At 42.1% G+C, this 144,179-nt stretch overlaps 2 protein-coding genes, 1 long non-coding RNA gene and 2 pseudogenes across 3 annotated transcripts; 4 read left to right on the forward strand and 1 right to left on the reverse strand.

Annotated features, from left to right (window-relative positions):
* The first annotated feature begins 6,285 nt into the window (after positions 1–6,285).
* On the forward strand, positions 6,286–8,119 carry LOC121393105. Its single transcript, XR_005966713.1, has 4 exons — positions 6,286–6,781; positions 7,552–7,641; positions 7,785–7,879; positions 8,078–8,119. It is a non-coding gene; the product is annotated as an uncharacterized LOC121393105 (long non-coding RNA).
* A 6,701-nt stretch (positions 8,120–14,820) lies between these two features.
* Positions 14,821–17,913, forward strand: LOC108703503 (annotated as a pseudogene).
* Positions 17,914–35,429: 17,516 nt separating this feature from the next.
* LOC108703407 (A.superbus venom factor 1-like) lies at positions 35,430–92,704 on the reverse strand. Its single transcript, XM_041588932.1, has 40 exons — positions 92,597–92,704; positions 91,763–91,955; positions 90,705–90,867; positions 89,366–89,436; positions 85,782–85,876; positions 84,967–85,049; positions 82,176–82,263; positions 81,556–81,658; positions 81,267–81,387; positions 79,997–80,112; positions 79,432–79,578; positions 70,083–70,292; positions 69,212–69,415; positions 67,483–67,644; positions 66,873–67,002; positions 66,493–66,567; positions 65,601–65,694; positions 64,554–64,639; positions 63,646–63,785; positions 63,040–63,252; positions 62,297–62,363; positions 61,242–61,328; positions 60,860–61,063; positions 55,704–55,779; positions 55,368–55,527; positions 54,108–54,209; positions 51,979–52,129; positions 50,699–50,862; positions 49,770–49,928; positions 47,356–47,415; positions 46,907–46,997; positions 41,182–41,233; positions 40,710–40,797; positions 40,152–40,241; positions 39,099–39,204; positions 38,832–38,921; positions 38,307–38,393; positions 36,216–36,299; positions 35,989–36,124; positions 35,430–35,686 (listed from the first exon to the last, which is right to left on the reverse strand). The coding sequence occupies exons 1-40, from the start codon at positions 92,659–92,661 to the stop codon at positions 35,545–35,547; spliced, it is 4,755 nt and encodes a 1,584-aa protein (XP_041444866.1). The 5' UTR covers positions 92,662–92,704; the 3' UTR covers positions 35,430–35,544.
* An 18,358-nt stretch (positions 92,705–111,062) lies between these two features.
* Positions 111,063–113,250, forward strand: LOC108703408 (annotated as a pseudogene).
* A 5,189-nt stretch (positions 113,251–118,439) lies between these two features.
* Positions 118,440–134,161, forward strand: XB5961369.S (provisional ortholog of phospholipid phosphatase 3 S homeolog). Its single transcript, XM_018239663.2, has 6 exons — positions 118,440–118,954; positions 121,249–121,406; positions 124,735–125,006; positions 128,374–128,431; positions 130,345–130,521; positions 132,799–134,161. The coding sequence occupies exons 1-6, from the start codon at positions 118,795–118,797 to the stop codon at positions 132,892–132,894; spliced, it is 921 nt and encodes a 306-aa protein (XP_018095152.1). The 5' UTR covers positions 118,440–118,794; the 3' UTR covers positions 132,895–134,161.
* The last annotated feature ends 10,018 nt before the right edge of the window (positions 134,162–144,179 follow it).

The raw sequence follows: 144,179 nt of genomic DNA on the forward strand, positions 1-144,179 counted from the left end.
CCGGCACAATGCAGAAAACGCTCATCCGTTGCACTCATTGGGATAAAATCTGGCAAAGGTAAGGTATTTTGGCTGTACTGGGTAATATTGTCCACTGTTTGTATGGGTAGCCAATCTCTGATATGGATAAGACTATTTACAATTTCCTTACTAAGAACTGAACACTGATATCCTCTGCCAATACTTGAGCTTCACAATACAAAGATAAGGAAAAGAAGTGCTGCCTGGATGGAATGCAGGAGAACCTGATGGGCCACACCTGTGAACGACGTGCCCCTTACATCTTGGGATGGGAAGGAATGTGTGGATGCTTTCCTGGACTGCTGCAAATACTACGAGAAGAAGAGGGAAAATGAGAGAAAAGATGATTATTTTGGAAGAAGTAAGGAATTATATTAGAGAGGATTGGATACAAATAGACCACCAATACAAAACTTAGATTTCTTTGGGTTTTGCCATTTACCAATATTTCTTTTATTGGCCTCTCCCTTTAACTTTCTCTGTGACTCTCTAGTCATTAACTTGATTGTGACCAAAAGATTGCTTGCATGGCAGTGGTTGAGGGTGCAAAGGAGCCAGCCTCTTTTTGGGGACACCTAAATTTAGCAATACCGCATGCATATTGGGGCATTCCATTAACTAGTTTCAGCCATACTCCCTTATTGGAAGTTCTCCATGTGGAGCTGGAAGATTTAAACACAATTCATGAGAAAGTACATATTTTTTTTTCTTAGGTAACACCCACTGGGAGGAGCGAGGGAAACGCTTTATCTCCCTGGAAACCACATCATTCGCCCTCCTAACCCTCTTAAAAATGAAGGAATTTAATCTAACAGGTGGAATTGTAAGTTGGCTGTATGAGCAGAGATACTATGGAGAGGTTTATGGCTCCACCCAGGTAAGTGAGATCCACCACATCACTGGACAGAATGTGCCTTCTAGGGATAAATTAAATCCATCATTTTTGGCTTCAGCGAAATACCAACCACTCTTTAAAATATTTGGCTGAATACGCAACCGGATCAAAACCCTGTTTACATATTCAAGCTTGAGAAAAAAAAATTCCATCGTGTGCCCACAGTTTTACTATAACATGATTTTAGAGCTGGGATTCAGAAGAATTGGTGGAATCCTGAGCCAAAATCCTGGATTTAGTATTCCCCTAGTTACTTCTGCATGTCCATAAATATCTTAAGTCTGACCTACTTTGATGTAATCATTAGGTATACTTTTATTTTGCTATTAAGATACATGTGCTCCTCTGCATTGGAAAGATATTTATTGTTCCACCCCATTAATGACTTTTCAATAGTCCATAGATTAGCCCTAACTAAAGCCATACTATATGTGCCCTCTGTGTTTGCTTAAGTCTTCAGTTCAAACTGCCCAAGACTTCCATAGACTTGTGTCCAAGGTGGCATTGTTTTAATAGCATTCTGGTAGCATAAAGTTGGAAATCTGTGTTCTTGTACCCATCATTGTAATGACAGACCCTTTTCTTGTTCCAGGCAACCATTGTGATGTTCCAAGCTCTGGCTCAGTACCAGACAGATATTCCAAGTGTCAATGAGTTGAACTTAGATGTCTCCCTTCATCTCCCAGAGAGACAACAACCTTTAACCTATCGTATCAATGATGAAAATGCTTTGTTGGCACGTTCTGCAGAGGTAAGCAAGCCATGGCAATTAAAAGGACCTTCTGTAACAAAGGGCTTACAAGAGAGTTATAGGGTAATATAATTGGCGAATCTGACCCGTTTCGCTTTGCCAAAAGTCTGCAAAACAGCAAAAATTCACCAAAATGCATTGAAGTCTATGGGCGACAATTTTTTGACACGCAACAATTTTTTCCACCCATTAGACTAGTCTATGGGCATAATTTTCGGGCAAAACATTTGGCTCATCAGGGTCTGACAGAAAATGTTAAGCATTTGTCTACTTTCTAAACAACCAGAATATGCTTTACATATGTAATGAGAGGGACTGACATATCGGTGGAGCAAGTTTTAAAGGATAAGTAAACCTTTAAAATAAGTGAATGTAAAACTGATTATTGTGCTATTCTAAGCAGGTTTGTAATTTATATTCATTATTTATTTTGTTTTTATTCCAAGATATTAAGGGATACATGTACTGTTAATATGAATGAATTTTGTTACAACAGCACCACCTGCTGGTCAGTTTCCCACCAGTCTGACCAGCAAGTAGTCAAGGAAGTTGTCAGGAGAAAGAGAGGCATTTTAAGTTAGAATCTATTTGATCCCCAGAATATTGAACACGTTTCTGTAAATATACATATGCGAGTGGGATCTTCTAATTTAAGGTACAAGAGGGGGGTTGTGGGTGCACTCCTAAGGCCATATAAAAAAATATATAAATACAATAATCCCCTGTCTAAAAAAAGAAAAACAGGGTTTTTTGTTACAAAGTTATGATCATAAAATTGGTAAGCCGCCATACCACGTCAAGGTAAACCCCATACGGCGGTCCCTAACCTGTTTACCTGTGATCAGAATTTAAAACCTTGGTTTCAATCTGGACTAGATCCTCCCTCGCCACCTGCATATGCGGCTTTTGAAGGGGAGACTGCCCAGACCAACACCCATTTAAAAAAAATGTGATTGTGAAGAGACTATAATGAAGGAAAAGTAAAGTTGTATATATAAGTGCACACTTGTGTGTGTATGTGTGTAAGTATAAGTACAGGTGTGAGTATAGATTTAGAGGGAGATGAAAAAGGAAAATCTTAATGTGGAGTGTAATAGGTGTAATGTGTGTGGGTCTGTGCAAGTGTTACCTAGTGATAAGTGCAGCAAATATAATGGGTGTCTCACAGGCGTTGGTAATAAAAATGCCAAAAAAAACAGGTTAGGGACCGCCGTATGGGTTTTACCTTGACGTGGTATGGCGGCTTACCAATTTTATGATCATAACTTTCTAACAAAAAACCCTGTTTTTCTTTTTTTAGACAGGGGATTATTGTATTTATATATTTTTTTATATGGCCTTAGGAGTGCACCCTCAACCCCCCTCTTGTATCTTCTGATTTAATCCTTATTGCTTCTTACCAACAAAGATTATTTGGAAGAGACTGGATATCTGAAAGTGAAGGAGTAGTTTCTGACAAACAATTTGAGAATAGTCATTTATTAGTAGCAGCTGTAATCAACATCACCATTGTTAAAATGAGAGTTACTTATAACATTAAGATGTCCCTGTAAATCCTTACCTGGAGAGTTTAGGTGGAGAAATGCCAATGTTGGCCTTAATTTAATATGAAGCTTCAACTTGTGGTTCAGATACTTCTCTAGAACTAGCCAAACATTTTGCACTTTAGGGCAACTCCAGAGTGTTATGTTTTGGGTAGCCGAGGATGAGGAGAGTATAACAGTGCTTTATTAGCAGAGTCATGCAGGCATTACACAACAGTAAACTTTCACTTTTAAGCTACCAGGAAGTTTGCACAGTATAAGTATGAGCACAGTGTACAGGCCATTTGTATAAACACCACACCGAGGTAGTGAAATAAATCTACATTTAATTGGGAGCATTTTGGACAGAAAGGCTGGGAGCCCAAACCTATTGACTTTCTATACAATTTCCCATATCCTAAGTGGATCAATTTGAAATATTGAACTCTCCAATTTTCAGACACCAAGTACTTATAATATTTACTAATGGAGAATATAATATAAGTTGAGTGGGAGTGATTTCGGATTGCATATAACCCGACGACTTTTCAGCTATTTTTTTAAGTGGATGATTTTTATTATTTTTTTTAACCCACAATTTTTTAGAGATGAGGTTAATGCTCATGAGGATTCTCAGTTAAATTATGTATTGACAAAGCTAGCCAATGTTTTTGAAAAGCAAATGACTCTTTGTTTTGGACTCCTATGTAACTACGTATCTATACATTTTTTTCCCTACTTGTTTTACAGACTAAGTTAAACCAAGACTTTGTTTTAAAAGCTAAAGGCAAGGGACAAGGTACAATGAGGGTAAGTTTAACCACATTAATAAACAATAATTTTATATTTAATCTAAGCACATTCAGATCCCATAATTATAGATATGGAGTCCCCTTATACAGAGGTCCAAGGATCCAAGGCTTGCTGGATATTGGGCAGACCCATTGTGAGTTTTATTCTTCTGATTCCTCTTTTTTTTAAATATTATTCGGAAGAGAAGGTGCAATATTGTCCATCCCGGGTTTTTGGAGACTTCAGGACTAGTGGACCAATACCTGTACTTGTAATCCTAACCAATTTCCCATAAAAGGTCTCAACCAAATCTGATGTTGAGCCAAAACTGTGTGCTGTGTATATTTAATGATGACAAAATGTTCATGGTGATGTCTTCTCCAATGCAGGTGGTGAACGTTTATTACGCTCTTGTCATGGAGAAAGAAAGTGCCTTAACTTTGATCTGTCTGTGAAAGTGAAGGAAGACAGAATTGGTGAGTGATTTTCAGAATGTAACTTTGCATTGCCTTAGCTTAGTATAGAAGGTTATCTAAGGCCTGTACACAAAAAGTATTTCCAATAGAAGAGTGGAATATAAATACAAGATCATTTTTGAAACCACCCTCTTGTTCTACCCAAATTCAGTTCTGAGGTCTTCTTGGTATAACTTTTTATGGGTAGTGATGAGTGAATCTGGGCTGCTTTCCTTCACCAAAAAATTTGCTAAAAAAAAATCGAGAAATTTCTCGGAATTTCGTGAAATGCATTGAAGTCAGTGGGCGTTTTTCCGCATGACAAAATTTTAGGTGTGACAAATTTTTTCGCTCCAAATGCATTAAACTCATAGGGTGATTTTTCTAATGCCCGACTTTTTTTCTCCAAATGCATTAAAGTCAATGGGTGTTTTTTTCTTATGGCGACTTTTTTCTCCAAATGCATTAAAGTCAATGGGCATGTTTTTCTTATGGCGACTTTTTTTCTCCAAATGCATTAGACAATGGGCATTTTTTCTTATGGACGTTTTTTTTCGCAGCAAATTTTTGCATCATATTTGCACATGGCAAAATTTAGAATTTCTCAGTGAATCCATGGCTGGCGTATCAATTTGCCCAACACTAATTATAGGGCGTTATGGCCCATGGAAACCAAGTACATGTTTGCTTTCAGCTAGCAGACCAGTTGGTCACTGTAGGTTATTATTCAGGATTTCTTATTTCACCCATTACACTACATATCGCCTTAAAATTAGGGATGCACCGAATCCACTATTTTGGATTCGGACGAACCCCCGAATCCTTCATGAAGGATTCGGCCGAATACCAAACCGAATCCTAATTTGCATATGCAAATTAGGGGTGGGCAGGGGAAAACATTCTTTACTTTCTTGTTTTGTGACAAAGTCACGCAATTTCCCTTTCTGCCCCTAATTTACATATGCAAATTAGGATTCGGTTTCGGTTTGCCCGAATCCTGCTGAAAAAGGCCGAATCCGAATCCTGGATCCGGTGCATCCCTACTTAAAATATTATTTGGAGAAGGAGAAGGAGAAGGAAAGCTACGGAGGGATTTTATTGCCAATAGATTAGCTGCAATAGTGCAAGCTAGAATTCTATATTTATTCTATAGAATGTTTTACCATACCTGAGTAAAAAGCTCTATGATTGTTTAGGATAGCAGCTGCCATATTAGCTTAGTGTGACATCACATCCTGCCCGAGTCTCTCCCTGCTCACTTATAGCTCCGGGCTCTGATTACAGCAGAGAAGTGAGTGGGAGGAGAGGAGCAAACTGAGCATGCTCAAGCCCTAGCCCTGGAGGTTTAAGCTGAAAACAGTTAGTCTGATACAGAAGCCCATGAGTACACAATAGAAGGAAAGAAATGTGATGTTTCTTTTGACAGAGGACTCAGAGCAGCATTACTTTGAGGGGTTACTGGTGTATTTATACAGACTTTCTGATAAAGCTTACTTAGTTTTAGCCTTTCCTTCTGCTTTAAGATACGTACAGTAGAATATCCTGTTCCATTTTACTTGCCTTTCTTCCCTGATTGCTGACCTGCATTTTATTTTATTTTACTTTAAACAGATACAAGTCCTGAAGATACATGGGCTACAGTGTCTATAGAAGCCTGTGTAAGGTATGGAGTAGTGATGGGTGAATTTGTGCGATTTACCGACAGCGAATAAATTCGCAAAACGGGCGCATATAATTCGCGGCAAAAAGTCGGCGGCGGCAAAAAAATTTTTCTGAAAAAACGAACACCGGCGTCAAAAAGCGAGACACCGGCACCATTTCACGAATTTCTCGCCATTTCGCGAATTTCGTGCGAAATTCGCAAATTTTTCGCCGAAACGAAATGGCGCAAATTTGCCCATCACTAGTATGGAGTGAACATTTCAAGTAATCCTAAAACTACTGATAAAGACGCATTAAAAATATTTTATAAGAACAATTGTGGCAATAAGCTCTACAACAGAAGATTGTGATATTTTCGAAAGATGTCTCCTTTAACAAGCCTGCAGCTCAGGGTGTCCTTCTGCTACCTTCTACAGTTCTGGTGCTATAAGCTTCACATGGATTAGCAAAGTCAACAGGTCTGCAGCCTATTGGAGCTTTGCACTAAGCTGGAACAAAAATGGCTACAAAATCCTGCTTTTCACAGATTTCTATTCCTACTGGCTAAATTCATTATTGTAATACTTTGCTTGATGACTTCTTCTTTCTCTCCAGACATCTCAATAATGTTGATGCCACCATGTCCATTATTGATATATCCACGATGACTGGCTTTTCTCCTGATACCGAATCCCTGGATAGAGTAAGTAATTGGGGTTAATGGGTTAGTAGAAATATTAGAATGTGGTAAGGTAAAACACTAACTGTACTTTCACTCTCAGTCTCCCAAAATTATCTTTATTAAGTGTACCACCACTAGTGATGGGCGAATTTCTCCTGTTTTGCTTCGCCGAAAAATTAGCGAGACTCGATCAATTATGACGCCCTCGTCAATTTTTGACGCTTGTATCAATTTTTATGCCAGCGTTAAAGTGAATGGGCGTCCAAATAGTGTTCATGCATGTTGGTTTTGACACAAGCGATTTTTCCGATGCGCGTCTAAATTTTTTTTAACTTTGCCGGTGAATTTTCGTGGGAGTTTGACGTATTTATTCGTTGGTGGCGAAACATGGAAATCTGCCGCAAATACACGCCTGACGAATTTATTCGCCCATCACTAGCCACCACAGCCAGCCATGCAAGGGGCCAGTCAATAAAGCTAATGCCTTGCTGGCAGGATAAAAAAGGAAGACCAGTGGCCTTATCTAATATTACCGAGGGGCTTGGGTGCCAGAGTTTAGAAATCTTGTTTTAGATCTTGTTTTATTATCTTAATTCTTCTCTGGATAATCACCCTAAGGAAAGGGATCCTACTCTACTCTGCAGGCTTGGAGATAAGCTTACCGTTGTGGATGTGGATCATTGCAACATTGGATTTCTAGCAAAGATGAAAACTATAGTGGAGGGTGCACAATTCAAATAGGACATTTTCTTCAACAAGATTGAAAAATGACTTTTTATTGTTTCCCACAGCTAATGAAAGGAGTGGACAAATATATCTCCAAGTATAAAGTCAACAAAGGAGCAAATGACAAGGGAACCCTTATTCTCTACTTGGACAAGGTATGTCTTCTTCTGATACTACAGCTGACCTACATGACTTCCTACATCTCTTACGCCAAACACTAGGGTTCTTTATTAACATTGACATTTCATTTTTTCAACCACACATTACTTGTACCGTTGTTTCCGTCTTTGTGATTCAGATCTCCAACACAGAGGAAGAATATTGCTCACCAATACTTTGAAGTTGGTTTCATCCAGCCGGCTTCTGTGATCGTATATAAGTATTATAATCCAGGTAAGAACATCCATCTCCACACAGCTATAGTATATTACTCACTAGCCTTACTTACACAGGCTTAATTGATATCTCGTGTCTGGGGCATGGCACGAGTGCTAACCTTTCTTAAGTGCTAAAATTTCACAAGTGCTTAGAAATGACAGTTAAACAAGGCAGTTCCATGGAACTAACTCCTATCTCTTCTCATTCCTACAGGTAATTCTGCTATATCCATACACTGCCATATCCATATACTGCAACTGTTTATTCTGGTAATTCTGCTATATCCACATACTGCCATATCCATATACTGCAACTGTTTATTCTGGTAATTCTGCTATATCCATACTTATATTTGTTAACCCCAATAACTTTTGTCTGTCAGGCCTATTCTACTTTAGTTCTTTGATAAATATCTAAAGCACACATCTGTGTCCCCTCCTCCGTGAACAAGAGATATTTTTATAGCCCCAAACCTGGTTCTGGTGTTTGTAAAACTCTGCCCTTTGCTAGCTATTTAATTGATTAATTAGGCTCTGGTTTTCCCAATCAGCTACATATAAATTCAGACCCAGTATTGGGCAGGGTCGGACTGGCCTGCCGGGGTACCGGGAAAAAACCCGGTGGGCCCCAGCCTTGGTGGGCCCCTGGTTTAGTTAATTTGCGATGGCTTAATAAATAATTTATTTTGAACAGTGAGGTCCGTGCAAACACTTATGTAGGCGGCGTGGGCCTAAAATCAGAATTGCATCAGCAAATGATTGGCAGTGGGCCCACCTCCGGCTCCTCCCGCTGACTGTGTCCGTCAATTTGCTTCCGCCCGTTGTTAGCTGCCTGCTGCCAGTACCTCTGGTTGGAGACGAGGCTGCTGCTGATGATTCTGTTACCACGTGACCCTGCTATCCATTCCTGCTGGTGATTGGCTGCACTTCTGCATGAAAAGATTCTACGTTACAGGCAGAGGCACGTAGGAAGCAGCGGTGGAGGGGAGTGAGGAAGAGCAAACTGAGCCTTTCTGCACTGCCCAAGGGGACATGGATAACATAAGTGCCTCATACTACAGTTACTCCGTGCAAGTGTCTGTGCTTCCCTGGCACTGGGATAGGGGAGGGGTTTGCTTTGAGCTCTGGTTTGTGTTTAGGAGCTGTCACTGGTTGCTGGATCATATATCAAGTGTAATAATCCCTATCCCTATCCCTTAGCCCAGAATTCTTACCTCAATCCTGCTCCTAGCAGAACACTGGAAGTTGTAGTTTTGCATGGGTCAGGGATAATTCTAACCGCTCTAAATGCGCCTGCCCTAGCGCTAACCCATTTGTTATACTGAAATATGTTATTACACTCTCTGGCTCGGAGGGATGGAGATGATGTTAAAAGCCAAAATGATGAGTGTATAACGAGGGCTGCTCTATTCGGGTGATACTAGTTGTTGCAGAGGTGACAAAAACCGTGGTGGTATGATGAGCAAGCCCTGCTTTTTCTTATATCCTAACGAGATCACTGATTTATAATACCTCAATTTACTTTCCATTTCCTTACATAGGGAATCAAATACTGGCTATTTGGTAACAGTCACAAATAATAAGGACAGCTGCTTGGATTTGCGGATAAAACCCAGAAGTTCGGCTCTTAAAGTTACAGGAGGCAGCTTTTTGCCACCCCTTGTAACTGGACACTCTCTGCCGTTCTCACCTTGCTTCATGGCAGGAACGGCCCTGGGGGGAGGGCGCGGCAGGGGGGCCCAGGTGCCCATCCTGTACCAAGGCCTGCCGGCGAGTAGTTACACTACTGCTATGATGGAGCGCATTCAGGACTGTTACTGACTGTGGTCATGTGATCTTTACATCAGTTCAGCAGCACCAGCACATGAGAACAGTGTTCAGCTGCAGCAGAGCTGCCTTGGCAGTGGCACAACTCCCTGACCTGATCTGTGCACTGGTACATCATACCTACCTAACTTGAGGACTTTACTGGCTGCACTGATTCTAAAGCCTCCAATTGTTAACCCCTTGCTGCAGCATCTCAGAAGGTGGCACAGGTACTGGTCTAACTAAACAAAAATAGAAAAAAATATTTAAAAAATTCTATAAATGTTCTTTGTGTCAATGTTACTAGGGTGGGGATGAGCAGACAAAGACAGTTGCAAGGGGGTAGTACACCTTTAAGTTAACTTTTATTATGGTACAGAATGGACAAATTCTTATCATCATTTCAGTTGGTCTTCATTTTTTATTTTGTATAGTTTTCTAAAGATTTGCCTTCTTCTGACTCACACCAATGCCTGGTTGCTAGGGTCTGAATTCCCTTAGCAACCAGGCAGTGGTGTGAGTCAGAAGAAGGCAAATCTTTAGAAAACTATACAAAATAAAAAATTAAAACTAATTGAAACATTGCTAAGTGCTGAAATTCCAAACTGGAAAGTTGAACCAATTGCAAATTGTCTTACAATATCACTCTCTGGGTCATACAAAAAGTTAATTTTAATGGGATTCTGTCATGATTTTTATGGTGTATTTTTATTTCTAAATTACATTATTTACTCTGCAAATAGTTTACTCTACCATGTAAAATTTAATTCCTGAACCAATAAGTGTATTTTTGGTAACTGTAATATTGCTGTGTATATTGCTCAGGTCATTTTGCCTGGTCAAAAAGCCAGCACTTTAGGATGGAACTGATTTCAGATAAGCTATGGTTTTTCCAATTCAATGTAACTGAAGGAGTCGTAATGGGATTTTTACTATTGAGTGCTATTCTCATATCTAACAGGGTAACCTTCCCATTTTTCTGCTGAAGCGCTGCTGGGGGGGGGGCCAAGGGAGGTGGGTGGGTGATATCACAAGTACAATGGTGTTGTATGGTACTATGTATTTTGTACGGGGGGGGATGGGCCCTTTAGATGAGGTTTCCTGGTGGGCCCCAGGCACCCAGTCCGACACTGGTATTGGGGATGGCACTCGTGTCTGGGGCATGGCACGAGTGCTAACCTTTCCTAAGTGCTAAAATTTCTCAAGTGCTTAGAAATGACAGTTAAACAAGGCAGTTGGACAAGGCAAAAGGAACCGGATTCCCCTGCAATCAACAGTGAACCATCTGGGATAAGAAGAAAACAGATTTGTTTGTACCTGCTAGTTTGTAACTTCTTACTCCAAACATGCTTTATCCTGCATTTCTCCTCCTTTCACTCTCATGTTTCATAAAACATTTTTCACTACCTCCTCCATCAAATCCCAGTTCTATACAAATCTCAGCTTCTCTACTCTCCTCTCCTTCCATCTCCACACATGAAGTTTATAAAGTTCTCTGTTTAGCTATTCCACAAAACTCCTCCTTTTCATACAAACCAAGGACTTATAAATCCCACTCTCACTTAGTCTTTCTTTCCTTTCTATTACTGGCAGCTGGGGACATTTCCCCAAACCCTGGCCCTTACCCCATCCCAGTTATATCACGACCACGAGCTCCTTCTCTCCGGAGCAAATTCCAACAGTACAGAACTCTTACTCCTATACCCAAAAACCCAATTAATCTTTCATGTGCTCTCTGGAATGCCAGATCTGTTTGCAACAAGCTCACCGCTATACACGACCATTTCATTGCAAATTCCTTCAACCTACTTGCGCTTACTGAAACCTGGCTCTCTCCTACTGACACTGCCTCACCTGCTGCCCTGTCCTATGGGGGCCTACACCTTACTCATACTTACTCATACTTACTCATACTTACTCATACTTACTCATACTTACTCATACTCCCAGACCTGGTAACAGACCTGGAGGTGGGGTAGGTTTGCTTCTCTCTCCCCGCTGTACTTTTAAAGTTCTTCCACCTGTTCCCTCTTTATCATTCTCCTCATTTGAGTCTCACTGCATTAGGCTCTTTTCTCCTGTTTCACTCTGCATTGCTCTTATATATCGACCACCAGGACCAACTGCACAATTTCTGGACAACTTTGCTGCTTGGCTTCCTTACTTTCTTACATCTAACATCCCATCCATCATATTAGGTGACTTTAATATACCCGGTAACAACATTAACAACTCTTCTGTCTCTAAACTTCTTTCACTAACCTCCTCCCTAGGCTTATCTTTGTGCTCAGACTCCCCCTCTCACTCCAATGGTAATGCTCTGGATCTCATATTTACCAGGCTCTGTTCAACCTCCAATTTTACTAACTCACCATTTCCCCTCTCTGATCACAATATGCTCACATTTCAACTCTCACTAACTCCCTCCTCACCCCCTGCTATTCCCCAAACACGTACTTACCGTGACTTGCAAGCTGTAGACGTGTCACATCTCTCTTCTTCCTTTGACTCTCTTCACTCTAACATCTCAGCCATCTCATGTCCTAATGTGGCTACCTCTGTCTACTATAGTACTCTCACCACTGCCCTTAATGAGCTTGCTCCTATAAAAACTAAACGTTCTCGACCCAAACCACTGCAACCTTGGCATACTGCTCATACTAAAGCGCTCCAAAGACACTCACGTGCACTTGAGCGTCGCTGGGGCAAATCCCGTTCAGAATCAGACTTTTGGAGCTACAAATCTGCCCTGCGCTCCTTTAACACCAGCCTCTTCCAAGCCAAACAAACATACTTTACTTCACTCATTAACTCCCTTTCTAAAAAACCAGCACAACTTTTCTCCACCTTTAACACTCTCCTTTCCCCTTCTCCACCCCCTCCATGCACATCTGTCTCTGCTCAAGATATTGCTGAGCACTTCAAAAACAAAATTGACACTATCAGAAGGGACATTACACTACTCAACCCCCCTAGACTTCCACCACCCTCCCTCCACACTCCCCAGACTCTCCTGTGCTCCTTCACCCCTGTCACTGATGAGGAAATCTCAAAGCTTCTGGCCTCTTCTCACCTTACCACCTGCCCGCTTGATCCAATTCCCTCAAAACTTCTCCGCAATACCAATCCTTGTCTAATCAAAGCCTTAACTCACCTATTTAATCTTTCGCTCTCAACTGGACTGTTTCCTTCTCAACTAAAACATGCACTTGTCGCCCCCATTCTGAAAAAACCCTCTCTTGATCCCTCCAATCTTGACAACCTCCGACCTATCTCTCTGCTACCTTTCATCTCTAAACTACTTGAGCGCCTAGTCTATAACCGACTTACCTCATTCCTCTCTGACAATAACCTGCTGGACCCCCTACAATCTGGTTTTAAGCCACAACACTCCACGGAAACTGCCCTGACTTGACTAACTAATGACCTCTTAACCGCTAAAGCCAACAATCATTTTTCACTACTAATACTGCTAGATCTCTCAGCCGCATTTGACACTGTAGATCACCCTCTCCTCCTCCAGTCCCTCCAGTCGCTTGGCCTTCGTGACACAGCCCTGTCCTGGTTCTCTTCTTACATCACCAATCGTTCCTTCAGTGTCTCCTACAATGGAGTATCATCTTCTCCCCTACCTCTTTCTGTTGGAGTTCCTCAAGGCTCTGTCCTGGGACCATTACTATTCTCCCTCTATACTTCCTCCCTTGGCAAATTAATAAATTCGTATGGTTTTCACTACCACCTCTATGCTGACGATACTCAGATCTATCTCTCATCTCCTGATCTCAACCCAGAACTCCTAACTCGCGTCTCCTCCTGCCTGACCGCTATCTCTACCTGGATGTCGCAACGCTACCTTAAATTAAACCTCTCTAAAACTGAAATGGTTCTCTTTCCTCCAACTAACACCAGTAGCATCCCCGAAGTATCCATCATAGTTAACAATTCCACTATCACCCCCTCTCCCCAGGCCCGGTGCCTTGGGGTTATCCTAGATTCTGCACTGTCATTCACTCCTCATATCCAGTCACTTGTTAAATCATGTCACTTCCACCTAAGGAACATATCCAAAATACGATCATTTATCACCCAAGACGCTGCCAAAATTCTTATTCACTCTCTCATCATATCGCGTCTAGACTACTGTAACTCTCTTTTAATTGGCCTCCCCCTCCAGAGACTGTCACCTCTCCAGTCCATAATGAACACTGCTGCGAGGCTCATACACCTCAGCAACCGCTCCTCCTCTGCCTCGCCATTCTGTCAATCCCTGCACTGGCTTCCGTTACCTTTCAGAATCAAATTCAAATTAATGACACTGACTTTCAAAGCACTTCACAACTCTGCTCCACCCTACATCTCTGAACTCATCTCTATATACCCACTCGCTTACTACGCTCCTCTACTGACCTGCTACTCAACTCTTCTCTCATTACCTCCTCACATGCTCGCATTCAAGACTTTGCAAGGGCTGCACCCCTCCTCTGGAACGCTCTTCCACGGTCTGTCTGACTTTCTCCCAACCTTTCTGCTTTCAAAAAATCTCTGAAAACGCACTTCTTTCGAGAAGCCTCCCCTCACTCTGCTTAACTACCAAACGCAACACCACATACAGTACCACATTTCTCACCCACTCAATTCGATCTTGCCCACACCTTGTGTATTACTCCCTTCCCTTTAGACTGTATGCCTATGCATAGGGCCTTCCTCACCTCTTTGTACCTGTATTGATTGTGATGTTTGTTACTCCATATATTCTATATATGTAATTCATGTGATGTAGTTGTATAATCACATTTACTTTACAGTGCTACGCAATATGTTGGCGCTATATAAATACATGTTGATAATAATAATAATAAAAGTATTATAATCCAGGTAAGAACATCCATCTCCACACAGCTATAGTATATTACTCACTAGCCTTACTTACACAGGCTTAATTGATATCTGTATAATTGGTAGGTGCAGATGACTAAGTTGCACAGCTGTGCCAAGTTGCCAGTGTAGGGCCATGTAGTTCAGGGTTTCCCAATGACTCCATACAGAAAAGAACCAATATGACCTAAAGTCTCTATCCCCACAATATAAATGTCCCTTTTATGTCTTGTTCTTACATTATAGATAATCACTGCACTAAATTTTACCACGTGAAGGAAGGCAGGCCCTGCTGGGCAGGATTTGCCAAGGAGATATTTGCCGTTGGGCAGAAGGTAAGTTAGAATCCATGGTGGTGTTTTGTGAATTATTACTTCACACTGAGAACAATCAGGGTTTTTTTGGAGATAACAAGTTGTCTAATTCTGGGCAGTGTCATTCTGTGGCTACTAAAGCAAATAAAGTTCTTGTATAAAAAAGGCATTAACTCAAGGGATGAAACATAATTATGCCTCTTTATAGGTCCCTGGTGAGGCCTCATCTGGAGTATGGGGGCAGTTTTGGACTCCAGTCCTTAAGAGGGATATAAATGAGCTGGAGAGAGTGCAGAGACTAAGTGCAACTAAACTGGTTAGAGGGACGGAAGACTTAAATTATGAGGGGAGACTGTCAAGGTTGGGGTTGTTTTCTCTGGAAAAAAGGCGCTTGTGAGGGGAAATGATTAGACTTTACAAGTACATTAGAGGACATTATAGACAAATAGCAGGGGACCTTTTTACCCATAAAGAGAATCACGTACCAGAGGCCTCCCCTTCAGACTAGAGGAAAAGAAGTTTCATTTAAAGGAACAGAGTAGGGGGTTCATCACAGTGAGGACAGTGAGGTTGGGGAATGCACTGCCGGGTGATGATTCAGTTAATGACTATAAGAGGGACTTGGATGATTTCTTGGACAGACATAATACAAAGGCTATTGTGATACTAAACTCTATAGTTAGTATAGCTATGGGTATATATCATTCATGTGAGTGTATGGAGGGGTCAGTATGTGTATGTATGAATACTGGGTTTCATTTGGAAAGGTTGAACTTGATGGACATTGGTCTTTTTTCAACCTGATTTAACTATGTAACTATAATACTGGATCATTTAAGATGCAGTTAGGGGTTCAAGTTGAGAAGTCTCTCAGTTCCTGGTCGGCAAACACCACTAGAAACCACCCGGTATCTTTCTGATGCTTTGCTTTGTCCTTTTGATTCACAATCTATATATGTCCCATTCTAATGGTATATTTGTCAGCCATGTTATATTCATGAAGTGCAAGGCAACAGATTTTTTGTCCAATATCACCACACTAGAGGTGGACCAAAATGGTGTGTTCCAAATATTTGGACTTCAAACCAGTAATTCAGTGACTTGGGTGGTCCCTGTGAATCCACCAAGAAAGGACTTCATCAAAAGACCCAACACAACCCTCACTCTTTTGAATTTTGCAGTCTGTCCAATATCTGACTGAGCTCTAATGTTTATTCGATCAAGAAGAAAATGTTTTGGCACCAAACACAGGCCAGTAACCCACTGGCTCAAGAGTGGCTGGTTTTCAAATGCGTTGATCCAATTATTTGGACTACAGGCCAGTAATCCAGTGACATGGGTGACCCATTCAAACCCATTGGAGAGCTCTAAAACAATCCTCACCTTATGGCATTTTAAGTCTTTCTGGCATATATCTCACTTAGCTGTAATATTTAACCAAGTAGGCATTTGTTTTCGCCCCATACACAGACCAATAAGCCACTTACTCAAGAGTCAAGAGTAGCTGGTTGGTTGCCATTATTAGCCTGTGTACACCCAACATCACAGGGTATATTGATATAGGATACAAAGTTAGAATGGTCAAGAGATTAGGATTTAAGGATACATTAAGACTCCATGTTTTTCAGTACTGACTTCTGACCCAAAACACCTATTTTTCTTATGTTACAGAGAACTGTTTCAACTTGAGGGTAGAATCACTGCTGAAAGGAGAGTCAACATGGCTTGTGCTCCTGGAGTGGATTTTGGTGAGAACCTTTATTTATTAATAACGCATCCAAACAAGGAGTTACCCTCTTTATGTTTTTGAGGTGAAAGTAAGGTTCTTTAGAGCCAAGACAGTATATCTGTCTATACAAGTAAGAACCAATTGTTTGGTGAGGTGAATAAACAAGAGGATCTTTTCCAATTTGGACACCCACTGGTTGCCTATGCAGACCAATCAGAAAAGACTACATCAGGTCCAATGAGGTACCACCTTGACACAATTTTTAATCCTGGCTCATAGATTTCTGGCCAGGCTACAAGCAGATACCTGTTGGGTAGGCCATGGTTTTAACTCCACACGTGGGACAATAAGCAGCTGACTTGGTCCACTGACTTTCAGAGAAGGGCTAAAAACAAGAAATAATTCTGTGGTATAGAAATATGACCTACACTGTTATAAAGGGGCAACAATTGGGTGCAAAGGTTAACACTGATACCAGCGCTGATTCCAGGCAGAGCACTATCTGCAAGGAATCCGTATATGATAGTCCTAAGTCTGCGTGAGCTTTCAACTTTTTTATTTTCTGACTATATTCATTCCCAGTGTACACGGCTACTCTCACGGAGGTGCAGCACAGTGACAACTTTGACAACTACGTTATGACAATTAAGAAGGTCATCAAGCAAGGTGAGTCTGTGGCATGTTGGTAGGTCAGTGCAGATATTCTGCAGCTCTGTGATCAGAACCCTCACTTGCATGTTCTCTATAATCCTTTAGGCACAGATGAGGATCCTGAGGACAAAACACGCCATTTTATCAGCCATATCAAATGCAGAAAAGCTTTGGATATGCAGCTGAACCGAAATGATCTGATCTGGGGGGTTACTGGTGACCTCTGGTGGCGGCCGGATGGGTAAGTAAAATCATTATTGAATCAAAAATGAAGCCTCATGGGTTAGTGAACTGCCCTCAACACAAACATTCAGAGAGGCAACTTCAGACCAGATTTTATGTCCACACAAACTGCAATACAATAATAAGAAACCTTGTCTTTTAAAACAAATGCCCAATTAACTGTAATGCTGTTTGTTCTTTGTAGCTATTCCTAAATCATTGGGAAGGACACGTGTATCAAGTGGTGGCCCAAGGAGAGCGAGTGTCAACAACGTCAGAACCAGGATATCTGATGACTTTGAGACAGTTTCTGACAACTTGGAGTTTGTTGGTTGTCCCCACTAGGATATCTGATTCCACACCAGCATTTTCCCATCTCCCCAAGTTCTTCTGTGTGATGTTTCATCTTGCAAACGTTGATCCTTGTTTTATATACAGATTCAATAAAACATTTATAACATTCTGGTGGGGATTATTTCATACTTATACATCAGAAGAGATGTGTCAGATAAAAAATAGATATTTTTTCTTTAGAGGTTTTAGCCCTAAAATTAAGCAAAAACTGAATTGCGCTGATTTTCCTTCTCCATGGAGATGTGCGAGGTTCAGTCGCTGAACTATTTGCCACAATATTCACTCTCAGCACACTTGTCAATAGTATCTTGTGGAGGTGAATTTATAGCAACTGAACTGTATTCCGTATTCTTGAAAAACTTCTTCCCAAAAATAAATTATTTGATATGGAAATGGGACATTGCTTTTTCCATTCAAACCAAATCTACAGGGTCTTCCTCAAAGGCTTGGATATTGATCATTGTGACTTTGAGAAGTCAGAATAACATAGTGGAGCCAGCAATATATAACACAGAGGCCCCAGCATTTCACAACATAATGACCCCAGCATTACACAACACAGTGGACCCAGCATTTCATGACGTAGTGGCCCCAGCATTTCACAAAACAGTGACCCCAGAGTTTCATGACACAGGGACCCCAACATTTTACGACACAGTGGCCCCAGTATTTCATGCTTCTGCAGTGATGTGTGTGGTGGGCAGGGGGAGGAAGGAGTGACACGTCAATGAGCAAGGAGTGAGAAAATCCTCTCTAAGAGGGGCTTCTGTCTAGGGGCAGCCAGACAGAAGAGGTATGTGCTTGGTGCCCCCTTATCTTTGTACCCTAAGCAGGTCCCTCTTCTACCTACCCCTAGTTCTGGCCCTGGTGTTATACTCATTTAAATATAGAAGGAACCAGGGCCACTCCTGCCATAAGAAAAGGTGAGAACCTTGCCCCCAGGCGGCAGCAAGTGACCAGTTACAAGGGGCAGCAAAAAGACACCTCTTGTAACTTTAAAAGCCAAATTCATGGGACTGGTGATTTGGTGAATTGATCAGCAGTTGGCTGATCACCATGTCATTAACTTCAATGTCCCGTAGGGATTTCTTAATTTAGAAATCCAGACAGACACTTTTCCCCTGGACTTCCAAAAACTGGGCTGTCTGGGTGAAATATGGACAGATGACAACCTTGAAATGTTCCCCCAAATCCTACTACCCCCACCCATCTGTTCTATTTCCTGCAACAGCTTGGCTGACCTGATAGGGACACATCATAATATCCCTTCAATAAAAAACTATTTAAAATTTAATTATAAACAATTCAGCGATATATTTTGCTCAAATCATATTCCCTGTTGAGGCCATGGGGGACCAATGTTTCCAATTTTCTGATCCATCTTGCTTCCTTCTTTAATAACATTTTTTTTTTTTTTTAAAGGTAAGTTTTATTTCGTTTTTGAACACAAAACATACTCACAGAACAAACAGACAAGCAGACCGGTTCATAAAGATTATACATAGGTACAAAAAAATGGCAGAATGTACAAGTCGACTACAAGCACAACAAAATAAGCATCGACATGAGACAATAATGGACTTTTGGGATAAGCGAACACCCGAGGGACCCAAGAGGGGGTTCAGGAGGAGCGGAATCACCACTAGTATGACCCAGGCGGTCTGTGCAACTACCGTTCAGTCAGGAAGATTCGTATCTATGTCAGTCCACGAACCCCATATGTTGTCAAATTTAGTAGGCGAGCCCCTAGATTCATAGGTAAGTTTGTAAAGGGGTAAGACATTATTAACTAGCTGCACCCACGCTCTAAGAGAGGGTGGTAAGTTGCCCATCCAGTGCATTGCAATGGTTTTTTTTGCGTAGAAAAGGAGGACACGAAAGGCAATTCTGGGTTTAATAACATTTTTACTCTATCTCTTCCCCTCCGCATTTTAGGTACACTATCTATTATTTGATATTTTAGTTGTTGTACCCCATGGCCTGCAACACGAAAATGATTTGCAACTGCTTGATCATTTTTTTTTGGTATTTATTGCTAACTTGTGTTCTCTAATGCGCTCCTTCGTGCTTCTTGTGGTTTGTCCAACATAGGACAACCCACACAGGCACTTAATTACATATGCAACATAAGTACTTTCTCAGGTATAGTAACCATTAACTTCGGCCAAGAAAGAATGGGACATAGCCATATCTTGGTTTCAACTGTTGCTCAAATTGCTTAAAAAGAGATATATTGTATCATTCAAGGAAGGGTACGACGATAAAAATGAATGGTTACTATACCTGTGAAAGTACTTCCGTTGTATATGTAATCAAGTGCCCGTGTGGTCTGAAACGTTGCCAATTGTTTGTGGTCAGAGCCCATGTCCTAAGAAAAGAAACCATTGACTAATGTGGTTTGATTGAACAGATTGAAGGTGGAAAACGTTGGACCTGCATCACATTAAAGGTGGAGGTGAAGGGTGGAGGTGAAGGGTGGAGGTGAAGGGTGCTGACTGTGAAACCTGTGACCTGATAGGGAACCAAAGCCTATCTTTGCCTGTGTGACTGCAGGGCTGTGATTTGTTGTCCTCCTCCTACTGTGCTCCTGGCAGGGACCATTAGGACATACCCACCCCTCATTTGAAACATGGACAGTTGCAGATACATAGGAAGCTCCAACAAAGGGGCAATTTTTAAAGAAAATATGAATTTCTAGACCACAGTGAAACCAGACCTATATATTATTCATTATCACCTACGATATTCAGGTTTTTCATTTATTCTAGATGTCTCCTTTAAAAAGGTTGCACATGCCTGAGGGTATTTTCCCACTTTTCAAATATGTTGGCACTTTTCAGTTTGTCCACTAGATGAGTGATAGATGAGTTAATGTTTCAATCCTCTGTACATGGGATCAAATCTAGTTAGGCAGTGGTTTTCAGACTGACCAGTACTTGCCCTGAGTAGAGATGTCGCGAACTGTTCGCCGGCGAACTTGTTCGCGCGAACATCGGGTGTTCGCGCTCGCCGGAAGTTCGCGAACGTCGCGCGACGTTCGCCATTTTGGGTTCGCCATTGTTGGCGCTTTTTTTTGCCCTCTCACCCCAGACCAGCAGGTACATGGCAGCCAATCAGGAAGCTCTCCCCTGGACCACTCCCCTTCCCTATAAAAACCGAAGCCCTGCAGCGTTTTTTCACTCTGCCTGTGTGTGCTGAAGAGATAGTGTAGGGAGAGAGCTGCTGCCTGTTAGTGATTTCAGGGACAGTTGAAAGTTTGCTGGCTAGTAATCGTTTTGATACTGCTCTGTTATTGGAGGGACAGAAGTCTGCAGGGGTTTGAGGGACATTTAAGCTTAGGTAGCTTTGCTGGCTAGTAATCTACCTTCTACTGCAGTGCTCTGTATGTAGCTGCAGTGGGCAGCTGTCCTGCTTCTGATCTCATCTGCTGACTGCTGCAATAACAGTAGTCCTTGTAAGGACTGCTTTTATTTATTTTTTTGTTGTTTTACTACTACTACTACTACTACTACTACTACTACTACTATAAGAGCCCAGTGCTATTAGTCTAGCAGTGTTGGGGAGTGGGACTGGTGTGCTAATCTGCTGCTCCTAGTAGTTCAGCAGCACCAACTTTAATTTTTTTTTTTAATATTCATTTTTTTTTTATTTTACTTTTTTTTATTTTACTACCGCTGTAGTAGTGTATAAGTTGACCTTTTAGGCATTATTTGCCCTGTAGGCATTATTTGCACACTGTTTTCTTCAACCCGCCATCGAGCTGTGTGACCTTGTTCACATTCTGTCTAAATATCCATAATATTACCGTCTCCAGAAAAAACACCGGAGTCACTTTTTTCAAGCAGCATTCATATATTTTACGTAATCCGTATCCACCGCTGTAGTAGTGTATACGTTGGCCTTGTAGGCATTATTTGCACACTGTTTTCTTCAACCCGCCATCGAGCTGTGTGACCTTGTTCCCATTCTGTCTAAATATCCATAATATTACCGTCTCCAGAAAAAACACCGGAGTCACTTTTTTCAAGCAGCATTCATATATTTTACGTAATCCGTATCCACCGCTGTAGTAGTGTATACGTTGGCCTTGTAGGCATTATTTGCACACTGTTTTCTTCAACCCGCCATCGAGCTGTGTGACCTTGTTCCCATTCTGTCTAAATATCCATAATATTACCGTCTCCAGAAAAAACACCGGAGTCACTTTTTTCAAGCAGCATTCATATATTTTACGTAATCCGTATCCACCGCTGTAGTAGTGTATACGTTGGCCTTGTAGGCATTATTTGCACACTGTTTTCTTCAACCCGCCATCGAGCTGTGTGACCTTGTTCCCATTCTGTCTAAATATCCATAATATTACCGTCTCCAGAAAAAACACCGGAGTCACTTTTTTCAAGCAGCATTCATATATTTTACGTAATCCGTATCCACCGCTGTAGTAGTGTATACGTTGGCCTTGTAGGCATTATTTGCACACTGTTTTCTTCAACCCGCCATCGAGCTGTGTGACCTTGTTCCCATTCTGTCTAAATATCCATAATATTACCGTCTCCAGAAAAAACACCGGAGTCACTTTTTTCAAGCAGCATTCATATATTTTACGTAATCCGTATCCACCGCTGTAGTAGTGTATACGTTGGCCTTGTAGGCATTATTTGCACACTGTTTTCTTCAACCCGCCATCGAGCTGTGTGACCTTGTTCCCATTCTGTCTAAATATCCATAATATTACCGTCTCCAGAAAAAACACCGGAGTCACTTTTTTCAAGCAGCATTCATATATTTTACGTAATCCGTATCCACCGCTGTAGTAGTGTATACGTTGGCCTTGTAGGCATTATTTGCACACTGTTTTCTTCAACCCGCCATCGAGCTGTGTGACCTTGTTCCCATTCTGTCTAAATATCCATAATATTACCGTCTCCAGAAAAAACACCGGAGTCACTTTTTTCAAGCAGCATTCATATATTTTACGTAATCCGTATCCACCGCTGTAGTAGTGTATACGTTGGCCTTGTAGGCATTATTTGCACAGTGTTTTCTTCAACCCGCCATCGAGCTGTGTGAGCTTGTTCACATTTTGTCTAAATATTGATAATATTATCGTCTCTAGAAAAACCACTTGAGTTACTTTTTTTCAAGCAGCATTCATATATTTTACGTAATCCGTATCCACCGCTGTAGTAGTGTATACGTTGACCTTGTAGGCATTATTTGCACAGTGTTTTCTTCAACCCGCCATCGAGCTGTGTGAGCTTGTTCACATTTTGTCTAAATATTGATAATATTATCGTCTCTAGAAAAACCACTTGAGTTACTTTTTTTCAAGCAGCATTCATATATTTTACGTAATCCGTATCCACCGCTGTAGTAGTGTATACGTTGACCTTGTAGGCATTATTTGCACACTGTTTTCTTCAACCCGCCATCGAGCTGTGTGAGCTTGTTCACATTTTGTCTAAATATTGATAATATTATCGTCTCTAGAAAAACCACTTGAGTTACTTTTTTTCAAGCAGCATTCATATATTTTACGTAATCCGTATCCACCGCTGTAGTAGTGTATACGTTGACCTTGTAGGCATTATTTGCACACTGTTTTCTTCAACCCGCCATCGAGCTGAGTGAGCTTGTTCACATTTTGTCTAAATATTGATAATATTATCGTCTCTAGAAAAACCACTTGAGTTACTTTTTTTCAAGCAGCATTCATATATTTTACGTAATCCGTATCCACCGCTGTAGTAGTGTATACGTTGACCTTGTAGGCATTATTTGCACACTGTTTTCTTCAACCCGCCATCGAGCTGTGTGAGCTTGTTCACATTTTGTCTAAATATTGATAATATTATCGTCTCTAGAAAAACCACTTGAGTTACTTTTTTCAAGCAGCATTCATATATTTTACGTAATCCGTATCCACCGCTGTAGTAGTGTATACGTTGACTTTGTAGGCATTATTTGCACAGTGTTTTCTTCAACCCGCCATCTAGCTGTGTGTATTATCGTTTCCAGAAAAACCAACTGAGTTTTTGTTGTTGTTGTTGTTTTTTTAAAAATAATGCCAGGCAAAGGCAGGCCGCCACGCAGAGGCCGTGCTAGGGGCCGTGCTGCTATGCAATCCTGTGGCCCTAGCAAATTTCCCAGTTTTAAAAAGCCAATGACCCTGAACTCCCAAAATGCTGAAGAGGTAGTTGACTGGCTTACACAGCACACCCCATCCTCTACCGTTTCTAACTTTACCACAACATCCTCCTCATCCTCCACTGCTATGGCCACCCCACGTAACACTTCCTCCACCACCGGTGCCCCTTCTTCACTGGGGTCAGAGGAGTTATTTTCCAATGAGTTTCTTGAACTGAGTAATGCGCAACCATTATTGCCAGAAGAAGATGAAGGAGATGAGGACCTTACACCAGATTTAATTCTGGCAGAGAACACGATAGAGATGGACATAATGAGTGATGAGGAGGAGGTCCCCGCTGCTGCTTCCTTCTGTGATGTGTCAGAAGAAATTGATGCATCTGAGGAGAATGATGATGAGGAGATTGATGTTTTGTGGGTGCCTAGTAGAAGAGAGCAAGAGGAGGGTAGTTCAGATGGAGAGACGGAGAGTCAGAGAGGCAGTAGGAGAATAAGACTTAGAAGAAGCAGGGAGGACAGCCCGCAGGGATCAGCAGGGCAACAACATGTATCGGCACCTGTGTTCAGCCGGCCAACGCACCCGCCATTGCCGCCAATACCGCCAACTCCGCCAACTTCTACTGTTACCGCCAGATCGCACACTTCCAAAAAGTCAGCAGTGTGGGATTTTTTTAATGTGTGTGCCTCTGACAAAAGCATTGTAATTTGCAATGAGTGCAGTCAGAAACTGAGCCTTGGTAAGCCCAACAGCCACATAGGTACAACTTCTATGCGAAGGCACATGAGCGGCAAGCACAAAGCACTTTGGGAGCAACACCTCAAAGGCAACAGGCAAACTAAAAGCCACACTCCTTCTGGTCCAGCATCTTACTGCTCTACCTCTGCTCTCCTTGACCCGTCTGAACCACCCTCCACTCCGCCTTCCACCTTGACCACCTGTTCCCATTCCCAGTCATCTGCCACCAGCCAAGTTTCTGTGAAGGCCATGTTTGAGCGTAAGAAGCCAATGTCTGACTGTCACCCCCTTGCCCGGCGTCTGACAGCTGGCTTGTCTGCACTCTTAGCCCGCCAGCTTTTACCATACCAGCTGGTGGACTCTGAGGCCTTCCGCAAATTTGTAGCAATTGGGACACCGCAGTGGAAGGTACCCAGCCGCAATTTTTTTTCTAAAAAGGGAATACCACACCTGTACCAACATGTGCAGAGCCAAGTTACCGCATCTCTGTCACTTAGTGTTGGGCCAAAGGTCCATATGACTACTGACGCATGGTCCTCCAAGCATGGTCAGGGCAGGTATGTCACCTACACTGCCCACTGGGTGAACTTGGTAATGGCTGGGAAGCAGGGAATGGGTAGCTCAACAACAACAGTGGAGTTGGTGTCACCGCCACGGATTGCACGCGGTTCTGCCACCACCTCTACTCCTCCATCGCTCTCTACCTCGTCTTCTTCTTCTTCTTACTCTGCTGCTGGGTCCTCCTTCTCCTCCTCCACACCTGTGCACCCCCAGCTCCCCCTAGGCTATTCGACGTGCCAGGTACGCCGTTGTCACGCTGTCTTGGGGATGACGTGCCTGGAAAGCAAAAACCATACCGGATCTGTACTCCTGTCATCTCTGCAGTCACAGGCCGATCGGTGGCTGACCCCACACCAACTGCAGATCGGAAAAGTGGTGTGTGACAATGGAAGCAATCTGTTGGCAGCGTTGAGACTAGGCAATTTAACACATGTGCCCTGCATGGCACATGTGTTAAATTTAATAGTCCAACGTTTTGTCTCCAAGTACCCAGGATTCCAGGACGTTCTCACCCAGTCCAGAAAGGTGTCGGCCCATTTCAGACGTTCCTACACAGCCATGGCACGCCTTGCTGACATTCAGCAGCGCTACAACATGCCAGTCAGGCGTTTGATTTCTGACAGCCAGACTCGCTGGAATTCAACGCTCCTTATGTTGGAACGTCTGCTGCAACAACAAAGGGCCGTCAACGAGTACCTTTTTGAACTGGGTGGTAGGACTGGATCTGCACAGCTGGGGATTTTTTTCCCCCGTTACTGGGTGCTTATGCGCGATGCCTGCAGGCTCATGCGACCTTTTGAAGAGGTGACAAATATGGTCAGTCGCACCGAAGGCACCATCAGCGACCTAATACCCTTCGCTTTCTTCCTGGAGCGTGCCGTGCGACGAGTGACAGATGAGGCTGTAGACCAGCGTGACGAGGAGCTGGAAGCGCACGATTTCTGGTCGGAATCACCAGAACGAACCCAGGCACCTGCTGCAACGCAGGGAGAGGTGCCAGAAGTGGAGTCAGAGGAGGAAGGTGGCTTTGTGGAGGAGGAGGAGGAGGACCAACAGGAGCAGGCTTCCCAGGGGGCTAGTGGTGACCTTTTGGGGACCCCTGGTCTTGTACGTGGCTGGGGGAGGAGACCGTGGATGATGCAGTCCTTGATAATGAGGAAGCGGAGATGGATAGCTCTGCATCCAACCTTGTGAGAATGGGGTCTTTCATGCTGTCATGCCTGTTGAAGGACCCCCGTATCAAGAGGCTTAAGGAGAAGGACCTGTACTGGGTCGCAACGCTACTAGACCCTCGGTACAAGCATAAAGTGTCAGAAATGTTACCAACATACCACAAGTCCGAAAAGATGCGGCATTTACAAACCAGCCTGCAAAACATGTTGTACAATGCTTTTAAGGGTGATGTCACTTCAGGAACTCATCAACATTCCAGGGGCAGAGGTGCCAGTAATCCTGCCACGAGCACACCTGCAAGGACAAAGCCCTTTGGCCAGTCTGTAACGTCAGACATGCAAATGTTTTTCTGTCCAAGGCAGCGCCACAACCCTTCTGGATCCACCCTCAAAGAACGCCTCGACCGGCAGGTAGCGGACTACCTGGCATTAACTGCAGATATCGACACTCTGAGGAGCGATGAACCCCTGGACTACTGGGTGCGCAGGCTTGATCTGTGGCCAGAGCTGTCACAATTTGCCATGAACCTCTTGTCTTGCCCAGCCTCAAGTGTGCTCTCAGAAAGGACCTTCAGTGCAGCAGGAGGGATTGTAACTGAGAAGAGAACTCGCCTAGGTCACAAAAGTGTCGATTACCTGACCTTTATTAAAATGAATGAGGGGTGGATCTCGGAGGGTTACTGCACGCCGGAAGACTTGTTCTGACTTCTATGCAGCTGTCCTTCTCTTCAAGCCTCATGACTCCACACACAGCTGTCCTTTAGCGTCCTCCTCCTCCCTCCGCCACCGTTACAAACTAGGGTGCAAACCCTACTGGTTTAATTTTTTCTGGCCTCTGTGCTTCAGTGGCTGCAACCAAAAAAACTGGGCAAACAATGTCTACAAGGTCAACGTATGGCAAAAAATGACTATTTTCAGCATTTATATGGCATATTTTTTCTGGCAACTGTGCTTCAGTGGCTGCGTCCAAAAAAATGCATATTTTCTGCATTTATATGGCATAATTTTTCTGGCAACTGTGCTTCAGTGGCTGCGACCAAAAAAATGCATATTTTCTGCATTTATATGGCATAATTTTTCTGGCCTCTGTGCTTCAGTGGCTGCAACCAAAAAAATTTATATTTTCAGCATTTATATGGCATAATTTTTCTGGCCTCTGTGCTTCAGTGGCTGCAACCAAAAAAATTTATATTTTCAGCATTTATATGGCATAATTTTTCTGGCAACTGTGCTTCAGTGGCTGCGACCAAAAAAATTACTATTTTCAGCATTTATATGGCATATTTTTTCTGGCCTCTGTGCTTCAGTGGCTGCGGCCAAAAAAACTGGGCAAACAATGCCTACAAGGTCAACGACGTTGACCTTGTAGGCATTGTTTGCCCAGTTTTTTTGGCCGCAGCCACTGAAGCACAGAGGCCAGAAAAAATATGCCATATAAATGCTGAAAATAGTAATTTTTTGCCATACGTTGACTCAACGTATATGGCAAAAAATGACTATTTTCAGCATTTATATGGCATATTTTTTCTGGCAACTGTGCTTCAGTGGCTGCGACCAAAAAAATGCATATTTTCTGCATTTATATGGCATAATTTTTCTGGCCTCTGTGCTTCAGTGGCTGCAACCAAAAAAATTTATATTTTCAGCATTTATATGGCATAATTTTTCTGGCAACTGTGCTTCAGTGGCTGCGACCAAAAAAATGCATATTTTCTGCATTTATATGGCATAATTTTTCTGGCCTCTGTGCTTCAGTGGCTGCAACCAAAAAAATTTATATTTTCAGCATTTATATGGCATAATTTTTCTGGCAACTGTGCTTCAGTGGCTGCGTCCAAAAAAACTGGGCAAACAATGTCTACAAGGTCAACGTATGGCGAAAAATTACTATTTTCAGCATTTATATGGCATATTTTTTCTGGCAACTGTGCTTCAGTGGCTGCGTCCAAAAAAACTGGGCAAACAATGCCTACAAGGTCAACGTATGGCAGTTGTTTAAAGAGAACAGTAGATTACTAGCCAGCAAAGCTACCTAAGCTAAAATGTCCCTCAAATCCCTGCAGACTTCTGTCCCTCCAATACAGAGCAGTATCAAGCAGATTACTAGCCAGCAAGCTTACTATCATCTGTCCCTGAAATCACTAACAGCTCTCCCCCTACACTATCTCTTCCAAGCACACACAGGCAGATTTTTCAGATACATTTTTGCCCTTGATCCCCCTCTGGCATGCCACTGTCCAGGTCGTTGCACCCTTTAAACAACTTTAAAATCATTTTTCTGGCCAGAAATGTCTTTTCTAGATGTTAAAGTTCGCCTTCCCATTGAAGTCTATGGGGTTCGCGAACCGTTCGCGAACCGCTCGCATTTTTGCGCAAGTTCGCGAATATGTTCGCGAACTTTTTTTCCGACGTTCGCTACATCCCTAGCCCTGAGTTGATCAGCAGTCGGCAAAGCATTCAGATTAGGTCCTGTACTGGCAAATTTTGGCTCCAGTGAATGTAATCAAATATGTAAGTTTTCTGTCCATTCATCTCTCTGGTTGACCAAGCAGATCTGTCTGTTTTAGGTCTTTCATGCAACTAAAGGACTCTCATTGACCCCCACCATCTACCAACCCCCCCCCCAAGCTTTTAGACGGCAGTAGTGCTACTAGTAAAGGCACCCATATATTAGTAGTAGAGTATGGGTGACTCTTACAATATTTCACGTTGGTTCCCTATCAGGTCAGCCTAGCTGTTGCAGGAAATGGAACAGATTGGTGGGAATAGTAGGGTTTGGGGGAACTTTTCAAGGTTGTCACCTGTCCCAGTGTTTTGAAGGGCCTGTTTGGATTTCCAAATTAGGAAATCCCGATGGGACATTGAAGTTAATGACATAGAGATCAGCCAATCTCTGATCACCACATCATCAGTCATCATCAGTCATGTAACTGCTATGGTCCCTGTCCGTGTTTCAAATGGGTGGGCATGTCCTATTGGTCCCTGCTAGGAGCATAGTAGGAGGAGGACAGCCCTGCAGTCAAGGGCTGCCATTAGAAATCACAGGGCCCCGTACAACAACATTTTCAGGGGCCCCCAGGGCCCTGCCCATCTCAGCCCCCAAGCCCCACCCCCGATACTGCCCACTCCACACCACAGTTAAAACACCACAGAGACATCATCGCTAAAAACCTGTAAACCCCCCACACACAAGTTATAAAAAGCCATTGATGGTCAGGGCCCCCGTATAAGTAAAAAAAAAATGTGGTGCCAAGGCCGCCCCATGAAAGTTTTTTTAAACAAATTGGTGGTCAGGGCCCCCCTACAAGTTAAAAAAAAAATAATTGGAGACCAGGGCCCCCCTATAAGTTAAAAAACATTTGGCCCAGGGTCCCCATAAAAGTCTAAAAATCATTGGTGGTAAGGACCCCCTTAAGTAAAAAAAAAAAAATGTTGGCTCCAGGCCCCCCATTACAAGTTAAAAAAACATTAGGTGAGAATATTTTTTTTATAAAACATTGGTGGCAGGGGCCTATAGAGTGTTAAAAACATACATTGGTGGCCAGAGGATTAAAAAAACAACAACACATATTGTGTTCAACTTCAACTTCGGCTTCTTTCGTGACTTTGGGTCTTTTCGCGGCTTCGGGACTTCAACTTCGGCTGTTTTCATGACTTCTAAGTCTTCTGGTGGCTTTGGGACTTTGGGACCCTGCTGCAGTCCCACAGGCAAAGACAAGTTATGGTTTCCAGGTCAGCCTAGCTGTTGATTGGTTGCTATCCTATGCAGTGTTCTGATTGCTATTGGCTCCACTGCACAGCCTGAGAAATCAACACGTACGAAATGGAACAGATGGGCGGGGATAGTAGGGTTTGGGAAAATTTTTCAATATAGGGTTGTCATCTGCCCTTATTTCACCTGGACAGGGTTGTCTGAGTGAAATGTTCCTGTTCTGGGGAATTTCCACATTAGGAATCCGGACAGGACATAGAAGTTAATTTCATGAGGATCATCCAATCTCTGATTGCTCCGTTATCAGTCCCATGTTAAAACCCGGAAATGTGTCTCCTAAAGTTACAAGAGTTTACATAGAGAGAAAAATGGGGAGCACCTTCCATCAAAACTAGAAAACATGAAACAGTGTACAAGGCCAAAATAAATTGTATATAAATATGAGAAGGGAGGGAAAGAGTGGCCTACAGATTGCACCGACCCATAGTATTGCCCAAAGATGCCATAGAGGTAGTTAAACATAACTTTTATTATCTGCATTTAAAAATGGTGTGTCACATGAGAATACTTAATTAGTTAATAAACTAAAATTGGATTAAAATTAGGAAGGAAAACTCTATAAGGGTTTAAGCACACGGGCAGATTCGGGGAGATAAGTCGCCTGGCGCTAATCACCTCTTCTTCATGGCGACAATCTCCTCAAACTGCCTTCCCCTTGCCTTCTGCCTGCTAAAATGAAAAAAACGCCGGCGGCAATGCACTCGCGGTGCTTCGATTTCCGAAGTCGCCCAAAGTTTGCTCATGAGATTGTCGCCCGAAGAAGAGATGATTAGTCGCCAGACGACTAAATCTCCCCAAAGCTGCCGTGTGCTTAAACCCTAATATGAACTGCTATGAGCTTTAGCGTAGGAACAAAAGTTTGTACTGTATTGTCACTACTGCGAATTCACGGTTTGCTACTAGTGATGGGCAAATTTATTCGCCAGGCACAAATTTGTGGAGAATCGGCCCGTTTCACCACTGGCGAATAAATTTGTGAATTTGCCACGAAAATTCACTGGCGAAAATTTCAACAGTTTATCGGACGCCCATTGACTTTAATGGATGTCGGCGTCAACTTTGACGCCGGCGCCCATTTTGACACCGGCGAATTGTCGCCGGCATCCAAATCGCCGTTTCGCAAATCTTTTGCTATTTCCGCAGGAAATTCCCGAAATTTGTGGCGAAGCGAAATGGGACAAATCCGCCCATCACTATTTGCTACTAAATACAAAATGATTGATCGCTGTTGTAGGAGTGTTTAGAGCTTCTACAGGGGATTCACTAGGCTCGCTCCTCAGCGTGAGCTTTGTCAGGCGCAGCTTCTTTTAGTTTTGGTGTCGGAACTTTGCTGAAAATCTTTCAACTCACCACATAGAAATTTGCACAATTACCGGGGGGTGGTGGGATGGATATCTAGTAGCCACTTATTGCAGCAGGAGAAGTCATTGGTTCTTATAGTTCACTCAGGCAGGGTGTTGGAATTTTGCTGCAAAATCCTCCTGCTTATCACGTTTAAACTCAGAAGAGTAACCGGCGGGTGGCGGGGTTGTAGAATTTTGTGGCTGTAGTAGACAGGATGCTCAAACCCACATTTAACCCTAGATCCTTGGAAACTCTACAGGGGAGGGAACCCTGAGAAGGAGGTTTGGGGGCTTTATGAAACGTGCATCTATCTTAGGCATCAGCCTGGTGAACCCATTTCAAAACCACTAAACACTCCTACAACAGTGATCACTAAAGCTCAATGCAGTTCATGCTATAGAGCTTTTCTTCCTGATTTTAATTCAATTTTGGCTTATTAACTAATTAAGTATTCTCTTGTGACACACCATTTTTAAATGCATAAAATAAAAGTTATGTTTTAACTACCTCTATGGCATCTTTGGGCAATACTATGGGTCGGTTCAGTCTGTAGGCCACTCTTTGCCTCCCTTCTCATATTTATATAAAGTTACAAAAGGCAGCTTTTGCCCCCTTGTAACTGTCCACTCACTTCTGCCTTATTAGCCAGTTGCAAGGAGTTGGCCAGGCCTGGTTCCTTCTATATTTAAATAAGTATAACGCCAGGGCCAGAACTAGGGGTAGGCAGAAGAGGCACTTGCTTAGGGCACAAATATGAGGGGACACCAAGCACTTACCTCTTCTGTCTGGCTGTCCCTAGTCAGTAGCCCCTCCAGCAATGTAACTAGAGGGGGACGGGCCCTGGTGCAGGCAGAGCCGGGCCGCGCTGGCCAGGCGCCCTAGGCAAGCCGGCCAGTCGCGGCGCCGGCTTAGTGTGCGCATGCGTGAATGAATGCTGGCGTTCGCGAATGGTCGCTTGCGTGAGCGAATTGCCGTTCGCATGCGCTGATTAGATTCTTGCGCATGCGCGCAAGTGAAAAAATACCAGAGATAGTCGGGCAGAGACGGGACCGGACATGGGGTAGGTGACAGAGGCGGTACGTGCTTGGCGCCCCCCCAGCTTTGCGCCCTAGGCACGTGCCTACTCTGCCTACCCCTAGTTTTGGCCCTGGGTGCAGGACTTGCAGCCGGGCCCCCCGTCCCCCGCCTTACGCCCTGAATCTGCCCGGAATCACCCGAAGTCAGTGGCGTGCGAGCTGCTGGTGCGGGCCCAGGCCCAATCGCACCCCCTGCTCCCCCCCCTGCACTGAGCCCCTCTTGGAGAGGATTTTCTCACTCCTTGCTCATTGACGTGTCACTCCTCCCTCCCTCCCCCTGCCAGCCACACATCACTGCAGGCGCATGCTCACACTCATGATTGCAGGAGGGCGGGATGATGAGGGTCATTTGCCTTGGGCACAGCCAGCAATACTCCAGTTAGTACTGCCATTCACATGTGTCATAAAATGCTGGGGCCTCTGTGTCATAAAATGCCAGAGCTTTTCATAACTGTGTTCTGAAAGCTGAGGCCCCCTGTTTCCCCTGCTGAGGGGGCCACTGTGTCTGTCTTTCTCAGATTCGGAATTATTAATAACTGCTAGTGATGTCCAAATAAATTCGCCTGGCATGAATTTGCAGCAAATTTCCCCGTTTCGCCCCCGGCGAATAAATTCGCGAATGTCCCACAAAAATTCACTGATGAAAATTCGCAGGTGTCAATTTCCGATTTCCAAGATTTTTTGTGAAAATGTCAGATTTTCACGATTTTTTTGTGAAAACCTTCAAATTTCACGATTTTTTTGTGAAACCGTTCGAATTTCACTATTTTTTCATGAAAATGTCAGAATTTCACATTTTTTTGTAAACTTTGTGATTTCACGATTTTTCGTTAATTTTTCACTGTTTCACGAATTTTGACTGAAATTTTTGCAGCGAAGCGAAACGGGAGAAATTCGCCCATCACTAATAACTGTGTCATAAAATGCTGGGGCCACTGGTCATATATTGCTGGGGACATTGTGTTATGGATTCTGAGGCTGTTGGCACCAGTTTTTTATGAATATTGGGCCATTGTGTCATTCTCAGAAGTACAATCATCAATAAAGGAAAGAGACAGAGGGGCCGATTGTGCGTTATTTAAGACGCGTTATTTAAGGAATGATTCATCAAAGTATTTTCACATGTGCTAATAGACATATCACAGCGGAATTCTAATCGCATTACAATATTTATAGAATAGAATTAATCCTAACACATTATTCACTAACATCTTTTAAGATATAAAAGCATAAAATAGTGCGATAATTACTGTGAAATTTAAGACCTTTATGAGGAACTGGAGACTTACCTACAGCCACTAACACATTTTCATGATAGTTTGGGCAGGTCCAGAATGCACTCTGTTCTGTGTCATGGAATTATATTAAGTTTTCCAGGGAAAGGAATGACTAGAATACCGTAAAAAGAGACTTCTACTCTGCCAAATGTCTTAGGCGCTATAAATTGGACTACTAACGTGTGACTATATCAATTGTCCTAAATTATCGCACAAAATAACGCATGCTATAAAATACCGCACACAGTTCAGCTAAAATGAACGGAAAAATATCACTTCTTTAAGGATAAGTAAACCTTTGAAATAAGTCAGTGTAAAATTGACAAGGGTGCTATTCTTAGGACTTTTGTCATTTACATTCATTATTTATTTTCTTTTGATCCCAAGATATTAAGGGATACATGTTAAAGGGGACCCGTCACCCAAAAAAATTATTAAAAATCCTATTTTATCAGATTAGTCAAGGAAAATGAACTTTAATTACACTATATAAATTATTTGAATCTGGTTTCCTTCACTCTGGGATTTCAAAATGATAGCAAGCAGGCAGCAGCCATTTTGTGGACACTGTTATTAAGACAAGTCTTGTATCATCTCAGAATCTTGTTTGTGCACCAGAATGGGGGACCTGATGTCCATCCCCATGTCCTGGCTACACAATTAAATGGTTAAGAGAACGGGGGAATGTGGGGAGAGCTGTGACATCTAAGAAGTGCTGAATGGAAAGTGAAAGTAATTGTCTGCCCCGCCTCTATGCCATGGGCATAGAGGAGGGGCAGACAATATTTGATTGACAGCTGAGATTTTTAAATGAGCTTACAACAGCTATGAATGCTTTAATAAAAAATAGAAATTATATTTCATGTTTAGTTTGAAAAGGACTTTTATTATACAGATTTTTGTGTCTGGGTGACGGGTCCACTTTAAGGAGAAAGAAAGAGGCTGATGTTCTTCTGCTTAGGAAAAGAATTATAAACCTTTCTCACATCTTTCCTAAGCAGAAGAACATCAGCCTCTTTCTTTCTCCTGACAACTTCCTTGACTACTTGGTGGTCAGACTGGTGGGAAACTGACCAGCAGGTGGCGCTGTTGTAACAAAATTCATTCATATTAACAGCACATGTATCCCTTAATATCTTGGGATCAAAAGAAAATAAATAATGAATGTACATTGCAAAACTTCTTAGAACAGCCCCCTCATCAATTTTACATTCACTTATTTTAAAGGTTTACTTATCCTTTAAGTTAGACCAGTGAACTTTTAGTGAATCGATCGTTAATTCTAAAAATATACTTTATCAACCTTTAGTGAATCAGCCCCAGGGACACTTAACAGTTTGAAGTCTGAATGGCAAGAATTATTGTTAAATTTCTATATCAAAAAAGCCTTTTTGATTTGAGGGCTGAAATCTGTATCTAATATCTTTTATCTTTTATCTAAATATCTAATCAGACACATCAATCCAAATGTATAGAGTGAAATAGAAAGAGCCTTATGAATGATCCTCAGTGGTGGTGGAGGAGGGGGCATAAAGCAAATAAATGTTTTATTGGAACTATATATAAAGCAAAGAATAACATTTACAAAATGAAACATCATACAGAAGAGGGATGATGGGAAGCATCTGGACTGAAGCTTAGTTCCTCAGTTGGGACAACCAACAATCTCCAGGTTGTCAGAAACTGCCTCAAAGTCTTTACAGATATCCTGGTTCTCACGTTGTTGACACTCCCTCTCATTGGGCCACCATTCGATCCACGTGTCCTTCCCAATGATGTAGGAATAGCTACAAATATCAGTAGAAATAATTGAATGGGGGTTATCAGCAGACCTGGAAATGAGAGGGGCCACAGTGTCCTGTCCTCCTACTTCCACCAAGGTGCCTTCAACTGGGCAGTCAGAAAAAGTGTAGGAAACAGTATGATCTGGCCATGGCCATGTATGAAGACAATATTTGGGTTTTTTTTTGAATTGCAGTTGGTCTGGACATAAAATTTGATGTTGCCTCTCTGTGGTGCATGTGTGTGTAGTGGGGGAGTTCACAGACCCATGATGCTTTATTTTTGACTCAACAGCCCCTGTACTTACCCATCTGGTTTCAGCCAGAGGTCACCAGTAACCCCCCAGGTCAGATAATCTTGGTTCAGCTGCATAGCTAAAGCTTTTTGGCATTTGATATGGCTGATAAAATTACGTGTCTTGCCCGCAATATCCTCATCTGTGCCTGAAAAAATGATAAAGCACAAGCAAATGAGGGTTCTGATCATAGAGCTGCAGAATATCTGCACTGACCTACCAACATGCCACAGACTCACCTTGCTTGATGACCTTGTTAATTGTCATAACATAGTTGACAAAGTTGTCGCTGTGCTGCACCTCAGTGAGAGTAGCCTTGTACACTGGAATGAATATAAAGTCACAACAATTTAAGAACAGCGCTCTTTCTGGAATCAATCCTATAACACCAGTGCTGCCTTCACTAATGGGGTAGGTCACATTTCTAGATCATTATTACTTGATTTTCGCCCTCCACAGGAAGTTATCCATACATGGCCGACACTGGCTGCCAACTCAACCACTCCATACTGACTTCACAGCTTATTGACTCCCTTATTAAATAAAAACTATGGCATGTCCAACAGATAATGAGGACTGGCCAGACCAACATTACAAATCTTGTCTGGCAAGTGCCTCATTGGATCACTGATATGGTACTCTGTTGATGGGTCTGCATAGATTACTGTGGAGATCTAGTGACCTCAGGCTTTAGAAGAAAGGAGGTTCTGCCTAAATATTGGGAAGGGGTTTGTTACAGTGAGAGCTGTGAAGATGTGGAATTGTCTCCCTGAATCAGGGGTACAGGCTGATACATTAGATAGGTATAAGAAGGGGTTGGATGGTGTTTAGCAAGTGAGGGAATACAGGGATATGGGAGATAGCTCATAGTACAAGTTGATCCAGGGACTGGTCCATCTTGGAGTCAGGAAGGAATTTTTTCTCCAAATTGGAGAGGCTTCAGATGGGTTTTTTGCCTTCCTTTGGATCAACTGGCAGTTAGGCAGGTTATATATAGACTTAAAAAGGTTGAACTTGATGGACGTGTGTCTTTTTTCAACCTAACTTACTATGTTACTAAATATAAAATTAGGTAAGTCTGATTTCCCCACCAGTTAGGTGTCCAAACTAGACAAAGATCCTCTCATTTGTTGACTTCACTAAACAAGTGGTTCTTCCGTGTATTCCAGATGAATTTTCTTTGGCGAGCCCCATATTGCTTGATATTTCTTAGACTTTCATCTAAGAGCTAGTTAATTACGTGGGGTGGTTTAACAGGGAGAGAAAGCCATATTATATATTTTCTCAATTTCCTCTATTGGCTCTAAAGAACCATAATTTCACCCCAATCTACTTTTTTTAATAGTTTTTTTATATTCTCATATGCATACTACATCAATTTGCAAAGCAATCAAGAGAAGGAAACAGAAAGACGACCAGTGGTAGATATGAGAATAGCACCCAAGCAGGAAAGAAAGAAGCAAGGTTGGGGCTATAGCTAGCCATAGAATTGCTGTCAGGTGCAGAACATCGTCTGAAGGTTAGTGGCAGGTCGGGAAATGGGAATGGGGATTCGTACGATTGGATCTTAACATCTATGGCCATCTTAAAGAGCAGCTTTAGCTATACAAACAAAGGTGCTGCTATCTGGTTACCTTCGTTCTGCTGATGGGCTGGAGTTTATCACAGCACAGGTCACATGACTGGGGGCACCTGGGAAACTGACAATATGTCTAGGCCCATGTCAAATATTAAAATTAAATATTAAAAAATCTGTTTGCTCTCTAAAAAAAAAAAACAGGTTTCAGTGCAGAATTCTGCTGGACCAGCACTATTTTGAAATTTTTTTTTTTTTCCCATGACAGTACACCTGTATTGTTCCTCTTGAGGGAAATTACTTAAAAACTGGAAAAACTGGTCATGCCCTGTTATAAATAGATACTGGGTCCAAGATTCTACAAACTATTGTTGACTTCTTAGATTTTCCTGATGTTTTCTCTCCACTCATCTGTCTGTCTGGGTGTTGTAGGTGACCTTCCCATGTCCTGATATGCCAAGAATAGATAAAGAGCCTTATTGTTCTCTGCAAGGAAAAACATTGCCATGCACTGGATGGGTCCTCACCCACCAGTAAAAACATGGATGCAACTGGTCAATAAAGCTATACATCTTATAAAACTTACTTCAGAGGTAAGAGGCACCCAGGAGAAATTTGATAAGATTTGGACTCCGTGGTGCCAAGTATGACTGGTAGAATTCTCTACACTATGAAGCTTCTACTTTTTATGGTGAAAAACATGGAGCATGTGACTTCTCATTTGGATTTATTATAAAGAAATAACGGTTCTTACCAAAATCTACACTGGAAGCACAAGCCAGGTTGACTCTCATTTCAGCAGTGATATTACCCTCAATTTGCTGCTGCATCAAACAGTTCTCTGTAATATAAGAAGAATAAAAGTTTTGTATCAGATTCTGGCAACCAGACACTCATGAGTCAAGGGCTTGTAACACTTATGTCACTGGGTTACTGGCCTGAAGTCCAAATGATTGGAGCAGACCATTTTGGCCTACCAGTCATTTGTGTGTCCATGTTGGGCAAAGATCCAAGCACATTGACCTTATGGCCAGTTTAACTCTTCTTTTTGCCCCATATGAGTGTAACTGTACTTTAATGGAAAACAAATCATTGAAAGTTTCAACCACAAAAATGGTGCCTAATTCATGGCACAATGGGGGTGCATCAGTAAGCAACCAACTAATATCTGGTGGTGTTTACCAAACAGAAACCAAAAGACTTGTCAACTGGGACCTCTAACTGCAGCTTAAGGATCCAGTAGTATAATTCATAAAACACAGCATGGTTATTGGCTCACCTTCTGCACACCGGCATATATCTCCCTGGCAAATTCTGCCCAGCAGGGCACTGCCTTCCTCCACATGGTAAAATTTAGTGCAGCGACTATCTATAAAGGGAAAACAAGGCATAAAAGACACCTCTGAATAGTGGAGACAGGAAACTTTAGGTAATTTTGTCTGTTGTAAGTATGGAGTCATTGAACTACATGGACCTGTACATCTGTGTTGTCTTCTTCTTCTTGGTTTTTTTCCATTATTATTAGTATTATAGCTTTTTTTCTTACCTGGATTATAATAGTCATACACAGTTACAGAAGCCGGTTGGATGAAACCCACTTCAAAGTATTGGTGAGCATAAAACTTAACACATTCTTCTTCGGTGTGGGAGATCTGAATCACAAAGAGGTAAACAATGGTAAAGATGGTGTATGGAGAATAGGGATGTAGCGAACTGTTCTGCTGCGAACTAGTTCGCGCGAACTTCGACCGTTCGCGTCCGCCGAATGTTCGCGAACGCTTGGGAACGTTCGCATTTTGAGTTTGCGTTCGATTCGAATACAAGTCGTTCGACCATTCGACCATTCGAATTCCTTCGACCGCTAAAAATCGAACGATTTCCATTCGTTCGAACGATTGTAAGCATTCGATCGAATGAGAATCGTTCGATCGAATGGCTTCGATCGTTCGATTCGAATGAAAATCCTTCGATCGAACGATTAAAATCCTTCGATCGTTCGATTCGAACGTTTTTAGCGGGTGTTCGAAGTTTGCAAACTGTCCGCGAACGTTCGCATTTTTTGCCGGTGTTCGCGAACGGCGTTCGCGAACACCAAATCGGCAGTTCGCTACATCCCTAATGGAGAAGAGAAATGTCAACATAAACAGTAGTAAATGCAATTAACTCCAGCAAACTTAGATTGCTTAAGGGATTCTTCCCGTGTTTAATGTTAAGCCAACAATACAATGTTTCGGTGGTCACCTGAAGAAGGGGCACGCCCCCGAAATGTTGTATTGCTGACTTAACATTAAACACGGGAAGAATCCCTTAAGCAATCTATGTGTGCTGGAGTTAGTTGCATTTATTGAATTGTGGAGGGGCCGTCCTCCTAGACCCCAAGTACCGGAGTAGGCCAGGTGTGCAGGTGCAATCTACTGCCTAAAACATAAACAGTAGTAGTCAAGAAGCAAAGTGCATGGACTAGACATGAATATGAACTTAAATTAAGACCTAGATTTAAGAAATAGGGGCTTATGATTGGAAGAAATAGAATAGGTGAGTAAGAGAGTGAGATGTAGGAAGTCATGTAGGTCAGCTGTAGTATCAGAAGAAGACATACCTTTTCCAAGTAGAGAATAAGGGTTCCCTTGTCATTTGCTCCTTTATTGACTTCATACTTGGAGATATATTTGTCCACTCCTTTCATTAGCTGTGTGTAACAATAAAAACAAGTCTCATTCTTATTTTATAACAGAGCCCTGAGTGACAGTATACCATATTAATAGTACAGCAAACAGGTAGAGCAAGCAACACAGTATAGAGAATGTTTGAAGACCAATGTATATCTTTTTCACCAAGCCTGTGGAGTATTTTTTGAGGTAAAGATTTCCTTCCTTAGGGCTAAGCAAGTGAAGTATTTTTAAACATATTAGAGTGAAATTAGAGTAGGTCATTGGGTGTCTTTTTTTATTCCTGCAGTAAAGCATCAGCTTGATTGGCTCTGAACTTGGTAGACTGGCAGTCAAAATGACAAAGGATATCAGCAATGAACAAGGTGGAATGTTGAAAGCTTCTGATGTGATTCAATTATTGTGATTCCCAATCTTAGTGTACATATGGGTTAAGGTACCATATGACACAACGTTTTTCCAGGTTTAGTAAAAAAACATTCACTTACCCTATCTAGAGAATCAGTATCAGGAGAAAAGCCAGTCATCATGGATATATCAATAATGGGCATTGTGGCATCAACGTTGCTGAGATGCCTGGTGAGAAAGAAAAAGTCATAACACAAAGTGCTACAAAAGCAAATTTAGTCAAATTCAAAGGGTTTTCAGGTCATTTTTGTTTAATCTTAGCTTGTCTAAACTTCTAACCCTTATAGTTCTACTACCAGGGGTGGGAGCAGTGCAAAACTCTGAAAGGCTACAGTTGACTTTGCCATTTGAGCTGATGAGAGTATTACATGGCAAAACACACCTGAATCTGCCATATAGATCAGGCCATGGACATGTTGAAAGAGATGTCTTTCAAAAAATTCCACAATGTTGTGTTGTACAACTTATTGACACAGTTCCTTTAATAATAAATGTGACTTTATCAATCATTTCATTGCAGTTTTAAGATGGCATGATCGGTACACTCAATACCTTGCACAGGCTTCTATAGACACTGTTGCCCTTGCACCATCAGGACGTCTAGCTGTTTGAAGAAAAACAATTCCATGTCAAAACAACAGGGAAATAAGAAAAGCAAAATTCTACTATATTTTACTATAAGAAATCTTGAATACTAATACATAGTGACCAACTGGTTTGGTAGCTGAAAGCAAACATTCACTTGTTTTCTATGAGTTACTAGACCTTACATCGCTCTATCGTTTGTTATACTACCTACAGGTATCATCACTAAGCTGATTATTCACAAGCAAGATGGTAATTTCAAGTATATGGCCCTCCACCAACAAACCTCAGGTTACAAATAAGGAATTATCTTGTTGTTATACATCTGCTGCACCAGCAATCCCATAGCTTTACTAGTTAAGGTGGCCATACATAATACAATTACGATCTTTCCCACGACCATTGGTGGTACGAAAGATCTTTCAGCCACTCTACTAACGTTAAGAGCTGAATTGTCGGATTTAGGTCCATCTTATAAATCAGCATTAATGTAACGATGTTCAGGAACCTTTAAAGGTGTCCAATCAAAATTTTCAGTCCTGCCCGATCGACGAGATGACCCCTATCCAAAGCTTTTCACTGATATCGTTCGCACGTGAACATGTACAGTAGTGGGTCAGGCTTCTCCTGCCTTGTCTCTCTTTTCTGAAATGTGGGCAGTGGCTCACTGTGAGATTTGTTGCCAGCGATTATTTATAAGCACATGCGGTAGACAAATCTCCTGAAAATGCCTTCTCCTTAGGAAATAATTGAAATCTCTAGCGGTATGACCAACATATAGCCAAGTTCCGTGAAGTTTCCTCCACTATATTCGATTTATAGTGGATATATTTTTATTTATAGCGGTTTATTTGGAGAGGTTAAAGGGGTTGTTCCCCTTTGAGATAATTTTAAATATGATGTAGAGAGGTATATTCTGAGACAATTTGCTATTGTATTTTTAATATTTGTGGGTTTTGAGTAAATAAGCTTTTTATTCAGCAAATCATCAGATTGCCGTTTTAACAATCTGTTTGCTAGGGTAAAAATGACCCTAGCAGCTCTACAAGCGACTGGAATATGAGTAGGAGTGGACAGTGTCGGACTGGCCCATTGGAATACCAATATATATCCCAGTGGGCCCACGTGTCAGTGGCTGCTAAACATTTGGCCTATTTCATGGCCATTCCCTATTTCTATGAGAACAAAGAGGCTAAATAGATGGAATAAAAGATCATAGTATGTAAAGAAAAGAGTCTAGGAGAATAGAGGTTGAGTACAGAGAAGAAGAATAATAGTACTGATTGGTGTCCCAGTTTGACACTGGGAGTGGATGATATTGTAGACTTTTGTAATATTGTTGCTTGAAGAGGTCCGCAATCAGTCATGCAGGGTACCATTAAATAGATTAATTTCATCTTGAATCATCTTCTTGTTATTGTAGGACAGGGGTCCCCAACCTTTTTTATCCATGAGCCACATTCAAATATAAAAGAGTTTGGGAGCAGGAACAAGAAAAACATTGCTAGGGTGCCAAATAAGGGCTGTGATTGGCATCTGAAGACGCTGCTACAGAGAAGAATGAAGCCGCCGCAACAGAAAAGAACTAAGAAGCCATGTAGGAAAATAACGAAGCCGTGTCAGAAAAGGATGAAAAAACCATGAAGGAAATTTACAATGAAGCCACGTCGGAAAATAACGAAGATGGCACGTATGAAAATAACGAAGAAGCCACGTCAGAAAACAAGATGCCACGGAAGAAAATAATGAAGAAAAAGAACGAGAAGCTGCAACAGAAAAGACCTAAGAAGCCACGTAGGAAAAGAACAACGAAGGAGGAACTTTATAGTGTAAGTTTCACTGAACACCAAAGATTTTTTTTAATTTGAAGGGAACTCTGGCTATCAATGTTTTTTTTAACTTTTTGGGGGTCCTGGCACCAGTAATTAGCTTATCCAGAATGCTTGGGACCTGGGTTTTCCGGATAAGGGAACTTTCCATAAATTGGATCTTCATACCATAAGGCTACTAGAAATTAATTTAAACATTAAATAAACTCAATAGGCTGCTTTTGCTTCCAATAAGGATTAATTATATCTTCATTGGAAACATGTGAGAAAGGTTTCTAATTTTATTCCTAAACAGAAGAACATCAGAGCAGCCTCTTTCTTTCTCCTGACAACTTCCTTGACTACTTGGTGGTCAGATTGGTCAGAAACTGACAGCAGGTGGCGCTGTTGTAACAAAATTCATTCATATTAACAGCACATGTATCCCTTTATATCTTGGAATAAAACCTAAATAAATAATGAATGTACATTGAAAAAAATCTTATAATACTACAATAGTCAATTTTACATTCACTTATTTCAAAGGTTTACTTATCCTTTAAAGGAAGTGAAAGTACAAATGATGAGGGGGCTATTCTTAGCACTTTTGTAATTTACATTCATTATTATGCCCAGGCCAAATCGCACCCCCTGCTCCCCCGGTAGTTACGCCACTGAGGACATTACACTTCTGCGTCTAGGACTACCTGTACATTGTTCTAGTCCCCAGTGCTAAGCCAAATGTTGCAAATGTTTGAGGAAGATCAAAGGCATTCCAACAAGCAAATTCACAGAGGGTCATGGACTCTGCCTGCCATATGCTTCCTATGTGTGTCATACTTTTCTTACTACCTGTGTGTGCCATACTCTGCCTGCCCTATGCTCCCTGTGTGTGCTATACTCTGCCTGCCCTATACTCCCTGTGTGTGCCATACTCTGCCTGTCCTATGCTCCCTGTGTGTCATACTCTTCTTTCCGTATACAACCTGTGTGTGTTATACTCAGCCTGCCCTATGCTCCCTGTGTGTGCCATACTCTGCCCTATGCTCCCTGTGTGTGCCATACTCTGCCCTATGCTCCCTATGTGTGCCATACTCTGCCTGCCCAATACTCCCTCTGTGTGTCATACTCTGCCTGCCCTATGCTCCATGTGTGTGCCATACTCTGCCTGCCCTATGCTCCCTGTGTGTGCCATACTCTGCCTGCCCTATGCTCCCTGTGTGTGCCATACTCTACCTGCCCTATGCTCCCTGTGTGTGCCATACTCTGCCCTATGCTCCCTGTGTGTGCCATACTCTGCCCTATGCTCCCTATGTGTGCCATACTCTGCCTGCCCAATACTCCCTCTGTGTGTCATACTCTGCCTGCCCTATGCTCCATGTGTGTGCCATACTCTGCCTGCCCTATGCTCCCTGTGTGTGTCATACTCTGCCTGCCCTATGCTCCCTGTGTGTGTCATACTCTGCCTGCCCTATGCTGCCTGTGTGTGTCATACTCTGCCTGCCCTATGCTGCCTGTGTGTGTCATACTCTGCCTGCCCTATACTCCCTGTGTGTGTCATACTCTGCCTGCCCTATACTCCCTGTGTGTGCCATACTCTGCCTGCCCTATGCTCCCTGTGTGTGTCATACTCTGCCTGCCCTATGCTACTTGTGTGTGCCATACTCTGCCTGCCATATGCTCCCTGTGTGTGCCATACTCTGCCTGCCCTATGCTCCCTGTGTGTATCATACTCTGCCTGCCCTATGCTCCTTGTGTGTGCCATACTCTGCCTGCCCTATGCTCCCTGTGTTTGCCATACTCTGCCTGTCCTATGCTCCCTGTGTTTGCCATACTCTTCCTTCACTATGCTGTCTGTGTGTGCCATACTCTGCCTGCCCTATGCTCCCTGTGTGTGTCATACTCTGCCTGCCCTATGCTCCCTGTGTTTGCCATACTCTGCCTGTCCTATGCTCCCTGTGTTTGCCATACTCTTCCTTCACTATGCTGCCTGTGTGTGCCATACTCTGCCTGCCCTATGCTCCCTGTGTGTGTCATACTCTGCCTGCCCTATGCTCCCTGTGTGTGTCATACTCTGCCTGCCCTATGCTGCCTGTGTGTGTCATACTCTGCCTGCCCTATGCTGCCTGTGTGTGTCATACTCTGCCTGCCCTATACTCCCTGTGTGTGTCATACTCTGCCTGCCCTATACTCCCTGTGTGTGTCATACTCTGCCTGCCCTATGCTACTTGTGTGTGCCATACTCTGCCTGCCATATGCTCCCTGTGTGTGCCATACTCTGCCTGCCCTATGCTCCCTGTGTGTATCATACTCTGCCTGCCCTATGCTCCTTGTGTGTGCCATACTCTGCCTGCCCTATGCTGTCTGTGTTTGCCATACTCTGCCTGTCCTATGCTCCCTGTGTTTGCCATACTCTTCCTTCACTATGCTGCCTGTGTGTGCCATACTCTGCCTGCCCTATGCTCCCTGTGTGTGTCATACTCTGCCTGCCCTATGCTCCCTGTGTGTGTCATACTCTGCCTGCCCTATGCTGCCTGTGTGTGTCATACTCTGCCTGCCCTATGCTGCCTGTGTGTGTCATACTCTGCCTGCCCTATACTCCCTGTGTGTGTCATACTCTGCCTGCCCTATACTCCCTGTGTGTGTCATACTCTGCCTGCCCTATGCTACTTGTGTGTGCCATACTCTGCCTGCCATATGCTCCCTGTGTGTGCCATACTCTGCCTGCCCTATGCTCCCTGTGTGTATCATACTCTGCCTGCCCTATGCTCCTTGTGTGTGCCATACTCTGCCTGCCCTATGCTGTCTGTGTTTGCCATACTCTGCCTGTCCTATGCTCCCTGTGTTTGCCATACTCTTCCTTCACTATGCTGTCTGTGTGTGCCATACTCTGCCTGCCCTATGCTCCCTGTGTGTGTCATACTCTGCCTGCCCTATGCTCCCTGTGTTTGCCATACTCTGCCTGTCCTATGCTCCCTGTGTTTGCCATACTCTTCCTTCACTATGCTGCCTGTGTGTGCCATACTCTGCCTGCCCTATGCTCCCTGTGTGTGTCATACTCTGCCTGCCCTATGCTCCTTGTGTGTGCCATACTCTGCCTGCCCTATGCTCCCTGTGTTTGCCATACTCTGCCTGTCCTATGCTCCCTGTGTTTGCCATACTCTTCCTTCCCTATGCTGCCTGTGTGTGCCATACTCTGCCTGTGGAAAATAAGCCTGGTAGGGGTTTGTTCTGGGGGTTTGTTAGCATTTGAAAATTATTGTTATGGGCCCAAAGGTGTTTAATAATGTGCTGGTGGGGTGCTGTGTTATCCACAGGGGAGGAGGCATATGGATTTAAGGGTATGTCTTAATATGACTTAAATTATTTCACATATGAGTGATAAGTGACATCCCTGCAGCGAGCACCAAACATTTGGTTTTTTGTTGTGCTACCACAATTAGTGTGGACATGGTCTTGTGGTAACATGGGTGTGGTTTGAAGTGGATGTGGATTACAGGGAGTGGTCAACACTGACTTCCATTATTGACCCTCCACCATGTAGGCCAAAAAATTCCAGTCCTTGGTACCACATAGTTTAGGCAGTACTGGTATAGGGGACTGGTAAATTAGCTATGTTCTTGCTCATCTTTATGTGAACTCCTATGTGGATTTTTCTGTTCAATAAATACTTTCTCTGGTTAAGCTTCAAGAACAACTGGCACCCAATTATTTTACAAAAGATTGGGGTAAAGCTCATAGTCAGTGAAAGGGGCCACTCAGTTTAGCATTATACTGACATATCACAACTGACACGTCTGTATTACAATGTGCTATTGGAAAATTCTTTTTGTGTCCAGTAAATATCCATCACAATGCAAAACTGCATATAGAAAAACACTCACCGATTCCTTCTTCCTTCACTTTCACAGACAGATCAAAGTTAGGGCATGTTTTTTCTTTCTCGGTGACAAGAGCGTAATACACTGTTACCACCTGCACAGGAACGTCACCATGAACATTCAGACATCAGTAAGAAAACACTCAGCACCATAACTGTAAAGATGTGGCTTAAGCTAATCAATTATGGCTGAAACTGTTTTTGGGGAAATGGTTAGTATTACAAGTACAGGTAATGGTCCACTTATCTTCAGGTGCTACTCCTCCTCACAACTTCTGACTGATATTTAAAGGGATATGGAGGCAAATTAATGGGATAAGGCTCCCACCATACTTGTCACTTCTATGTTTTATCTTAGTGTAGCCCTCTGAATTCCCATCTCTAACAAGCCTTGGGTCTGAATGTGCTTAGGGTAAATATAAAAGACGTTTTTATTAATGTGGTTAAACTTACCCTTATTGTACCTTGTCCCTTGCCTTTAGCTTTTACCACAAAATCTTGGTTTAAACTAGTCTGTAAAACAAGTAGGGAAAAATGTATACATATGTAGTTACATAATAAAAAATAAATCAATAAATAACTGTGGGGATCCATAGGGTTTATTCCTGAAATTCTACCACATGGTGGGAAATCCCCTGCCTGGCCAGCTACGGGTTGGCCCTACAGTGAAGGAAGGGGGAAGGAGCCCTTGACCCTGTGCGGTGTGTTCTGGAAGATACAGGAGGTTGCCAGAAGGTGTTGCTGCTGCATAACAGTTATAGCTTTGTTGCCATGCGCTTACAGCCATTGCTGCTTTCACTTTAAGTAAGAATGGAGCTGTGATTTGGTTCCTTACCAGGTTGCTGTGCACCAGGCCCTGGGACTATGGAGAGACACCACATGATTGGCGATGCCCTGTATTGGCTCGGGGGTAGCAGGACCCTGATATTTGTGAGAGATGCTGCCCAGGATAAGAGAGAGATTCCTGGAGATTAGTGATGGGCGAATTTCTCCCGTTTTGTTTTCCCTATTTCCCCCGTTTCCAATGCCATCGTCAATTAAAGGCGCGTCAAAGTCAATGGGCGTCTTTAATTGTCGCAGGCATCTGAATTGTCACCGGAATTGCAGAGAAAATTTGCCGGTGAATTTTCTCTGCAATTTCGTGAATTGATTCGCCGGCGCTGAAAGTCGTAAATTCGCTGCAAATTCGCTCCTGGCAAATAAATTCACCAATCACTACTGGAAATGGATGCCAGTCGGATGGGCTTTGCTGTGCTCACACTGTGAATAGTGTTGGGAGCATGCCTTAAAGATTTCAAGTTTGGTGTGCTTAGTCTTCACTGTGGATGCCTGTTCCAGCTCTGTGTGAGCCCCCGGGTGAGTTGCCTGTGGGAAGGTAGTGAAAGGATCAAGTGTGTATCCCCTGTTAAAGATACAGGTGTTGTTTGTGTGCCTTCTACGTGGGAGCAACTACCTTTACTTATCCAGCCGGAGAGATATTTCGGCAGGTATCGCTACCTGGGAAACTTAAGAGCTCTTTGGGGAAAAGGGACTGTGACTCTCTTTGTCCACCAGGAGTGGAGTGTGGGACTTTTCCTGACAAGGAGGTGCCAGGCTTGGACTGCAACGGGTTCCCCAGGTTAGTGGGTCAGTAATATGTAACTGCATATTTACTTACTTAGACATCAAGAAAAAATCACGGCACTCCGGAACATGGAATATGCTTTTATTCCAGGTTCATACAAGGATCCAACGCCCTACGCGTTTCGGGAATCACTCCCTTAATCATAGGACTCATATGACTTAGCCTATACTTTCATATAAAGTTTACGTGTTTCACTGCACTTGTGTGTGTGTTTATTATTGTTTTCTTAATGGAGCCACCCACAGGTATATTCCCAGATCCTATTAGGTGGAGGCACTGCCATAAGCGTTAATTCCCAGTATCCTTTCACTTATTAAATGGGACTCAAGACCTGAAAGTGGTAAAAAGGTAATGATGTATAACCTATGTCACGGGGGGGGGGGGTTTCATACATTTTCAGGTTCTGTTTTGCAGCAGTTCCTTCCACTGAAAGTCACTCAGCCACCAGACAGGACATAGTAACAGACAGAGGAAAATGTATTTGTTGATTTATCTAAACACAGTGCAACAAGACACTACCTTTTTCCAGTTCTTACCAATTGTGATTCTACTCAAACACTTGCACTGTGTGTCCTCTCATTACATATGTAAAGCATATTCTGGTTGCTAAGAAAGTAGACATATGTTCTTCTATTAAACCCTAAATAAATTATTATTTTACAATAAACACAGCTTTATCTTATATATATATAATATATTATATATCTTGAATGTTTTGTTTTGATTATGAGCTCACATAGGCATATCATTTAGCTTATCTTGCACTTAGGGATGCACCGAATCCACTAATTTGGATTCGGCCAAACCCCCAAATCCTTTGCAAAAGATTCGGCCGAACTGAATCCTAATTTGCATATGCAAATTAGTTGTGGGAAGGGGAAAACATTTTTTACTTCCTTGTTTTGTGACAAAAAGTAATGCGATTGCGCTCCCCGCCCCAAATTTGCTTACGCAAAGATTCAGGCCAGGTAGAAGGATTCGGACGAATCCGAATTCTGATGAAAGAGGCCAAATCCTGGCCGAATCCCAAACCGAATCCGATTCGGTGCAACCCTTCTTGCACTACATTGAGGAGCCCTTAGAATGATCACATAGTCTGTTGCTCTGACATCATATTCTATATATTTAGAAATCTCTTGAAAGCCCTTTGTTTGTTACAGAAGATCATTTTAATTGCCATTTCAAAAGTATGACTATTGTATTGCCTAGGTCTACAAAAAAAGGCTATGGTTTGCTTGCTTACCTCTGCAGAACGTGCCAACAAAGCATTTTCATCATTGATACGATAGGTTAAAGGTTGTTGTCTCCCTGGCAGATGAAGGGAGACATCTAAGTTCAACTCATTGACACTTGGAATATCTGTCTGGTACTGAGCCAGAGCTTGGAACATCACAATGGTTGCCTGGAACAAGAAAAGGGTCTGTCATTACAATGATGGGTACAAGAACACAGATTTCCAACTTTATGCTACCAGAATGCCACCTTGAAAACAAGTCTCTAGACATTTTGCATCTTGATGACCATAAACTGCCCTTGAAAAGCACTTAGTAAAAAATATGGAGAGTGAGTATCAATGGAAATGCCTGAGACACAACTTTCTGCTGAGACAATGATTACATTCAGCTAAAGATGAAAGCAAGCATGGAGGGCACATTTAGTATGGCTTAGTTAGGTCCACTCTATAGAAAAGTCATTAATGGGGTAGTATTTTTTTATACAAAAGAACCCTCGTGTCTTAATGGAAAATACAATCAGGCTTGGCAGGTGACTGGCAATATGAAATTAAAGGACATGCATAAGATAATAGGAAAGCACCAGATCCATTACTTGGTTTAGCATTCAGTTAATTCCAAGCTCTCTTTGCCGTATTTGGATTCATCTGAATCCTTAGCTAAACTAAATCAAAATCCTCAAGTCACATGCTCAGATTTAAATTTTGTGTTTAATTTTGAATATGCAGATAAACTTTGGTTGGGTATTCTTTTGGGTACAGGGTTCAATGTTTTGCCAAAGCCAGAAATTATGGATTTGGTGTCCTTAGAAGCAATACAGTCCAATGGTGTTTATTATCTGGTTATCAAACTCATGCATAGAGCATATCATAGAGCAAAGGAAAAGAGGGAATAACAGCGATACCGCTAATTATGTTATGGGAAGGTGGATCTCACTCACCTGGGTAGAGCCTTCAACTTTTCCGTAGTATCTCTGCTCAGTGATCCAACGTACAATGCCACCTGTTAGATTAAATTCTTTCATTTTCAAGAGGGTTAGGAGGGCGTATGATGTGGCTTCCAGGGAGATAAAGCGTTTCTTTGACTCCTTCCAGTGGGTGTTACCTTAGGAACAAAACATATGTTTAAAGGGGATGTAAAGGCAAAAAAAATAAAATTACATTTTTACTTTCTAATGAAAAATAAATCTATCTCCAATATACTTTAATGAAAAAAAGGGTACAATTTTTATAAGAAACCTGACTGTATGCAGTGAAATTCCCGCTTCATTTACTGCTGTGGATAGGAATTGTCAGACGGTCCCTAACTGCTCTGCAGGGAAACAATCATACTTATGAACAGCAGGGGGAGCCCCCGCCTTACTTCCCAGCCATGCAGAACTCAAGCAGCTTTGTTTGTTTTTCTGTAGAGCAGTCGGCGACTGTGTAGAGATTTGTATTGGATTTCATTTTTGCCCTTTACTGTTTCCAACTCCAGCTGCAGGGACAAAGATCATGGAGCCAGATTTAAACAGATAAACTGGGATTCTATTTGGAGGATTATTTTGCTGCAGCCACTGGTTCTGCAGAGTTGGAAAGTTTGTATTAAACAATACAAAAACTATAAAATCCACATTAGATTACATGACAACACAGGACCCAGTGCAGTCTGTATATTCTGATTATTAATCAGTTTTGTTGTATTGGCTTCTGGCAGATATTATTTGACTTGTGCTGTTTTGATCATTTATGACGATCCCTAAGCAGCCCAGACCACACTGAGCATGTGCACAGTCTTGGTCTTGCAAAGATGTATAACAAAGTTACAAGATGGTGGCCCCCTGTGGCCAACTTTGAAAGCATAAATCATTTGTTTGATTAGGCTTGTGGTGCAGTAAGTTCATGTTTAGTATACAAAATACAGCATTTCTAGCCTTATTCTATTTTAGACTTTACTTCCCCTTTAAGAACACACATGAAAAGTTTCACTTGCAGAACAGCTAGCGAGGGAACATGGCAAGGAGGACCCCAATGCAGAAGTTTAAGCCGAGATTATTTGAGAAAAGATTTCCCAACATTCATGGTGCTATGGCCATATTTAGACCTTAATCAACTCAACTGCTGCCCTGCAAGTGACCTTTTGTTGTTAAGAAAGTCATAGACTGGAGAGTTTTAGCCAAATAAAATGTAGTCAATGCCAAAAGAAATTCATGAGAGGCAACTGCTATATTATCAAACATACCTTTAGATGCAGACAGCAGTTTCTTTGTGTTTGGAAGCTTCCCGGCCAGTGCAAGGGCATAGGAAGTGATTGCAATGGAGTAGGGTTTTTTTAGTCCTGGATATTGACCAGTCAGGTACCTTGAGGCCTTATCAATACTGACTTGTAGGTTCTGGAATAAAACATATAAATATAAACTAGGGATGCACCGAGTCCAGGATTTAGTTCAGGATTCGGCCTTTTTCAGCAGGATTCGGATTCGGCCGAATCCTTCTGCCCAGCTGAACTGAAGCTGAATCCTAATTTACATATGCAAATTAGGAGCAGGGAGGGAAATCGTGTAACTTTTTGTCACAAAACACAGAAGTAAAATTTTTTCCCCTTCCCATTAGGGTTGCCACCTTTTTTAAATTTTTTTACCGGCTGCTGGGGGGCGGGGACACAAAGGTGTGGGCCGTGACGTCAAAAGGGGCTGGGCCGCGCCACGGACGCTTGAAGAAGTAAAGAAAAGGTAAGTTCCAGGGGATTGGGGGCAGGCCGAGGGCTCCTTTTAATTGTATTACATATTAACCAGCAGCTACATTGCCGGTAAATTTGTAATACCGGCCCCGGCCTTGGCAGGTATTTTACCGGCTAGGCCAGTAAAATAGCGGCTGGATGGCAACCCTACTTCCCATCCCTAATTTGCATATGCAAATTAAGATTCGGATTCTTTAGCGAAGGATTCGGGGGTTCGGCTGAATCCAAAATAGTGGATTCGGTGCATCCCTAATATAAACATATAAATACCCTATTCAATTAAGTGTCAATCAGTCTCTTTCAGTCAATAGAGCACTTTAATCATATATTGAAAGATGGGGTTCAGATACAGATGAATAAGCACCCTAACTTTACTTGTGGTTGTAATGGTAATACGGCTTGCTTGCCAGGTTGAATTTCACGGTCTGTGTGATACTTCCATGCACTACTTGTTCTGAGTTTGCGCGCAGCGTGTTTTCGCCATGCGCATAGTAGCAGCGTAAACACGCCACGTCATCATGCTGGATGAATTATCGGCGGAAATGACGCAGGCGTTTGTGATGTCACAGACCCGGAAGTTCACGCGGTGCGTGAAAGAGACTGATTAACGCTTAATTGAATAGGGTATTTATATGTTTGCCGATCTGGTGGCACATTAGAATCCCCATGACAAAGGCATTTGTGCCGAAACGTTGGGGTTATTCTCATTTGTGACAAGTTTATCTGCTCCTTGTTGCTCCTGTTTTTGCTTCATACAAACCTTTGGCTGGTGTGTATACTATTACTATGTATATCGTTGCTGTATAAACTCAACATTTGTTAACACAATTGTATATGGCCAAATTGTTTTAAACAGTAAAAGATTCTTTTGATACCACCTGAGTTTATATTTGAAAAATTCTTTTGAGAGTGCATAGCCTAATGTATGGTATATTGATTGTATGGTCGCTCTGGGTAGGGGTGACCTTGGTTTTTTGCACCTCCAGCGCATATTTTTGCCAAATATCTGATTGTATGGTGTGCCCTTCATTCATCCACATTTCTTGAGTCTATGGGGGTTATGTAACAAAAGGCACTAAGTTTGCCCAGGAGCAGTTATCCATAGCAACCAATCAGCAGGTAGCTTTTACTGGTCAACTGTTTAGAAGCAAACATCTTATTGGTTGCTATGGGTTACTGCTCCTGGGCAAACTTAGTGCCTTTTATTACATATGGGGGTATGAGTAGTCAATGCTTGGGCACTTGTACAGGTATTGGACCTGTTATCCAGAATGCTCAGGACCTGAGGTTTTCTGGATAATGGATCTTTCCATAATTTGGCTCTTCCTACCTTAAATCTCCTTGAAAACCATTTAAACATTAAATAAAGTCAATAGGCTGGTTTTGCTTCCAATAAGGATTAATTATATCTTAGTTGGGATCAAGTACGAGCGACTGTTTTATTATTACACAGAAAAAGGAAATACATTTAAAAATGTTTAATTATATGGATAAAATTGAGTCTATGGGAGACAGCCATCCTGTAATTCTGAGTTTCCAGATAACAGATCCCATACCTGTATTTGTAGTTTTTGCTATACATACTGTATGTGGATTATAAGGATTATGAGCTCTGTGGGTTAATTACTCACGTTCACAGGCTCATTACAAGACTTTTGGCTTTCCAACATGGCAATGACAATAAAGGCTGTGAGGGAAGAGTCTGCCTCTGCTGCTCTTGTTGTGATTCCTCCCTGGAAAAAGGAAAAAAGATTTCAATCAGATCAATTTACGATACACTTAAAGGAGAACTAAATCTTAACTAAAGAAGTAGGTAGAAATGTTGTACATGATGTTTTGTGCTTCTGTACCAGCCCAAGGCAACCACAGCCCTTTAGCAGATGCCCCAGTAGCTCCCCATCTTCTTTTCTGCTGATTCACTGATTCACATGCTCTGTGCTGCTGTCACTTACTGAGCTTAGGGAGCCACTCACAATATACAGTACACATAGAATAGAAATGTCACAATATAAGGCTGATTAGTAATTAATACAGATAATTACTACATGGCAGCACAGAAACCAGTGCAATTAGCATCAGAATTGAATAATCAGCAAGCCTGTAGCATCAGCTTATATTACAGCCAGGGAAGCTCATTTTCTGCTGGATAATTAGTGACGAGCCCTAAGCTTAGCTTCTCAACAGCCAATCAGAGCCCACTGAGCATGTGAGTGTCACAGACACTTTCCAAGATGGTGACCCCCTGTGACAAGTTTGAAGTCCTGGATCATTGCTGCTATTGACAAGCTCAAACTTTAGCCTCGTGCAATAAGTTCACCATATAAAATATAACATTTTAGCCACATACATTATTAGGGTTTAGTTCTCCTTTAAAGCTTGACTGGTTCTGCTGGTTAACATGTATCTACCATGTAGAAAGGCCAGAGGTTCAGGGTTCAGGGTTCAAAGCCACTGTACTGTTGTACCCTTTTAACATTATATATGGACAGGTTACACAGTACAATGCCTAATTTAGTACCAGGATCATTGTCAATGATAAATCACCTAGTGATGGAAAAAAATATTTTCACTACTACCAGTACTGTTGCCCCCAATTCACAGATCACCCTAACCCACTTAGGACTCTAAGATACTTAAGGTATTTATTTACCCTTGTTTTTGGCACAAAAATCCCAATTCTTGGAAATATGTGTTTAGGAGGCAAAGGCCAACTTCTCAGTTATTTATAGGACTTCCAGTGGCTGCCAGTTGATGGTGCGTTGGATAGAATCTGCCTTGTGCATCTTAGAGAGCTTCCCAGACATCAGGGTAGCAGATGGCCAATACTCTAACTGTGTAAGACTTAGACCTCAACATAAGATACTGAATATCTGTTTTTTCCCAATACATACCACCATCTCCTGAACAAGCACTGGTGCATTCTCCTTGAACCGTCCACTTGACCTCTGTCTCTCGAGTATAAGCCATTTGATGGAGCCACAGAGCACATTATCCTCGATATCAATAAATTCCTGAGCCATTCCAAAGACTTTAGCAACATAGCCCGTGAGCCTGACAGGAAAAATAAAAAGCTCATGATCTTTTATTTACATTTTTTATTACAAGTAATGGGATCTATTATCTGTAACATTGTTATCCAGAAAGCTCCAAAATACAAGGTAGGATCCATTACCCATGTTATTATATTTCAGCTGTTGAAAATAGATCTTAGTCATAGATAAACTTACCATGTACTTGCTGGTCTGTCCTCCCAGGCTGCATAGGAATTGTCTGGTTTGCGGAAAGACATTTGTTGTGCATAACCTGAAAAGAAACAATTGGTTCCAGTAATAATTGGTTATATATCACTGTTTAAAGGAAAACTATACCCCCCAAACAATGTAGGTCTCTATAGAAAGATATTGCAGAAAACAGCTCATATGTAAAATCCTGCTTCATATAATTAAACCATTTTCATAATAATATACTTTTCTAGTAGTATGTGCCATTGGGTTATCATAAATAGAAAATTGCCATTTTAAAAAATAAGGGCCGCCCCCTGGGATCGTAGGATTCACTGTACTCACAAACATACCAACAAACCATACATGTTAGGTCACATGAGCCAAAAAACAGACAGAATTGTGTCTTTTGCTTCCACACTTCTTCCTGTTACAGTTAGAGTTGCAGTATTTCTGGTCAGGTGATCTCTTCCTGTTACAGTTAGAGCTACAGTATTTCTGGTCAGGTGATCTCTTCCTGTTACAGTTAGAGCTGCAGTATTTCTGGTCAGGTGATCTCTTCCTGTTACAGTTAGAGCTGCAGTATTTCTGGTCAGGTGATCTCTTCCTGTTACAGTTATTGCTGCAGTATTTCTGGTCAGGTGATCTCTTCCTGTTACAGTTAGAGCTGCAGTATTTCTGGTCAGGTGATCTCTTCCTGTTACAGTTAGAGCTGCAGTATTTCTGGTCAGGTGATCTCTTCCTGTTACAGTTAGAGCTGCAGTATTTCTGGACAGGGGATCTCTTCCTGTTACAGTTAGAGCTGTAGTATTTCTGGTCAGCTGATCTCTTCCTGTTACAGTTAGAGCTGCAGTTTTTCTGGTCAGGTGATCTCTTCCTGTTACAGTTAGAGCTGCAGTATTTCTGGTCAGGTGATCTCTTCCTGTTACAGTTAGAGCTGCAGTATTTCTGGTCAGGTGATCTCTTCCTGTTACAGTTAGAGCTGCAGTATTTCTGGTCAGGTGATCTCTTCCTGTTACAGTTAGAGCTGCAGTATTTCTGGTCAGGTGATCTCTTTCTGTTACAGTTAGAGCTACAGTATTTCTGGTCAGGTGATCTCTTCCTGTTACAGTTAGAGCTGCAGTATTTCTGGTCAGGTGATCTCTTCCTGTTACAGTTAGAGCTGCAGTATTTCTAGTCAGGTGATCTCTTCCTGTTACAGTTAGAGCTGCAGTATTTCTGGACAGGGGATCTCTTCCTGTTACAGTTAGAGTTGCAGTATTTCTGGTCAGGTGATCTCTTCCTGTTACAGTTAGAGCTACAGTATTTCTGGTCAGGTGATCTCTTCCTGTTACAGTTAGAGCTGCAGTATTTCTGGTCAGGTGATCTCTTCCTGTTACAGTTAGAGCTGCAGTATTTCTGGTCAGGTGATCTCTTTCTGTTACAGTTAGAGCTACAGTATTTCTGGTCAGGTGATCTCTTCCTGTTACAGTTAGAGCTGCAGTATTTCTGGTCAGGTGATCTCTTCCTGTTACAGTTAGAGCTGCAGTATTTCTGGTCAGGTGATCTCTTCCTGTTACAGTTATTGCTGCAGTATTTCTGGTCAGGTGATCTCTTCCTGTTACAGTTAGAGCTGCAGTATTTCTGGTCAGGTGATCTCTTCCTGTTACAGTTAGAGCTGCAGTATTTCTGGTCAGGTGATCTCTTCCTGTTACAGTTAGAGCTGCAGTATTTCTGGTCAGGTGATCTCTTCCTGTTACAGTTAGAGCTGCAGTATTTCTGGACAGGGGATCTCTTCCTGTTACAGTTAGAGTTGCAGTATTTCTGGTCAGGTGATCTCTTCCTGTTACAGTTAGAGCTACAGTATTTCTGGTCAGGTGATCTCTTCCTGTTACAGTTAGAGCTGCAGTATTTCTGGTCAGGTGATCTCTTCCTGTTACAGTTAGAGCTGCAGTATTTCTGGTCAGGTGATCTCTTCGTGTTACAGTTAGAGCTGCAGTATTTCTGGTCAGGTGATCTCTTCCTGTTACAGTTAGAGCTATTTCTGGTCAGGTGATCTCTTCCTGTTACAGTTAGAGCTGCAGTATTTCTGGACAGGGGATCTCTTCCTGTTACAGTTAGAGCTGCAGTATTTCTGGACAGGGGATCTCTTCCTGTTACAGTTAGAGTTGCAGTATTTCTGGTCAGGTGATCTCTTCCTGTTACAGTTAGAGCTACAGTATTTCTGGTCAGGTGATCTCTTCCTGTTACAGTTAGAGCTGCAGTATTTCTGGACAGGGGATCTCTTCCTGTTACAGTTAGAGTTGCAGTATTTCTGGTCAGGTGATCTCTTCCTGTTACAGTTAGAGCTACAGTATTTCTGGTCAGGTGATCTCTTCCTGTTACAGTTAGAGCTGCAGTATTTCTGGTCAGGTGATCTCTTCCTGTTACAGTTAGAGCTGCAGTATTTCTGGTCAGGTGATCTCTTCCTGTTACAGTTATTGCTGCAGTATTTCTGGTCAGGTGATCTCTTCCTGTTACAGTTAGAGCTGCAGTATTTCTGGTCAGGTGATCTCTTCCTGTTACAGTTAGAGCTGCAGTATTTCTGGTCAGGTGATCTCTTCCTGTTACAGTTAGAGCTGCAGTATTTCTGGTCAGGTGATCTCTTCCTGTTACAGTTAGAGCTGCAGTATTTCTGGACAGGGGATCTCTTCCTGTTACAGTTAGAGTTGCAGTATTTCTGGTCAGGTGATCTCTTCCTGTTACAGTTAGAGCTACAGTATTTCTGGTCAGGTGATCTCTTCCTGTTACAGTTAGAGCTGCAGTATTTCTGGTCAGGTGATCTCTTCCTGTTACAGTTAGAGCTGCAGTATTTCTGGTCAGGTGATCTCTTCCTGTTACAGTTAGAGCTGCAGTATTTCTGGTCAGGTGATCTCTTCCTGTTACAGTTAGAGCTATTTCTGGTCAGGTGATCTCTTCCTGTTACAGTTAGAGCTGCAGTATTTCTGGACAGGGGATCTCTTCCTGTTACAGTTAGAGTTGCAGTATTTCTGGTCAGGTGATCTCTTCCTGTTACAGTTAGAGCTACAGTATTTCTGGTCAGGTGATCTCTTCCTGTTACAGTTAGAGCTGCAGTATTTCTGGACAGGGGATCTCTTCCTGTTACAGTTAGAGTTGCAGTATTTCTGGTCAGGTGATCTCTTCCTGTTACAGTTAGAGCTACAGTATTTCTGGTCAGGTGATCTCTTCCTGTTACAGTTAGAGCTGCAGTATTTCTGGTCAGGTGATCTCTTCCTGTTACAGTTAGAGCTGCAGTATTTCTGGTCAGGTGATCTCTTCCTGTTACAGTTAGAGCTGTAGTATTTCTGGTCAGGTGATCTCTTCCTGTTACAGTTAGAGCTGCAGTATTTCTGGTCAGGTGATCTCTTCCTGTTACAGTTAGAGCTGCAGTATTTCTGGTCAGGTGATCTCTTCCTGTTACAGTTATTGCTGCAGTATTTCTGGTCAGGTGATCTCTTCCTGTTACAGTTAGAGCTGCAGTATTTCTGGTCAGGTGATCTCTTCCTGTTACAGTTAGAGCTGCAGTATTTCTGGTCAGGTGATCTCTTCCTGTTACAGTTAGAGCTGCAGTATTTCTGGTCAGGTGATCTCTTCCTGTTACAGTTAGAGCTGCAGTATTTCTGGACAGGGGATCTCTTCCTGTTACAGTTAGAGCTGTAGTATTTCTGGTCAGCTGATCTCTTCCTGTTACAGTTATAGCTGCAGTTTTTCTGGTCAGGTGATCTCTTCCTGTTACAGTTAGAGCTGCAGTATTTCTGGTCAGGTGATCTCTTCCTGTTACAGTTAGAGCTGCAGTATTTCTGGTCAGGTGATCTCTTCCTGTTACAGTTAGAGCTGCAGTATTTCTGGTCAGGTGATCTCTTCCTGTTACAGTTAGAGCTACAGTATTTCTGGTCAGGTGATCTCTTCCTGTTACAGTTAGAGCTGCAGTATTTCTGGTCAGGTGATCTCTTCCTGTTACAGTTAGAGCTGCAGTATTTCTGGTCAGGTGATCTCTTCCTGTTACAGTTATTGCTGCAGTATTTCTGGTCAGGTGATCTCTTCCTGTTACAGTTAGAGCTGCAGTATTTCTGGTCAGGTGATCTCTTCCTGTTACAGTTAGAGCTGCAGTATTTCTGGTCAGGTGATCTCTTCCTGTTACAGTTAGAGCTGCAGTATTTCTGGTCAGGTGATCTCTTCCTGTTACAGTTAGAGCTGCAGTATTTCTGGACAGGGGATCTCTTCCTGTTACAGTTAGAGCTGTAGTATTTCTGGTCAGCTGATCTCTTCCTGTTACAGTTAGAGCTGCAGTTTTTCTGGTCAGGTGATCTCTTCCTGTTACAGTTAGAGCTGCAGTATTTCTGGTCAGGTGATCTCTTCCTGTTACAGTTAGAGCTGCAGTATTTCTGGTCAGGTGATCTCTTCCTGTTACAGTTAGAGCTGCAGTATTTCTGGTCAGGTGATCTCTTCGTGTTACAGTTAGAGCTGCAGTATTTCTGGTCAGGTGATCTCTTCCTGTTACAGTTAGAGCTATTTCTGGTCAGATGATCTCTTCCTGTTACAGTTAGAGCTGCAGTATTTCTGGACAGGGGATCTCTTCCTGTTACAGTTAGAGCTGCAGTATTTCTGGTCACGTGATCTCTTCCTGTTACAGTTAGAGCTGCAGTATTTCTGGTCAGGTGATCTCTGAGGCAGCACACAGACCATCACGAAATGGTGGCTCAAGGCAAGAGATGTAAAAGGGCAATATTTACTTAAATATATATTCCAGTTTGGTAAGATTCTTTAATATGCCACTTAATATGATAGGAACTATCTGTTGCTTAAGTGTTCATTTTGGGGGTATCGTTTTCCTTTAAGCATACCACAAATACAAAGCTACTGTAGACCCCCAGGGACATATCACTGCAGCCTAAGCAAGAGTCTTTTCTAATAAGAGTCACATGTAATATCTTAAGTTTTGAGTCAACCTCAAAATTTACTCCTGTGTAATCCCTCTTTGAGGGCATAAATTCAAGAATCCATTTAGGTCATAACAATGTTACAGAGCTATGAAAAGATTGCTGTATCAAGGATATGTAGGGTAGTATGATCACCCAAAATCGAACCTACACACCTAGACCCTACACACTGAAATCCCCTTTTCCCACACCCGGTCTGTTCACCTTGTCTCATATTTTTCAGGGCTTCTTCTCTGCGCTCCACTCCAACTCGAGCCCACTGCCCAGTTGCATCCAGATAGCGTGTGACAATGACACTTGGAGTCATTGTGATCATATTCTGCTCCCCACAACCAGTGGGCACCACAATCAGATGATTCATGTTGTTACCATCAATGGCATCTTCCACCATTTGACTGATTGGGGTTCCTGAGTTTAAGAAGAAGGTAATTCATTTTTGGCAGACAACAAGCAGTGGTGTTTTAGATAAGAAAAGCAAAGCTAAACATGGAAGTGCCAGTTGAAAAGAAATAGCAGAGTTTAAAAAGTAGAAGAAGATCTTAAAGGGGCTGTTAAACATTTGCTTCTCTGTCCTCTTGATGAACACCTTGTAAAGTGATGATGGTTTCAGTATCCGTAAGCGGAACAATATTTCTGGGATTCAGGGCTTTAACTTTTTCTTCCTGTACTCCATCTATAGAAAATTAGGAAATAAGTGATGAACTCTAGAGAGCAGATAATATGAACATCCCAATAATAACTTTAATAATATGTAAAAACATAAATGTCCTTTAAAAAAAAAAATAACTTTTTCTTTATGCTTGGTGATATCATTATTTATAATTGGTGCTTAGTGATCAAAATAATCAATAAGACTCCATAAAAATTGTATCTCCTGTTGTAATATGTAAGGGAATTAAAAATAACCTCAGATTTATTTGACCTGTATAACCTATAGCCTGCAGTCTTTATATGGTCACAGAACCCCTCAATGACTTCTAATATCCTTATCATTTACAGTAGGGGGTACATTATCCCTTATAATACATGAGTGATACTCAGAGTTCCCTGTATAACTCAGCCTGCAGCCTTGTGTCTTTATATGGTCACAGAACAACCCCTCAGTGACTTCTAATATCCTTATCATTTACAGTAGGGGGTACATTATCCCTTATAATACATGAGTGATACTCAGAGTTCCCTGTATAACTCAGCCTACAGCCTTGTGCCTTTATATGGTCACAGAACAACCCCTCAGTGACTTCTAATATCCTTATCATTTACAGTAGGGGGTACATTATCCCTTATAATACATGAGTGATACTCAGAGTTCCCTGTATAACTCAGCCTGCAGCCTTGTGCCTTTATATGGTCACTAAGTTTTAACCTATGGAAATGATGAGTTCCATAAACTTATTGTATTGTTAGAGTCCAAGTATAAGAGAAGCAAGAGGAACTCCATCAGTATTACAGCAAACAACGTTTTATACCAGGCAGTGGTAAATACAACATGTTTTGGGTTCAATACCCTTTATCAAGTTGCAGCACAGAGCAACTATTAAAGAGTTGGATGCATACGATTTGGAAAAGCTGTGCTAACCACCATCCCCCTCTTCTATTTGTATTGTAAGAGTGTCTTAGTGCCAAATACACAATACTGACCTTTCCCTTTAACTTCTGGCTCTAGAATTATAGTCTTAACATCTTCTGCAATGCGTATTCCTTCAGGCTAGAAAAGGATGATAAGCAATTTGAAATGAGTAACTAGAAATCATGTGAGTTCATAGAAGGGGCAAAGAGAGTTTTGTTTACTACCAGAGGGCAAAAGTGTTGAGTACAAGAGATGCCTCACTATATTCATATCCTATTGTAGATAGTGATGGGCAAATTTATTCGCCAGGCGCGAAATCGCTGCGAATTTGCGCGATTCGCCGCCAGCGAATAAATTTGCGAAACGCCCGCGAAAATTCGCCCGAAATTTTTTTCGCCGGCACTGTTTCGCAAATTTTTTGCCGTTTCACGAATTTCGCGCGAAATTCGTGAATTTTTCGGCAAAGCAAAATGGCACAAATTCACCCATCACTAATTGTAGATCTTGCACAAAGTGCTCCCGAGTCAGTGTAGGCAGGTGTACTTATAATTCGCCGCCAGCAAATAAATTCGCGAAACACCCACAAAAATTCGCCCGAAATTTTTTTTCGCCGGCATCAGAAAAAACGGACACCGGCGTCAAAAAAACGGGCGCCGGCGTCAAAAACGAGACGCCGGCACCATTTCACAATTTTTTTGCTGTTTCACGAATTTCGCGCAAAATTCGTGAATTTTTCGGCAAAGCAAAACGGCACAAATTCACCCATCACTAATTGTAGATCTTGCACAAAGTCAGTGTAGGCAGGTGTACTTACCACAACTTTCAGCTTTTTCCGGACACCATCTGAAGCAAAAAGTCCTGAAACAGATGCATTCACTGATATGTCATGCTGGCCAAGAGTGAGGGGCACAATGATGAATGGGACGGCAGTGGAGGAGAGGGCTCTAATCCAAACCTCCTGCCGGTACCTCTTCTTAGCCGTGGACAGACTGCAAAACTCTGGATTGTGGGCAAGCTCCACACGCACCTGTGCAACACATGAAAGGATGGAGTCAGGCAACTGTACCAACTTCCGCTGGACAGTTCAAGCAGCTATAATTTAATACATCATCAATCACTGAAACCCTGCTCAATGTTAAAGCCTCCCGGAGAAGCTCATGATGTTGGTGGGATATCACCAAAGACGATTTAAAGAAGACTATATAAGGCTTTTAATGCCTTTTAATTATTTCTCTCCATTACTACAGTAGTTGGAAAGGACCTTTTTTTGGCATACAACTGTACATTCCATTTGAATTAAGGTTTTCTTGCCTTTACAAGCAATTAAGTGCATCAGTGCAGACTAGAATGAACACGGAAAGAAGGATGGAAACAGCATTGCTATATTTGGACCAAAGTTACTGTTCTTTGATTCATTTACCTTAATTCTGTCATTCCTGTAGTTGTAGAGAATGGCGCGAATCTCCACCTGCTCGTTCCTCACAACAGAATATGGAAGTTTCAGGTCGATATAGAAATCCTTCATCACCTTAATCTCATAGGGCTGAGCCACACACAGACCTGGGTATCGGGAAGAGGACTTCATGAATTGAACAAGATCCCATGATTTCATAAAAGCTTGACCCAAAAGAAAGGGGAGGTGTCACAGTTCAACTGGAAAACAGAGTAATGTTTAAAGAAAAAACTAATTTTTACTCATAGTACTCCAACTACTTGCTGCCCCTTGCAAACATGGCAAAGACCTTTGTCATGTATGAGCTAAGACCACAAATTGCTGTTCATCCTAAAGCTTACCCTTAGTGACCTTCATATGGTCATCCAGGTGTATCTAGAAGAGCATATCAGCATTCTTGAGATATCTCACCAGGCTTTCAGGCTGAACCTTCCCTTGCCAGAGCTCCAGGGGCACTCCCTGGGGGCAGCATCATTGTTTGGGAACAAATGTCCCATATTATGAAAAATTCCAGTTCTAAAACACACTCATACACACTGCTGGTATACATACTCAGCCTACATGGGAAACACCTTACTTTGAACCCTAAATCATACCCAACATACACAAAATGTCCCTCCTGGTCATAATGCTCAACCCTACATAAGGAAACCGCTGATGCTAAAGACATGAGTAATGGCACCATACAGATTTCCGTATGTTCATCTTTCATAAATAAAGCGGAGTAATCCTAAAATATATACCCAACAAGAAGCAACTGACTAGCACCTTTGAGACATGGACAATTAGACATTAAAACATTGTAATTCTGATTTTTGTTTATCACATACACAAACATACTGGGTTTAGTTAAAGCCTAATATAAAGGACAGTACCTTTTGTTTCAGACAAACTCACAGCTAGAACCTCCCAGGTGGTGATGGAATCTTTCAAGTAAAGGTTTAGGGTCTTGCTTGAAGTACTGTGTGGGGGGTGAAAGTGGAATGTTAAGATGGAAATGAATAAATTCAATGCATGTTAATAATGGGGTTTAGGAATTAATGAAGTTAAAAAACAATGAGCAGCTGTTCCTTTAAAGGAATTGTTCAGTGTAAAAATAAAAACTGGGTAAATAGATAGGCTGTGCAAAATAAAAATGTATCTAATATAGTTAGTTAGCCAAAAATGTAATGTATAAAGGCTGGAGTGACTGGATGTATCACATGTCAGTCAGATCACTACTTCCTGCTTTTCAGCTCTCTTGGTTTCCACTGATTGGTTACCAGGCAGTAACCAATCAGTGACTTGAGGGGGGGCACAGGGGTCATAACTGTTGCTTTTGAATCTGAGCTGAATGCTGAGGACCAATTACAAACTCACTAAACAGTTATGTCCCATGTGGCCCCCCTTATAGTCACTGACTAACTCAGAGTTAGAGAGCTGAAAAGCAGGAAGTAGTGTTCTGGCTATTATGTTACACATCCACTCACTCCAGCCTTTATACATTACATTTTTGCCTAACTAACTATATTAGAAACATTTTTTATTTTGCACATACATCTATTTACCCAGTTTTTATTTATACACTAAACTGTTCCTTTAATTTATATAACATGCCCTAATTGTGACTAAATGGGGAGTGCTTGCAGGATTTGGGTGGATTAGGGAGCTAGAGCATGACAGTTAATAGCCAAGACAAATTGGGGCATGGTGAGCCATGTTATTTTGTGATTAGCATTTTTTTTATTAGTACCCCATTCAAATTAGCTAGTAGGGCCCACAGCCGAGGGACAGTACAAATCTGTGGAAACACTTTTTGGTGAAAGTTTGGTGGGGAAAGTAGGAAAAAGCTTTTACAAGTGATTTAGAATGTTAAAATCTTTTTAAAAATGGTGAAAAGTTGTAATAAAATGTGTTTCCGTATTGTTTTAATGAATACTCACTTCACCATGTGTTCCACTTTCCAGAACCAGCTCTCAGGAAACTCCGTCCTGAACTCAATTTCAGAATCAAACAAGTATTCATCATCTTCCTCACCTGGAGCACAAAATACATTGTTTCCTGAACATGATGAATGAATGAAGGAACTGTGCATTGCATTCCTCTTTTATTTGAAAAATCCATGGAACCTTAGAAAACAAGTATAGGAAAATGAATATCCCATCATTTGATTTTTCTGTAGGATGACTGGACCTTCTTGGCCTCATTTGCCAACTGCTAGCCAAGTGCAACTTGGAAATGTCAATATGGGTATCATGGATGGAATGGCATTGGCTTTTTTTAGATGCCATTTTTAGGGCTTTTAAGTCTAAAGTAAAGTGCGGGGATCCCTTGACTATTCTAGGTGCTCTACTGTGGCACATCACAAATGTTTTCCATATGGTCTTTATATGAATGACAATTAGCACCTATCCAAGATGTAACTGGCACTTCAATCACAGATGTGGCCTTAATGTTCTCCTGCATTCCATCCAGGCAGCACTTCTTTGCGTTGTCCTTGTATTGTGAAGCTAAAATATTGGCATACTATAGGTCCTCAGACAGTAAGAAATCATAACAATCTTTATCAGTTCTAAATACCGTTGATCAAATAGACATCGTTGATGTATACGAGTTGACCCTCTAGTCAGGTATTATTACTATATGCCTCACTTGAACAGGAGAAAATAACACTGACGTAATCTTGGTGCTGATAATCTTGGGGCTAATAGTCTCAAATTAATTATTAATTAGAAGGTGGCCATATAGGCTGTGCATTGGACAAAGCAAACGGAACAATGCTATTTCCCTTCCTAGGGGCGGGCAAATTTCACAGAAACAAACCAGTTACTTTACCTTTACCTTCTTTAATCTCAATGAGCGCAGCAGATGAGCGTTTTTTGCGTTGTACTGAAGCTGGACAATGAGCCTCTAAAGAGAAAAAATAAGATTCAGTCAAACCTCCAGTTGTTACTGATAAAAGGGATTTAGATAGGGCTATAAAGTACACATTTATTGACCATATGCCTTGAGCATGTTCCATTAAAATCATAGGGGCGTCCAACTTCCCTGCTGGTAATGAAAGGCATTCTATCATCATGTCAGACAGCTGTTCAGCAGTTTTTATACTTACTAACTCCTCCAAAGATCTATCCCTGGATGCTATTTTGTGATTTCTACTGTACAAATCTGCAGTAACCAGTAGAATTTCAAATAAAGATAAAGTTAATGCTCACCTGATCTTTGAGCTGTGTTAATACCAAAGGAGGTCTCTAGAGCAAGTCCAGCATCAGAAAAGACCCCCTCGCTGTTTGCACCACTTCCAGGAGTACAGCCAATGTCTGACTTCTCCACTAAATCCCACACCTGGACAATAGGTTTATAATAAAAAGAGGCAAAACAACTGGTTGGTTCCCATAGTGTGTGTTATAAGAAGTAGTCTAAAGCTGGCCACAGACGCAAAGATCCGATCGTATGAATCAACGTATGTTTCGTTCTTTTAGTAAAAGAACAGATCAGCTGATGTTCTGCCCCTGACAGCAATCGTACGACAGTTATGTCCGACCAAAGCTGGTGAGTCTTCCGCTGAAAATCGTATGATCGGAAATACACGCAGAGATATTATCGACAGCCGACAGAAATCTTTTAACCGACCAAACGACCGATCTCCGTTGGACGAAAAATGTCAGGACTCTCCACACGCGGTCCGAAAACTGTACAAATCCTCGATTCGTACGATCAGATCTTTGCGTCTATGGCCAGCTTAAGACAGCGGCATTAGTTTTAGTAGCATGGCAACCCAGATATCTGTGTTTTCTCCATAAGTTTGCATGCATGGAGTCTCACCTTTTTTTGTGTGATCTTAAATTTACTGTTCAGCACATAGACATCCTTATCCACAATGACCAATCCTACGTAAGCACCAGTGTCTGCGATCAGCTTCAGCTTCATTGAAGAACCAGGGCTTTGTATGGCATTGTCCCTGTCCTTATCTCCAGTCACCGACAACTGCACAACAACATCATCAACATCATCAACATGCACTTATTGTTATTAAAATATCATACAGCAAAGTAACCACAATCTATATGGAACATATATATATATATATATTTATAAATATACATTTTATAATTGTATTTTACATGATATAATACACTGTATATGGTACACACAGTCAAAACATGATTGATCCCCTTTAAATGTAAAGACCCTTCTCCACCTGTGTGGGGGAATCTGGTCAATGAAGCCTTGTCATTCAACAATCTAATATACTGCATATAAGGAAATGGTTCCCATAAAGAAAAATAGATACAGTAAGATATCCCAAAAGCAGGAATTTTAAAATAAAAAACACACATTGCTGTTCAGTAGAATTGAAGGCATGGCTTCAAAACATCAACTTCACCTCCTTTAGTGACTTCGGGTCTTTTCCCCACTTCAGGACTTCAATTTCGCCTTTTTTCGTGACTTTTGGTCTTTTCGCAGCTTCAGGACTTCAATTCTGTCTTTTTTCGTGACGTTGGGTCTTTTCGCGACTTCAGGACTTCAATTTCGCCTGTTTTTGTGGCTTCAAGGATAAGTAAACCGTAAAAATAAGTGAATGTAAAATTGATGATGGCGCTATTCCAAGAACTTTTGCAATGTACATTCATTAGTTATTTTGTTTTGATTTCAAGATGTTAAGGGATACATGTACTGTTAATATGAATGAATTTGTTACAACAGCGCCACCTGCTGGTCAGTTTCCCACCAGTCTGACCACCAAGTAGTCAAGGAAGTTGTCAGGAGAAAGAAAGAGGCTGCTCTGATGTTCTTCTGCTTAAAAAAGATGTGAGAAAGGTTTCTAATTCTTTTCCTAAGCAGAAGAACATCAGAGCAGCCTCTTTCTTTCTCCTGACAACTTCCTTGACTACTTGGTGGTCAGACTGGTGGGAAACTGACCAGCAGGTGGCGCTGTTGTAACAAAATTCATTCATATTAACAGCACATGTATCCCTTAATATCTTGGAATCAAAACAAAATAACTAATGAATGTACATTGCAAAAGTGCTTAGAATAGCACAATCATAAATTTTACATTCACTTATTTTTAAGGTTTACTTTCAGGTCTTTTCCCCGCTTCAGGACTTCAATTTCACCTGTTTTCGTGACTTCGGTCTTTTCAGGGCTTCGGCTGTTTGTGACTTCAGGAAGAGGCAGCATAGCTTCGGCACAGTCAAGGGGGCCCGGCTATTTCAAAGAGTGCAGCACAGCCGGACCCCCTTCAGCACAGCAGTACCCCCTGTGCCCCCCTAATGGCGGCCCTGTCCTCCCCTTTATTCACTTTAATTTTCAATCTTGGGACGAGAACACTGGGGATTGTCACCCAGAAAATGTAAAAAATTATTCCTGAACAAACGTGGGTGTGGTTGGGCAGCATGTTGCCCCCTAAAATCCTGCCGCCCTAGGCCCGGGTCTTGGTAGCCTCTTTACAAATCCGGGCCTGCTTCTCTGCAGAAGATGCAGTGGTCTAAAACCTGAAATGAAGCATTTTATATACTGAGGGATACGTTCTGTTTCATGCCAGACTTACTGTGCCCATGCAGTCATCAACCACATCCACCCAAAGAGAGTCAGACACAACAGCACGTCCTATATCAGTGCTGACAATGTAATACGCCACAATACGGAAGGATGGCATGAGGGCTTCACTGACAACTAGAGACATGGTGACCAGAGACTGACCAATCAGATGTTGCTGCCTTCCCACCTTTACAATCCTTCCCCTGCTCATGATCTGCAAGAGAGATAATACACTTATTTAAAGGGCCAGTGGGAATGGGCATAAAAGATTAACAGTAAGGCTGCAGCATCACCTTAATCACTTAGCAATCCATCTCCTCCTCTAAACCACTCTGCCCCCTCTCAGGAATTTACTTTGGCTGTTGGCTTATGAGCATGCTCAGTTCTTCTCAGCTCAGATTACTAAACACACCCTCCAGTCTAACAGCCAATGAAGAGATAGCATTGCTGGTTCCCATAGAAACTCTGCTGTAGCTGTCTGATCCTATTTTTCCTCCCTAACCCCTCTCATGAACTCAGCTTAACCATTACAGTGCTCAACCCCAGCAGAACTATTTATCAAAGTACGTTGTGCCTTTGTAAACCAGCATTCTGCATTGCATGAACTTTAGAGCATACATGTCTCAATGTTACTGATGATGGGAAAATGGCTGCCGGATGAAAGATGTTTTAGGAAAATGTGATGGCACTGGCAAATGGAGGGGTATAGGCAGTACAAATGATGTTGCTCGGGTGGGGAGTATATGCCCAATTTATACATATGGTAGGAAAATGTAGGTTTTACATCTCCTTTAAGAGAGATCTAGCTGTAACTATAGACTGCATGGCAGAAACACTCCGTCAATCATGGTGGGCTTCTTAAAGTTTGGAACTTTGTTTACCAGATATGTAAAATGTTTTATTTGTGTTGTAACACTCCTGTCCCTGTTTCGGATAAGAAAGTTCACGGTGTTTTCTCCAGGTTTTATCTCTGACCCAGCAATGCTGATGTGCAGGTAGTTCCCGAGCGCTTTTGAGGGTCTGTAAGCTGTAGCATTCATGGTGGCAGTTGCTTGGTGCTGATCAGGCAAATTTCGGTCATTGGTTTTCACCTGGGGATGGAAGAAAAGAACCTTATGAGATAACAATTTTTGGACTTCTAGATATATACATGTCTCGCCACACTTAGGAAAAAAAAAACGATTGTAGATTCTAGAGTATGGAAGGCACAACTAATCATAGTCTGTCAACAAATATGGGCCTCATTTATTTTTGGGTTACAGTCCAAGTGCTCTATAATTCGACCCACCATACCTTAAGTCTACTAAAAAAATCATTTAAACATTAAATAAACCCAATAGGAATATTTTGCAACTAGTATGGATTCATGCAGCTCATTAACCATCAAGTACAAATTGCTGTTTATTTCATTACTTAGAAAAAAGGACATTTAAAAAAGTAAATAATCTTTGCTGTGCTCGATGTCTATTGCCTTCCTGCAATGCAGATCTTTGTATATAACAGGATTTTTTGTTACTCACCGTTAAATCTGTTTCTCTGTGGTCGATAGGGGGACACAGGAACTATGGGGTTAAGTTCCACCCTCCAGGAGGCAGGGCACTTTATGTTAATGAAAAAAGAGGGCGTGCCAGGTACGGTGGCTTAACCCCACACTAGAGTCAATCCAATCAGTTGGTACCAAAGACACTGCTAACAAAACATGTTTTAAAGTAGTAAATGCAAAAATGATAACTCAGGAAGAACATTCCCATAGACCAACATGGTCAACTGGCAAGGGATGGGAAGCCCTGTGTCCCCCTATCGACCACAGAGAAACAGATTTAACGATGAGTAACAAAAAATCCTGTTTTCTCTGTTGTCTCAAGGGGGACACAGGGACTATGGGGACTTAACAAAGCAGTCCCAAAAAAGTAGGGTGGGAGGGAGGAGAAACACGTTATTGCACCACAGCGTGTAACACCTTATGGCCAAAAGAGGCCTCTGCAGATGAAAACGTGTCAAGTTTGTAGAATCGAGTGAATGTGTGAACAGACGACCAGGTGGCTGCTCTGCAGATCTGGTCGAGGGAAGCCGCGTTGCGCCAGGCCCATGAGGCTCCCACTGACCTTGTGGAATGGGCTCGACGCCCTCCGGCAGAGACTTGCCCTTGGCTAGGTAGGCCTGTCATATGGTCTCTTTCAGCCATCGAGCGATTGAAGACTTGGAGGCTGCCATGCCTCGTCGGGCTCCAGAAGGTATTACAAAGAGGTTCTGAGAATGCCGAAAATCCTTGGATCTTTCCAGATACCAGCGAAGTGCTCTGACAACGTCCAGACTGTGAAGTCTGCATTCTTTATCGTTCTTGGTATCTGGACATAAGGAAGGCACCACAATCTCTTGGTTTATGTGGAAGGACGATACCACCTTTGGAAGAAAGGATGGCAGTGTTTGTAAAACCGCTTTATCCTTGTGGAATATAAGGAATGCAGGGTCGCAGGACAAGGCACTGATCTCTGAGACTCTCCTAGCCGACGATATTGCTAAGAGAAACACTACTTTCCAAGTGAGCCATGTTGTATCAGATACAACAAGCAATTGTTCGGAAATCGAAGGGAGGATCCAGAAGAGCTTCCAGAATGATATTGAGGTCCCAACCCGGAAAAGGTGAACGGAATGGAGGACTGATGTGTGCCACGCCCTGAAGGAAGGTACGAACGGAGTCAACCAGGGCCAATCTGTTTTGAAGAAGGACTGACAGAGCCGACACCTGAACCTTCAAGGAGCTGAGTTTAAGTCCTAACTGTAAACCTCGTTGAAGAAAGGACAATACTCTTGGAATTTTGCACTCCGTGAAGGAAACGGAGTCTGAAATGGGAACTGCCGTTTCTTTACACCAATCCCAATAGCTGCGCGATACTCTGTGGTATGCACGAGAAGAAGTGGGTTTGCGTGATTTCAGCATAGTGACTCCGCCCAGTTTAATATCTGTTGGACTTCCGCTAGGGCTGCTTTGCTGCGGGTCCCTCCTCGTCTGTTTATGTATGCGACTGTGGTAGAATTGTCGCTTTGGACGCGTATCGCTTGTGCCTGGAAGTGTTGGGACCAGTGATAAAGAGCTAGTTATACCGCTCGTAACTCTAGAATGTTGATCGGCAGTTTGGACTCCACGGGAGACCATAGACCTTGTGCAGATAGTGAATTGAATGTTGCGCCCCAACCCTGAAGGCTGGCGTCTGTCGTGAGAACTAATCCGGTGTCGCCCAGGATTGAGTCACCACCGTAGAGATTTCCAGATGAATTGAGGGTCTCTGAGTCTGTAGCAGGTTGCTGACTAGAGTTCTTATCTTCTCCCTCTTGTCTGGTGGTAGTAGTACTCGCTGAGTGAGAGTGTCGAACTCGAGACCGAGGACTTTCATCTGGTCACTGGAAATGAGGTTGGATTTCTTCCAATTGATCGTCCAACCGAATTCTTGTAGGAGGGCTATCACCTGTCGAAGGTCTTTCCTGCTCTTCTCCTCTGTTCTGGCCTTCAGAAATAGATCGTCCAGATAAGGAGTGACGGAAATTCCCTGGATCCTTAGTGTTGCAGCGGTCACCACCATGAGTTTGGTGAACACCCTGGGGGCTGATGATAGACCGAAGGGGAGTGCTACGAACTGGTAGTGTCGGTTCTGAAAAGCAAATCTCAGAAATTGATGATGAGGAGGCCAGATGGGGACATGGAGATAGGCGTCTTTGATATCCCAAAATCACAGCAGACAGCACCAGTCTTGAAGATTATTTAAAAAAGCTTTTATTGGAACTTCATGGCTTTATCATCTGAACAATCGCAACAATGTTTCAAGCCGCATGGCCCTTTATCAAGTTAAAGTTTCACACATGGTTACACATTTTTATATTACCTTGTATAGCGCCATCTTGTGGCTCAATCCTTAAACACATCACAAACTACAGATCACAAAAGATGTAATCATGCTATATTTTGTTTTGTCGGTGGAGCCTCCTTCTCCATATCTATGCTGCTATTTCCTTGTTCAAAAATCTGTAATATCAAAAACATAAATAAAAATCCAGTTAAAAACATACTTAGCGGAATATAGAGTGTAAGTCGTATTAACGATTTAGGCCATGGGGCTCCATGGTTTCTAAGCAACGTATCCACCATGCTTCTTTCTTTAACAGTTCCTTATTTCTATCCCCTCCCCGTCGAAGTTTGGGCACATTATCTACAACTTGGAACTTTAATTGTTGGACCCCATGGCCTTTTTCCACAAAGTGGCTTGCAACAGCCTGATCTATTTTCTTTAACCTTATGGCAGACTTGTGTTCCCGTATCCTGTCTCGTATGTATCATGCGAGTAGTCTGCCCCACATATAAATACCCACAAGGGCATTTCACAATATACACTACAAAAGTAGATGTGCAAGTGTAATATCCCCTGATCTTGATGGGGTTACCCTTACGTGGATGATACACAGTGTCTCCCTTTTGACAGTTGGAACAACAGTTACAGGAAAGGCACGGGAAAGTCCCATTATTTTTTGGGCGCAATACACCTTGCCTCAAAAATTTTCACCAACAAATTAATTTGGCGCTACCTCATATTAAATTCACATTACATGCCGATGAAAGAAAAATAGCTTTTTTAGATACTGTGGTATTAAATCATGACGGGAAACTAGAAATAGACCTTTTTGTTGTTAAGCCAACTGATAAGAACATCCTCCTACACTATGAGTCGTTCCATCCAGTCTCAACAAAAAGGTCATTACCAAAATCACAATTTTTACGGGTAAAAAGGATTGTATCCAACAAAGACAGACAGAGTGAACGTTTGGAGGAGATGCAAGATAAATTCGTTCAGAGAGGGTATCCGATGCCTTTATTAAAACAGCAACGGAAAGAAATTGAGGGTGACCGAAAGGAGTGTAAACATCAGGGCAAACATAAAAATAAAACTAAGAGAATTCCATTTATTTCTAAATATACATCTTTAAGTAAAGATGTGGCTAAAATTATTAATAGACACTGGAGTTTACTTAAGGAGGGGATACCAACTGTGGAAGCCTTTCAAGCTTTACCCCTCATGTCATACAAGAAAAATAGAACCCTAGGTTCTATGCTGGTGAGGTCGGACCTGGGGGGCAAACAAATGAGGCAAGGTGTATTGCGCCCAAAAAAATAATGGGACTTTCCCGTGCCTTTCGTGTAACTGTTGTTCCAACTGTCAAAAGGGAGACACTGTGTATCATCCACGTAAGGGCAACCCCATCAAGATCAGGGGATATTACACTTGCACATCTACTTTTGTAGTGTATATTGTGAAATGCCCTTGTGGGTATTTATATGTGGGGCAGACTACTCGCATGATACGAGACAGGATACGGGAACACAAGTCTGCCATAAGGTTAAAGAAAATAGATCAGGCTGTTGCAAGCCACTTTGTGGAAAAAGGCCATGGGGTCCAACAATTAAAGTTCCAAGTTGTAGATAATGTGCCCAAACTTCGACGGGGAGGGGATAGAAATAAGGAACTGTTAAAGAAAGAAGCATGGTGGATACGTTGCTTAGAAACCATGGAGCCCCATGGCCTAAATCGTTAATACGACTTACACTCTATATTCCGCTAAGTATGTTTTTAACTGGATTTTTATTTATGTTTTTAATATTACAGATTTTTGAACAAGGAAATAGCAGCATAGATATGGAGAAGGAGGCTCCACCGACAAAACAAAATATAGCATGATTAAATCTTTTGTGATCTGTAGTTTGTGATGTGTTTAAGGATTGAGCCACAAGATGGCGCTATACAAGGTAATATAAAAATGTGTAACCATGTGTGAAACATTAAAGGACCAGTAAAGTCAAAAAATTTTACAAAAAAATTCGTTAGAATACAACGAAAAAAAAACACCAACACAAATTAAAATTTAAAATAGCAAAGCCTTTAATAAGAAATAACTTACAGAAACTCCACTTCCTGTCCTCTTCAGAAACGGCGAAAAGGCGACCATCCATCCTGCAGCACTCCATTTCTCCTCCTGGATATTCACTGACAGCATGCAGCTGGGAGAGTGTGCTTCCCCTTGTCAAGCAGCGGGCTTCTTGCGGCTCTGTAGGATGGACACAGTGATCAGCGCAATTTACCAGTTGAGGGATTCAACAACGTGCTCCTGCCGACCCTACCCGACCCCTTGTTCGTGTCTTTGGTGGAGGAGCAGCGCCTGTGCTTCTCTGCAGCTCCTGCTGGTGACCGCACAGCTCAGTGCACAGTGAACGATGTCAAGCCTGTCCTATGGACCCCTGGAAGACGAGATCCTTGTTGCAAACAGCATGATCCAAGTGCCCTTTGGCAGGACAGTCTTCCTGGATGATGGATCCCATCCACTACCTGCTGATCCCGAGAGACAACGAGCCCCTGTCTCAGAGGCCGGGCCGCCTGACCCCCAACAAGTTCCAGTGCGAGTTCCCAGGAAGTGAAGTACTCGCACCTGGGCGTCCCTAGAGGAATGATCGGTGAAGAAATCGTCTTCATCAAAGTACGGGGAAGGGAAGGACTCGAGCCCCACCAACTTCTCCAGGACCGTTTCCATGGTGTCTGCCCCCTGGTGACTGCGCTGAGTGGGTCCCGCGGTTGAAGAGTTGCTGCTGAAGTTGAAGTCCGGCACGCTGCGGGCGCCCAGGTGCGAGTACTTCACTTCCTGGGAACTCGCACTTGTTGGGGGTCAGGCGGCCCGGCCTCTGAGACAGGGGCTCGTTGTCTCCCGGGATCAGCAGGTCGTGGATGGGATCCATCATCCAGGAAGACTGTCCTGCCAAAGGGCACTTGGATCCTGCTGTTTGCAACAAGGATCTCGTCTTCCAGGGGTCCATAGGACAGGCTTGACATCGTTCACTGTGCGCTGAGCTGTGCGGTCACCAGCAGGAGCTGCAGAGAAGCACAGGCGCTGCTCCTCCACCAAAGACACGAACAAGGGGTCGGGTAGGGTCGGCAGGAGCACGTTGTTGAATCCCTCAACTGGTAAATTGCGCTGATCACCGTGTCCATCCTACAGAGCCGCAAGAAGCCCGCTGCTTGACAAGGGGAAGCACACTCTCCCAGCTGCATGCTGTCAGTGAATATCCAGGAGGAGAAATGGAGCGCTGCAGGATGGATGGTCGCCTTTTCGCCGTTTCTGAAGAGGACAGGAAGTGGAGTTTCTGTAAGTTATTTCTTATTAAAGGCTTTGCTATTTGAAATTTTAATTTGTGTTGGTGTTTTTTTTTCGTTGTATTCTAACAAATTTTTTTGTAAACATTTTTGACGTTACTGGTCCTTTAACTTGATAAAGGGCCATGCGGCTTGAAGCGTTGTTGCGATTGTTCAGATGATAAAGCCATGAAGTTCCAATAAAGGCTTTTTTAAATAATCTTCAAGACTGGTGCTGTCTACTGTGATTTTGGGATATTGAAGCTGGTGGAAGTGGACACCAATTGACGTGCACCTGGTCGTTACATTTAAAAATCAAAGTGGTGAGTGCTGGCTGACTATTTGTATATAGGCGTCTTTGATGTCCAGCGACATAAGGAATTGTCCCGACTCCATCCCTCGGATGACTGAGCGGAGCGTCTCCATCTTGAACAGTACAGACCGAAAGATATTTGTTGAGGAATTTGAGATCTAGTACCGGTCTGAAGGAGCCGTCCTTCTTGGGCACTAGGAACAGATTGGAGTAAAAACCTGAGAAGGTTTCTGACGGAGGCACTGGAATGATCACCCCACTCTGCTCCATCTTGTTGTCCAGAAAGGTTTGGGCCTTCGTGGGATTTGTTGGTAGTCTTGACATGAAGAATTTTCTGGGAGGAAAGGAGGAAAAATCGAGGTGGTAACCTTCTGTGATGATCTTGTTGACCCAGGCGTCCAACGAGTATTGATTCCAAACCTCCCGGAACCGTAGTAGTCTGCCCCCTATGGACTGCTGTGGTTCCGGAGGGGGTGCCCCGTCAACCTGAAACGGGTTTGTCTGCTGTAGGTTTGTTGTGGAATTTGTTGTTTTTCCATGCTGGTCGTCCCTTGTCGGTAGGTTTGGAACGAAAATTGGACCGTTGAGGCGGGCTGTATCGTCTTGAAGACCGACTGGATTGGCCTCGAAAATACTTTCTTTGGCGGAATGTGGAAGAAGGTTGAGACTTGGACTGGGGTAGGAATGTGCTCTTTCCCCCAGTTGCTTGGGAAATAATCTTTTCCAGCTCCTCACCAAACAGTCGTTGGCCTTTGAAGGGAAGCGAAGTTAAGGACTTCTTAGAACTGAGGTCAGCCGTCCAATTCTTTAACCATAGTGTTCCCCGAGCCGCTACGGATAGTGCTGATGTGCGTGCGGTAATCTGTACTGTGTCAAGTGTAGTCTCGGAAAGATAGGCAGAAGCCTCAACTATGGATTGTACTGATGAAACTAGATCCGTTCTAGGAACACCCTCTTGAATATCTGTAAGAAGGGATTCAGCCCAGGCCTGAATGGCTCTTGCTACCCAGGACGGGACGAAGGGTAGAACCGGCTGACGAGGACACCGCTTTGAGAAAACCCTCTAGGCGTCGATCAGAGGAATCCTTGAATGCTGCGGCATCTGTGACTGGTAGTGTAGTAGATTTAGACAATCTGGAAACAGGAGCATCTACTGTAGGAGGCATTGACCACTTGTCCACCAATTCTTTAGAGAAGGGATAGGACTTGGAGAATTTTCGAGTGGCTTGAAACTTTCTTTCAGGATAATTCCACTCCTCTTGTATAATATTCAGCAGTTGGTCGTGTGAAGGAAAACAGAGAGAAGATTTGTGTTTTCATTTAAATAGGCTGGAGGTTTGAGACTGTGGGTCTTGAGACTGAGAGATTTTTAGGACCTCTGTTACGCCCTTAATGATATGTTCTATGTCATGTTGAACATCGTGGGGCTCTGAAGAGGGGCCGGCCATGCTGTCTTGTGGTGTGTCTTCTCCAGAAGAAGGGCTAGACTGAGCAGCTGTGGAAGTAGTGGTACCTCCTGGTACAGGCACAGCGGGGGCTCCCTTGGTACAAGATCTGCAGAGGGGCTCACCCTGACCCCCTGGAATCTTTAATTGGCAATGCTTGCAGGCAAAATAGGTAATTTGGGCTGCAGTTGCTAGTGCTCCCCCTGCCCTAGGGAATAGTCCCCCTGACTTACCTTCTGCCATAAGCAGGGACTATGGTACCAGCTGAGGGATTTGGCTGCAGGTGGTAGGCAATAAGGCGTCTGATAATGCCCCTGGAAGCCTGTAAGGACTTCTATAAGTGCCAGTGCGCTGAGGGGCCAGAGATTTCAGGTGCTTGTGTGCTGCGATAATAGAGAGCCGCACATAGACTCGTCAGGGAAGCGTGCAAATCAGCGGCTGTGCAAGGAGGCTTGGAATGCAAGGGCCGCCTCCTTCTACACACATTACTGGATGCGTTCCACAGAAGGCGCGTAGAATGGCGCTGAATTAATCCAAATCTGCTCATTCCCCTGCTGAAACGATGGAGAAGGAGAACGCGCACAGGAGCCATGAAAAGGGGCAGAATCCAGGGAAAAGGTTAGGCCCACGGAGTCACTAATTTGCGCAGGCAATTTTGGCATAATGGTGGCAGGGGAGCAGCCCTGGGGGAGGAGAGCAACCGTGTAGGGAATAGATGGTGAAATCTACTCACATTTAGCCGCACCCTAGGCCCTCTGCTCTCCCTCCACGGATTGCAGGCATGCCTATGCGAGTCTTGTTTAGCCAGAAGGCCATGGACTGACTCTGGTGGGCATCCCACAAAGGGGGTTTTACCCCCAATTCAACTTGAAGCTTGGAGCTTGTAGTCGTCCATCCTCCTTGGAAGCAGGACACTTAAAAACTGATTGGATTGACTCTAGTGTGGAGTTAAGGCACCGTACCTGGCACGCCCCCTTTTTTCATTAACATAAGTTTCCTGCCTCCTGGAGGGTGGTGCTTAACCCCATAGTCCCTGTGTCCCCCTTGAGACAACAGAGAAAATGGGTTTTCAGACAACGGATCCTATTCTAAATTGCATTCGTTAATAAATTCTATGGACTTATAAACAAGCTGGCACTGCATTGTATCAAAAGCCCAATATTCTCTGAAAGTTAGCATTCATGTAGGCATAGAGCTGTATTCCACCAAAACTTGGGTTGATTAACTGTCATTTGCAGATTCATTGAAGTCTACATAATGACTCTTGACTAAAGAAAAAGGATTCTAATAGCCAGTTTCTCACAGTTATGGGCAGATGGTTTATATGTATGCGTGTGTTAAGTATCAGCCGTGTGGTTCCATCTGCTTGAGTAGTCCCTTCAATGTTTCCTGGCTCAGCCACCACAGGGATATGATGAGCAGGAGAACCATCAGGATTGGTTACATAGACCTAAAGGAAAAATAAATTTCAGTTACAGAAAAGAAACAAGAATGGAGACATCCCTCTTTGGGTGGCCTAAGACATAAAAAGGGGTTCCCCTTGAGGGATCCTGAAGATCATTTAGGATTGTGAGAATGAATGCTAAGTCTTTGTCTTGGATACCTTTAGAATTCTAAAAGAGTGACTTTGATGGCCACATTATATGACTGACCACATTTTGACTACAAAGTGTAGACTTGAAGTTCTGAACCCAAAAGGAAGTCTGAAGACCTTTGCTGTAAATGTATGCAACATGTATAATGTCATGTATAATGAAAATGGACAAGAACAAGCTACAGAAAGTGTGAACTTAGGCGGGTGAAATCAGTCAATGGTAGAAGCAGAAGATGACCCCAGGAACACACAGATACCTCAAGCAGGCCATTACCATCATATCAAAAGGAATTCCAGGTTTGAAATATTTGGAGGTTTTGGTAAAGAGGATTTTGTATGGTGATGTCACAATATTGATATTCTCTATCTCAGCCTCCACCATGTCGCTACCTGCAAAAAAAATTAATGTTATAGATGGTCTTCTATACTAGACTAGTACCAGGCTTTTTATTAAGCTTAAAGAGCAACTTGAGTTATTGGCTATTTATTATTTTCTCTGTCACTTTGTGTTATAATAACAATAAAAAAAGCCAAATTTGTAATTAGAATCCTTAGCTCAAGAAAAATATTAAATGCTTTTCTTAAAGTTTCAGACTTGCCTTAGCAGCCATCATCTCTTAGGATGTCTGGTCATAAGTCATAGCATTTTCATGGTGTCCCACTAGTCATCATCTGGGTCTGTTGGCCTCATTATGTGCAATTTGCTTACACACACATATATATATATATATATATATATTTGCCTACTGGACTCTTAGTTCAGTCTTCAGTCATTATAGAAGATCGACCTTTTATAAATCATGTTGACTGCTGAAGCCATTCATGACTTACAGGGCTTCATTGTCCACCCTATTTTTTGTTTTACCTGATGGACTAAAGTTCAGTCTTGCTAGCGTGCTATAATTTAAATCAATCATTTTAGGCTTCCCACCCATAGGTAGACAACCATTACTATTTGGTTAGAGTTAGGTGCACAGTTTGCTACTGTTCTAGTAACTGCATCAGCCAATCAATAGGAAGCATTTGCTGGTCTGGTGTATGAAAGAAAACATTTCATAGGCTGCCCTAGGTTACTAGACCTGAAGCACTACATGTTTCGGACCACAATGGTCCTTCCTCTGTCCTTCTTCCTGTGTGGTCCGAAACATGTAGTGCTTCAAATAAAACTACACAAAGATTTGAAAGGGCTGTCCAGTTGTTTATTCTACATAAATTAGCAGTTATCAGGTCTAGTAACCTATGGCAGCCTATGAAATGTTTTCTTTACACAAAGATTTGTAAAGGATCTCCAGTAGTTTATTCTACAAATGTTACAGTGCTGGAGGTGGCTTCTCTACCAACTGTTGTAGAGCCTATCTGAAACCTATATAACGAGCTGTGGATCAAGTGTAATAACTTATTCTACTCTCTGCTGATTTATCCTTGGTATCTGATAGGTGCATTTTGGTATATATCAGTCTACTGATGTGTCCAAAAGTCACTTTGTAGTATTTGTCAGTGCCCTCCCACTGCCCAATAAAAGGCCCCAACTGCCCCCTACTCACCACTTTCTGAGAAAACAGAAACCGTCACATACAAGCTGAATTGTAGCATATCCTCTGGTTTTTCAAAGTACTTCACTAGGTGTTTCCTTTTGAGCTCTACGCGACCTTCTCCATCATCAATCTGAGCGAGTGGCGCACAGGAGATAGAAAAGAGGAAAAAAAGTCATACTTAGTAATGTATCAGCTGAGGCTGAAAAGAGTCCAAGAAATTTGAAGTAATTCCCAATAAATTTGTAAAAGACAAGTAAAGGAAGAAGATTTGTGTAAGTAGAATGTTGATATCTGATACCATGACTCTCGTCAGTGACTCTGTGATTCCTGTCTTTACATTGTCCTTTCTTATGCCAAAGAGCACAAATGCATATCCTTCCACGTTTTTCCCATACAGATACCTGGCAGAAATAACATGGTAATGTGAGATACATTGTACCGCAGACAAACAAAATATACAGAAACTAATGTATCGGGTTACAGATATGATGGTGTTTAGAAAAGCTTTATTATTTGAAGATCTACCTATTGATCCTTCCATGAAGAACCAAGGAAGTGGGAAAGGTGCTTTTACTGCATGAACTAGCGCAACTAATTGCAAAAAACACAGATTTTTATTTTAATTAAAACACGGCAAGGTTTCTAGGGTCCCAGGTACCGTAACAGCCAGACATCGGTCTCTGAATGACAGACTGGAAAATGAATAGGAGAAGGTCTGAATTGAAATATTATGAAACCAAAAATTCCAGAACTTGATACCTAGTGACCTGATAGAATTGAAAGTTCTCAGGTAGAAAAAGCAAGAGAACAGAAATGCAAACAATTTGATGATAAAACATCATCCTAATACAAGTTTAAATATGATTTTATGTCTGTCTTAGCAATGATCACACTTGTGTATCCACCCCAGGAACTCACCGGGCAAGAATATCCATTCCGAAAGTCTCAGCATCAGCATAGAAGTAGTTAGTGTCTGGTTTCAGGGTGATTTCCATTAAGGGCAGCACTGCAGACAAACAGATAAACAAGGACAGATATAGTGTATTAGATAGCACCATACCTTGATAGTATATATTATTTTAAAGGCTGGATATTGAAGTTGGACCATTGCTTTAAAATTAACCATGAAACCTATCTGTGTCCAGTTAGTTGGCATAGCTCACTGGCAGGGAGTGTACTATGCATGTGAAGTCTACAGCAACCGCAATTGATTTAGCATATACTGTACCTGTACCACCAACTGGTCACTGGAAAGGAAGATTCGTGTACTTGACATTAAATCTTTTTCTCTCTAGTCGTTAGGGGGACACAGCAACTGTTGGGTAAAGGGACGCTCCCACTAGGAGTCAGGATACTGCAATGATGTCAGAATTGATACTCCTCCCTCTCAATTATTACCCTCTTGCTTAGCCAGCAGAGATCAGTTACTCCCAAAGAACGCAAACAAGAGAATGGTAATAAACCCAAAAAACTATTCCACATCCAGGGTTGAAGAACAAAATCTGAACAAAGAGTTATGGTGGGGCTGTCCTGTGTCCCCCTAATGACTAGAGAGAAAAGAACAATACATAAATCTTTCTTTTACGTTGTGGGGGACACAGGAGCAGTGGGGAGAACATACCAAAGATGCCCCTGGACCAAGTGAAGGAGGAGGTCAACAGTGTTGAGAGGTTCAAACAGGGACTCCAGTAGTGCATTGAGAACAAGGCTCAAGTCCCAAGGGGGGAGTTGATGCCCAAAGGGAGGAGTAATCCAAGAAACTCCCTGCTGGAAGGTGACAACCATTATCGTAGAGTGCCAGATGTTTCTGAACCCCTTGGAGCCCCTTGGACAAGCCAGACTGAAGGAAGTCTTGCACCATAAGAATGTTATATTCCTAGAAATCAACGTTGCACTGAACACACCAGGACCAGTAACAGCTCCACATCATATGGTTGATCTTGGTTGTACAGGGTATTAATGCTTTGATCATGGTCTGGATGACATTATCTGAGAGGCATTTTTCCTTCAGGATAGAGGAAGAATTGAGGATTTCGGTGCCAAACAGGGCCCTGACAGGGGGTTTGTATCTCAGGGTTAGCAATGCCTGGGGGCTTTAGAGATAGAGCCAGTGATAGAACCAGACCAGGATCTCCTGGGCCAACATGGGACGACTACTATGATAGCAGCAAAATATCTGCATAACTTTTTGAGTATCCACTGAAACATGGGACGAGTAGGGAATACATAGGCAAGCCAAAAATGGCACATTTCCTGGCATCTATCCACTTGCCAGGGGGTAATGGTATTGTGTGAAGAACTGGGGGACTTTGCGGTTGTGTCTGGTGGTCATCAAATCAACTTTAGGCTCCCTCCACCTGTCTACCAGAAGCCGAAAGGCATCCTGGTGAAGTTATCATTCTTTGGGTCCACCAAGTGTGTGCTTAAGAAGTCCGCCCCCCAATTTGACACTCTGGGGATGTGGATGGCAAACATGAGCAGAATGTTGTATTCCGCCTAGATCATGATGGGGGTTACCTCCTTGTTTGCTGCCTTGCTCCACAAGCCCCCTTGTCAATTTATGTAGGAGACGGTAGTGGCATTGTCCATTTGCACCCACACCGGTTTGTGTCTGCCAAATCCTGCCATGACTGAAGAGCTAGGTGAATTACTACAATTTCCAACAGGTGGATTGGAAGCAGGGATTTCTCTATTGACCACACAACCAGAACCGATCTCCCTAGAAAAGTTGCCCACTAACCCTGGAGACTGCTATTGGTTGTGTCTATTTGCTAGTTTGATTTGGTGAACATCTGACATTGAGTCAAGCGGTGGGGTGAAGTCACTATGACAATGATCTCTAGGTGTTTGTTAATAGAGAGAGTCCGAAAGGAGCATCCTTTTTATAAAGCTGAAGCTTGACTTATGTTTGTTCTGTGGGAGAAGTGTGCTCTTCCCACTCAGTAGCTTGAGATTTTTTCCAAAAAGTCTACACCCTTTAAAGGAACAGTTCAGTGTGAATATAAAAACTGGGTAAATAGATATCCTGTGCAAAATAAAAAATATTTCTAATATAGTTAGTTAGCCAAAAATGTAATGTATAAAGGCTGAAGTGAGTGGATGTGTAACATAATAGCCAGAACACTACTTCCTGCTTTTCAGCTCTCTAACTCTGAGTTAGTCAGTGACTATAAGGGGGGCCACATGGGACATAACTGTTCAGTGAGTTTGTAATTGATCCTCAGCATTCAGCTCAGATTCAAAAGCAACACTTATGACCCATGTACCCTATCCTCAAATCTCTGATTGGTTACTGCCTGGTCACCAGGGTAACCAGTCAGTGTAAACCAAGAGAGCTGAAAAGCAGGAAGTAGTGTTCTGGCTATTATGTTACACATCCACTCACTCCAGACTTTATACATTACATTTTTCGTTAACTAACTATATTAGAAACATTTTTTATTTTGCACAGCCTATTTATTTACCCAGTTTTTATTTTTACATTGAACAATTCCTTTAAAGGTATCATGGACTTCTTAGAACTGCCCAACAAGGGGGTAAAAGTTGAAAGGGAGGAGGGGCTATTCAGCCATCACTACAGTGTCCTGCCTCCTGGTGGGAGGGGCCCTTTACCCCACTGAATTTTCAGTTCCCACTCAATGATCAGTGTCTTTTAATATGAGCTACTGCAACAGCACAGTATGCACAGGGAATTGGAACATCTTCTTACCATATTCTTTCACCTCAAAGTTGGTGATGTAATTCTGTTGAGGGGTGTCCTCATACTTTGCTGAGATAGTCCAGACACCAAGGCTGTAAGTGTAGATATGGTAGAACACTATTAGTAGCGAGTATAATCACTATCAGCACTATTACAATGGTCATGCAAAATGGCCCCCAACAGTCAATGTATGTTGACTAAAACAAACCCTCTAGATGTCTTTAATTATTAAGTACTGTGAGCACCAATGACTGTTACTTAAATGTATTGATCTTGATACATCATCATACATCATGTAATACAGGTCCACAGTTAAGGCTGTTGTTAATACATTTGTTCAATGAAACAATGAGTTGGGTTCACTTCTTCTTGACATTCCTCAACAAACCAGCCAAGGAACCCTTTGGAGCTTGTGGAGCAGTACACAGAAATGATGTTCTTTCCTACTATACTATGGGAACCCTGACTATAATATAGATAGAACTCAGACAACTGTGAAATAACATTTTATTGGAAACCAGTAGGACTGTAAACATTCAAAGCATAATTGCGAATAGGGAACATTGCAACATCATGCTTCAGTCTTTTTGCCTTTTGTCGCTTTATTTATAATGGGAACATCTACCAAACATATATTTGATCTCATTATTTATGCTTCAGTAAACTGATGAAAGCAAATTGCTGATTGGTTGCTATGGGTTACTAGACTAGGGAAAATTGGTTGAGTGTTAGTGGCTACTAAGGATGTTGTGGCTATTAAAGGACGTGTCATCCCCCCAAGCCAAAAATGGGGTATTTTTATTGGACATGGCTGTGTTACTTACTTCAATAATTCGGGCAGTTTGTGGGACTGGGAGATGATTCCAGATTTACTGTTTTGCAAGATGGAATATCTCTTTACAACAACACCATCTGGGGTCTGGAAAGATATAAATAATAAAGCCAACATTGAAAAGCATTGCTGATAGATACTCACATATAGATTTCACTGGGGCAACAGAAGCACTCGCCACTACATTAGTGTTGAGGTTCAACATTTTGGCCAGTGTCCCCATTAGCTTGTGACAAGATCACAGCTTGAAAGGCACTGGTGTAACCACAATTTAGCTGTAGGTTTAAAGGAACAACAAAAAATGTAAGTGTTTTAATGTAAAGAAAATATTATGTACTGCTGTGCTGCACTGGTAAAACTGATATGTTTGCTTCAGAAACTCTACTATAGTTTATATAAACAAGCTGCTGTGTAGCCATGGGGCAGCCATTCAAGCACAGGATACACAGTAGATAACAGATAAGTACTACTATAGTTTATATAAACAAGCTGCTGTGTAGCCATGGGGGCAGCCATTCAAGCACAGGATACACAGTAGATAACAGATAAGTACTACTATAGTTTATATAAACAAGCTGCTGTGTAGCCATGGGGGCAGCCATTCAAGCACAGGATACACAGTAGATAACAGATAAGTACTACTATAGTTTATATAAACATGCTGTTGTGTAGCCATGGGGGCAGCCATTCAAGCACAGGATACACAGTAGATAACAGATAAGTACTACTATAGTTTATATAAACAAGCTGCTGTGTAGCCATGGGGGCAGCCATTCAAGCACAGGATACACAGTAGATAACAGATAAGTACTACTATAGTTTATATAAACAAGTTGCTGTGTAGCCATGGGGGCAGCCATTCAAGCACAAGATACACAGTAGATAACAGATAAGTACTACTATAGTTTATATAAACAATCTGCTGTGTAGCCATGGGGGCAGCCATTCAAGCACAGGATACCCAGTAGAGAACAGATAAGTACTACTATAGTTTATATAAACAAGCTGCTGTGTAGCCATGGGGGCAGCCATTCAAGCACAGGATACACAGTACTACTATAGTTTATATAAATAAGCTGCTGTGTAGCCATGGGGGCAGCCATTCAAGCACAGGATACACAGTAGATAACAGATAAGTACTACTATAATTTATATAAACAAGTTGCTGTGTAGCCATGGGGGCAGCCATTCAAGCACAAGATACACAGTAGATAACAGATAAGTACTACTATAGTTTATATAAACAATCTGCTGTGTAGCCATGGGGGCAGCCATTCAAGCACAGGATACCCAGTAGAGAACAGATAAGTACTACTATAGTTTATATAAACAAGCTGCTGTGTAGCCATGGGGGCAGCCATTCAAGCACAGGATACACAGTACTACTATAGTTTATATAAATAAGCTGCTGTGTAGCCATGGGGGCAGCCATTCAAGCACAGGATACACAGTAGATAACAGATAAGTACTACTATAGTTTATATAAACAAGCTGCTGTGTACCCATGGGGGTAGCCATTCAAGCACAGGATACACAGTAGATAACAGATAAGTACTACTATAGTTTATATGAACAAGCTGCTGTGTAGCCATGGGGGCAGCCATTCAAGCACAGGATACATAGTAGATAACAAATAAGTACTACTATAGTTTATATAAACAAACTGATGTGTAGCCATAGGGGCAGCCATTCAAGCACAGGATACACAGTAGATAACAAATAAGTACTACTATAGTTTACATAAACAAGCTGCTGTGTAGCCATGGGGGCAGCCATTCAAGCACAGGATACACAGTAGATAACAGATAAGTACTACTATAGTTTATATAAACAAGCTGCTGTGTAGCCATTGGGGCGGCCATTCAAGCACAGGATACAGAGTAGATAACAGATAAGTACTACTATAGTTTATATAAACAAGCTGATGTGCAGCCATGGGGCAGCCATTCAAGCACAGGATACACAGTAGATAACAGATAAGTACTACTATAGTTTATATAAACAAGCTGATGTGTAGCCATGGGGGCAGCCATTCAAGCACAGGATACACAGTAGATAACAGATAAGTACTACTATAGTTTATATAAACAAGCTGCTGTGTAGCCATGGGGGCAGCCATTCAAGCACAGAATATACAGTAGATAACAGATAAGTACTACTATAGTTTATATAAACAAGCTGCTGTGTAGCCATGGGGGCGGCCTTTCAAGCACAGGATACAGAGTAGATAACAGATAAGTACTACTATAGTTTATATAAACAAGCTGATGTGCAGCCATGGGGGCAGCCATTCAAGCACAGGATACACAGTAGATAACAGATAAGTACTACTATAGTTTATATAAACAAGCTGCTGTGTAGCCATGGGGGCAGCCATTCAAGCACAGGATACAGAGTAGATAACAGATAAGTACTACTATAGTTTATATAAACAAGCTGATGTGCAGCCATGGGGGCAGCCATTCAAGCACAGGATACACAGTAGATAACAGATAAGTACTACTAAAGTTTATATAAACAAGTTGCTGTGTAGCCATGGGGCAGCCATTCGAGCACAGGATACACAGTAGATAACAGATAAGTACTACTATAGTTTATATAAACAAGCTGCTGTGTAGCCATGGGGGCAGCCATTCGAGCACAGGATACACAGTAGATAACAGATAAGTACTTCTATAGTTTATATAAACAAGCTGCTGTGTAGCCATGGGGGCAGCCATTCGAGCACAGGATACACAGTAGATAACAGATAAGTACTACTATAGTTTATATAAACAAGCTGCTCTGTAGCAATGGCGGAAATTAAAAAAGGCTATATGGTACATTTTAAATAGTGTATAACAAATAACACACATAACACTACAGAGCTTATCTGCTATCTACTGAGTAACCTGAACCTTTTCTGCCCCTATTGCTACACAACAGCTTGTTTATATAAATAATAGTAGTGTTTCTAAAGCAAAACAGTAGTTTTACCAGTGCAGCACAGCAGTACATTATATTTTCTTTAAATTAAAACACTTACATTTTTTGTTGTTACTGTTCCTTTAAACTGGATGTCTCTGGGGACCCCTACTTAACGTGTAGCCCCTCAATTTTAGATCCACTGTCTAGAGGTTCAATAGTATTTAGGCAAGTCCATAATCAGGTAAAATACTAACAAAACATGGACTGATATTTTACAGCCTACAGTAATTCCAACAGGATAGCGATATATTAATGGCATTCAAATGAAAAAAAGGTGCAAACAGCCAATATAATAAAATAATTAATAAGTATAATAAAGAATGAAAAAAATACTCACAGTTCTATGGGTGAATGACTAAATAACCAAAACAATAAACCAAAAAAGTGGTTAAAAGTTCAAATCCATTTATTAGGACAATACAGGTGGTGGCCTAACGCGTTTCATGCCTATTGGGGGCACTTACTCATATTTTTCATTTTGGTTCTATTTTAATAGCATGGTCGGCTCCTATGTATCTTATAACTAGTTTTGATTTATTTGCCCCTTATTTGCCCCAGATTCTGTTGCTGTTAACCAGCAACAGTAGAAAATAGGAAGTAAGAACTGACCACAAATTCGATGATGAGTGTTTTGGAAATAGGTTGCATCTTGTAGTTCATGGAGTAAATCCGATATAAAACTGTGGAGTTATAGAAAGAGTAAGTAAGGAGAGTGGGTTTGGACTGAGCTGATAAGACATATTGCGCGAAGGAAAGAGAGAACTCAACTGAAGACATAACACGTTGGGAAATATTGTCACTAGCTCCTCAAGTCCCTAAATTTGAAGATCAGACTGGCCAATTTATCACTCTTCAAAGGAAAGTGTTGCTGACTGGCTCTTTTTTTGGGCCTTTATATAATGAATAAAGTACCCCCTATTGTAAATTATAAGGATATTATAAGTCACCAAGGAGTTCCATGACCAGATAAAAGCATGAGGCTGAAGGCCGAGTGTTTTTATACAGGTCACAGAACTCCGAGGTCACTTCTAATATCCTCATATATTCCAACAAGGGGTACTTTATTCATTATAATACACAAGTTTTAGGAGTCATGTTACCACCCACCAGTCTGACCAGCAAGTAGTCAAGGAAGTTGTCAGGAGAAAGAAAGAGGCTGCTCTGATGTTTCTTCAACTTACGAAAGATGTGAGAAAGGTTTCTAATTATTTTCCTAAGCAGAAGAACATCAGAGCAGCCTCTTTCTTTATTCTTGATTACTTGGTGGTCAGACTGGTCAGAAACTGGCCAGCAGGTGGCGCTGTTGTATTATAATTAATTTATATTCATATTATTTTAAGAAAATAAATAATGAATGTAAATTACAAACAAGCTCATTAATTTTACCTTCACTTATTTTCAATGGCACCTTTACTTATCCTTTAAATGGCACCTTCATGTGTCTCAGACCTTAAAATGTATGTGAATTGAGACAGTGCTTAGAACCTTTTCCTTAGAAAAGAGTTCTGAAAACTAAATTGTGATATCAGCTGAAATTGTGATATCAACTGCACAGGATCCATCACCCATTTAGGCTAGGGCCAGACACTAAGGATTCTCCATAGACAGAGAAACCGCTGCCTGGCTTTTTACCCTTCTCTTCTGCAGACAGGGCAGATTTCAGAACTAAATGCAAAATCCATGACTTCTGCCTCTACCCAAGTGGAGACAAAGCATGCAGAACAGGAGCCGATGAACAACTGGAGATGTATTTCTCCACAGGCCAAGATCTGCAATTGTCTGGTCCTAGCCTTAGACCAAGTCTCAGTATATCTGAGAAATATAGTAAATATGTTGAATTTCAATTAACTGATAGTCTGAGAAGAGATAACCACTGATAACTTGCTATGAGTTACTGCCCAGGTGTAAACTTGTCCACTTTTGATAACTGTCCCCCCAGTATGTGCACCTGTAGATCCTGGGGTGTAGATAGTCTTGTCGGTCTGAAGGAAGATATAGCCACTGTGGAATGACAACATCACAACTTTCTCCAGGGTACACACGTTAGATTTCACACTGACATACACAAACTGCCTGTTTCTTTCTTCTTTAGGTAAATCCTCAGAGGGAATCTGAAACAATGGAAAAACACAATATAGCCAATTTATCAACCCAATGCAGTTCTGCTCTAATGGCATTCTACATCCCCCTTGCTTGACAATTTCAATTCACTTGTAGGCTGGCACAGAAAACTGGACTTCACTCCAAACTATTGCGCAAAAACGAACATCTCAGAGGGTTGCCTTACATGTTTCATGCCTTGTGGGCACTTAGTCATAGGCTAGGGATATTCTGTACAACCAGTGATATTTAAATGAAAAAGCACCAATCAGAGAAGTGTTTTGTAGTTGGACAACCAATCAGAATGCTTGGTACATAAATGATTCGTTTGCTCAAGGAAAATAAGGTACATATAGGATTTACATGTTAAAACAATTAAAATGCATATTACAGAAAAAACATATGCACCATGGGAAAATGCTTTTTGCGAGAAAGATTTGTAATTTACCTAGTTTTACAGCTAAGGAGACAGTTTCAATTCACATTACATCAGATATAAGAACTTGAAAAGAATTTTAGACAAAACAAATGCACCGGAGTCTAAAATTATTTAGAATTATTTAGAGATTAGAAGTATTTTTTAGAGACAGAATTTCAAAGGCTTTTAAACAAAGCAGGATACATTATAATCTAAGTTCGTTCATGTGGGTTGTCTTGTTTCTAAGAAGAAAATCCATTTGTTTTAGGAATGTTGCCACCTGTAGTTGGACTACTTTCATTTTTACTGTTCAGAATGTCTTCCCTTACTCTTTCTTTGAGGGTTCGACTAGTTTGGCCGACATACTGTTGAAGTCATTTTTTACAAGTTATCAAATACACCACATTTTTAGAATTACAGGTAATATATAGGGTAGACAAGGAAGCATCCAGGTGTAGGTGTTGGCATTTAAAAAAAACCCATCTCACCTTTATTGTGGCCGTTGCAAGGAAGCCATTGTTACTATTCAGGGATACTTTGGCACTGGCTAGATTGAGTTTCTTCTGAGGGAAGTCCTGGATGATGACCTCAGCTTCAAACGCAGTACTTTTTCTTCGAACATCTATCACAATCGTCTCCTCACTCTCCACACGCATCAGATTCGGTGTGATAAGTATACAACTGTAAGAACAGTCACACATGGGGACACATTTATTGCATTGGTTTAAATAAAGAGCATCATCGTATGGCAATATATATCAACACATCATTATCTTTTAATGCAGACTACAGATTGACCTACCCGGACCAACTAATGTGTTGATAAAGGGCTGGAGTAAAGCCCGAAACATTGCCTTTTGTGCAACAGATTTTATCTGATCTGTGCTGTATATTTGGATCCATGTGATTACATTGTTGGATGTGTTTTGTTCATCCAACACAATCTCCTATGGTGTTTAACCAGCCAAAAACTCACAAATAACTTAAAAAGTGCAAAGTGCTTAAAATATGGCATTTTGCTCCTGTTTTTTTTCATGCTCTTTGAACTTATAATGTTTTAAAATCCAGTCACCATTATGGGAGAGTGATACCGCTGACTACTTGCAAATCTTATTGCGCCTCTACAAATCTACAACCCTCTAGTTCTTAACCTGTGGATCAGAACCCCAAAACAGTGGCTCAATGATCCCATCTAGTACAGTGAATTAATCATTCCCAACAGAAACAGTAATAAAAGCATGGTGCATATGCAGATCCTAAACCAATGCTCAGCATAATTCTGTAGCTCATAGTGCAGTAGGATTCTGGGGGTCAGCACTCACGGAAATTGGGCGTAGGACCCAGAGACCAGGAGCAGGAGAGACAGGGAGAGAAGTGTACACCCCATCCTGTAGATTGGAGAATCTGCCGACTCTGAATGGGGTATTTAAATGAAATGTAGTGGGAGGTCGAGAACCTTCAGCCAACAACACAATAAGTGAAAGGGAGGGGTCACAAAGTTTTCCAAACTCAATCATTTCCAGTAGATGCAACAAAAACACATCCAATGTGAAAAACTGTGTCCTTCAGGGAATAGATACACAAGCACCCAGAGCCGAGTGCAAATAAAAACATGAATTCGATTGGCATGAAGCAGCCAGAGACCAAGCCAACAAGCTCAGAGTACAAATAATTAAACATAATCTGGCCTTTATCATTGGTGGTGTTTTATACCATAACAAGAAGGTTCATGTGCAGGAATTCAGATCTCCACGTTCTGGTCTGTACAGAGCAGAGGCCAAAAAATACAGAATTACCAATTTACCACAAAGTACATTATGGGTAAAATTTTAATGAAGATCCGGATCTTGGCTGGTATTTTAGTGGCAGCGCTAGTTGTGTGTAAGTGAAACAGAAAATCCCATTATACGTAACCATGGTTTTGTGAGAAATGCACTGAAACATGGTATGTAGGAGGAATAGAAACAGGAAAAATGCAAGAATAAAAGGTTTAATCCCTCCACCTGCCTCTATCTTTTCCACATTTGCCCTTCCCCTACCAGAAAGGAATTGGAAACATTTCCCACTGCCCAGGAGAATCTTGGTATGATAGAGTTTTCTGTTTTCCTGTTCTTTCCACATGGCAATGGGTAACCAACAGGATATGTCCAACAAATGAGGCACATATATATTTTACTTGCTTTTACTTCCTAATAGTCAAAAGCAGACATATTGCAAAAAGCCACATCAATCTTATAATGTTTTAAGAAGGTGTGGAAGGAGCACCACACATCATAGTTACATAGTTGGGTTGAAAAAAGACCATCAAGTCCATCAAGTCCAACCCCTCCAAATAAAAACCCAGCCCCATACACACACCCCTCCCTACTGTCACATAAATTCTATATACCCATATCTATACTAACTATAGAGTTTAGTATCACAATAGCCTTTGTATTATGTCTGTCCAAGAAATCATCCAAGTCCCTCTTATAGTCATTAACTGAATCATCACCCGGCAGTGCATTCCCCAACCTCACTGTCCTCACTGTGATGAACCCCCTACTCTGTTCCTTTAAATGAAACTTCTTTTCCTCTAGTCTGAAGGGGAGGCCTCTGGTACGTGATTCTCTTTAGGGGTAAAAAGGTCCCCTGCTGACACAAGTCATCTGCCAAGGCCTGGGCATGGAAGGCCCAGGATGTCATCATAGCCTTAGTAGATTGAACATTGCATTTTCTTAAGAACTGGTAGTGTCTGTTGAAGGTACTACTCCCTTGGCTACACAGCTTTGCTCATTTGGCCATTGTACCCTTAGACCCTTTATTCCTGCCACTGGAATTGATGAGAAAAATGATGATATAACTCCCATTCTCCTGCTTTTGGCAGAGATCTCCTAAGTTGGTAAACTAGAGTGTTCTACCCTGGCAGGTAAATGCTGAGTCTATTTGAAAAAAGCTGTGATCAAGAGTAATAAGGTTGGAGATTTTGTCCTGGCCAGGTTAACAATATCCTTCTCTGTGGTCATGTTGTTGATTTGATCATAAAAGCTTATTTCCAAATCCATTATTGAAATGCCAACAGACCCAACAGGATTTCATTTTCTTCAGTTGGTGGGTCTACTATTCTGATAACATATTTCCAAGGGCACTAAGTGTATAAAATTATCTTGGGGAGTTTCCTAACCAATCATAAGTGGGGATGACTAAGGATCTGTCAACTCGCAGGTTCTCTTTCTTCACCCTCCAGTGTAACTTGCACTATCGGAGCTGAATTTCCAGGTTAAAGCAAAAACTATTAATGGCTGCATCTACTTTCATGTCTTCCTCTGAAAAAGAGTACATTTATCCAGTAACTTTTTGTCCAGGCTAAGCCATTCAGACAAATGATATATTTTTCTTTTATATCTTCATGTACTGGAAACACCGTGTTCTACTTTACTTAAACATTGGTCTGATTTTGCAGGACCAGGACCATCTTCGTATAACTGTAAAGTATGGGGCAGATTCTCTAATGGGTGAATTTTCGCCAGCGTCAGCTTCGCACAACTCGCACTACTTCGCCAGGCGCTGACTACACCAATTCACTAATATGCGTAGTTTGTCCTGGGTGCCGAACGCTGGTGACTTTTCACAAGCGTTACTTTAGCAGTGTGAGCATTTCATAGCTAAGATGCGCTAGCGTTCGTTTGTGATCTTGCTCTTAGGTCAATCTTCATAGGGCGGGAAATTTAAAGTTGTATGGACGTCTTTATTATAAATGTTGGTGCAGATGCTTGAAGTTCCCACTTTTTATTACAAATGTCTAGGGAACCTTAATAAAGACAAGAGAGTTAATATAATGCCCTACACATGAGCCCAATGTAAAATGAATGTTCCATATGTTATGAAATGTCTGGAGAAAACCGGTTACAGGCAGGACTTTTGAGGGCAATTCCGCTTAAAAAAGGAAAAGTCGCCAGCGTTTTTTGAACTTTAATGCTTTTTTGGCTCACAGGATATGATGTAAGTGACAGAAGACTGAGGAGGATGTAGCTTCTTTTTAGCACTTCGTCTAATCTGAGGTGGTGAAGTCAAATCTGGTGAAAGAGGCAACGTTCTGTAAAATCCTCACTTTAATGAATGTGCGAAGTAACGACCTCTCGCCAGAGTGAAAAAGTCACCTGGAGATAGAGTGCGAAGAACGCTAGCGACGGTCTCTTTTGCTAGAGAACTGACGCCTGTTAGTGAATAGGTGATGTCCCTATGGATGGTAATGCTGGCGAATTAGCGCTAGGGTTACACTCAACGTCCTTTAGTGAATTTGCCCCTATGTCTCATGGCCAATATAAGATATATGAATTTATCATTTTTAAAATTATCCAACATAGAGTCAGATAATTCTCTTTCTGAATTATTGGACTGAGCTCTAAATTCTGGAGAATAACATTCCTTATTCTCCACTGTATGATGTTTTTCAATACGTTATCAAGGACCCATTAGCTTCTTTGATCCAGGTCATTATCCGAGGAAGAAGAAGTAACCCCGCACAAATCTAACAGCTTTCATATGGCAGTCCCATCACATGTAGCACATTATGTTCTTGCTGATTTCCTTTTAGAGGTTCTCCTCCTGTCTCCCAGGTGAGTTTCCGAAGGGACCAGGTACTAAAGAAATTCAGAGCTGATTAGCACTTCATTCAAATGGGTTTAGGGAGCCCAAATAAGGAGCACGTTAGAGCTGGAGCTCCATTTATATTATCTTATCATATTATCATCTTAGAATTGAGGTCTAGGTCAACCAGGGAGAATACTGAATTGTGGGAAATTTACAGCATACATATTTTTATGAGGATGACTATGCTGCTGGTGAACGGTGCTTCATGAAGGCAAATCATGACTGCTTTTGGCTTTAGTGGAAGTTGGCTTCTTATCTTCATTATAGCTGCCGTGTCCTTTATTATTTATTGTTTGGGTTCGGCAGAAATGAACCAAGGGGGTCAGGGACCTGAAGAGTCTGAGTAGCCAGGGCTGTAGTTTGGCTGAAAGATTAAATTGGAAGCAAATGAATAGGAGTAAATGATTGATAGTGGATGATGGAGAGCAAAGTGAAATTGTGGAGAGAAACAGCTGAAAGAGAAGGCAAATGTAACTTTGTGCAATACATCTTTTGTGGGCAATTGGGGAACCCTTACATGTCACAGGGCAGTGTATTCCACAATTTCACTTCTACTGGTTTATTAAGATGATGAGAAATTAAATTATAGTAAAACACTGGGGCAAAACTATGCCAGTCTCACTAACGAGTTACTAAGTAACGAGAGAAGAACATGTTGAAGTGGAAGCACTTCAACATGTTATTGTCTCAGAACACTAAGGGAGTTATTTATCAAAGTCCGAATATTCGAACCTCGAATAATTTGCAGTTTTCGGAGCAAAAACAAAAACTAAGAATTTTTCAGGATTTATTAAAGTCAGATGGTCTAAAAGCTCTCAAGGTCCTGTATGGAGAAGGTCACAGTGTCTGCACTGATGTCTGTACTGATATCCGGTGATTTTGGGGTTTCTGTGCAAAAAAACATTCTGCAAACTCCGAAAAAATATTAGTTTTCAGGGAAAGCTCTGAAATTTGCCCAACCCTATTTTTTCTGGCTTTTTTCTTCATCAATAAGGTCCATTCGGGAATTCGGAATTGCTCGGATTTCTAACTTAGAAATACTGAGATAAATTTGGACCTTGATAAATAGCCCCCTAAATGTCTACAGCTGTCTCTGAGCACTAAGTGGCAGATTTATTTTGGTTCAAATGGTAAATTTGAATTTTCAAGTTGGACTTTTGGTGAAAACTCACAAATTTTGAGTTGTGAATAATCCAAACTAAAATTCTAATTCTAACTCGAATTTTAATTCAAATTTGAGATTTATCATACCTTGACCCTGGGAACAACTTGAATTCAATAGGACACCACCTAAAACCTGCCAAGTTCATGTACAAGTCAATGGCAGAGATTCAGTGACCCATTTGAAGATGTTAATAGATTTACTGACACTTAAGTTTTTTTTTTTGAGTTCGAGTTTATTTAAATTTGATTCGAGTTTTTGGGTCGGTAATATTCGTTCGAGTTTAGGTATTCAAGTTTTTTCTTAAATACAATACAATTCCAGTTTTGAGGTCATTGGAATTCATACAAGGTAAAAAAAGAACTCTATCACTCGCCCTTTGATGAATATGCCCCTAAATGCCCAGAAATGGAAAACGTGATAGAGACAAAGTAAAGTGCACGTGAAGAAGAAATAAACAAGCAAGAGTAGTTGATGTTATATGACTAACAATGAGAATGGTATGTATTGTATCTTCTATCTGGTGAGGCTTTCTTCACCTGGTGGCATAACTAAGTGCAACATCGGAATGGAAATAATTCACTGTAGCCTCACTAAGACAGATTGGGGCAGGTTCCATCAATAACATACTCTGAAGATTATTTTAAATCTCATATTTTCTCTAGTGAGGGGCAAACTAGACTCATAAGGGACAGGGTGACAGACGTGAGGGTTAGCTGACCAAATATTTCTGTCTCAGGAATGATCATCATGTTGCAAGTACAATTCCTTGCGTTGCTGGTCAAGCCAACAGTAAGGGGCAGATTTTATCAAGGGTCGAATTTCAAAAAAATGGGAGTTTTTTTGAACTCCCATAATTTCAAAATTCGAATAAAAAAAGACCAACTGATATTTATTAAAAAAAACTACGTTTTTTTTGTGGGGGAATAGGCTGTATTCAATCGTTCCAATCGAGGTAAGATCGTATTTGATCGAATTCGATTCTAAGTGTTTTAAAAAAAAAACTTTGATATTTCAAAGTCCACCAATTGACTCCAAATGGGTTCTAGGAGGTCGCCCATAGGCTAAAACTGCAATTCAGCAGGTTTTAGATAGCGAATGAGCGAAGTCAAATTTTTAATTCGAATCGAATTTGGACTATTCCCTAGTCGAAGTACACAAAAAATAGCTCGGAATTCGAATTTTTTTACTTTGAAATTTCAATTCGGCCCTTGATAAATCTGCCCTGTTCAGTTAAAAGCAAAGTTCATGAGAATCCAGGCAGCACACATTGTCTTATCTGAGTCTTTTGGTTAGGAATTACAGATACAATTTACAGAGACATTCTCTTGGTTATGAAACGGCCAAGATTAAATTTCCAATAAGGCCTTTCCCTAAGAGCAGTGATCCCCAACCAGTAGCTCGTGAGTAACATGTTGCTCTCCAACCCCTTGGATGTTGCTCCCAGTGGCCTCAAAGCAGGTGATTATTTTTGAATTCCAGGCTTGGAGGCAAGTTTTGGTTGTATAAAAAACCGTTGTACTGCCAAACAGAGTCTCAATGTAGTTTGACAATCCACATAGGGGCTACAAAATGGCCAATCACAGCCCTTATTTGGCACCCGAGAACATTTTTCATGCTAGCGTTGCTCCCCAACTTCTTTTAATTCTGAATGTTGCTCACGGGTTCAAAAGAGTATGGGGTAAATAAAAGTGTTGAAAATAATGATGGGTTACAATTATAAAGGTATGTTCCATGCAGTAATGTTTCATTACAGAGGTTTCCAAATCATTCTATTTCTATTGTCTTGCATTGGGTTAATTCTGAAGCAACTACAATATAACAATATATTGTTTTTCTGAGCTACTGGATATCATGGGGTGGCTATTTTTGGTGCTTCATTTACTCCTATATCCTGTTCCTTCTTTGAATTCCTCATTATAGTATAGTACATATATATATAGGGCCACCATTAGAAATCATGGGGGGCCCCGTACAACAAAATTTTTGGGGCCCCCTGGGCCCCGCCCATACTGGCGCCCAAGTCCCACCCACTCCACATCACAGTTAAAAGACCACACAGACATCAGCACTAAAAAAGGAACCCCCCCCCACACAAGTTATAAAAAGCTATTGATGGTCAGGGCCCCCTTATAATTTAAAAAAAAAAACATTCGTGCCAGAGTCCCCCTTACAAGTTAAAAAAAATTGGGGCCCCAAAGAATATTTTTTAAAAAATAAAAACATTGGTGCCAGGGTCTCCCTTACAAGTTAAAAAAAAATTGGGGCCCCAAAGAATATTTTTTTAAAAAAAATCATTTGCCCCAGGGCCTCCCTTACAAGTTAAAAAAAAATTGGGGCCCCAAAGAATATTTTTTTTAAAAATAAACATTGGCCCCAGGGCCTCCCTTACAAGTTGAAAAAAATTGGGACCCCAAAGAATATTTTTAAAAAAATAAAAACATCGGTGCCAGGGCCTCCCTTACAAGTTGAAAAAGTTGGGGCCCCAAAGAATATTTTTTTAAAAAAAACATTGGTGCCAGGTGCCAGGGCCCCACGTCTGTTTTTGTGACTTTGGGTGCTTCGGCTGTTCGGCACTTCCGCATTTCGGCTGTTCAGGACTTCAGAAAATGGCTGCAGGCTTTGGCACTCGCAAGGGGGGCCAGGCTCTTTCAAAAGTGCAGCACTGCAGGGCCCCCCCTTTATGCCTGGGCCCGGGACAGTTGTCCCCCTGATGGCAGCCCTGCCCATATTAACCAAACCACCTGAGTTCTCACCTAATTCTCCACTCCAATCCGCCATCTTGCCCGCTTACTTCCACTCCACTAAAAATTCAAAACCTATGCAAATGTGTGTATTATATTAGACTATACGATGTATTATTGGGTGTGATTATGATGGGAAAGGTGACCTACAACATTTCGGGAAGCTGGGAGATACAGGCATGTCTTCTCTGGATTAGCAAACCATTGTACTTTAAAAATCATAAGGGAGGGGCGCATGCGCGCAGCTGACCTGACATGACGTGTTGGTGAGAGCTCCGCTCCCGCACCCTGCTACTTAGCTATTATTTGCACGGAACGAGACCCCAAATCTCTGGATTACATATCCCACGTACTCTTACCGACTGCCCAATCTGGCGATGGGTCCCCCTTCTACTAAAAAGAAGCCGCAGCCCAGCACGCTGCCTATGTTCCAGAAACGTTCCACCGAACGGACCCGTCCGCCATCTTTGGCAGAGCACGAGGAGCCGGAACAACTGTCGGAGGCCGCAGCTCTTACTTCGGAGACGCAAACTGCACTACAAGCGGTGCAGAGCCTCTTTAAAACTGAACTGGCAGCGGCAGTAGCCGACTTTGCGAGGCAGCTTACTGATTTGGGGGACAGAGTGGACAAACTGGAGCACGTTACCGATGAACATGCCGTTGCTCTCCAGGAAGATCAGAAACAGATCATGACCCACCAGGATCAAATTTTGCAGTTGGAAAACAAAGTGGAAGATCTGGAGAATCGCTCCAGGAGAGGTAACCTGCGGGTTAGGGGGGTCCCGGAGACTGTCACGGACATTGCCCTCTTAATGGCAGAGGTCCTCCAACAGCTCCTGCCTGATCATACTTCTGATCAACTTCACATTGAGAGGATTCACAGAGCTCTGGGCCGACCCCGGAATAGTAACATCCCGAGGGACATTGTATTGAAACTACACCATGTGGAAGTCCGTGACCAGGCCCTGCAAGCGGCTAGGGGGTTGAAAAGGGAGGACCTCCCACATAACTTGCAGCTGTATGCTGATATTGCCCCCGCTACCCTGCAAAAAAGGCGACTCATGAAGCCTGTCACAGAGCTTCTCATACATCATAAGGTGAAATATAAGTGGGGCTTCCCCTTTTCCCTACAGTTCCCCTGGAACGGGCACTCTCATGTGATTTACACCCCTGAAGCAGGCATGGCGATTCTCAAAGGCCGCTCTAATGTTCCTGACAAAGGTGACCGGGCCTATTCTGCTTCACCGAGGTCGGATCCAGATTGGTCCGATGTACTCTTCGCCAGACAGCAGAAACGGCCACCACCATACTCTCCTACCAAAGAACAAAGGCCTTCCCGCCCAAGACCTGACACAGCGCAGACTTGATCCAAACCCTCATTTACTGCTATGTGCTTTTATTTCTACTCACCAGGGATACCCTGGCTCCGGTCTCCTTTCCTGGGTGCTGGTAGGCACTTGCACTGTTGCTATAGGCCTTGTCTGGTTTGTTCATATTGTTATTGCTAGCTATTGTTCCTACTTTTACCACCCTTAGTAGGGGGTGCGGGCTGATGCCCCCCCGGCCGAGTACCTCTCTTCTACATGCCCTCCATTCGTTGGAAGGGGAAGTCGGAGACACAGGGCTCACTCAAAGTGTTCAATCACTGTATGTTCTGTTTTCTTTTTGATTTTGTATACCATTTTCATGTTAATTGGTTCTTTCTGTTTTTGCCTTTTTTTTTCGTTGTTGCCTCCCTATGTGTAACCCTGGCGGTGGGGACTGTACTATGTCTAGTTGAGTTGGCACGCTGGTGGGCGACGCTACAATTCCGATGGAGACTTGGCGTTCAAGCATTGGTTTTTCAATATTGCTACTTTAGCATAATACCTAGCCCTCTTCATGTCCATTAATATAATTTCGCACAATGCGCAGGGCCTCAATTCTCCATCGAAAAGGCGGGCAGCATTTCAGACTTATGACCGTTTATCCCCAGACATTTTATGCATTCAGGAAACTCATTTTACTCAGACTTCCTATCCTAAGTTTTTCCACAAACATTATACGAGGTTCTATCTCTCTTCTACTTCCAGTAAACATAGGGGTGTGGCAGTGCTACTCCATAATAGGTTTCCCTTTACTGTTACGAAGGCCATACCAGATAGTCAGGGACGATACCTTATTTTATTGGGGACCCTGTACGACGCATCGTATGTTATAGTCTCTTCCTACGCCCCGAATGATTCCCCGCTTCTCTTTTTTGAGACGCTGCTCCGTAAACTGCCTGATGTTCCAACGGCACGTATCCTGTGGGCTGGGGATTTCAATTTATCTTTTCACCATTCTCTGGATAGATCCTCCATTGATAGCACCTTCAGACATAAGAAAACCACCAAACAAATTGATTCTCTCTTACACACCTACAATCTTGCCGATTCTTGGAGGGAGTTTCACTTTACTAACAGGGGATATACCCATTATTCACATGTGCATCACAGTTATTCTCGGATAGATTACATTCTGGTCAATACCCGTGATGTCTCTAAAATTATTGATTCTAAAATTTCGCTCTGTGCTTGGTCAGACCACGATATAATGATCACCACGCTGGACTTGCAAACCTCCCCTACTATACGGCCTACTTGGCGACTCAATGAAAGTCTTTTAGCCGATCCAGACTGTATTGCCCTCATTGAGACAGACCTTAAACAATTTTTTGCTGAAAATTGCACTTTAGATGCTTCTCCCGCTTGGGTATGGGTGGCGCAGAAAGCGTTCATTAGGGGCTGCCTCATTCGCTATGCAGCAAAGAGAAAAAGGGAGAGATTGCAGATACTCACTGTATTAGAAATGGAATTAAATGATTTGGAAACAGCCAACAGATCACACCCTACTAATCGCACTAGGCACCGTATAGAGGAGCTTAAACAGAAAATTAGAGCTTGTCAAATAACTACGGCGGAACACGCCATTCGCAAAACTAACCATAAATTTTACTTATACGCCAACAAGCCTGATAAAATGCTGGCCAACCTATTAAAAGCCCATAATAAACGTAATTCCATTCATAAGATCCGTCAGCCTGATGGCCGTATCACTTCAGACCCGAATGCTATAGTGTCGGCTTTCCAAACTTATTATCAAACCCTTTATGACTCCCCGCCCCAGATAAATGACGCGACTTTGCACCGCTCCATTCAACAACATGCCCCAGCCCCAATAACAGAGGAGATGAAATTGATGCTAGAGGAAGAGATTACGTATCAGGAGATCGAAATTGCTATAAAAAATCTGAAGTCAAACAAGGCCCCTGGACCTGATGGCTTTTCTTCCCTGTATTATAAAAAATTTCAGACTCAGCTGATTCCCCATCTACAGGCATTATTTCGGCATATTGTTGCAGGGCACCCTTTACCACCAGAGATGAATGAGGCTAGGGTAACCGTGATTCCTAAACCTAATAAGGACCCCCTATCTGTAAAAAATTATAGACCGATTTCCTTATTGAATTTAGACATCAAATTGCTTGCTTCCATTCTGGCTCATCGCCTGAATAAAGTCCTTGCCACACTTATCCATAAGGATCAAATCGGATTTATACCCTCTCGCCAAGCACCTGATAATATCAGAAAAGTTGTTAACCTGATAGCTCACGCAATTAAAACTAATACTCCCCTCTGTCTTCTTGCGCTTGATATTGAGAAAGCGTTTGACACCCTAAACTGGAGATATCTTTTCGGTTTACTTGAAGCAATTGGAGTAGGCTCCAATTTTTTGAATAAGCTAACCACTTATTATCATGCTCCCAGAGCCAAACTTAATCTTCCGTCTACAGATCCGCAGGCACTTATCAATATTAAGAGGGGCACTAGACAAGGATGCCCACTCTCTCCGGCTTTATTCGCCCTGGCTATGGAGCCTCTGGCGAGAGCCATTAGGGATCACCCAGATATTAAAGGCTTGCACATCAAGGGTAGGGAGTATAAGCTTTCGTTGTTTGCAGATGATCTGTTGCTGCATGTGACAAACCCACTCACTTCTCTCCCTAATTTACAGAACTCTTTACTCGACTTCGCCACGGTATCTGGTCTTAAGATTAACCCCGATAAGTCTGAAATGCTGCCCTGTAATGTGCCACTGCATGTCGTTAAACTGATAGAACTTAATTTTGGTTTCCATATTAGAACTGACTCTTTACAGTATTTGGGAATTAAGATAACTAGCCAGATCCCCTCTCTATATAAAGCTAACTTTAGTCCAATGCTTCATACTTTGACTCAAGATCTGTTGAAATGGGACAAGCATAAAATTTCGTGGATCGGTCGGATTCACTGTGTTAAGATGGTGTTGCTCCCTAAACTCCTCTATTTGTTTAGGACGCTCCCAGTTAGAGTACCTCTCCCGGATTTGCACGCTCTACAATCCAGAATCAATGCCTTTATTTGGCAACACAAACATCCTCGGATTTCAAGGCAAACGATGCACCTCCACAAAGCTAATGGTGGATTGGCGGTGCCACATCTGGTGAAATATTATTGGGCTGCCCGGCTGGCACAGCTTCCTACATTACATGCTGGTCCTATGGCTCCACTTTGGGTACAGTTAGAAGACGACCTCTTGTACCCGTATTTATCTCGCCATCTACTCTGGCTACCGCGGATACCTTTCTCTAGCCTCTCGGACCCCTCACCGATTACACTGGACATGTTGCGATTGTGGAATGTACTCCGGAAGAGATTTCACCTTATGTCTACTCCATCACTTTTAACGCCTTTACTGAATAACCCAGACTATCCACCAGGCCTGTCCAGACGTCAATTTGCATGGTGGTCTTCAAGTGGAGTTACCACCCTTCAGTCGCTGACGAGACTAGGGAAGCCCCTCTCCCAGCAACAGCTTCTGGACGCTTATACTCCACCTCTGAGCGAAGGTTTTCAAGCCACACAATTGCTTCATTTTGCTAGGCAACAACTACGGAAGACTGTTTCAGGCTCCTTTAAGTCTACTGCACTGGAAACCATTAGTGCTCAGAGCCCTCTGCAGCCGGGTATCCTCAGTACCTTATATCAGCTTTTGAACCACCCTCCTCAACAACACCAAAAATTGGGGTTCATGCTGAAATGGGAAGCAGATCTAGCTGTGACGCTTACGCCTGCACAATGGTCACATTGCAGCTTGACCGCCCATAAGGGGAGCACTTGTGTGACTGTTAGAGAGACCTCTATTAAGCTGCTCCATAGGACTTACTTGGTCCCTACACGGCTACACAAATTTTATCCTGCATATAACCCACAATGTTACCGGGGTTGCCCTGATCCGGGATCCTTACTTCATGTATGGTGGACATGTCCCGTGGTGTCACGCTTCTGGGACGCTGTGGCGGCTCTTCTCTCTGGAGTTTTTCATGTCCCATTCCCTAAGGACCCGCTAGTGATGTTACTTGGTAAAAAACCACCTGCGTTTGATAACTCGGCCCATAGACTGAGTCAGCATGTCTTAATGGCCGCTAGATTGATTGTTGCAGGACGCTGGAAAAAACTGGACTTACCCCTAGATTCTCTGAAAGCAAAGATCATCTCTATTGCTACTAATGAGAAACTCACATATACTTTGAAAAATGATCTGGACGCATTCAATAAAATATGGCTTCCCTGGGTGGCTTACGAGTTGGATCCAGCTTTATTTGCGGCCCTGCAGGCCTGATGAGGGATCCGATCTGGTCAGTCATTGTTTATACATTGGCTTGTACAGGCTCTATTTGATAGCACACTCCACAGTACCCCACCGCCATGTATGTTTATTTATTTGGTTTTCTCTCAGCTATTCTTGCTGCTATGCCAGGTGATATGTTCTTTTAATTTACTTTTCCTTTCCCCCCGTCCCTCTCTTTTTGCTTTTGTCCCTTTTCTTCCTATCCTAATTTTTTTTATCATATCCACTGTTTTTGTATTATTATGCCAATGATGGGAGTGGGATACCACATGTTGTGGATGCCCTCTCGCTTGTGATGGTACTGCTTCGCTATTCAATAAAACTTGTCAGTTTAAAAAAAAATAAAAAATCATAAGGGAGGAAACACAAATGTAGTTTTAAAAGATACAGCAGAAAGGAGGTCGCTTTCCTATTGAGCTTACAATCTACAACAGTTTCCATATTTTACTACTTTCTCGCAATATTTTACCATCCGAAATTCCTACAATTCTCCAATTCTGCCTGGGTAGTTCCAGAAGGTTTCTGGCAGCTATTTAGGATTTCTGTGATCAGTGCTGGTGAAATGGCCCAGTGTTTGCCCAGTGTTTGCCCAATGTTTGCCTATAAATAAGATAAGCAGAGATAAGGAGAAATCTGAGTTCCAGAGAAAAGAACTGTTTACAAACTCTCCTGTGTATTCAATACAGGGGTCAAAGGGAAGGGGTGAGGGGACCATGTCGTTTGCTTCATGCCAAAGTCACATTCAATATAATGTAATAATTATTTTAAAAAATTGTTGAAATAAACAAGAAATGGGATTTAATTTGGTTAATGGAGCTATGGAATAAAACATTAACTCTTTATAACAGATGCACAGAATCGGATACCCCCATCAGTTGTGTGTTAGAGAGCTCTCTTTCAGGGCCACCCACAAATCTGAAGCCCAGGTCTGGGATTTTTGGAACCCTGAGAACATCTCAAGGAAAAACCGGCAGTGAGAGTGAAATGGAGTTAGGGTGGCCACCGTTTCGATGGATTAAAGCAGAAATAGGGGGCAGGCCATTATGTCAGGGGGTGGGTGTGATGATTCGTAAGCAGAGCTAAAGTGTTGGGGTGGGATTATGATGTTGGGGTGGGATTATGATGTTGGGGTGGGATTATGATGTTGGGGTGGGATTATGATGTTGGGGTGGGATTATGATGTTGGGGTGGGATTATGATGTTGGGGTGATGTTGGGTGGGATTATGATGTTGGGGTGGGATTATGATGTTGGGGTGGGATTATGATGATTGTGGGGGGGGTTATTGTGTCATTCAGATGCAGTTGGGAGGGTTGTCTGTCTGGATTTCACAGTCCAGTATTCAGAAGAGCTGTCTGAGTGAAAAGTCATTTTTAAATCCTGACATTACATTTAGGGGCAGATGTATTAAGGGTCGAATATTGAGGGTTAATTAACTCGATATTCGACTGGGGAATTAAAATCCTTCGAATTCGAATATCGAAGTCGAAGGATTTTGCGCAAATAGTTCGATCGAACGATCAAAGGAATAATCGTTCGATCGAACGATTAAATCCTTTCGAATCGAACGATTCGAAGGATGTTAATCCATCGATCGAAGGATTATCCTTCGACCAAAAAAAAAAAAAAGATAGCCAAGCCTATGGGAACCTTCCCCATAGGCTAACATTGACTTCGGTAGCTTTTACGTGGCGAACTAGGGGGGTCAAAGTTTTTTCTTAAAGAGACAGTACTCGAAATTCTAAGTATTTTTTCTTCTATTCCTTCGCTCAAACTTAATGAATGGGCCCCTTAAAATAATGACATGGTGATCAGCGATTGGCCCGCCATCAGTCCTACCCCCAACATCATCAGCACTGCCCCCCCAATGTAATCAACCTGACATCACCAACCCTCCCCTGACATCATCCACTTTGCCCTCTGCCCCTTTTCAGCAAACTCAAAGGTGCCAACCCTAGAAGTTGGGTCGATTTCTGCTCAGTTTTCAGAGTGTTGAAAACCAGGCAGAAAGTTTTGAACTGAAGTCCAATAGCAGAGCTGTCAACTCCCCTATTTTATCGGGTGTTACCAGCTTTTATGATGTGACCCAGTGTTAGACTGGGACACCAAGTGCCCACCAAGAAAACCTTAGACCAGGGGCCCACTCTCAGTACTATTATTTTTTCTATCCTCAACCTTTTATTCTCCTAGTCTCTTTACATACTATAATCTATTATTCCATCTATTTAGTTTCTTTGTTCTTAAAGAAATAGAGAATGACCATGAAATAGGCCAAATGTTTAGAAGCAAGAGGCCCATTGACACCTGGGCCCACCGGGAGTTTTCCTGGTATCCCTGTGGGCCAGTCCAACACGGATGTGACCCCCGGTCTCCCATCACTTTCCCCCAATTTCTGATGATTTTGCACGATTGCAGGGACAAATCAGACGGGAGCATGAGCAGACCACTTCAGTGACTTCAGTGGATGAATGTGCATGCACTGATGTTACTTTGGATTATGTCACAGACTTGGACTTTTCCCATGAATCCCCTCATTCTGCATATTTAAAAGTTGCTGTTCAATAGCTTTTGGCAGATCTGACACTGATGCCCCACTATCTATGGACTATAAAGCAGCTGATGCCTGTAACAGTGGAGAGTAGACATAATAAGCAACTGACCAGCAGGTGGTGCTGTTGTAACAAAATTCATTCATATCAACAGTACATATCTTAATATCATGGAATCAAAAGAAAATAAATAATGAATTCACATTGCAAAAGTGCTTAGCACCATTAAAGATTTACTCATCCTTTAAAGGATATGTAAACCTTAAAAATAAGTGAATGTAAAATTAATGAGGGTCTATTCTAAGCACTTTTGTCATTTACATTCACTATTTATTTTGTTTTTATACCAAGTAGTCAAGGAAGTTGTCAGGAGAAAGAAAGAGGCTGCTCTGATGTTCTTCTGCTTAGGAAAGATGTGAGAAAGGTTTCTAATTCTTTTCCTAAGCAGAAGAACATCAGAGCAGCCTCTTTCTTTCTCCTGACAACTTCCTTGACTACTTGGTGGTCAGACTGGTGGGAAACTGACCAGCAGGTGGCGCTGTTGTAACAAAATTCATTCATATTAACAGTACATGTATCCCTTAATATCTTGAATAAAAAATAAATAAATAATGAATGTAAATGACAGCGCTACACAATATGTTGGCGCTATATAAATACATGTTAATAATAATAATAATAATAATAAGGTGCTCCCTAGCTGCAACCCTGCTTTTTTCTGCTTGGGTGCTATTCTCATGTCTACCACTAGATGGGGCTAAGGAAATGCAGTGTAAACAGTGTAATTTAGAAATAAAAACTACATCATAAAACTCACGACAGAATCCCTTTAAATATTATATTCATTATTTGTCACATTCAGGCTGTGAATTATCTTATCTATTTTTTAAACCTTCTGCAGAATTTTCCCAAAAGGCACATGTACTTTGTCCAAAATGTATAGCCAAATTTTCACTATGGAAAAGATAAAGGTATCTATAGAAGGTAATGTAGCCAGACTTATGGACTTCTTGGATTTTCTAGACCGAAATCTCTTTGCGATTTGATTTCCCAAGTTATTTCCTTTTCAGGTTACCTCTTCTCTTGATTGTTTTGCCAATTGAAGCAGTATGCATATGGAGATATAAAAAACAACGAAAAAAAAAGTAGATTGGGGAGAAATCAGAGATACTAGAGGAAATGGAGAAAATATATAATATGGCTGGCTTTCCCTGTTAACCGATCCCACATAATTAACTAGCTCTTAGCTGAAAGTCTAAAATATATCAAGCAATATGGAGCTCACCAAAGAAAATTCATCTGGAATACACGGAAGAACCACTTGTTTAGTGAAGTCAACAAATGAGAGGATCTTTGTCTAGTTTGGACACCTAAATGGTGGGGAATCAGGTTTACCTAATCTTATACATAGTAAGTTAGGTTTAAAAAAAAGACACACGTCCATCAAGTTAAAGTGGACCTGTCACCCAGACACAAAAATCTGTTTAATAAAATTCCTTTTCAAATCAAACATGAAATCCAATTTCTATTTTTTATTAAAGCATTCATAGCTGTTGTAAGCTCATTTAAAAATCTCTGCCCCACATTCCCCAGTTCTCTTCATCATTTAATTGTGTAGCCAGGACATGGGGATGGACATCAGGTCCCCCATTCTGGTGCACAAACAAAGTCAAAGTAAACTTTATTGTCACCTCAGCAGTATACGAATACACAGTGAGACGAGGCTGAAGGTTGGCCCGTTTCAGTCGTCTTAGGAAGTGAAGACGCTGCTGAGCCTTTTTGGTGATGGAGGCGGTGTTGGTGGTCCAGGTGAGGTCATCAGAGATGTGGACTCCCAGGAATTTGGTGTTCTTTACTGTCTCTACCGAGGAGCCGTTGATGTTGAGTGGTGTGTGAGCAGGGCGAGTTCTTCTGAAGTCGACGATCATCTCTTTCATTTTATCCATATTCAGTAACAGGTTGTTCTCACTGCACCAGACCGCCAGCTGCTGAACCTCATCTTTATATGCCAACTGATCATTGTGGCTGATGAGCCCCACCACAGTCACGTCATTGGCGAACTTGATGAAACAAGACTCTGAGATAATACAAGGCTTGCCTTAATAACAGTATGCACAAAATGGCTCCTGCCTGCTTGTTATAATTTTAAAATCCCAGACTGAAAGAAACAAGATTCAAATAACTTATATTGTGTAATTAAAGTTCATTTTGCTTGACTAATGTGATAAAATAGGATTTTGAATATTTTTTTTTGTGTGACGGGTCCCCTTTAAACCGTAAGTCTGTATATAACCTGCCTAACTGCCAGTTGATCCAGAAGAAGGCAAAAAAAAAACATCTGAAGCCTCTCCAATTTGCCTCAGAGGGGGTAAAGTTCCTTCCTGATGGCAATGGGACTAGTCCCTGGATCAACTTGTACTATGAGCTATCTTCCATATCCCTGTATTCCCTCACTTGCTAAACACCATCAAACCCCTTCTTATACCTATGTAAGGACCCGCTATGGGGTTTCCCAGGGGCTGGACAATGTGGCCAGAGCCCTTGTGCTGGTGCAGCATGGCAGATACCGGAGCATACCACAAGGTGTCGCTGCACCACTTTACTATAAAAGAGAGCCATGCGCTCAGACAGCCATTTCTCATTAGGTTTTGGTATTGCTGCTGACTGTTATTTCACTGAGGAGAAAGTGAATCTAAATCAGCAAAATGTAGGCTAAAGTGGAGTTCAATAGGCCTGCCAAGGATGAGGCAGGATCCTCCAATGCCTGGAAGCTCAACCACGCGGGTTTCGAGCTTGGAAATGCTGGTTTGTGTGCTCACACTATGGAGAGTGTTGGGAGTTGTTGTTCAGCAGTGGAAATCTTAATTGCTCACGTTATAGACTGTGCTGGGAGCTATGTCTGGAGGATAATACAAGCTGCATATGTTCATGGAATGGATTCATCGCTGTGGATGCCTGCTCCAGCTCTGGGTGAGCCTACCCGTCTGAGTGATGCCAGGGGAGGGTGAGTGATGCCAGGGGAGGGTGAGTGATGCCAGGGGAGGGTAGAAAAAGAGAGCATCCAGCAATATTCAATTTGTGACTTTTGTTTATGCCTGCCACGAGGGAGCCAATATTAAATCCAGAGGGAGAGGTATTTGGGCTGCTAGTGCTACTTGGGACCTATTGTACTCATTGGGGATGGGGATAAGGGACTGAGAATCTGATTCTGACAATGGAGTAGTGCGGTACTTTGCCTGGCACGGAGGGCCAGGAAAAAGACTGCCACAGGTTCCCATGGCATACCTCCCAACTGTCCCTTTTTCGGAGGGACAGTCCCTCTTTTGACAGCTCAACCCGCAGTCCCTCATTTGTACTGGAAAGTCCCTCTTTTCTATGCACTGAACAGCCAGAAAAAGAAACAAAGTTTCTCACTTAATTGGCTTTTAGCAGAGAGCCGAGAACAGCTAACAGGTGCAAATAAGATACTTTGTAACAATTTTGAGACACAAAAACACAGTTTAGATAAGGAGAAATATTTTCAAACTTTCATAACCTGCCAAATTTTGTAAATCAAACATGGTAATCAGGGGGTGTGGCCACAGAAAGGGGTGTGGTCAAAAAATTGCTGTGTCCCACTTTTTACTTCCAAAATGTTGGGAGGGTCATTATTGTATAATGTAAATGTCATTTTACTTACCCTTTAATTTACACTCTCTTTCTATAAAGTTGACGTTTTTTATAAAAGCAAAGTGTGTGTTGAATGTTATTCCTAATGGGCCAACCACAGGTGTATTCCCAGATCCCATTAGTTGGAGGCACTGCCAGAGAAGAGTTTTCCCAGTACCTTTCACTTAGCAAAGGGGACTCAGGACCTGCATCGGTAAGAACTATGTGATGTACAAATTGGCACCAGGGGGGGGGGGGGGGCCAAAAAGGGGGTTACACCTATCTAATGTATCAGCCTGCACCACTGATTCAGGGAGACAATTCCAAATCTTCCCAGCTCTCACCATAAACAACCCCTTTCCAATATTTAGCCAGAACTTCCTTTCTTCTAAGGCCTGAGGTCACTAGATCTCCACAGTAATCTATGCAGACCCATCAACAGAGTACCATATCAGTGATCCAATGAGGCACTTGCCAGACAAGATTTGTAATGTTGGTCTGGCCAGTCCTCATTATCTGTTGAACATGCCATCGTTTTAAGGGAGTTAATGAGCTGTCAAGTCAGTATGGAGTGGTCTAGTTGTAAGCCAATGTTGGCCATATACAGTATACATAACTTCTAGTGGAGGGCTAAAATCAAGTAATAATGTATTAAAGTATTAATAAAGTATTAAAGGACACCGCGGTGATGCAATGGTTAGTGCTGCTGCCTTGCAGCACTGGTGTCATAGGTTTGATTCAAGGAAGAGCACAGTTCTTAAATTTTTGTCACTTTATATTCATTCCCAGTGTACAAGGCTACTCTCGTGGAGGTGCAGCACAGTGACAACTTTGAAACCTATGCTATGACAATTAATAAGGTCATAAAGCAAGGCGAGTCTTTGCCATATTCCTATCTATAGGTCAGTGAAATTATTCTGCAACTCTATGATCAGAACCCTCATTTGCTTGTGCTTTATCATTTTTCAGCTACAGATGAGGATCTTGTGGGCAAGACACATCAATTTATCAGCCATATCATATGCCAAAAAGTTTTAGCTATGCATTGGAACCAAGATGATCTGATCTGGGGGTTACTGGTGACCTCTGGCTGAAAGCAGATGGGTAAGTATGGTGGCTGTCAAGTCAAAAATGTAACCTCATGGGTCTGTGAACTCCCCCACACACACACTCACCAAAGGAAGGCAACAACAGATCAGATTTTATGTCCAGACCAACTGCACAATACAATACAAACCCAAATATTGCCTTCATACAAGCAACAATGGCCAGATAATACTGTTTTCTAAACTTTTTCTGACTACCCAGTTGAAGGCACCTTGGTGGAAGTAGGAGGACAGGACACTGTGGCCCCTTTAATTTCCAGGTCTGCTGATAACCCCCATTCAATTAATTCTAATGATGTCTGTTCTTTGTAGCTATTCCTACATCATTGGGAAGGACACATGGATCGAGTGGTGGCCTAATGAAAGGGAACGTGAGAACCTGGATATCTGTGATGATTTTGAGACATTTTCTGACAACCTGGAGATTGTTGGTTGTCCCAAATGAGGAATCTAGCTTCAGACCAGAATCTTCCCAATCTCTTCTGTATCATGTTTCATTTTGCAAATGTTATTCCGTGCTTTATATACAGTTACAGATGTGGTGATCAACAGTTGGCTGATCTCCATATCAATAACTTCAATGTCCCGGCAGGATTTCCTAATTTGGAAATCCAGACACTCACTTTTCACCCGGGAAGCCCTTCCAAAAACTGGGCTGTCTGGGTGAAATATGGACAGATGACAACCTTGAAAGGTTCCCCCAAACCCTACTATCCCCACCAATCTGTTGCAACCAAAGTCTGACTTTGCCTGTATGACTGTAGGGCTGTAACTGGCTGTCTTACTCCTGCTGTACTTCTGTTTCATTTGAAACACTCACAGGGAACACAGCAGATACATAAGAAGCTCCAACAAAATTGGCAATTTTTAAGGATAATATTATTTTCTAGACCATAGTGAAACCAGACCCACATATTTTTTCTTATATTCTGTTTTTTCTTAATTAATCTAGATGTCTCCTTCATAAAGGTTGCACACGCCTGAGTGTGGCTTTTTTACCACTTTTCAAGTTAGCACTTTCCAGTTTGTCCACTAGATGTCAGCATTGAGTTAATGTTTTAATCTGCTGTACATGGAATCAAATCTAGTTAGGCAGTGGTTTTTAGACTGACCAGTACTTGCCCTGAGTTGATCAGCAGTCAGCAAAGCATTCAGATTAGGTCCTGTACTGGCAAATTTGGGTTCCAGTAAATGTAATTAAATATGTAAGTTTTCTGTCCATTCATCTCTCTGGTTGACCAGGCAGATCTGTCTGTTTTAGGTCTATTAGGCAACTATGGGACTCGCATTGAGCCCCACCCGTCACCAAACAACCCCCAGGCTTTTAGACAGCAGTAGTGCTACTAGTAAAGGTCACACACACATTATTAATAGTGTATAGGGGAACCTTACAATATTTCAGCTCATGGACCCTGCCCCTATATGCAAACAAATACAGATTTCTGATGGTCAAATGGTCACCATTTTCACCCCACCAGTCCCTGCTGAACATAATAGAACTCAGTATCTCTAGAGTAGAGGACCCCAACCATTGATACCTGTGAGCCACATTCAAATATAAAAGGAATATGGGAGAAACGCAAGCATGCAAAAAATTACTGGTGTGCAACATAAGGGCTATTATTGGTTATTTGAAGGACTCTATGTAGACTGGAAGCCTACAGGAGGCTCTGTTTGGCAGTACAAACATTTGCTTCTAAGCCAGGAATTCAAAAATAAGCACCTGCTTTGAGGCCATTGGGAGCAACATCCAATGTGTTGGTGAGCAACATGTTGCTCACGAGCCAGTGGTTTTGGATCACTGCTCTAGAGAATGTCAGTTAGCAGCTGAATCCACTGACCCTACAGAATGTTGCCCAATATTAATATTAAAGTATTACTTCCTAGACAAGAACAGGACCCTTAAAACCAGGTTTGGAATGGGGTGTCGAGGGTCCACCAGAGCTGTGACTTCAAGGACCCATGTCCCTGAGTCCTCCATCAACTTGTGCATGGAGTCCTCCCCATAGCTTTACCTCCCTCATCTTTAACCTTTCCCTCAAGGGTCCGGTTGGGGTAACAAACCTGGGTTTGGTTGGTAAAGTGGGCCCTGGACCAGCTAAGGACCATGAAGACCGGGGCCCAATGTTTCTTTCCCAGTGTTTTGTTGGCCCAGTCCGACACTACTGAATCCAAAAGTCATGCAGGTCCCTGACTTGGCTTAGATCTGTGCACCATGGAGTTTGGTTTATACAAAGACACTATACTTTGTGAATACCAAGGAGTTTATGCATGGGCAGATTTAAGCTGCCTGTGTTTGGGGACCTCTGACAGGACCACTCAAACAATATCTGGTTGAAAATCAGCCAGATGTTGATTGGGCAGGTTTGATTTTCCCGGCAGACTGCAATGGCTAGTTCATGTGATCCTCACTCCGATGGCTCCTATACCTGCCATTGTAATCCAAAGGTTTTGGCCCTATGACCAACAGTTGGGTTAAGGCCAAGGGCAACTACAGAAAAATTTCTGGGGGGGGCAGGTTGGTAAAAGTTACGATATACTTCTACCAATGCCAATGGCATATATCCATTATTTTATGTTCCCCAACATCAGCCTTCTTCCCCTGCTTCAATTACTGTTCAATTCAGCACAATCCTCACTGCACTCCAGCACGCACACAATATTATCCATCTTGGTCCTTGCCTTTAAAGGTTTAAAGGTTACAGTAAAAAATGCAAAATTCATTGAAATAATATATATATATATATATATATATATATATATATATATACAGCTAACTGCCGGTGCACTCAAAACTCCTCATGTTGTTACTGCCTTGGTGCTGGTTAAGTAAATAATGCAGAAATTCAAAAAAGAACCGCACTCTCAGGACTTGCTCCACATGTAGAAAATAATGCAAATTTATTTCAACGTTTCGGCTCAAAACTTAAGCCTCAAAAACTTAACTTCCTGTTGACGGCTTAAGTTTTGAGCCGAAACGTTGAAATAAATTTGCATTATTTTCTACATGTGGAGCAAGTCCTGAGAGTGCGGTTCTTTTTTGAATTTCTATATATATATATATATATATATATATATATATGTATATATATATATATATATATATATATATATATATATATATATATATATATATAAAATTACGTCACTCACAGGATTTGTTTGGCAAAAACAAAAAGGTTTTTTTAATTAGCTCAACGTTTTGAACTCGCACAGGGTTCTTCGTAATATATATATATAAATGCCAATCCCCCCATGTCAAATGGAATGCTTTATGTAGCGCTGATACTTTTGTTTGAGGGGTGGTTACTGTGCCTGCTTCCGGCAGCCACTATTTATAGACCCTCTCTTGTCCCGCCCCCTTTTGTGACATCATGTGGGTCAGGTGCAGGACTATAAATAGAAGTGCCGGTAGGGTTTAGATCAGGTGCGGGTTAGGAGTAGGCTCCTAACGTGACTTGGACATCAACTTTAGCTTCTTTTGTGGCTTTGGGTCTTTTCGCAGCTTCAGGATTTCAACTTCGGCTCCATTTGTGGCTTCAGGTCTTCAGCGCTTTGGGATTTTGGCTCTTCGGGACTTCGGCAGTGCGGCACAACTATGACGCTGTCTATTGTGGTCCAGCTTTTTTGAAAAGTAGAGCACAGCTGGGCCCCCCTTTAGGCCTAGCCCGGTACAACAGTACCCCCTGTGTCCCCCTGGGAGAAGTGTTCAACAAGACCTGCCTGCCTAGTGGAGTCAAGGAAATTCGGTTAACCGCACACCAACACCACCCTTCAAGTATTAATCACCTGGTGCACAACGATAGAGGCTTCGGCCACCTCAAAATTCCATAGAAAAGATTTTCACTGGCACACAGGATTTTTAGCTGCAGGGCAAGCCCTTGCAAATTTTTAATGCATTTACTATGCTTGACAAAGGGGCGTGGCCCCGAAACGTTGCACCTGCACTGCATTAAAAATTGCAAGGGCTTGCCCTGCAGCTAAAAATCCTGTGTGCCTAGTCGAGCCCACATTGGGGTGCCAAGAGCTGGAATGTAGACTGTGCTACCCAGCAGAAGTGCTCTCTTTCTCACTCTCAAACCCCAGAGTCCCCAGCAATATGAATTCAATGTGCACAGAATTCCAGCTAGAAAAATGCAGCGCCCCCGGTGTCCAATCAGAGCATCTGCAGAGACCAAAACAATATCCCAGGAAAGGACAAGGAACCTGGAAAAGATACACACTAGGGTGTTGCTTGGCTCCCAATAAGAGTGAGCTGTAGGTACTAGGGAGTGAGTGAGCGTTAGGGAGCGGGTTGGAGAGAGGGAGTGGGTGGGTGCAGAACAAAAGCTAAAGCTCTGGTATTTATTAACCAGGCTCCCAGTGAAAGAATTCCACCCATTAAGCTGAAGCACAGGAAAGATTCTCAGGAACGTCTCACAGCCCCCCCCCCATCACTGCATGTAGGGAACTCGTCTCAGGGGCCACCAAATTAAAGGGATATCAACGATTAACATTAATATACTAACATTATAAACATTAAACTTGTGACATTTAGATTGATATCCGAATTTTGTTCCCCCCCAATACACATTCTCTTAAATTCTCTTTTACTATTTACTCAGGTAAAATGTTATGGCTGATATGGTTTAAGTTAATAAAATCTTCACTTTCTGTATCAAAATATTGACTGTTAATTCTCCCAGTACATTACAGATGTGTGGGTTGACTCACACCCAACCTTAACCCTTCCCTGCAGAACCAGTGTGCGACCCTAATATGCTGCACTCCCCTATTTATATACATTTGCCCACCCCACAATGACATCATGGAAGGGGAGGGACTTGCAGGCGCAAGTGGGGCACTAGAAGGTCACGGGTGGGGTGCACACAGGCTAAAATTCAGCCCACACCTGCCCACGCCCAACAGTGGGGCTCATTTATTAACATTGTGCAAATTTGCTCATGGGCAGTTACCTATAGCAACCAATCAGTGATTAGCTTTTTAAAGCCAGCTGCAAGTAGAACAATGAATGATTGGTTGCCATGGGTTACTGCCCATGGGCGAATTTGCCCATTGTTTGTAAATGACCCCCACTGTGTGAAAGTCCGGCCAGAGCCTGCGGGACCCACGAGCCGGCCCATATATCACTATAGTACGTCTACCCCTTTAATCCCCAGATTCTATGATCAAGCAATAAAGTTGAATACAGTATATTTGCTTCTAGAGTTAACGTGGATATAAACTCAGGTTTAATTTTTACAGTAAATTCATAATAGTTAAAAAAAAATTGCCTGGTTAAAAAAAAAAAATTCACTCTATAAAAATGTTTAAAAATGACACATTATGGAAACAATTTGCTTAGTACTCATTTTAATGACTATTTTCTATTGCTTTACAATTCCATTGGATCATGGTGCCCATGATATATTGTATTCTGGAGGGAGATTGCTGCAGCTGTTGTGGGAGATTCTATGTGGGAATTTAACCTAATTCAGATGAACTGCGGTTTGGAGCCGCTGTTATGGGATACTCTCTCTGTGCCAGGCCTTGCAGTTGGTCATTCCTGGATTACAGGTTCCCAAGGAGGACAATTGCAGGGTGGGGATTGCAGCTGTGTTTTCCTTTTCCTTTCTCCGTTTATCTCTCTTCCAGCCTTTCCTTCCCCGTCTCACCCATCTGTCCCTCCCTCTTACTCTCCCCCTGTTTCCTCCCCTCTATATCTATTTCTCTCTCGCAGCAGAGAAACTTTCAGTTCTGCACCGTGCGCCCTACACAAGGTGGAACTAGAGAAGGCAACAGCCAAACCAGGACTCCTAGAGGGGCAAGTGCCAGTTAACTGAGTGCCAGGTATAAACTGAAGTAGAGAGCACAGAAGCAGAAGATCATAGAAGAAAGTTTTTAGAAGGTGGCAGTTGGGGGACAGAGACAAGACAGAGAAGAACTCAAGTCATTGGCTATACAGAGTGACTGGCAGAGAAGATCCAAGCACAGTTCCACAACTAGTGCCATGCACCTTACACCAGGTGGGGCCCCTGACTGGTGCCCGGACCCCCGTGTTTTAAAAGTTACAGTCGGGGGTCACTGCCCCCAGAAAGAGCCCCAATCTCCCGTGTCCCGTGGCTCCAGAAGGTACCTGATCTGCCTGGATTTGCTGTGTCTCTGTATAGGTGAGTACAGGTGCTGAGTGGTACCAATGAAAAAGCACTAAAATAAATGGGTAGCTCTTGCTTGGCAAATACCCCAATTTGTACCCGATATAAATGAATGATGATAATGTTGTTGAGTATAGGTTATAGATATGCCTAGATGCCCTCGGGCATGATTAGGAGATTGTGTCAATAATGTGTCAGTCGCTCTAGTTAGTTTGATTGTGTATGTGACATATATCTTTTTGCCCTTGTGTCAGTCACTTTTCATGCATCCATATGGCCACGACAAATATATTAGTCATTTTGCTGGGAATCCCCTAGACAGGATTACATCCAAAGTTTTGCAACGTCCACATTTTGTTTCCCTACTGTGGTTTCAGCAAGAGGTTTTCTTGGTCACCCCCAGTGGCCCTAACAGCGAACCTCATACCTCTGGCAGGAACACCCTTTCTTTAAAAAAAAAGACATTGTCCCACGATGGGTTTGTGTGTTTCTTAACGAAGAGGAGCTCTGGCCAGAGGTAGGACATGGGCACCCAACTTTTATCTTGAGATTTGCCTTCTTGCTGTTGCTGAGCTCTTCATCTGTCAACCTGCAATGGATTTGTGAGGACCTTTAGTATGTGAAATTCAATAACTGCAGGATCTCAAGAAAGACCAGGCCAGATGATTAATGTCTAAAGTTACTGTAAATCACAGCTTTAAGGGTCGGGTATTCCTTATGTCATTGTGGGAAGGGTAACAGATGTCTGCGGGTCATAAGAAACTGATATGCTAAGTGTCGACTATTTCTTCATAGCAACCAGCTGGCAGTTAGCATTGACCAGGGTAATGCAGAGCAAAGGTCTGGTCACGAGGGGTTATTTCTTTGGTGTAAAGTTGCAGTGGCCTGAGTCATCTAAGTTTATTGTATATGAGTAGTTGTCAGTTGACATATATTGGAAACATTGGGGTAACAGTCACCCTGCTGTAGTTCCAGGGGTACCCAGGCCACAAATAAGCACTCACCCCAAATCTCCCCCTAACTGGCCTTCAGGCTGGGCCCCCTTAGCTCATAACAAGGTTACAGATATATAGAAACATTGGGGTAACAGTCACCCTGCTATAGTTCCAGCGGTACCCAGGGTACAAATAAGCACTCACCCCAAATCTCCCCCTAACTGGCCTTCAGACTGGGCCCCCTTAGCTCATAACAAGGTTACAGATATATAGAAACATTGGGGTAACAGTCACCCTGCTATAGTTCCAGGGGTACCCAGGGTACAAATAAGCACTCACCCCAAATCTCCCCCTAACTGGCCTTCAGACTGGGCCCCCTTAGCTCATAACAAGGTTACAGATATATAGAAACATTGGGGTGTCACCCTGCTATAGTTCCTTCCAGGGGTACCCAGTGTACAAATAAGCACTCACCCCAGATTTCCCCCTAACTGCCCTTCAGACTGGGACCCCTTAGCTCATAGCAAGGTTACAGATATATAAAAATATTGGGGTGTCACCCTGCTATAGTTCCAGGGTACAAATAAGCACTCACTCCAAATCTCCTCCTAACTGACCTTCAGGCTGGGCCCCCTTAGCTCATAACAAGGTTACAGATATATAGAAACATTGGGGTAACAGTCACCCTGCTATAGTTCCAGGGGTACCCAGGGTACAAATAAGCACTCACCCCAAATCTCCCCCTAACTGGCCTTCAGACTGGGCCCCCTTAGCTCAAAACATGGTTACAGATATACATTGGGATTATATAGGTGCCCAGGATTAAGGTTGGAGGTTATGTCAGACAAAGGAGATCTGAAACCTTTCTATTTAAATCTAGACTCAAATTAGACTGCATTTCTATGCCTATAACCTCATACTTACCATAGGAATATCAGCCAAGGCCACTCCAATTCTTAAGCAGGGAAGATCCGTCCCTCTGAAGATGCCGCAGTAGCTCCTCATTTTCTTGTTTGCTGATTCCCAGCACATGCTCTGTGCTGCCTTCGCTTACCTGAGTTTAGGATACAATTAAGCTTTACAATTCACAAGTTGATGATTGACCCTAAATTTAGCTTCTCAGCAGCAGCCCAAAGCCTACTGAGCATGTGCAGTGCCACTGACACAACTTTGAAGGCCAAAATCATTACTGTTATAGGGCTGATTAAGTCTGGTGCAGTAAGTTAATTCAATAAAATGCAGCATCTCCGGCCATATTTAGTTTAGGATTTAGGTTTCTTCTTATGTGGTATTCTGCCCGTCATTATTACCAATACAATTAAACCTTTATCAGGTTTCAGCTCAGATATTTATCCGTGTGCTTCTTTCTTACAGTCTCTATACCCTTTCTCATATGTGAGCTGGGTGTGGTGCCACCTGTTCACCGGGGATTTTTCTGCGATGACACCACAATTCAATTCCCGGTGATACACCAAGAAACCATAAGTGACACAGTACTGATCAGCGTTGGGATTCTCATCACCGGGGTCACGGTGAGTACCTAAACATCTAACAAGATCCAAGATGGGGAGCTGCTGGGGGCAACTGGCCTGGACCATTATTGTTATAGGGCTGCTTGGCTCTGGGCTGGCATCGTAAGCTTAGCATGTAAAATTTAGCATTTCCAGCTATGGTAGTTTTTTATGGTTTTATGCTTCTCCTTTAAGCAGAGTTTTTGTATAACATATTTTTTGAGAGTGAGGTTTCAAAAACAAGGACACATTATGAGTCGCACCAGTGTAGCTTCTATAAAAAGTTTTCTGGGGTAAAATAGAGAACTGCCACCTGCAACTGTTGGCCGCTCCATAGCTATTAAGTCTATTGCTGGCAAGGAAGTGTATAAAGCACTGAAGGGGCTTCCAACACCTGGTAGACCACAATTTTATTGTCAACAGGCGTTCAGCTTACAGTGAAACAGTCAACTTAAAGCCTTTGCCCATAAAACTCCAGCTTGGGATCGAGTTGCTGGGTCACGGTTTGAAAGTCACCATGGAAGAAGAATCTAAAAATAAGCAATAAAATGAAGCCTCACAGAGTGTCTGCTTTTGGTTACTGGGGAAAGAGACACATAGTATTTAAATATTAAACGAGAGAGAGGCAGGGAATGAAATTTATAATAATAAAAAAAATGAATGACCAAATCTAAAATTGCTAAGAACAGGTCAGTCTATAAGACCTTATTTATAAGGCACCTTTATCTTAAGCTGTGTCTACTCAAACTGACCTTAAAGAAGGCCAAGGAATATGTTTTCCCTGTGTGAATGATGATCTGCAGTGTGCATACAACAGTGGGACCTGAACTTTAGGACTGGCTCCTCCAGGGTGGGCCAAAGTGATTGAAAAGGGGGCTCTGTGTGAAGGTCAGATAGGGGGTGATCATTTTGGATCCATGGAACTTTAAGAAGATTACTGTTAATTAACATAGTTCCATATAGAAGAACGTTTTCTACGAGTTAAGCACTAGAACCCAAAAAGAAGAATTTCTTGACAATTTCCTATTGTTTGTGGAACAATCTGGGGAAGGCTCTTTCCTTAATGCCCCCATGGCAGGTCCATACAGAACGGGTTTGCAGAGCCCTGACCTTAACCCAACTGAATCCTTGTGGGATGAATTGGAACCCCGACTGTGAGCCAGGCCTGATCCCCAACATCATTGTCCAACCTCTTACATTTAAATGGAAGCCAATCCCACCTGCAATCTTCCGACATCTTGTGGGGACCTTCTCAAAAGAGTAGAGAAGAGGAGGATGAAGTTCATATTAGTCTTCTTGCTTTGGGAGTAGATGTTGAACAGGCAGGTGTCTGGATACTATATAGTATATAAGGTTAAAGTTGAGGCCCACAGCTGAATGTATCCAACAGCAAAGCATTTCTTAGCAGTAAATTCCATACGTCTCCTGCTCTCACAGGGCAAAGAACCATCTCTGTTGCAAAGAACCATCTCTGTTGCTGAAATTTCCTCTAGCAGTGGCAGTAGGTGACCTTTTTGTTCCATATAAATAGCCAAGTAAGAATATCCATGGATACTGATCTGTAAAGAAGGCATTTGTGTATATTTGTCATTTCCCGTGAGAGCAAAATAAACACAAATAGAATATTTGCTTCTGGCTCTTCCAGGTCTTCCACCTCTGTTTATGGGGCTTGGGAGCATCTCATTAAAGTAATCAGTGTTACCGGTACATCCCCCCACACACAACAAGTGCACAACTGCCATAGGATCCCCTTTAAATTGATATATATCAGTTTTGCTAAAGAAACCCCTTTCCTCCATAGAATTCTAATTTGTGAAGGCATCTCATTGTCTTCCAAATGTTAGCCACTGGGCTGCTAACTATAAGGCAGGTTAGAGACCCATTAGAGAAGTGCTAGAAGTAGCGGGATCATTAGAACATGTATAATCCAGAACCTAGAACAACCAAAAACAATAAGAAAAGCAACCGTGAATGGGATGTGATCGTGTATCTATAGAAAGATGATGGTTCCAAGAGTTTGGTCTTCTGCCTTTTATTCAGCAAACTGGTTCCAGTTAATTGAATTCATGTAGAATTTATCGTGAGACGGGGTCTTCTGAGCTCTCGTACGACTCATCCACAAAACCACATCCTTTATATAAAATCATAGTTATAGAATATATGGGGCTAAGCCAGTGATAGGATACATCATTACTGTGAAACCACGCAATTACCCAACATTCCTTTTTATGCAACCAACACAAAAAAAAAATATATGCCGGGACTTAAAGCAATACATAAAAAGTTAAACTTTAGACTTTTATAAGGCAAGGCAATGCAAGATAAACCTTAATTATAAATAAGGTATATGATTTTAATCGAACTTATGTAAGTAGGTATGAATTATGGTTTAAATTGGGGAACACCATGTCTATCAATATTTTGTGGATGGATATTAAGCTTCTAATAAAGCTGTGTCTGTTTCTTTAAGTAGAATGCTTAAGTATATCTCTGATCATATTGGTCAGGAGAAGTCACATGATTTTATCATTCTGTATTTAATAGTATTTGAAATTGAACATCATTTGGCCTATGACTAAGGACTAGATGAGTGCAAAACGCGTCAGGCAGTTTACCTGTTTGTTTTCAGATGACAGGATCCCTTTAATAAAAATGGACTTTTAACGATCTAAGTGGAGGTGCGGTCCAATTTTTGGTTTTGTTATCCATATGAAGCTAAACTTTATATGTATAACTAAAAAAACTATATGAAGTGTCATAAGCCCACCAGGAACCCAACTTCTAGAGCCTCCTCTGACGACAGCAGATCACCCAACTCTCACAGCACCAAACCCTGCCCACTGGCCAATGCTTGCAGCTTCCAGCCCCCCCCCCAAACACATCAGCAAGATCCTGGTGCCAGGTAGTTGGGGGGCACCGATACTTGGACCCTCCAGGATTTTTCCCGATGTCCTGGTGGGCCAGTGTGACCGTGGGTGTATGTTCCATTTAATGTTTTCTTAAAGACTGCAGTGGTTACTAAAAAGAACACTAGGGATGGGTGAATTTGACCCTTTTCGCTTCGCCAAAAGTTCGCCGTCAGCTAAATGACGCTGACGCCCATTAAAGTCTATGGGCGTCAAATTTTGAAATTATTTTGACGTGCGTCTTTTTTTTTTTTTTGCACAATGCCATACAAGTCTAAAGGCGTCATTTCTGCAACGAAACAAGGCGAAAAAATTCGCCCTTCCCTAAAGAACACGCATTTTGCGTTAAATAGGTGCCTACTGGGTGTTCGATTGCTTCATGTGGTATGTATGGGATGGGAGTTCTAGGAAGGGAAGTAATGGGTATTTCCCATTCTTTTCAGATTGCCTTGGGGGAATGTTACAGGGTCAGCCGACAGAATAACTCCAAGTGCCGCCCTAGAGAAGGCTACTTAGCAGCCGTGTACTACCAACTTCTCCCCTTCTTGTTTGGTTCTGCCTTGGGACAGTCTATAACCAATGTGGCCAAACTCAGTGCCGGGCGCCTGAGGCCAAACTTTCTAGCGGTGTGCCAGCCGGAGGGCCTCAACTGTACCACTGGCTACATTGAAACCTACAGATGTACCGGGGATGCAGGAGCCGTAACGGAGGCCAGGTGAGTACAGTTCTCCAATCATATTCTTCCTTCTAACCATTTCTTTTCCCAGGCCTTCAGCATCACCGGACATCACCTTATTGCCTATAATTAAGTGTTGTGAGAACACGAAACGTGTAAGGCTGTTTTACTACTACTGCCTGGAGGATAGCTCTTTGAGTGCCTACCCTACAAACAATACGGTCATATTCTTCCTTCTCCCAAAATTCATTCCTGTAACTTCTAATTCTAATCTTTCTGTTATGCATGTTTATTATATAAGGGTGCCGCCAAACTAGGCAGGTTGGATGAGTCAGCTTTCACTGATAGCAGTAAGTAGCCCAATAAAGACATGTGGCTCTAGACTGAACTCCCTTATACAGTAAGTGATTTTCATGTATTTATAACTTCATATTTCATTATAATAGAATAGTTACACTGAATTAGGTCACATGTGTGACATCACTAGGTGCAGTTTGGGACATCACTGGGTATAGTTCTAACTTTGTATTTAAGGATCTAATGGCTAATAATTCACTTGCATTTGGCTACTGCAAGGAATTGTGTTCTATTTCGTGGATGGAATTGCTGGGAATAGGACAAAGCATAAATCAAATTAAGCCTGGGAATTAGAAGGGGCATAAGAGGTGAGTGATGGGGGAAGTCATGGAGAGTAAGGAATAGTTAAGGACTGGACTTTCCTGAAAGGAAGTTTAGTCAGCGGAACTTTCTGAAGAAGGGGAGAACTAGGAGGGGACACGGAGGAAACGATGCTGATTAGAACAGTTTTACTGGAAGCCCAGGACAGAAAATATCAGCTGCTGCCGAGCTGAAACCATAATCTAAAATAAACCACGTTCTGCTTCCATCTGTAGCTGAGTGGGAATGCTGGGAATTCTGGGAAGGGGCCGTACCCTAAACTGCAAGCGGCTGTCAAAAAGCAGAAAGTCTGTAGAGAGAGCCTTGTCTAAATATAGCAGCGTGCATTCTGGGAAATAAGTCACACTGGCCTTCAAACATTTAGACCCCACCAACCTTGCCCTATATACTACAACATTGACACTAGATCTTTATCTGCCTGTCTCTAGAGCCATCTCACTGCCTGTCTATAGAGCCATCTACCTGTAGAGCCATCTAACTGCCTGTCTAAAGAGCCATCTTCATCTTCTCTCTCCCTCTCTATCTATCTATCTATCTATCTATCTATCTATCTATCATCTATCTATCATCTATCTATCATCTATCTATCTATCTATCTATCTATCTATCTATCTATCTATCTATCTATCTATCTATCTATCATCTATCTATCATCTATCTATCATCTATCTATCTATCTATCTATCTATCTATCTATCTATCATCTATCTATCTATCTATCTATCTATCTATCTATCTATCTATCATCTATCTATCTATCTATCTATCTATTATCTATCTATCTATCTATCTATCTATCTATCATCTATCTATCATCTATCTATCTATCTATCTATCTATCTATCTATCTATCTATCTGTCTATCTATTATCTATCTATCATCTATCTATCTATCTATCTATCTATCTATCTATCTATCTATCATCTATCTATCTATCTATCTATCATCTATCTATCTATCTATCTATCTATCTATCTATCATCTATCTATCTATCTATCTATCTATCTATCTATCTATCTATCATCTATCTATCTATCTATCTATCTATCTATCTATCTATCTATCTATCTATCATCTATCTATCTATCTATCTATCTATCTATCATCTATCTATCTATCTATCATCTATCTATCTATCTATCTATCTATCTATCTATCTATCTATCTATCTATCATCTATCTATCTATCTATCTATCTATCTATCTATCTATCTATTTAACTCTCTCTCTCTCTCCCTCTCTTTCTTTCTTTCTTTCTTTCTTTCTTTCTTTCTTTCTTTCTTTCTTTCTTTCTTTCTTTCTTTCTTTCTTTCTTTCTTTCTTTCTTGAGGCACAAGTATTTTTAGTAGCTTAAGGCACAAAATGTTTTAATGTACTTAATATATTGATAATGGGTTGAGTGCAAAGAATCTCTTGTATTTTGAATTTTGTGGTCACAGCCTCATTGCACCTCTGCTTAATATTTTAAAAAATTAGTAGTGAGCATAACTCTTGTTTGTTATAGTTTATTATATATGTGACCATAAAAAGCATGAGGCAGCAGGTCACGTAGGGGGCTTTAAATATCTTTATTAGTGATGAGTGAAATATTTCGTTGTGTTTCGCCATAAAACACCCGTAGACTATAACAAATAGTAAAAAATTTTGCGCAACAAGCACCTAATTGACTTTAATACATCTGGCAAATTTATTGCTGTTTCGCAGATCCATCCATCCCTAATATTTATATTATTAGCAGGGGGTACAATATTCATTATTATCTACAGTTAAATGTATAAAGGTAAGTCAAGACCTTTATCTCTTTGCAACAGAAAAATGGCTGCTACAGACGAGGCACAGGTTATGATTATCAAGTCCTTTATATAAAAATAATAATTGCTTATGTTAGGCCTTTAGACAAGTGACAGGCAAGGGGAGAAAGTTCTAGAAGTCATCACCACAGGTTAGAGACAGAACTCGCGGTTTATAAAGATATTATTTAATGATATTATTGACATGATCAAACTCTAGATTAAATAAATGATTATATATATATAAATTAAATAAATGATTATATAATGTAAAGGAACTGTGGGATGAAGCAATGTAAGACGGAGAGGAATGGGTGGAGAACACAGTGGAGCAGGAGGGAGGGAAGGAAAGGTTAATAGAGGATGAGGAGGGTGGGAGGAAAGTAGGAAGTCACAATACAATGAGGCTATTAACAGGACTAGTTAGAAATAGTGCAGGATGTAGAGGAAGAATTGGAAATAGCACCGAGGTAGGGAGGAAAGGGTTAACACAAATGAAGTGCAACATAGACAATAGGAGCTTTAACACTGGCCTGGGGAAGGGGCTTAGGAAAGAATGGTGTCACTATACACTGAGTCAACTGACATTTAGCATTAACTTATCTTGCTTTTATGCAGTTATTCATAGCACATGTCTTCCTAGAAACCAGTGTGGTCTGCAGCATCCACCTGACTTAACTGTTACTTATCCAGGGGCGAGATGTGGAATTCATGGGTGGCCCCTTTTTGGACTTTTTTGGTGGTAGATGAGTCTGAAACATTTAGTGTCTGCAATGCCCTTGCTATGTAGTTCCCCATCCAGGTATAAAATGCGTCAGGCTTGTTTCTCTTTATTTTTAACTCTATGAAATGCAAACTGCTAGTTTTACTTTTTTTTTTTTTTCCCCCTTTTGTATTTACTGCTTCATGTACATTGCTCTTCATTTTGTATTGTAGGAAATCTTTCTATTCTGGACATGCCTCGTTCTCCATGTACTCCATGCTATACCTCACTGTGAGTATATCCACCTTGTAACATTGCATTGCACGGCATTTACTCCTCCTGCTTTATGGCAGCTGAGATTCTAGCTATCTGTATAACATAGCATTCTGTCCCAGTGGCTGCACAGATCCTATCTGATCCCCATTGTAAGCAACAGTCCTGCCCTGCTTTATGGCAGCTGAGATTCTAGCTATCTGTATAACAGAACATTCTGTCCCAGTGGCTGCACAGATCCTATCTGATCCCCATTGTAAGCAGCAGTCCTGTCCTGCTTTATGGCAGCTGAGATTCTAGCTATCTGTATAACAGAACATTCTGTCCCAGTGGCTGCACAGATCCTATCTGATCCCCATTGTAAGCAGCAGTCCTGTCCTGCTTTATGGCAGCCGAGATTCTAGCTATCTGTATAACAGAGCATTCTGTCCCAGTGGCTGCACAGATCCTATCTGATCCCCATTGTAAGCAGCAGTCCTGTCCTGCTTTATGGCAGCTGAGATTCTAGCTATCTGTATAACAGAACATTCTGTCCCAGTGGCTGCACAGATCCTATCTGATCCCCATTGTAAGCAGCAGTCCTGCCCTGCTTTATGGTAGCTGATATTCTAGCTTGTAACAGAGCATTCTCATCACTTAACTCATAAAAGTGGCAGTTTATTGGGGTTTCTGGCAACCTTTGGCTGTTTAAAAAAAGTCTTCATGGTCCCAGGCCAGTAATTGACAGCCCCAGCATGTGACACCCATAGAAGAGGAAGAGATGATATTCAGGATTAGGGAGGGGAGTGTGCCATCATAAGCAGTGGTTGGGTTTTACATGCTGATGTATGTACTGCTCTTTACAGTGTAGTGAGTAGAAAGTTGTGCAGTAAATATGGCACTTCTGTATTTGTTTTATAATTTGTACTGCAGGTTGTGACTGTTAGCAGGTTGCTGCACTGCTACATTGCGTATTGATCTCATTTGCTGCTGAGAGAGGGAACAGCTGCAGAGAATTAGAGTGATGATTAGAGAGAGCAGTCTGATAGCTTCAGGGCCAAGCTTGCACTCTGTTCCACCAGCCTCGCTCTCATTCCGACCGCTACTGACCTTGGCTGGGAGCTGATATAACCTTGTCTCAATATTAAAGCTCAGCCTTGTATTTGCTTTTCATTATACTGCCAGCTTCATTATTACATTGGATCTCAACAAAGTATTTATATATATATATATGCCTGAGATTATTCTCTGATGGTAAAACCACTCACAGACAGACAGCGCAGAGTAACCTTAGCAATGAGTGTTCCCCTACCCTGTGTAGTATTTCCTTCCTACTTCTGCTGAAATTAAAAATAAATAGTAAGGTTGCCCTTCTACAAACTAGAATCTCAGCTGCCATAAAGCAGGACAGGACTGCTGCTTACAATGGGGATCAGATAGGATCTGTGCAGCCACTGGGACAGAATGTTCTGTTATACAGATAGCTAGAATCTCAGCTGCCATAAAGCAGGACAGGACTGTTGCTTACAATGGGGATCAGATAGGATCTGTGCAGCCACTGGGACAGAATGTTCTGTTATACAGATAGCTAGAATCTCAGCTGCCATAAAGCAGGGCAGGACTGCTGCTTACAATGGGGATCAGATAGGATCTGTGCAGCCACTGGGACAGAATGTTCTGTTATACAGATAGCTAGAATCTCAGCTGCCATAAAGCAGGACAGGACTGCTGCTTACAATGGGGATCAGATAGGATCTGTGCAGCCACTGGGACAGAATGCTCTGTTATACAGACAGCTAGAATCTCAGCCATAAAGCAGGGCAGGATTGCAGTAATAAAAAAAGAGAGGTTATGCTTGCCTGCTGAGCTTACTATTATGAGACACCTCTTTAGGCTAATAATAAGTGATCCAGAAGACACTCATGAACCTTTTCTGTGTTTTTTTCTTTTAGTTTTATCTACAAGTGAGGCTCACATGGCGCGGTGCCCGCATTTTGCGCCCTCTGGTGCAGTTCGTTCTGATCCTCGTGTCCCTGTACACTGGTTTCACCCGTATCTCTGACTACAGGCACCACCCGTCAGATGTGGTTGTTGGTTTCCTGCAGGGGGCGCTGGTCGCATACTGGGTGGTAAGTGGTTTACTGATGACCTTTGTAATCATCATGAAAGCTCCCAAATGATAGCAACGCTGATGCCATGATATCACCCCCCCCCCGCGCGTAAAACCACAAGGATTCTAGAGAAGCCACCTAACATGACTGCATACAACTGAACAGGAAAATATATATATACAGTAGATATAAATATCAATGGTTACAGTAACACAGGGAGTCTATTACAGCTTTGTGGTTGCTACTGGAGCCCACTTCCCAGTTTTCTAAAAGCTTGTGTTTAGTTCTGCTGCAAGGGCTTTAAGCTCTGATGTTCCACTGAGACTCGCAGCACAAGGGTTTATTCATTTATTCACTGACTGCTTCTCATTATATGCAGTGCGGCCTCTTTGTTGTCTGTTGTGAAGTCTGTGCTTCTCTTTCTCTGCTGAGGCCTTTGCAGCAGGAATCTTGACAATGCTAATGCCCAAGGATTAACCCTCATCCCACTTCTATAAACCCTGTGCTGCATGGTTAATTCCAGACTGCCTTTATCCTACTGCAGAGAATTCAGCATCATTTGGATCTCCTGCTGCGGTGCACGGGGTGCTGTAGCATGTGCCAAGCAGCAGAGAGTATATAAAATTAGGAAGGGGCTGAATCCTGCTGCAATGGGTTTCGATGGAAAAGTGGAAAGGGGATAAATCCTGCTGCAAGGGGTTTAGGTACGGACATCTAAACCCCTTGCAGCAGGTTTATCCCCTTTTCCAATTGTATAAACTCTCTGCTGTATGGCAAACCGACAGCCCCACGGCTTCTAATCTGTATCCCCTGCAGCAGGATAACCATGCAGTGCTACCATTCCCCATTTAAACCCTTTGCAGCAGGATTTATCCCCTTTTCCAGTTTTAGAAACTCTTTGCTCCGTAGCAACCCGACAGTACCACAGCTTCTTATCTGGATCCCCTGCAGCAGGATAACCATGCAGTGATAACATTTCCCATCTAAACCCTTTGCAGCAGGATTTATCCCCTTTTCCAGTTTTATAAACTCTTTGCTGCATAGCAACCTGACAGTACCACAACTTCTTATCTGGATCCCCTGCAGCAGGATAACCATGCAGTGCTACCATTCCCCATCTAAACCCCTTGCAGCAGGATTTATCCGATTTTCCAGTTTCATAAACTCTCTGTTGCATGGCAAACGGACAGCACCATGGCTTCTTATCTGGATCCCCTGCAGCAGGATAATCATGCAGTGCTACCATTCCCAATCTAAACCCCTTGCAGCAGGATCCCCTGCAAGATAAATCCCACAGTTCCACAATCCCCCATCTTTGCAGCAGAATTAAACCCAGTTCTACTTCTTTAAAACCTTTGTTGCATGGTAATTCTGCAGTATCACAGTTCCTACATCAAAATAATTGATATGGAAATGCCACAAGTCCCTAGTTGTAGAACCATTCCCTCTATCAGCCCCCTGCAGCAGGAAAACCCTACAGTTCAATAAGGCCTTGTTGCCAATTGCAACAGTGTTACCCCAATTATAATTGCAGGTAGTCCCAGTGTGATTGCTTGCTTGCTTGCCATGTGCACTTTCCTCTACATTACAGATGTCACTACCTGTTGGTTAAGAGTGCAATTACAGGGCAAGAGTTACATTTACTATACAGTGTTCTGGAGTTTTAAGCACTACTATTAAAAATTTGGAAAATATCCCTGGGTTAATTAAATGCCATTGGCCAGTTGCCTATCTGTCATCATGACAAACCTATCCATAACATATGTCCTGCTGGGGGTCCAGTTTGGATATCTGGAGACTGGAATCAGTAAGGGGAGTACCAAGATGGAAGCCATGTTGTTTGTGGGAAGAGAAATAAAAGCATAAAGAGTAAATAGTGGGGATGTAAAAAGCTGTGGTTTGACAGTAAGTATTTATAAAGATCTGTGGGGAAGCCTCATTAGCTATACAATTAGCCCTGCACAAAGAAATCTATATATAAAGTCTGGCACAGACTGTTGCATCCCTGTGACTGAACTGTTGTCCTTCTTGTTGTTACTGTGGGATAAGGTGGGAACAGGAAATCTCTCATATAGAGGGAATTACAATGGCACCCCCCTTCATGCTCTCTCTTTAAAGACCGCCAGAAAGCAGCGAGAGGGAAGCGGCTGATTGGGCAGGAAGAGGCAGTGTATCCTGTTCAGTGCACTCTCACACATCTCATGGGTTCCGGAGGGGTGGGGGGGCAGAATTTGTTTTAAAATGATTCAAGAATTAAAATAGAAATTCATTTTTTTTAATGAAATTTTTTTGCAGGTTTTTCACATTTCCGACCTGTTTAGCAAGAAGCAATCAGAGTACGTCACTGTCCCTCCTAGACCCGAGACCCCCGAAACTTTCACCAACTGTTAAACTCCAAGACAGGGCGAGAAAGCTTGGTCTGCGGTCAGGAGGGAGACAAGTCGGGTGGGCCACGCCCCACACCTTATGCGACATTGCACAACCAGCGGAGCAGAAAGGAAGCAGAACAGGTTAAAGATGGAAGCCGTGAGGGTTTCACATCCTGGTGAATGTGGCATAACGGTTGCACCACGGACTGATTGTTATTAGCTCTGCTGAACAAACCTTCTCCTGTCTTAGAATGGAGAACTTGTACAGTAAAATACTCACCCTCAATACCAACAAAGAGTATCGTCACTACAATAAGTGGACCATCAACAGCACTTCTGGGGCCCTGCACAATTACCTTACCCAACAGAACAGAGTGCACATGGATGTTTCATGGGAAGTATGTAAAAATACCACAAACCAAATTGTTTGTTATTGGCACTTCAGACCGAAACCATTTTATACACTTTTTGGATTTAATTTGCAAAAGGATACCAAAGCAGTTCACCCACTGGAACCAGCCTCAGAATAAGTTCTAACAACCCTTTAGACTAATGTTTCAGTGTAAATTCTGGCCAAACCAGTGTTCACAAAGCATAAGCCATATGTTGACCCCTAGCTGCATCAAACAGGTCTAACTTCATCTGCTGTGATGGTGGACTACACTAGTAAGACACAGCACACCGCCCCCCACCACAGCCACCATCTTCTAGACAATTTTAGGACTTCGTATAACTCCACCCATTACATAAACAATGTTGCTGTTACAAGGCATTCATTTTTGGCAATATTTGTGGTGCAAGGCAATGTTGTCCTCTATCACACAACATATTTTACAAATTTACAGGGGTTTTTGTGTGTGTATATTGTTTAAAAGAATCACTGATGAGACACCACTGGTATTAATTGGCTGCACAGACATTTCTATTAAAAAGACACCATTTCAATACTGGTATTATGCTCACGGCACCCAAAGCATATTCTCAGGTGACTGTGGAGCTACTGTACCTGGCTGTGGAGCCTAACAGGTATTTTCCATAAAAACTAATGACAGCTTTCTGTTTGGGTTTGGGAGTCTCTAAGATCCCATGGTGTTCCCTTCAGCCCTAAGGATATATAATAAAAGTGCCCTGGAATGATGTATATGTACGTTTGTGGGTGAATGTGTGCAACTGGCTGGCCAGTTCTGCATAAAACAAAAGTAAAATACATATTTTTATCCTTATTGTATATTGTTCCTGTACTGGCTACAATTGTTATCTGATACCGTATAAAAGAATGATATGAAATCCTTTCCTGCAATGGCGTGATTCATTGTAATGTCAGGCAGGTGCTGTTGTTGTCGTCTGGGTGTACATTCATTATCCTGTAACACTGACCTGTGTTCCTTCCATCTTTCAAGTAAACAAAGACGAGCAACAAAATACAGCAAGGGACCGGATTCACTTTAATACAGTGGAAGGGAAAGTGAAGCTAAACTACATAACGCTGGTGGGCATTAAATGGGCAAGTTATTTAGCAGCTGAGCTTGACGAAAGACTCACCATCAAGTCTAAATAATTCATATCTACTGTTACTAGTGATAGGCGAATTTGTCCCGTTTCGCTTTGCCAGAAAATTCGAAAATTTCCGGCAAAATTCTTTGAAACGACAAAAAATTCACGGAACGCATAAAAGTCAATGGGTGTCAAAATAATTTTGACGAGGGTCCATTTTGACGCCCCCGATAATTTTTATATGCGTGCCTATTTTGTCCATATGCATGAAAGTCAATGAGAGTCTAAATAATTTTGATGCGTGACAATTTTTATGCATGCGACTATTCTAATGCGCCAATTTTTTTTGAAGTGTGGTGGATTTTTCGCTGTAAATTTTCACCACATTTTGGTGAAATGTATTCGCTGGCGGCAAAACGCGCAAATTCTAGCTTATCTTAAGTTGTTACGATTTTTTCTTTGCTTATCTTAAATATTTACAAAAGTATCTAAATGCTCCTGCCACATATTCTGGGCAATTAAAAAGCCAATTAAGTTTTAGAAACGTTGTATCTTTTTCTAGCTGTTCAGTGCAGGTGATCAAAGAGAAACATTTCAGCAACAATCTGGAACTGCAGGTTGAGCTGTCAACATCGGGACTGTCCCATAAAAAACAGGACAGTTGGTGAGTTCTGCTTACACAGTGAGTTTTGATTGTAAATCATATAGATTTTCCTGTAAACACAGATGTGAGGGCCGGTACCAGACAAAACAGGACAGGCGCTTGTTAGAAGGAGCGGAGAGGCTCTCCCAGATGTTTCCTGTTGTGCCACCAGCAAAGTGACTGGCACAATGGCTGGAGTGGCTGTGAGCTGTGAAAAGCATCCATAGGTTAATGGGCTTTACCTTATCATCATACATAGAGTTTATTATCCTCCTGATAATTATTTATGTGGCCACAGCGGTTTTGTATTTTGTTCTGTCACTCTCGCATACCTCCTAACTGTCCCCTTTTTTTGCAGGACAGTGCCGATTATAACCGCTAAATTAGATTGTTAAAATAGATTGTTCCTCAAATGTCCTTGACTTTCTCTTTGATCTCCTGCACTGAACAGCCAGAAAAAGATACTACGTTTCTAAAACTTAATTGGCTTTTGGCAGAGAGCCCAGAATATGTGGCAGGAGCATTTAGATACTTTTGTAAAGATTTAAGATAAACAAAGAAACAATCGTAACAACTTAAGATAAGCCGTTCTCTTGGGGAAACTGTGACGTGCAGTTTAAATGGCAATTCGCTTTCATTAGCAAAACTGTAATGACACATAAAAACCACATTTTAAAATGAACATGGTAATTGGGGTGTGGCCAAAAATGGGCATAGTCAAGACAGCAAATCTTTTTCTATTTACAAAATATAGGGAGGTATGCTCTTTCAGCCCTACATGACGACTTATAGACGTGGGACGCATCTCAGAACAAATAAGCTGGGGTCCCGCCATTGCAAATCAAGGCCAGTTCTGTCCGAAGTGAATCGTTACACCCCTACGGTGTGGACTGAGCCACCAAAGCAGATTCAGCTGATGGGAGCTAAAGGGATCCTGCCTCCCCTTTGTCCTTTTATGACAAGCAGTTTTACAGAATGCTGTAACATCGGTTACTCACCTTTTAGTTATCTTTTGGCATGATGTAGAATCGCCAATTCTAATTCTTCATTATTTATCTTCCATAGTTTTCTAATGATTTGCCTTTTTCTTCTGACTATTTCCAGCTTTCAAATGGGGGTCACTGACCCCATCTAAAAAAAAAAAAAAACAAATGCTCCGTAAGGCTACAAATGTATTGTTATTGCTATTTTTTTATTCAGGCCTCTCCTATTCATATTCCAGTCTCTTCTTCAAATCGCTGCATGGTTGCTGGGGGTAATTTGGACACTAGCAACCAGATGGCTGAAACTGCAAAACTGGAGAGCTGCTGAATAAAAAGCTAAATAACTCGAAAACCACAAATAATAAAAAATGCAAACCAATTGCAAATGGTGTCAGAATATCCCTCTCTACATCATACTAATAGTTATAAAAGGTTAACAACCCCTTTAAGCTCCCATTTCAACCCCCAACTGTCTGTGTGAGTTTAGAGCAACAGGTGTCACCAACACATATGTACATATATATATAGATATATATAGATAAATACTTACCATATCACATGGCTGCTACCAGCCTCTAGCACACGCTTTCTCATTCCCCATGAGGGATAAGACCAGGAGTGAGCCCAAGCCCCACCCTAAAATCCTAGTCTGGGAATCCAATTTCAGCAGATTATTCTGTTTTATTGACCATGACTCGCTGTGCCTCTGGGCAATAAACACACTGAAAGCCAGAGAGGAGCTTAACTGAATCCTCTGACCATTCTGAAAGGTTTTATGGCCCCAGAAATAAAAAAAACGTTATTCAAAATGATCCCTTCTTTATGAGAAATACCTCAGGAAGCGACAGGAAGTGGGAAAAGTTTAGCAGATGGGCGGCCATTTTGGACTTGTTTGACTTCCTGAAACAACCGCCATTGAATAGAAATAGGTTAGAGGGTGACACAGCAGCCTTTACACTGCCTGGTCATGTGTATGAGGGCTCTACAGTCTCTGAAGGCAGCCCTGATAATGTTAGACACGGCCTGTGAGGGTGGGATTTCCCTGTAGGCCCTGGGGTGTCACATGGTACTCGGGGTATAAAAAGGAGGGAAAACCACTCTGTGGCAGTTGTGGAGAATCAGCGGCAGATTGTGGTGGGAGAGCAGTGCCGATCCTGTCTAAGGAGCCGCCTGAGGCTTTTTGCCGCCCCTGGAATCCTCTCTGGTGCTGCCGCCTGAGGCGAGAATCTCAGCTCACCTCATTGGCGGAGCGCCCCTGAGTGAGAGACAGATGTAGGGCAGCTAATATGGTCTGTTCAGTGTTTCTTCTGAGAGAAGTAATGTCTGCTTAGTAGCTCAGGAGTACGGGTGCAAGTGTTTATGGACATTCCCTATGAGGTAATACTTGGGTTCCACCAGGGGCCAAATTGTTAGCCTTCATTTTTTTTTTTATAGTTTTTGAATTATTTGCCTTTGTATTCTGACACTTTTCAAAACTGGGGTCAATGGGGTCAATGGCCCCATCTTAAAAAAAACAAATGCTCTGTTACACATTTATTGATATTGCTATTTTTTATTACAAATTTCTCTATTCAGGCCTTTCCTATTCCTATTCCAGTCTCTTATTCAAATCAGTGCATGGTTGCTAGGGGAAATTGGACCCTAACAACCAGATGGCTGAAATAACAAACTGAAGAGCTGCTGAATAAAAAGCTAAATAACTCAAAAACCACAAATAATAAAAACCAATTGCAAATTGTTTCAGAATATCGCACTTTACACCATGCTAAAAGTTAATTTAAAGGTGAACAGCCCCTTCAATGAGTGTTTGTGTGTTAAATCTTCATCATATTGGGTATAATACTATGTGGTACATTCCTGGTATCTACCATTGGCAGCCCCATGCAAAACCAAGGGTCTCTGCAATATTATGAATGTCGTGGTGCAGTGTCTCCAGCATGGTCCATTTTGGGGGCCACTCCCACTAACTCCTTGGCTACGCCCATCACATGCAGTTAGGCAAAAATAACTAAACAGTCAGTAAAAAGCCCTATACACTTGCTAATATGTGATCATTAATCACATTATAATGGATGTACTTCTCACTGAATGTAATTTTTTATCAACACTATTCATCCAAACTGCCTGACTCTCCATATCTGAGCACTGGGCCTCTGACTCATTACACTACAGGAAAGTGGGTTATAGGGAGACTCATTGTGATGTATCAGTTGCACAGGCGGCAAGTCAGATATTGTGACATAGTCACTTATTGTCTGGCTCCTGGGCCTGGCTGATCAGAGATAATATATATAATATATATTATGCATGTTTTATCCTTGACATTTAAAATGTAATTGTATTTATTTGAAGCAACTGGCATACATTAAAATGTACTTTTATACTATCTCTCTGTACAGACTATGAGCAAACTTATGTGGCTGCTGAATTGTGCTTAGTACAGGGGAATACCTATGCTGCCATAGTTTTATGGGATCTCTCTGTACAGACTATGAGCAAACTTAGGGACTGTTCCTGCTGAATTGTGCTTAGTACAGGGAATACCTATGCTGCCATAGTTTTATGGGATCTCTCTGTACAGACTATGAGCAAACTTAGGGACTGTTCCTGCTGAATTGTGCTTAGTACAGGGAATACCTATGCTGCCATAGTTTTATGGGATCTCTCTTTAAAGGCTATGAGCAAACATAGGGGCTGTTCCTGCTGAATTGTGCTTAGTACAGGGGATACCTGTGCTGCCATAGTTTTATGGGATCTCTCTGTACAGACTATGAGCAAACTTAGGTACTGTTCCTGCTGAATTGTGCTTAGTACAGGGGAATACCTATGCTGCCATAGTTTTATGGGATCTCTCTTTAAAGGCTATGAGCAAAGGTAGGGGGCTGTTCCTGCTGAATTGTGCTTAGTACAAGGGAATACCTATGCTGTTATAGTTTTATGGGATCTCTCTGTTCAGACTATGAGAAAACTTAGGGACTGTTCCTGCTGAATTGTGCTTAGTACAGGAATACCTATGCTGCCATAGTTTTATGGGATCTCTCTGTACAGACTATGAGCAAACTTAGGGGACTGTTCCTGCTGAATTGTGCTTAGTACAGGGAATACCTATGCTGTCATAGTTTTATGGGATCTCTCTGTACAGACTATGAACAAATTTAGGGGGCTGCTGAATTGTGCTTAATACGGGGGAATAACTACTGTATGCTGGCATAGTTTTATGGGATCTCTCTATAAAGACTATGAGCAAACGTAGGGACTGTTCCTGCTGAACTGTGCTTAGATCAGAGAAATGTGGTTGCTACCTATGTTATATAGAAACCTATGTTATACTGCTACTTGCTGCTACCAGCCGTGGGTGTGCAAAGAATATTCTAGGCATAGGGCAAGTCTGCAGTCTGTAAGGCTACTATTGTTTTGGTAGAAAGGGGATATTCAGGATTTCAATATTAAATGTAAAGTGAATTGCAATTGTGGTTTTGGCATGAGGAAAGAATTATTTTCCCCATAAGGCAGAACTGGGAAGGGATTCAATAGGGGCCTTTACAGGAGCACAATAACTATGCAACTATTGAAATTCCATCAGCCTCTGCAGCTCTAGGCTCCCATTTCCATGAATATTCAGTGATTAAATTGTAGCTCATAGGGGCCAAAGCTGAATCCTGCTCTTTACTGGGGAATGTCCAGCCTGGGGTGTAATACAGTTACTGGCAATGGCACTTGTACTGTCTACTGTTGTGTCTACATTTGTGACAGTTAGACACACCTCATATAGCTGCTGAATCCCGCAAAGAATAAAAGATGTTGTGTTGCAGTTCCACAACTGGTGCAGCTTTACCCAGCGCTTTTAGCCCTTACTCTTGGCCACTTACAGCCAAGAGCTGCCAAAGCTTTTAATATAGTCACCCTAGACAGGAATGATTACTCAGTTTGGTGTTAGAACGAATTGAACAATTATTGCAGCATCTCAGGTTCCCTGGACTAACTTGAGCTTCACATACTGTATCCTATCTGTGGCTTAACCACCTAGGCTTCAGTCTTCTGTAGATAGGGTTACCACCTTTTCTGAGGCCGGAAAATGGACAGGGGGTGGGGCAGATGACGTCGGATGCATAGTGGGGGCAGGACCAGTGACATCGGGGGCGGGACTGGTGACGTTGGGGTGGGCTGATGACGTGGCGATCAGCGATTGGCTGGAAATCTCGACATGGAGGTTTCACCCAGACAGCCCTTCCAAAAACTGGGCTGTCCGGGTGAAATCCAGACAGGTGGCAACCCTATCTGTAGACCAAATCCCAGAATTAGGCCTTGGTCTACTTAAGATCAGATCACAGAATTAGGCCTCTGTCTACTCCAGACCAGATCACAGAAATAGGCTTCGGTCTACTCCAGACAAGAACCGAGAATAAGGCCTCGGTCTACTCCAGACCAGGTCACATAATTAGGCATTGGTCTACTCCAGACAAGATGACAGAATTAGGCCTCAGTCTACTCCAGACCAGATGACAGAATTAGGCCTCAGTCTAGACTAGATTAGAGAATTAGGCCTAAATCTACTCCAGACCAGATCACAGAATTAGGCCTCAGTCTACTCCAGACCAGATCACAGAATTAGGCCTCTGTCTACTTTAGACCATACCAGGTAATTAAACCTCAGTTAACACTAGGCCAGATCAGAGGCCTATCCTTCAGTCTATTCCAGACCAGAGCATATATACAATGCCTCTGTCTTGTGTAAACCAGATCAGAGAGCTAAGTCTATATCTAATGTAGTCCAGATCAGAGTGCTTCAGAGTAAATCAGAGAACTAGGTTTAAAGATACCGTAGACCAGATCAGACAATTTGGCCTAAGTGTGCTCCAGACCAGATTAGGGAATTAGGCCTCTAATGTAGAACAAATCACAGAACTAGGCCTTAGTCTACAGTACACCAGATAAAATAACTAAGCCAAAGTATGACCCAGACCAGATCAGAGAACTAGGCTTAAATCTGCCTTAAACTAAATTAGAGAAGTTGGCCTAATTGTGTTCCAGACCAGATCAGGAAATTAAGCCTCAGTTTACACTACTCCAGATAAGGGAACTAGGCCTTGTTCTAATGTAGACTAGATCATAGAACTAGGCCTTAGTCTACTTAAGACTAGATCAGAGAACTAGGACAAGCTGTGCTCCAGACTTGATCAGAGAACTAGGGCTAAGTCTGATGTAGAAAATATTTGAGAACTAGGCTTAAATCCAATTTAGACCATATTAGAGAATAATTGTCTAACTCAGTCTATTCCAGACCAGAACAATGCCTCAGTTTACTCCAGAACAAATTAGTGTTTCTGTCCCCGCTCTTAATAGCAGCCTATTTCACATGTTGGATAAAGAAAATGAGCTCCCCTGACCCAAGATTACATTCCTACCATGCCTTACATTCTTGCCATTAATAAGTCTCTTTGTGTCTGTGTTTAATGAGAAAGAACCCGTCATATTATAACCAGATCTGCATGGGGTGTGGAATATCCAAGATTCAAATAAATACAGCACTTCTAGGAACTGGGACCAATATGCATTCCCTTTCTTACATGGGCTCTCTTATTGGATTAATGTCAGAACTGTTGGTGGTGTTGGGTTTAATGTTGGGAAGGAAAAAGGGAAAAGTGACCAGGGTCTGCTTTACTCCCACCCAATACTTTTCTTTCCTTTCTGTTCATACTGTACTCTGCTTTCATAGGTTGTTTCTCTATAGGGACACCTTGTGGCCATTCATAGGTAAAGCATACGGCACACCATCACATTGTGCTACTTGTATATGCAGCACTGTACATTCCTTATCATCTCCCTGATATACATGACAGGAGGTGCTCAGTGCTATGAGAGTAAAGAAGATCGCATAGTGGGCCACTCTCCTTCCTATTTCCGATTTATGATAATTTGTTCATCTTGCCCCAAGCAACTTCCAACACGCCCAACATGAGCCAGAAAGAACTGCTGTGGAAGCATTTATAACATTACAAACTAAATGTAGGAAATGTTCATTCATTCTCCCCACAACATGGGAGGCCCAGATTAGCAGCTCACTAGCCAACTGGGCCCCCTAGGAAGTGAGCCCAGTCACTTTGGCAAAATAATATAAATGCAAGTTATACACTATATGGCAGTGTGTTGGGAGTTTCCTTAACTGAGAAGGATCTAGGGTTTTTGTGGATAACAAGCTGTGTAACTTTAGGCAGAGCCATTCTGTGGCTACTAAAGCAAATAAAGTTTTGCATAAAAAGGGCATTAACTCAAGGGACGAAAACATAATTTTGCCTCTTTATAGGTCCCTGGTAAGTGTAATCAGACAGAAGAGGTTGCTCCACTGATGAACCCTAGGCTTGTGTTTCTTCTGCCCACCCCTAGTTCTGGCCCTGCAGGATAGAGATCAAAGAGAAAAGAATAGAATGGAATGGAGTGAGCCGATAGAATAGAATAGACTAGATCAGGATAGAACTAGTGGAGATTATAGCCCACAAGAGACCAGTGGCCAAAAAATATAGAACTGAATAGAATAAAACCAAATGAAGCAGGTGGAGAGCATCAAACATAATGGCCTAGAACAGTGATCCCCAATCAGTAGCTCATGAGCAAAATGTTGCTCTCCAACCCCTTGGATGTTGCTCTCAGTGGCCTCAAAGCAGGAGCTTATTTTTGAATTTCAGACTTGGGGACAAGTTTTTGGTTGCATAAAAACCAGATGCACTGCCAAATAGAGTCTCCTGTAGACTGCCAGTCCACATAAGGGTTATCAAATAGCCAATCACAGCCCTCCATTGGCACCCCAGGAACTTTTTGCATGCATGTGTTGCTCCCCAACTCTTTTTATTTTTGAATGTGGCTCACGGGTAAAAAAGGTTGGGGACTCCTGGCCTAGAACATGATGGAATGGGCAAAAAAACAGAATGGTCTAGAACACAACATCGTGTGTAAATAACATAATAGACTAGAACAGGAAAGAGCATGCAGAGTACATAGAATAGAAGGACTTGATTAGGGTGGAATGGTTGGAGGATGTAGAACAGAATGTAACATAAAATAAAATAGACAATAACAAAATGGAGCAGAAAAAAAAAATTAAACAGAATTGGACTAGAACAGGGTGGAGCAGGTGAAGAATAGAACAGAATTGGATTAGAACAGGATGGGACAGGTGAGAAATAGAACAGAATTGGACCAGAACAGGATGGAGCAAGTGAAGAATAGAACAGAATTAGAATAGAACATGATGGAACAGGTGAAGAATAGAACAGAATTGGACTTGACCATGATGATGATGGAGCAGATGAAGAATAGAATAGAATTGGATTAGAACAGGATCAAACAAGTGAAGAATAGAACAGAATTGGACTAGAACAGGATGGAGCAAGTGAAGAATAGAACAGAATTAGAATAGCAAAATGATGGAACAGGTGAAGAATAGAACACATTTGAACTAGAACATGATGGAGCAGATGAAGAATAGAACAGAATTGCATTAGAACAGGATGGGACGTGAAGAATAGAATAGAATTGGACTAGAACAGGATGGAGCAGGTGAAGAATACAACATAAAGTAATTAGATTAGAACAGGATGGAGCAGATGAAGAATAGAACATAATTAGATTAAAACAGGGTGGGACAAGTGAAGAATAGACTAGAAACAGGATGTCTTGGAAGTGATGTTCATTTGCTTAGGAAAAGAATTAGAAACCTCTCTCACATCTTTCCTAAGCAGAAGAACATCAGAGCAGCCTCTTTCTTTCTCCTGACAACTTCCTTGACTACTTGGTGGCCAGACTGGTGGGAAACTGACCAGCAGGTGGCGCTGTTGTAACAAAATTCATTCATATTAACAGTACATGTATCCCTTAATATCTTGGAATCAAAAGAAAATAAATAATGAATGTAAATGGCAAAAGTGCTTAGAATAGTCCCCTCATCAATTTTACATTCACTTATTTTAAAGGCTTACTTATCCTTTAAGAGGGATATAAATGAGCTGGAGAGAGTGCAGACTAAGACGGAAACAGTGCACTCCATTCAAAAAATCACTGTTCGATCACTCACCAACTGCTCTGGCCACGGAATTAGATTCTTAACGTTTGAACTTCGCGATGAGAATCACTTTGCTGAGTCACGATCACAATGAAACCAAACTTTAATAAAACAGTTGAAGCTTTATTGAT

This window comes from Xenopus laevis, chromosome 3S, assembly GCF_017654675.1.
Source record: "Xenopus laevis strain J_2021 chromosome 3S, Xenopus_laevis_v10.1, whole genome shotgun sequence".
Classification (NCBI taxonomy): Eukaryota; Metazoa; Chordata; class Amphibia; order Anura; family Pipidae; genus Xenopus; species Xenopus laevis.

Excerpts from the sequence above, each read along its gene's own strand:
- XB5961369.S (XM_018239663.2), top strand. The coding sequence starts at position 118,795 with ATGCACCTTACACCAGGTGGGGCCCCTGACTGGTGCCCGGACCCCCGT. Across the intron at positions 125,007-128,373 it reads GGAGCCGTAACGGAGGCCAG|GAAATCTTTCTATTCTGGAC; the intron begins GTGAGTACAGTT and ends TTTGTATTGTAG. Across the intron at positions 130,522-132,798 it reads CGCTGGTCGCATACTGGGTG|GTTTTTCACATTTCCGACCT; the intron begins GTAAGTGGTTTA and ends ATTTTTTTGCAG.
- LOC108703407 (XM_041588932.1), bottom strand. The coding sequence starts at position 92,661 with ATGGGGTGTACACTTCTCTCCCTGTCTCTCCTGCTCCTGGTCTCTGGG. Across the intron at positions 80,113-81,266 it reads TTCTGTTTTCTCAGAAAGTG|GTAGCGACATGGTGGAGGCT; the intron begins GTGAGTAGGGGG and ends TTTTTTTTGCAG. Across the intron at positions 52,130-54,107 it reads CTTGTAATGAGCCTGTGAAC|AACCTACAAGTCAGTATTGA; the intron begins GTGAGTAATTAA and ends GTTTTATTCCAG.